General features: G+C 39.5%; 2 protein-coding genes across 4 annotated transcripts in view; one reads left to right on the top strand and one right to left on the bottom strand.

Moving 5' to 3' along the window:
- The window catches only part of LOC124790124 (protein disulfide-isomerase TMX3), a 196,703-nt gene extending 183,489 nt beyond the window's left edge, over positions 1 to 13,214 (bottom strand). Inside the window, exons 1-2 of one of the 3 annotated variants that reach the window (XM_047257695.1) lie at positions 12,987 to 13,214; positions 12,842 to 12,890 (exon numbers count right to left, since the gene is read on the bottom strand). In XM_047257695.1, coding sequence (XP_047113651.1) covers positions 12,842 to 12,890; positions 12,987 to 13,029 — 92 coding nt within the window. In that variant the 5' untranslated portion in view covers positions 13,030 to 13,214. Of the gene's footprint in view, positions 1 to 11,869; positions 11,941 to 12,841; positions 12,891 to 12,986 lie in introns of those variants that run through there. The other 2 variants (XM_047257696.1, XM_047257697.1) reach the window with 2 other exon arrangements.
- A 43,915-nt stretch (positions 13,215 to 57,129) lies between these two features.
- Positions 57,130 to 137,009, top strand: LOC124788162 (surfeit locus protein 6 homolog). The gene is made up of 4 exons (XM_047255315.1): positions 57,130 to 57,357; positions 94,474 to 94,521; positions 121,554 to 121,634; positions 136,059 to 137,009. Exons 1-4 carry the CDS (start codon positions 57,246 to 57,248, stop codon positions 136,691 to 136,693), a joined length of 876 nt encoding a protein of 291 aa, XP_047111271.1. The 5' UTR covers positions 57,130 to 57,245; the 3' UTR covers positions 136,694 to 137,009.
- The last annotated feature ends 7,170 nt before the right edge of the window (positions 137,010 to 144,179 follow it).

The following is a 144,179-nucleotide window of genomic DNA, read 5'->3' as shown; positions in this document are numbered from 1 at the left end:
AGACATCGCTGAAGATGCCACTCGATGAGACAGGTCTGTGGAGAGCTGCAATGGATGGCAAAATCGTCAACAAAAAGAGAGCCGGTGATGCCCGGTCAGAGACAGGCAATTATAGGGTTAATGGCGATAGGGAAGAGGATGACGCTCGGGATGGAACCCTGAGGCACACTGGTTTCCTGGATAAATATGTCCAACAAAGCAGAACCCACATGCATCTTGAAAACTCGGTCTTTTAAAAATTCCTGAAGGAAACAGGGCAGGTGGCCACGGAAGCCCCACATGTAAAGAGTACGGAGGATAACAATTCTCCAGCAGGCACCATAGGCATTCTCCAAATTAAAAAGCACGGCCACAATCTGAGATTTCCACAGAAAACATTCATGCCATGGGTGGACAAAGTAACAAGATGGTCAACTGCATAACGGTGCACTCTAAATCCACACTGTGCAGTCATTAGTAAATTGTGAGACTTGAGCCACCATACCAGCCACGCATGAATCATATGTTCCATCACCTTGCAAACACAGCTGGTGAGAGAGATGGGGTGGTAGCTACGAGGTTAAGTAAATTATTATCCACAAAATAGTTATAAAATTTTATTGTGAACAAACAGGAAACTTAAATGAACATCATTTTTCAACATAGTCTCCTTGCATTTCAACGCACTTGGTCCATCATTGTACAAGCTTCCTGATGCCCTCGTAAAAGAAGGTTCTCGGTTGAGCTGCGAACCAGGAATGCACCACTTCTTTCACTGCTTCGTCCAAGGCAAATTGACAGCCCCATAATGCCTGTTTGAGTGGACCAAACAAGTGATAGTCAGAAGGGGCAAGATCGGGACTATATGGAGGATGATCCAGTACTTCAAATATGAGTTTCTGGAGCATTTCAGCAGTGTGGGCAGGCGTATGCAGACGGGCATTGTCCTGAAACAACACAACACCTTTTCACAGCAATCCTTGGTGTTTGCTTCAAATTGCAAGCTTTAGCCTGGCAGTAAGCATCTCACAGTAACACACACTGTTTACTGTTGTGCCTCTTTCCCCATAATGTTCCAGTACTGGACCTTGTGTGTCCCAAAAAACCATAAGCATCAGTTTTCCTGCAGATGGTTCAGTCTTGAACTTTTTCTTACATGGTGAATTTGGATGTTTCTATTCCATACTCTGCCGTTTACTCTCCAGCTAGTAATGATGGATCAATGTTTTGTACCCAGTAACACAATGCTACATGCAGTTACAGAGTTACGAATTCTGAAATTTACTATGAATGCTGCACAGTAATATGTAAAATGGGGACATCACCATCATGGTTCAGTCTTTGGGTGCTGACGGTCAGTTCAGCCATTTAACTCTAGGGTTGTTTTGGGAAGTTCACATACTGTGCGTACTCTACACTTTACCCAAATAACCCATAAAGGAAGCTGTGTTAAAAATGACATCACAGTTCTTGTTTATCCATTTTGAGGAGTATTAATCAATGGAGCATTTTATGGTTATTGTGGGGGTGTCCAACATTTCTCTGCCTTTTTCCTTGATTCTGCTACAGGTTTTCAGAGTCAAGTTAAAATTATTGGTAGACAAAGAACTATAGCTATAGTGAAAATTTTATAACTTCACTTCCCAATTCGTTGGATTTAATCAAATGCAATTGCCCTTTTACTAAGATTGTTAAGAGTCATCCCATGTCAAATCAACACACCTATTTTACCTCACCCTCTTAGATTTTGCTGAAAGTTGGTATACTTATAGTGGGCACTGAGACTAAGAAAAATACCAAATTTCAATATTTTATCTCAAACCATTGCTGAAATATGGCTATGTAAACTTTTCAAAAAACCAGCCAAAAATGTGTGAACGGACTTTTTTAAAATTGACCTAAGAGCTGCCCTAATTGAGCTAGAGAACTGGGAAAGGTGTCATTTTGCAGCATTTTGCCTCCTCTTTCCAGGGATATACAACAAAACATAGCTTCTAATTAATAACCTTTTTCAAAATACTAATTAATATTTTGATTTAATTTTAATTTTTTTACCAAAAGTACCTAATCGAAAATTTTCAAAATATTTCCATAACTACTTCATACTTCATACTATTGTAAATCACATGGCAAAATATAAATCTAAGATGATGATGGGTTCATTGTTAAAAAAAATTATTCCGGACTCTTGTTTTTCACTAACGGCCCTACTTTGACCAAATTGACCTTTAACAAACAGGAATTTCTTTAAAACATACTGAAAGGTAAGTAAAAAAAGTATTAGAAAAATCAAAACATCACCTTATTAAACCAAAACTAATCAGCATATTTTATAATTAAGTTGATTGCTTATTTTAATTTCATAAAACTTCACTAACAGTATATTAACCGATATAACAAAGACAAGAAATTGAGCATTTAACTACAAACTGAAATAAAGTATGAATAAGTACAAGTATTTACATAACAGTTCTGGTCCATGGTGTTTGAAATGGAACTATTAAACAAATTAAATACGTAATGCTTGTTTTTTAGTAACAGGTATCTGTACATAGCTAAATTTAACACAATAGGTACTAACAATAATTTTGAAACAACTTTCTATAAAATATACATTAACACTAACCTGAGACAAAAATTAAGTTTTGAGTTGAGAGCAGTTTCCCAATAAATTGTCTTGGAACTTCACGTATTATGTTTTAATAAAGCTGACTGGGTTTGGTTTACATCACTTTCATTAAGAATGTATGTTCTCCCTGTTGGAGTAAATGGATTCACTTTTGTGAGAACATCCACAACTGACACCCACAGGACATCTGCATGCGCAGGATAAGAGAATGACTTAGCTGGTCCACATGGATGAAGAAAAGTTATTTTCACTTCCTCAAGTTCTTCGTTTTTTTCTAAAATGTACTCAAGCCACCAGTTTCTGCCATATACAGTGGTGACAGCCTGATACATCTTTTAACTTCAGTTTGTCTGGTGACGTAGTTACTTCCCTCTCCCAACTCTGCATATCACCTGAGAAGTATTTGACTATTGATTTTGATGTAGTGTCGGGAATGAAGCGTGAAATTGCTGTGTTCCTTTGATTGTCAATGCCTCTTCAAGTCGGCTTTTTAAGAATATTTCTGAAGCAGCGTAGTCTTCTTGAGTGGAATGTGCAAAATCAACATTTGTGATATTATCTACTGCCCACTCAAATAGATCTCGTGCGGTTTGGATCTGATTTTGGTATGGCCTTTGCAAACTTGCACGAGCTGCCAGTCTCTTTACTGAACCCCCTACTCCACCACAAGGCCCTTTCCTATGTGCTGTGGCGGAAAAGTGCCACTCAGCTTTTATGTTGAAGTCTTCCTCATTAAGGCAAAGGTTCAGGAAGTTTTTCTTACTTTTATACTGAGCGGCAGAACCATCAGAATAATAGTATATCTTTTTTGGAATCTTTTGAAATATATTTGTTAGATATGAAATTAGCTTCTTTTGAAAGGTGTAAACTGCAGTTGTATTGTGCTCCAGCAATCAGAAACAATGACAAATCTCATATGCTCAATTTTGTCTTCCTGTTTGTAACATATAACAAAAGGATGAATGGTAATCTGTTGTCTTGTCCAGCGGTAACTCTGAGCTTCATCCTGTAGAACTGTACTATAATTTTCTGAAAAATCACACATGACAACAAATTCAGATTCCATAAGTTTTTCTCTTGTGGAGTTACGGAATGTTCATTGTTGCTTGGCAATGAAGTCATGCCGAATAAAAGTCGGCATCTTACTACAAAATAAATCTATGAATTCTTCAGAAGTTTTCTGAACAATTTCCAGATTACATCGGTCAACTGATATCCACTGTCGGAACTGAACTTGTTCAATAAAGTTTTCATGAAAAGAGTCTTTTAACCCTTTCAGACCAGAATTTTTTCTGGAGGAAGGAAATTTTTTTTAAATACTGTAATGGACTTGGATGATTTTTTAATGATTTTAGAAGCAACATTTATAAAATGATATGTTACCATTTTTGAAAAAAAAAAAAAAAAAAAAAAAAAGAAAAAAAAAATTTACACATTTGTGTTCACTGGGTCTCAATCAACACCGAAATCATAGCAGACAAAACTAATTTATTTAAACATTACACATAAATTTGAAATCATTTACACACAAAATACATGCAAAATTCACCATAGTTTTAATTAAAAATGAAATGAGTCAGGAATTATGTTCATTATGTGGTTCTAATTAACATGAAATGAAAGAAAACAGTTTTTTTCTTTGACAAACAAAGATGTACATTACATTTTTCACATTTTATTCATGAACGTCTCTTGCATTCCGGAAATTTGCACCTGGTAGGCAGTGCACCACTTTCATGAAGAGCCAAGTGTTGCCAACTGAATCTCTTCAGGAGGCCTAGTTTCTCCTCGTCGTCTTTGAACAGGTGTATTTGGAGGTGTGGCAGATGGTTGGCCTCGTTTTCTATTCGAGGTATCCAGACATCTGCTACAGATGGCAGTATATATAGGCCGAACTTTATAGAACCTGTCTTTATTGTCTGCTGGTATAGCCATGTTGTTAACAAGATGTAAATTTGTTCTGAGTTGGAAGAATCTATTTCTGGGCATACTGTCCAAGAATAATTGCATTTTCAATGTTGTGTCCCAATATATTCAGACTCTAGGAAATTTTAGAGTTCCCATAATTATATGAAGCCCAAGCAAGATTTGGAGTTCCGCTGGTGTAGTTTGTTTGAAATTGCTAATTGTTCCACTCTGCAAGGCATATAGGTTTGTCATATCAGCCATAGTACTGAACAGATAATTGGTAATGTACTTGCTGAAATACGTTGAAGGAGAAAGTATTTCCGTTCTTCAATACATTGTTTCCATTCGTGATATGAATCCAGTATAGAGAGAGGACAATGACGCCACTTGATGTCTTTTATTCTGACAAAATGTATTTTACATCACTGAGCTCATTGTTGGTAGGTGGATCACTGTCTTGAATATCACTATTGTTGTCACTGCACACACCACTTTCATTATTTGCAGTTGACTCATCATTGGTTTCTTTTGTCAGCCCCCACTCTGACTTCCTTCTCTCTTGAAGTACAGTAGGATTCTACATCAGGAAATGATTCTTCATCTGATGATAAATCAATATCTGACACCTCTCCATTCAGCAGCATCTCTAAAATGGCATTTCCATCTTGCTCAATGTTGAAATACTGTTTCTTTGACATGGTCAACAGAACTGAAATATTCACAAATAACAATATCAGTAGTGGTATTTTCCTAAAATAATAATTAACAGTAGACCTAATGACATTGTCATCAACTGGAGCTTCAATGCTATGTCTATTTTCCTAATTGTTGCTCATAACAATACCTAGTAATACAACATACTTCATATGTTTTGAATAAATCCCAGTCAAAACTCATACAATCATCAGGATAAAAAGAAACTGTTCCAACAAGCACTTCATATGAAGGAAACACAAGATACTCAAAGTTACGTAAAACATTGTTCTTGAGACCTCATGGCTACAATTGTGCACACAGAAAAATATCGCTTCTTTTTGTTGACTAAAACAAATGATTTTGAAATATTGATTGTTGTAATAAATAAATCGAACATTCTACAATGTTCATGCAAAACATCAATACTGGTACTCAACTATAATGTGGGTTATAGCTTATCAAAGACTACCAGGTACTGTCGAGGTCACAAACTGCTCTGCACTGCTACATTAATCTGTTGATATGTTTATAGCACTGCACAACAGGTAGCAGCACTTGTGCATGGTGAAAAGAATGAACATTCACAAATGTGTACATCAGCTCCAAATTGAGGAAAAATATTTCTATTGCAGTTAAGATGTCATGAAAATTAATGTATACAATTGTAACCACAGGGTCTGAAAGGGTTAAAATTTTACGTACATGACAGTTTCTCCTGGGCAGTATTCAAAGTTTCCCATGTTGCAATCAACTAATGATGGGTTGCAAAGCATTTTTGCAATGCACTGCTTATAATTGTTTAAGCTGCTGTTTGTTACTGTATTTAGTTTGGCATTTTCTATCATTAATTTTATGTTTTGGTGAGTTGTGCACACGCAGACAGTGTGTGTGCCACTCCGGCCAGCTAATACACGATGTTTTGGTATCAACTCAGCAAATTTAGAGAAACCTATTTTTATGTTTGGAAACTTGTCTTTAAAATGCTTGTAAGCTTCTTTAAGGTTACACAAAATAAGTCTTTTTGATATTTTTGTTTAATTTCCATTTGTTTCTGTAATTGTCTCACAATCTTTAATACCTGGCATTGCCCTGCTAACTTCATCATTTTCATAAAATGAATGTACAGTTTTGACAGTTTCTGTTAGTAAACACTTCCCTGGTTTTGGGTTTGGACCTTCCATGAATCCTCTCTCTTTCAAAATTATTTTGGACTGCCGAACAATGTAATTAGAAACGGGTCATTCCATGTCAAGTCACCCAGGCCTTGACACCAACCATGTCAGATTTTGATGAAATTTGGTACAATTACCTTTTTATCATCCTGAAAGCACTTGTAAAATTTTTTTGCTCTATCTCTTACAGTTTTTTTAAAATAAATTTTTAAAGTTTTTAGATTTGGCGTTGTTTCAGCAGTCGGAAATCGTAACTTAAATGTGTCCTCACAACTAAAAAAATTTGTGTATTAAAGAATACTCAAGATATCAGTATGAAATTTTGGAATAAGTTTGTGTATTATATCTAAATGTTAAAAAAAAATTACCATAAAGATATATTAAAATCTTCCAAATGAAAAAAATTTACAAGTTTTTTATTTATTTTTTAGCTAACGGATGTTTAGTTTTACAAAAACTGCAATATCTAGAGTCTCAGACCTGATAGAAAGCTCAAATTTGATTTAAAACACTCTTAATTGTATAGGCTATTAGATAAAAGAAAAATTATGTCGGCTTTTTAACCTGTTTAATAGTTATCTAATTTTTAAAATAATATTAATTATATTTTAAAAATAAAAAGTACCAAGTCACTTAGACACTGAAAATAAGTTCCTGTCTTCTTGGAATAACAATGTACGCTTGGATTTTGTTTTGTTACTCCTGTGTTTTGAAGTAAAAAATTTTTACAATGTTAAATTGCGCTTCGATAGTATTTTATTAAGTTTATTCGAACTTTCAGTAAGTACTGTCACTTAGTTTAAAGAGATTCTTTTCCAATATCCTATAAAAGTAACCAGAACAGTAATCAAAATGTGAAATCAATATGTCAGATATTCAAAACTGTAGCGTAGGGTTATTTAAAAAATCTAACTATTTCCAAACAACCTACACACCTTCAAAAAAGTTACATCCGGTATCTGAATTGAGTGAGGAAGAAAAAGATTTGATCCACTTACTATCTGGAATTAATCTGTGTGAATTTAAGAATATATGTTCATACCACAGCTACTACTTTTTAAATGTTTTTGAAAAGTATCAAACAATATGTGTAGACCCACTAAAAAAACACAAAAAGCCCATCAAAAAATCGTTGAGAAGTGTAGGCTTGGATCTTTCCAAACAATTACTGACAAAAAATATTAGCATAAAACCTGGGCAAACGCTTTGCTCAACATGCCGTAACTTTTGTGAGGAAAAATTAAGAGTTGAAGTCAATGAAAGTGAAACAGACGATGAAGTCATGGTTGAATTAGAATCATTGGAATCCAGAAATGAATCCCTCGTACAAACAAACATTGCTCTTGATAATTTAGGTTTAACAACGATAAAGCTTCATGGCTTGTCAGCACAAAGTAAAGGGTCTTATTTTAAAAGGAAGGTTAGCAGTATTGAAAAGACTGCAAAAAAGGCAGTTTCAGAAGCATTAAAATATGATGCACCAAGTTCTGATAATGACGAAGAGGATACAAGTGTGGTTGAGAAAGCAAAGGATTTTGATGTAATGATTTCTCTTATGAAAGAGAATTTCATCTGTTGGGAGGTCCAGAAAAATCCAGATTCTGACCTTGGCTCCAGATTCATGGAGTCAAAATAAAGTGATGAAAGAATTTAATGTAAGTGAGTACATGGTGCGACAAACTAGAAAGCTAAAATCTGAAAAGGGTATTCTGGAAACTCCTGGTCCAAAATAAGATAAAACTCTTTCTGAAAATACAGTAAGACTTGTAACAGATTTTTATGAAAAGGATGAAAGTCCCAGGGTGCTACCTGGAACAAAAGACAAAGTAAGTGTTCAAAAAAATGTGTACATGCAAAAAAGACTCATTTTGTGTAACTTGAGAGAACTCTATTACTCTTTCAAATGGAAGAATCCCGAGGTGGAAGTAGGATTTTCAAAATTTTGTTTCTTGAGACCTAAATGGTGTATCCTTGCTGGTGCTGCAGGCACACACACTGTATGTATGCAGTATCCACCAGAATGTTAAACTATTACTGGATGCTGTGAAAATTGAAGAATCTTATAAAGACCTAATTAAGATGCTTGTGTGCAACACGGAAAACCAAAACTGCATGCTACATCATTGCGACAGCTGTCCTGCAAGTACTGCACTAACTGAGTACTTAACTGAAAAACTAAGTGAAGATTATGATTTAGAAGAAGAAATTGTAATCAGTCAGTGGGTTAACACAGACAGGGCAGAAATGATCAAACAGTCTATCAGTGTTGAAGACTACATTTCGTTATTGGTTAGGTCATTGGAAAAGCTCACGCCGCACTCGTTTATAGCAAAATCCCAATCAGCAGCCTTTAAAAGATTGAAAGAAGACCCACCACCCAAAACAGCAATTATTGTGATGGATTTCAGTGAAAATTATTCCTTTGTTACACAAAATGAGATCCAAAGTTACCACTGGAATAGAGGTGGTTGTACTCTACATCCAGTTGGAGTTTTTCTGAGAAATGAGGAAAACAATGTTTTTGTTTCCAACCACTGTTTTATTAGTGATGACCAAGAACATGACACTGGTTTTGTTATCTTTGTACAAAAAGAAATTACAAAGTGGCTGTCATTACGCCATACTGACATTGACTCAGTTCACTACTTTACAGATGGTTGTGCTGGGCAGTACAAAAATAGAAACAGTTTTAAAAATTTCACTGAACACTTGAGAAACTTTAATTTGAAGGCCCAGCACTCATGGGAAGTCAATTTGTGATAGCCTAGGAGGAACTATTAAAAGAATTTTAAGGAAAGCCAGTCTACAGATTTCAGATGAAGAACAAATAATGACAGCAATCAATGTGTACAAGTTTTGTGAAAAAAATATTGAAAACATTCATTTTAACTTTATTGCCAAAAAATAAGCTGATTTGCTACGGTTAAAACTAGAAAAACGTTTTTCAGCAACCCGAACCATTCCTGGAACAAGAAGTTTTCATAACTTCAAACCACTTCCAACAAACAACCTGGAAATTAGAAGGACTACAGATAGTGTAAAACCCTTCTTAGTCTTTTCTTTCCATTCTTCTTCTGATTGGGTTCGTGTTGAACCATCCATAAATAGCTATTTGGCTGCAAATTATGATGGTAACTGGTTCTTTGGACTGGTAAAAACAATATTCAATGATGAAGAAGATGCAGAAATTCTATTTCTACATCCTTCAGGACCAGCTGCATCATTTTATTGGCCTGAAAGAGAAGATTCTTGCATAGTGCCTTTGGAGCACAGTCTGTGTAGTAGACGCACCTCAATCAAGCGACACTGGAAAAATGTATTACTTCAAAAAAGACTGTATCAGAAGAACAGAAAGCTCTTGGATGAAGTGGAAAAACAGTTTGAATCAGCATTAATGTTTATTAAAAAGACAAAATTACTCAAAAAATTCAATGTTTCAAGCAATCAGTTGGGTTATGTATAAGTGTCGTAAGTACACTATCTTTGTACATAATTCTAATGTAATCTACTATAATTAATAAACATGTTAAAAAGCCATCATTATTTTTGTTTCATCAAGTAGCCTATATGTTTAAGAGTAAATTAAAACAAATTTGAGCATTCTATCAGGTCTGAGACTCTAGATATTGCAATTCTTATGGGAAAAAAAAAATAAAAAAAAAAATAAAAAAAAAAATTTTACATATATATTTTTTATAGAAAATATTAATATATTTTAATAGTATCATTTTTATCTTCAAATATGTATAATAAATAAACTTGCTTCAAAAATTCATGATGTTATCTAAAAGAGTTTTTAAGATAAGCAATTTTAAAGTTTTGAATACAAATTAAATTTACCATTTCCGAAGGTTCGGAAAATGCAAAACATAAAAACTTTAAAAATTTATAAAAAAAATATAAGAGATACAGCAAAAAAAAATTTTCAGGTGTTGTCAGGATGGTATTAGAACCATTTGAGCCAAATTTCATGAAAATCTAAGGAAGTGGGTGTAAAATTTATTTTTTATTGGGTGATTTGATATGGAATGACCCAAACATAAATTCCCTCATTATCTTCCTGACACTCCACTTACAGAATTTTTAAAGTTTCTTTTAAGATTTTCAAGAACGGATTCATCAGTATCTGACGAAGTTTCAGGAGCAACAAAAAGCTTACGTGTCATTGATGAGATTTTCTTCACTTTTGATTTGGCGTAATGCCTAGATGTTAGTTTTCTCTTGTCAATTGGGGACTCACCTAGTTCTTGAAGTGTTGTGTTGAATGTTTTAACAGCTACTGAAGTTGGAGTGAAGTCAGGGTCTTGGTCTCAGATGATTATCTCTGATCCAGAAGATTCTTCTTCAACACTTTCATCACTGATGGGCTCTGGTGTATTTTTCAATTTGGTTACATCTTTCCTACATTTATCAGGAATCTTGGCACCACTTGGTATTTGAGGAAATAATTTGGGCATCCATGTTGTGACATTTCTCATTTTTTTTCTGTCTCTAATATAATGATTTGACTTCTTCAATGGATTACAACACTGCACTCTTACAGCACTGCACTTTTTACTTGGTTCCATATTTATACAAAAAACACTTATAAACTGTCCTTCAATGTATAGATTTACTTGAAAATGAACTATTATATTTAATAGATACAGACTGTTCAACACAGAGGTAACAATTGATTTGCACTAAAACCACAGTGCACAATAGTGCTGTCGGTACACAAAGCCTTAGAAGGTAACAATGCAGACTACATCATTTCAACAATGGCTCCAGTCTCTGAATTATTGTACAGACATCAAGCCCTATGTATACGGTCCTCTACTGACGTACTACCTTAAAGGTCAGTTTGGTCAAACTAGGCCCGTTAGTGAAAAACAAGAGTCTGGAATAATTTTTTAACAGTGAACCCATCACATCACACATTCATATTTTGCCATGTGATTTACAACAGTATGAAGTTATGGAAATATTTTGAAAATTTTCAAGTATGTACTTTTCGTAAAAAAAATAAATCAAATTATTAATTACCATTTTGAAAAGGTTATTAATTAGAGGCTTTGTTTTTTTGTCTATCACTGGAAAGAGCATGAAAAATGCTGCAAAATGACACCTTTCCCAGTTCTCTAGCTCAATTAGGGCAGCTCCTAGGGCAATTTAAAAAAAGCCCATTCACACATTTTTGGCTGGTTTTTGAAAGTTTACATGACCATATTTCAGGAATGGTTTGAGGTAAAAAATTGAAACTTGGTATTTTTCTTAGTTTCAGCTCCCACTATAAGTACACCAACTTTCAGCAAAATCTAAGGTAAAATTTTTATTTAAAGTGTGTTGATTTGACATAGAATGACTCTTAAATCAAAAAAGCAGTACCAATTTTCAATTTACTAGTTCAAAAAGATCTAATCTGCACACATTCATGAGATAAACTTTTGTGCATTTAGTATTAATGTAATGTATCTTTCTGAAAATACATGGGGTGGATACCTACCCGATCCTCCTTTGAACATGATTTGTTCCCAGTCACAGAATGAGGAACTCAAATTAGTGTCTTGCCTCACCTGGAAAAAATTCTGCATATACCTGCTCCAGCATAAACACTATAATTAGCAGTGAAACCACAAAAATAACAGGAGAGCATACTTCATGTTCAGTGATAATTTGCAAGGATCACTTTCACTATAACGTTATTAATGTGACATATTGCTAATTTACTATATCTCTACATTCCAGCCGCAACCCCTCCCCCACCCCCTATGGGATGGCGCATTATTGTGATGCAGAATTCAATTATCAGCAATGTTGGCACGGACACGAAGCCGCAACCCCCCCCCCCCCCCCTTCCACACCACCACCACCACCACCACCGCCGCGCGACCATTTTTGTGTGTTTGCTCCATTGGAAGCAAAAGAGGGAAATACTTCAATGCCCAAGCTTGCTGCAGTAATTTTAAACTGCAATATTATACGCTAGCCGCTGTTGGTACAGCTTAATTGAACGCGTGTACCTTATTTTGCTTACAAAGTCAAGCCAAATTGTACAAAAAGATTATCATCACGTTCAGCTCTTATCGAATACGATAAAAACACACAACTCACACAAAAATAAAGATTTATTTTTGCAGTGAAGACTAAAATTGTCGCGTGTTTCTTCGACGGAGCTACTTTTAAAATGTCGAATATTTAGGTACAGTCAGTTTTTTTGTATGCACATTTCGACTGGTTAACGTTCTTGAGAATCTACTCGTATCTACACAACTGTAGTTGGGGTGACAAACGCAATGTTCGATGAAACTATTTACTTTTGTAAAACACGTGGGCAGATTTCGACACTAAGTTTCATATTAAACTATACGCAAGGATGCATGTCAGATCAACTACAAGTATATGACCTTTTACATGGCAAATTATAACAAATCTAGTCTGTTCAAGCAAGTTACATGCTGAAACTTCAACACCTTACCTATCACTGAGTTCCAAAACACGTGACGATTCTATCACATTTATATAACCTGGCGAAGGAAGGAAAAAATATATTATAGCTACATTTTTAATATTTGTGGATGCATTTAAAGTTGTCAGGCGAACTCTCTGCAAAAGTATCTTACCAAAACAGAGCAAAATTAGAACTCCCTTCAATATGAACTTCATTATTGCAATATATTTCTGTAAGAAGAGGATAAGCCTTCGTCATTGTCTATATGACATAGCGTCAATTTTCTCTTTTCGACATTTCCGTTTCACGACCCGTAACACTATTTGTACATAATCACGCAAGCCTCAGATAGAATTTAAACTTCCTACACTGCTGTCAAATACCACAATCGACTTTTGTCGCCGGTGGACATACGATCGACATGGACATTCCAGTGAGTGAATCGTCTAATTTGCATACTGGTATTTGTTAAACGCACGCTGCACATTACCCGAGCAGTGAAAGTGTGCGGATGTCATCTCATTCTCGTCAGTGCACATGTAGGAACAGGACGAACAGTAGATTTCGCTTTGGAAGACATGTCTAACCTTACGTCTACCTCACCGAGGAATGATATTTGGGAACTATAAAACGATATAATGATTTAATATTCAGGTCGCTGTCACTATTGTGCTGATTTCTTATGTATTTTGCATATGACGCGTCACCTCGAGAGACGTGTGTGCGAGGTGGGACAACGAGCGCTTTAACTTCGTAAGACAAAGTACGAGCGGAGGGGTTGTGCATGTTCTGTGGAACGTCGCCCGAAATCAGAAAAGCACTGCGGCCATGGAACAAGGGCCAAAGTCGAGTATGTTGATAATTATAGTCTGTTTAGTAACCTTGGTCTGTCAGTAAACTCGGACGCAAGAAGGCTTTTTCACACTCTCAGAACACAGCAATGTCACAGGGTGAATATTTGGACTGTTTCACTGTTTTGTACCGACCCTTCTGCGACGCGCTCATTATATCAGTGGCGACACAGTGTGCAGAGACATCAGGGCAGTGTTTACTCATAGATAATTGGAACCGTATACGGAATTACTGCATACGACTATCTTCTTCCGAAGCAACGTTATACAGAAAATCCAATTAACATAGGAACAGAAGAAATAAATTAAGATTCGTGTATTTTTGTGCCTTAATCCCTTAATTTCTTCACTTCTATCAATTATTTGCATCTCCAGTAAGTTACACACTTTATCTACACTACGACCTTTTACTCAAGGGTCTCTTCCAGACCAATCCCACATCTCATGGTGTTTTGTGCAAAACAATTCTGCCAAGGAAAATGAAATTTTTAATTTACCACAATAAGCAATTTGCGTATTATCGGCGCTACTTTATGATTTATGCACAAGTCTCCTATCGTCTGTGGAATTACCGATACTGCAAAACTGTGTATCAAGATGGATTTCCTCCCTGATTCTTAGAGCTCTTTGTAGCTGTTTCCAGTAAACTATGTGGATTATTTTCTATCAGTTTCTGATACTTCCTATTATGACAAGCCTGGTTTTTGTGTAAGCTGAAGCTATTTGATTGAGACTAGTAATATTACCCAAGAGTCTATTTATGTGGGCTCCTTAAAATAAACTGTAATTATGTTAGAGGCCACCGAATGCTATTTACTTTGCAGTTACCTCGTCCTGATATTGTGCGATTTATTTATTTCTATAGTACTTTTCTTCATAACTCATGAGTAAGTATGTGACTATACACACAAACTAAAGTAACTGACGTTGGTAACTAAAATCACAAGAACAGAGTCGACATAAGTCGTCTCACACTGCATATTCCCCATCAAGAGCACTGCTTAGTTGTGAGTTTACCAACAGATTGCAACCACAAACATACAGTCACGTAAATAACTTGTGAGAAAGTTGTTATCATATGACTTTTTTGGAGCAACATTAGTACTTCTAGAGGCGAAAAAGGCGTCATTAACATGTTTGTTTTTCATTATTTTCCTACTTAATTAAGGAAATAGTTACCATTTCTTAGATCAGAATGATCAGTAAATTATCAAGAGATACGAATGATTGTGAAATAAATTTAAATAGAGCTGAATTTTACTGATTCCTTGAGATAAGCTACAACATATTCATAAAGAAATACTTTCGAATTGCTGAAAACATGGGAATAAATAGTATGAGTATGAGATTCCAGGTGGAAAGAGCATTTTCGAGTAAAAATTACAGGTTACAAACCAAGAATCTAATTTTTAATTTTGCAGCCTCCCCAACGAAAAAAAATTCATTTGCTTACAGCAAAAAAACTAAATTCCTCTTTTTCCAATTTAAAAATGTCCAAATCTAATACATTGTACTCTGCTTAAGTAAGGACAAAAACATCTCATTTGCCCATATCAAAAACACCAAAATCTCATTTTCTCATTTAAAATTTACAAATTTAATAAATTTTGTTCTTTATAAATAACAAGCAAAAACTATCAGAAATACATTTTAATAATAAACGTTTTAAATAAAAATTAAAAATTTAAATTTCATTAATTATAAGTACAATGGAAACAAGAACGATAAACAAACCTGAACTATTTAAAAACTTAGAAAACTACAGTAAAGGAAAGTCTGAACTGAGTTATAAAGAATTATAAAATTATTCAAAGAAAATAGTTAATCAAATGTAACTGCTAGAATGTTATGATTACTTTAATAGGAAAGAAATTAATAAAGATCTAAAGATGAGAGAACTAAAATATGAAACTTAAGAGAACTTCGATAAGTTGCTAAACTAGATAATTTAAAAAATTCTCCAAGACATAATAAAGTAAAATATAATGATCTAATTGTAAATCCTATTGACAATTTTATTAACAATGACAACAATAATTAATTGAATAAAAGATCTTTAACAGAACAACATCAAATTTGTAAAAGGAAAAAAATTAAAATTATTCTAAATTTAGTAAAAGCCAATTAGTCAATCCTATCAAAAGAATTAATGATAAAGTTAATAATGATAAAGATTTGAGTATAAAACCATTAAGTAATCTTAATAAACAAAATGAGAATTATTTTCAAAAACGTCCAGTGAATATCAAGACATTACACATAAAAGTTTTCAGAAAAATTTACCTGGTTACAATTCTCTAGATGATGAAGATTTTTGCAAATCACATAAACGAATTTGTAGGGAAGGATCTGCTTTTAAATAAAAAATAAATAACTTATGAAATTAATAATAATGATAATGTTGTTGAACCAGAAGAATTTCTTAACCAAATTAAAGAAGAAAAAATAACCAAAGTAAAGAACTAGTAATTCAAGTAAAAAACAATTTAAGTTGATATAAAATTTCACTGTAAATTTAAAAGAGAAGTTGAAATGCAAGAATTTCATTTTAAAACAAGTAATCAAGTTTATCAAGAACAACAGATTTAAAAGATTTTTATCAAAAATCAACAAATAAAGTACTACCTGAAATGGAAGAAATGTAAAGCAAAAACGGTGATTTTCTATATTTTATATAGATAGTTTAGAATTATTTGTTAATAGACTCTATCTAATTTTCGGTTCTTCTTATATCCATTCACAAAGAGCAAATAAAGATAAAAAACTGTAGTTATCATAAAAAGAAGATGTAAAAAATATTTTCTTTAGTCAATAAAATCAGCATTAAACCCTGTAGCACGGAATGTGGAAAGGATTAGTAAAAATATTGGATTAGAATTAGATGAACTCTTTGAAAAAGAGGAAATTCATTTTCCTGTTCAGTTAAAAGTTATTCCAAAATTTTAAAGGAAGTCAAATATTTCAGTTAATGCTTATGTATATGAAGAAGAAAAAAATTATTAGATATCCACTCAACCATAAACAAAATAAACAAGAAAAACATTTTAATCTTCATCTAATTCGAAATGAAAATAATTCTCATTATTATTGGATGAAAACCTTTTCTAGATTAATTAGTTCACAAACAGAGAAACACAATGGAAAAATTTGTCTTTCTGAGCTGTTGGAGATATTCTGTTTCCGAAAAAAAATGAGATATCCATGAAAACGATTGTAAAGAACATAAAGAAGAAAAAATATATATGCCTTTTAAAGCTAAAAAAATCTTATTTAAATAATATAATAATTAATTACTAGTTCATTTAGTAATTTATGCAGATTTCGAATGTTTATTAAAAACATTTTCAAAGTTGTCAAGCAAAACCTGAAAAGCTTAAATTGTTGTTGTTGTTGTGGTCTTCAGTCCTGAGACTGGTTTGATGCAGCTCTCCATGCTACTCTATCCTGTGCAAGCTTTTTCATCTCCCAGTACCTACTGCAACCTACATCCTTCTGAATCTGCTTAGTGTATCCATCTCTTGGTCTCCCCCTACGATTTTTACCCTCCGCGCTGCCCTCCAATACTAAATTGGTGATCCCTTGATGCCTCAGAACATGTCCTACCAACCGATCCCTTCTTCTGGTCAAGTTGTGCCACAAACTTCTCTTCTCCCCAATACTATTCAATACTTCCTCATTAGTTACGTGATCTACCCATCTAATCTTCAGCATTCTTCTGTAGCACCACATTTCGAAAGCTTCTATTCTCTTCTTGTCCAAACTATTTATCGTCCATGTTTCACTTCCATACATGGCTACACTCCATACGAATACTTTCAGAAATGACTTCCTGACACTTAAATCAATACTGGATGTTAACAAATTTCTCTTCTTCAGAAACGCTTTCCTTGCCATTGCCAGCCTACATTTTATATCCTCTCTACTTCGACCATCATCAGTTATTTTGCTCCCCAAATAGCAAAACTCCTTTACTACTTTAAGTGCCTCATTTCCTAATCTAATTCCCTCAGCATCACCCGACTTAATTAGACTACATTCCATTATCCTTGTTTTGCTTTTGTTGATGTTCATCTTATATCCTCTTTTCAAGACACTGTCCATTCCATTCAACTGCTCTTCCAAGTCCTTTGCTGTCTCAGACAGAATTACAATGTCATTGGCGAACCTCAAAGTTTTTATTTCTTCTCCATGAATTTTAATACCTACTCCGAATTTTTCTTTTGTTTCCTTTACTGCTTGCTCAATATACAGATTGAATAACATCGGGGAGAGGATACAACCCTGTCTCACTCCCTTCCCAACTACTGCTTCCCTTTCGTGCCCTTCGACTCTTACAACTGCCATCTGGTTTCTGTACAAATTGTAAATAGCCCTTCGCTCCCTGTATTTTACCCCTGCCACCTTTAGAATTTGAAAGAGAGTATTCCAGTCAACATTGTCAAAAGCTTTCTCTAAGTCTACAAAAGCTAGAAACGTAGGTTTGCCTTTCCTTAATCTTTCTTCTAAGATAAGTCGTAAGGTCAGTATTGCCTCACGTGTTCCAGTGTTTCTACGGAATCCAAACTGATCTTCCCCGAGGTTGGCTTCTACTAGTTTTTCCATTCGTCTGTAAAGAATTCGTGTTAGTATTTTGCAGCTGTGACTTATTAAGCTGATAGTTCGGTAATTTTCACATCTGTCAACACCTGCTTTCTTTGGGATTGGAATTATTATATTCTTCTTGAAGTCTGAGGGTATTTCGCCTGTTTCATACATCTTGCTCACCAGATGGTAGAGTTTTGTCAGGACTGGCTCTCCCACGGCCGTCAGTAGTTCCAATGGAATATTGTCTACTCCGGGGGCCTTGTTTCGACTCAGATCTTTCAGTGCTCTGTCAAACTCTTCACGCAGTATCATATCTCCCATTTCATCTTCATCTACATCCTCTTCCATTTCCATAATATTGTCCTCAAGTACATTGCCCTTGTATAGACCCGCTATATAATCCTTCCACCTTTCTGCTTTCCCTTCTTTGCTTAGAACTGGGTTGCCATCTGAGCTCTTGATATTCATACAAGTCGTTCTCTTATCTCCAAAGGTCTCTTTAATTTTCCTGTAGGCGGTATCTATCTTACCCCTAGTGAGATAGGCCTCTACATCCTTACATTTGTCCTCTAGCCATCCCTGCTTAGCCATTTTGCACTTCCTGTCGATCTCATTTTTGAGACTTTGTATTCCTTTTTGCCTGTTTCACTTACTGCATTTTTATATTTTCTCCTTTCATCAATTAAATTCAATATTTCTTCTGTTACCCAAGGATTTCTACTAGCCCTCGTCTTTTTACCTACTTGATCCTCTGCTGCCTTCACTACTTCATCCCTCAAAAGCTACCCATTCATCTTCTACTGTATTTATTTCCCCCATTCCTGTCAATTGCTCCCTTATGCTCTCCCTGAATCTCTGTACAACCTCTGGTTCTTTTAGTTTATCCAGGTCCCATCTCCTTAAATTCCCACCTTTTTGCAGTTTCTTCAGTTTTAATCTACAGGTCATAACCAATAGATTGTGGTCAGAGTCCACATCTGCCCCTGGAAATGTCTTACAATTTAAAACCTGGTTCCTAAATCTCTGTCTTACCATTATATAATCTATCTGATACCTTTTAGTATCTCCAGGGTTCTTCCATGTATACAACCTTCTTTCATGATTCTTAAACCAAGTGTTAGTTATGATTATGTTGTGCTCTGTGCAAAATTCTACCAGGCGGCTTCCTCTTTCATTTCTGTCCCCCAATCCATATTCACCTACTATGTTTCCTTCTGTACCTCTTCCTACACTCGAATTCCAGTCACCCATGACTATTAAATTTTCGTCTCCCTTCACAATCTGAATAATTTCTTTTATTTCATCATACATTTCTTCAATTTCTTCGTCATCTGCAGAGCTAGTTGGCATATAAACTTGTACTACTGTAGTAGGTGTGGGCTTCGTATCTATCTTGGCCACAATAATGCGTTCACTATGCTGTTTGTAGTAGCTTACCCGCATTCCTATTTTCCTATTCATTATTAAACCTACTCCTGCATTACCCCTATTTGATTTTGTGTTTATAACCCTGTAGTCACCTGACCAGAAGTCTTGTTCCTCCTGCCACCGAACTTCACTAATTCCCACTATATCTAACTTCAACCTATCCATTTCCCTTTTTAAATTTTCTAACCTACCTGCCCGATTAAGGGATCTGACATTCCACGCTCCGATCCGTAGAACGCCAGTTTTCTTTCTCCTGATAACGACATCCTCTTGAGTAGTCCCCGTCCGGAGATCCGAATGGGGGACTATTTTACCTCCGGAATATTTTACCCAAGAGGACGCCATCATCATTTAATCATACAGTAAAGCTGCATGCCCTCAGGAAAAATTACGGCTGTAGTTTCCCCTTGCTTTCAGCCATTCGCAGTACCAGCACAGCAAGGCCGTTTTGGTTATTGTTACAAGGCCAGATCACTCAATCATCCAGACTGTTGCCCTTGCAACTACTGAAAAGGCTGCTGCCCCTCTTCAGGAACCACACGTTTGTCTGGCCTCTCAACAGATACCCCTCCGTTGTGGTTGCACCTACGGTACGACTATCTGTATCGCTGAGGCACGCAAGCCTCCCCACCAACGGCAAGGTCCATGGTTCATGGGGGGAAGCTTAAATTACAAATATCAAAAATATTTACCAGTATCATTCAGTTATTATGTTATATATTGTATTGGAAATTATAAAAATCCAATTGCATATATACATAAATATGCAGCAAAAAGTCGATCGAAATGTTAGAAGAAGAATCAAAAGAAATTGCTGGAATATATGAACGAAATATTCCGATGAAACTGACTAAGTAAGATGTAATCAATTATAAAAATTCATAAACTTGTTATATTTCTGAAAAAAAATTACTTTATGTGAAAAGAAACTAAGAAATCTCTGGCATTAAACAGGAAATTATCGAGGAGTTGCACATGAAGATTGCAATATTAATTATATAAATCTTACCTTTATACCTTATTATATTCACATTTTAACAAATTACGATGTTCATTTTTTTATCAAGGTATTAGCAGTTTATAATAAAGATACTGATGCAATACCAACTAATGAAGATGTTGAAGATGGATCAACTGTAAGATTTTTAGATACATTTAAATTTGTGGCTACCAGTATTGATAATTGATCTTCTAATCTTATAAAAGAACAATTTAGAGAAACATCAAAAATTTTGAATGAGGACAATTAGTTTTAATAGTTAAAAAATTAGTTTATACTTACAAATATATGGATTCTGAAGAGAAATTAAAGGAAACTGAGTTACCTAAAAAAGAATGTTTTTATCAAGACTTAATAGATATCATATTTCAGACAAAGTTGTGACAAATCCCATTTTAAAAATTTAGATGCATACACAAAATTATATAACAGATCTGATGTTTTAATTTTAGCAAATATTTTAGAAAATTTTAGAGACATATGTATAAAATCTTGGTATTTTACAGTTCCAGTATTATCTTGTGATTCTGTTTAAAAATGGAAAAATCGGATTAGATTTACTGCATGATTATGATATGATGTTATTTCTTGAAAAAGAATTTGACATGAAATTTCTCGAAGTACTGAAAGATATGCATAATCAAATAAAAATATACGAAAAATTTCTGGCCAACAAAACAATCAAATTATATTGCATATTTACATACAAACAATTTATATGATTGGGCAGTGTCTGGATTTTTATCATTTAAAAATTTGGAGTGATTAGATCCAAAATGATTGAATTCTGAAAAAATATTTAAAATGTCGGATGATTAAAAACATGTTTATATTTTAGAAGTTGAATGAGAATATCCAAGAAAATTACATGATTTACTAACGCTCTCCCTTTAGCACCAGCAAGAGGAAATAAATTATTACAAATTTTAAATAATAGAGAAAAACATGTATTAAATTATAGAAATTTTGAACAGTGTTGAATGCTGGATTAAAATTAATGAAAATTTACAAAATTTCATCATTTGGACAGTCAGATTGGTTGAAGATATACATTGATTTTAATACAATAATGAGAACAAAGGCACCAAATGCTTTTGAAAAATTCTAGAAGTTAATGAATAATTCATTGTTTGAAAAACAGTGGAAAATATTAAAACTAGACAAAATATTAATTCATAACAGTTCAAATTAAATATACGAAATATATTTCAAAACTAAATAAGGTGCATACTACATTATTTTTGGAAAATCTTGTAGAATTTCATATAAAGAAAATTAAAATTATGTTCAACAAACAAATTTATATTGGAATGAAAATTGTAGATAAAAATTAAAATGTATGATATTCATTATAACATTATTAAACCAAAAAATTGTGAAAATACATGGACACTGATTATTTCATTTATGATACAAGAACTGAAGATTTCTATGAAGATATTAAGACAGTGATAAACAACTTTGATGCAAGTGATTATTCAAAAGAAAATATTTATGAACTTCCATGAGTAAATAAGAAAGTTTTCGGGAAAAGGAAAAATGTGGAAAAATTATGTTAGAACACATTAGTATAAGACCAGAAATATACCCTTGTACAGTTCGTGAGGAGTTAAGAAAACAGTTGTGAAAAATGAAATTACTTTCGATGATTATAAGCAATGTTCAACTGATAAAAAAACAATATAGAAAAATGAATTTGATCAAATCTTTTAAAAATAAGTAATAAAATTGTTTCAAGTTCTGATCATGAAAAACTTGTTGTATTACAAAATGGTATTAATATCTTACCATACAGTTATTATAAATTAGACTGCTAAGAAAAAGATGATAATAATGACTTCTTACAAGAATTAAACAGTTGTACAGAATAGTTAATGGGCGTACTGCCGGTTCATATGGTCCAATGGGCACAATATTTCGGCTATCAGACATGTCGCCACAGTCATGTGCGCTGACGAACAGAACTCCTAAGGGTGGGCGGCCATCTTATATCCCCTTCCCTCATGGGCTGTTCCCTCCGGAGTTCGCCCCTGCGCGCGAGCGTCGGCATTCGTGGAGATGGAGGACTCGGTGTCTGTGGCAGCGTCGATGCTGTTTCTACACTGTCCTGCTCGCTAGATCGGATTCGTTGCTGAGTATCTTCTTAATTATACTCAGTACTGGTTCCCATGCCTTGCTAAGATTATAACTGCAGTCTCAGTTCATGAGTTCGTCCCTGGTGCGAATTTCGATGGCCTCTCTGACAACACTGTCCCAGTATTTAGTAGTCTGGGCCAAGATCTTAGTGTGCTCATAATCCATCTCGTGTTTCTCGGACAAACAGTGCTCTGCGATCGTTGAGTTGTTAGGATACTTCAGTCGTGTGTGCCTTTGATCTTCTTGGCAATGATCTTCGATGGTCCGCACTGTCTGTCGAATGTAAGTCTTACAACCTGACAGGGAATCTGGTATACACCAGCCTTTTGCAACCCGAGATCACCTTTCACACTTCTCAGTACCACTCGTGTTTTATTGGGCGGACAAAAGACAGTTTTGACTCAACAGTTCATTAATATGCGCATCTTCAATACAAATTACAGATGGAGATGTTCTAATAATCTGAAAGGTAAGATCATTGCCATCTTTAGAAAGTCTTCTTCAGTAACTGGAATTTGCTTCTACCCTTTCTTGGAGCCAGTTGCATTGAGACTGTGGCCCCAGCTAAATTATTCATAAAATACGACAAATTTGGCGCAGGATATGGGTCAGGTACTGTTCATGTGTTAAGCACCTGGCAGTCCCCAAGCGACACCCACATCTCTGTGGAAGTCCACACAGGCTATCCGAAGTAGCTAGTCTTCTGGGTCCTTGGGAGACTGGTTGACCTGTGACAGTCTTGATATGATGCATAGTGGTATGTACTACCTTATGTCCATTATTTGGTACCTACTACCTTCTGTCTAGTACTCTGAATCTCTTGCTTCATCTCCTATGTGACTGCTTCATTCGGTAAAACAATAGCTGTGCTAGCACTTCTGCCTATCGTTTTCACCCCCACTTCTCCACCAAACTTACACTGAGCTCAGCCGTAACTGCAGCTTTTGATGGTGGATGAAATCTGCCTCAAGGATCGATTCATGCACATCAGCCAGCACTCATCTCTATTTAAAACTCTTGCTGAGCTCTATATCCACAGTCACCTCTTGTTCATCATACATCCTGATGGACGAGTTGTTAATGGGGGGGGGGGGTAAGTTGAGTGATGCGCCTACTGCCTTTTTCTTTTGTTGCACCACTTGGAGTGCAGTAATTTTCGAGTCAGGATTAATCAAGTAGCATGTATGCATCCTCCTGTCTGCCAAATGTAAGTGGGCAAGCATCCATTCTGTACTGTTCAGGAAGGTGCCATGGTTGTTGGTCCTACACGCCCATACGTTTGTTTGACGTGGATGCGACCCCCATAACTGACTGGCCCGACCACCACACGTTTTTGTTCCCATAATTACTTGGTGGAACCTGAAGAAGAAGATTTATGCTTGAATCCGATTGTGGAATGCATTAACAAAAAACTGGCAACTGAAGCGGAGTCGTTAAAGGAGTTTGCTTAGATATCTGCATGTGCACAGAAGAGTCCTCTTGAATAATTGGGCCGATCTCGAGTGCTGGCCCCTCGTTGCCATCAGTCACTCCAGCATCACTGTCCATTTCCATAACGTCTGTCTCTTTGTCACTATCCTGGCGCCCTTGTGTAGCTATGCGCCTTGCTGCACCTACTGCACGCCGCTGTTGCTGTTTGGGAACGAGCAGGAGAATGAGAATCTTGTCGCCCACACGCCAAACCTTTTCTGGTACTAGCAAACTCCTTTCACGACCTTGCCTCCTTTGTATTGACATTCGCCCTTTCGGTTTAACACTTTGCTCATTGTACAGTTTGTTCAACTCTAGCACTGATAATTGCTTTTGAATTGCTTCCAGTTGTGACTTCAAACCACAAAGCTGCTCGTCGACAGACTTGCTCGATTCCTGTCTGAGCTATGTAGCGATTATTGACATCCTGTTTTATCGCCAAGGTGCTTGCTTGCCCTACAGTCACATGCATTCTGTCAGTTATTGTCAGCATAGAATGAACGTCGTCTTTCCCACCAGAGGCTACGACCATCTTCATTAGCAGTAGCAGATGCATGAGCCACACATGACTAAACCTGCTGAGCCCGTTAGCCTAACGTCTTTCCCATTAATTGAACCACCTTGTCTCGCAAGTGTCGATAATGATTGTGTGCAGCAGACTTCAAAATGACGTCCACAACCATCGTCGCTGCTCATGCATTAAGGCTATTAACTTCCACCGATGACTTCATATCGTCGTTTTAACTTTATTGTGTGTGAATGCTAATTGTAGCATTGCAAACCAAAGCTCAGCGTTCTCCACTAGGAACTTTGGCACTTGTGTTTTCATCTTTGGCGGTAATCGGCCTCGTTATACGTCTCAGTTTCCGCATCTGCCGTATATACTGTTTCTCTATGCACTTTCCAAGCATTACGCGACGTGTCATGTGCTTGCCATTCTTTAATCTGTCTTCTTAGCTCTTGTGTAAATGTGAAAGCTCTTTCTCCATTTTAACTCGTATCTCTTCATAATGTGAAGGCATCGTTTTGCTTTGTGCTTTACTGGTGCTGTATTTGGTGTTTATTTTTTCGATTCTGGGTTACCATTTTATAGGTGTAATCTGTGTCGAATAGTGAAGAGTAATTGTTTATTACACTTGTTCATATACGACAACCAATAAACAGATCTGTTAACAACATAAAAGATAAAGAATAAATGTATACACATAACTCAGTATTTACGCAAAGAATAATTAACATTTCAGTAGGTACATTTCTTAGCTTTTTGCACTTTTTTTGTAAAAAAGAAAAGTCGTGAAAAACAATACTTTTTTGTAAAATACTTACCCAAAACCCACTAAATGTGCCTTCTATCTCTTTAATCCAGTTCTGACTCACTTCTTTTATTACAAATAATTATGTTATAGTATTATATATATGATACATTTTACTTAACATTTACCTAAAATTTTCCTAATTTTTGTTCTGTAATACACATAAGATGAACAGGTATTTTTATGTGTTTTTTTAGTGCAGGATTGAATACATTTATTTCATATTCACATGTAACATTTTTTGATGTATATCCTTACAAATTTATTAATATTTTTCATTTCCACAGACTGACTATTCTCCTTACTCTTGTCCATTTAAAGATTATAAATATTAATAAAAATAATAAAATTTTTAAACTAGGAAAAAGTACCTGAAACTGAGTAGCTGATAGCATAGCGATGTGATAACCTCTCCAATCTTAAGATTTTCTGGATGGTATTATACCCCTCTGGAATAATATATATTGATGGTGTATATAATTAAGGGGTTGTTGTATAGACCCCTTTAAAATTTTTGAACTAGAAATTCATTATTATTATTTTTATTATTCTTCATTCCTTTGCATCTCAGTTTAATATGTGCTTATTCAAAACACTGAAAATCTCATTTAGTTATTAATTTCAAATATCTGGAAAAATAATCTTAAACTCATTACTGAGTTCAATACAAATCTTTTACCTTGGTTAGTGCTTAAATATTCACAGCTACCACTGTTATACAAAAAATTAATGTGTAGGTCATTAATTTATAACAAATTGGAATCGTTATCATTGTTGACCTTCTTGAGTAGGGGCTCTGTTTATATAGAAAAATTTTTATTAGGATTTTATTTTTATTTCAATATTTATATTTTTCTATATAAATCTCAGAAAACAACGACAAATAACCTTTAATGTTTCTTCTATTAAGGAACTAATACAAAAATTTTAAAAAATTAGGAATTATATTCATCTTTATCTTTAACAAATAATGACCAGAGTTTTCAGTATGAAGAATATAGTAATGATGAAGAATACAGTGGTAATGAAGGAAACAGTGACAAAGAATACAGTGATGGAGGATACAGTGGAGGACATAGTCATGAGGTGTATAGTGATTATGAAGAATACACCTGATGATGATGAAGAAGGTGAAATAATGAATAATGTCCATTTGGTAATGTATCTAGTTTATTTTTCAAAACATATTTCTTGTCATCATGTGGGCCCAATTATTTTTCATTAATCTCAATTGAATAAATTTCATGTTTAATGCTTTGCATCACATTTATGGTTCCATAATGTTCTGCACTGTTGAAAAAACAATCTTCATAGTCTTCTAAGCTTATTTTATTTTTCATTACACATTTCTTGACTCCTTTAGATTATTTCTCTATTTTGTCACCAACTGATTTCATGTTTCAGAAAAATGTTCAGATTGTGTGTTATGCACACAGCTGTATCTTTATAACATAGCTCAGAATTTTCTACGTATTTTGGTTTCATATCTCTAAAGTGAAATTTATACATCAGTTCTTTAGATAAATAAAGTATACTCATACCAAAATAACCTGGCTTATTGAATGTTGTCCTTTGTCTTATTTAGATATTTGGGAACAAGGTTTTCATTAAATATTGTTCTTCCTCTAAAGCTGATCACACATTTCTACATCTTATACTAATTTTATCTACTCTGCTTCTTATGTTCTCGAGACTCTTGCCAAACACAGACTTATTCTTTACTTATATAAATCTTTCACAGAATCATTCTTCACTTTCGTCCTTGTTCCTGTTTTCAAGTCTACATATTCCTTTAACCAATCAGGCTGTTTAAATTTTAAAATTGTATGGATTTTAGTTATCTTCATCACTAAAGACAGATACTGTTAAACATTTACAAAATGAACTACGTAATTATACTTGGTATCTAGAGTAGTCAATAACACACTTTCTTTAATCCCTGGTGCAATTTTATTTTCAGGAATCAAATTAATATGCAGTTCTCTAGAATATTCCAGGTCTTCTTCAAATATGTATCCAACTTACGAAGTGTCTGGCATTTCGCTTATTTTTGTAGCATCAAAATTATTTGGATCATCTCATTCAAACCTATCATGTAGTACATTTTGACTCATAGCATAACCATAGAGGCTGTTTGCATCTAAATATGCTAAATAATTTGATATATTTTTTTACTTCAAAATCTTCCTTATGTCTATTGTTTGCTTTCACCAACTACATTAGATAGTAATCATGTAATAATTATAGTGGTTGTCCAATCATTTACAGTGTTGCATCCCAATATAAACCAGGTGCCTTAAAACACCATGGTGGGTCCAGCTCATATAAGTTTTCCTAAAATTTTCAAGACATCAGCCAATAACAAAACATCAGATTTAAGATATATGGTGTTCACCAAGTTTTCTGATAAAAAATTTTTCGAAAACTAAATTTTGTGTGTTCTTCATCACTCATCCCACACTCATTGATTTTGTTGTAAATTTCTCCTTTCGCTGGAAGATATATCTCTTCATATTTCTGCTAGAAACCCATGTAATCATATGGATAGACACATTTTTAATAATTAAGTTTAATAAATTTTCTAGACAAATTTTCTAATATTTTTTATTTGCTCCTTCCTTAAATAGGATCGCATTCAGGAGGACGACGGTTCAATCTCGCGTCCGGCCATCCTGATTTAAGTTTTCTGTGATTTCCCTAAATCACTTCAGGCAAATGCCGGGATGGTTCCTCTGAAAGGGCACGGCCGACTTCCTTCCCCATCCTTCCCTAATCCGATAAGACTGATGACTATGCTGTCTGGTCTCCTTCCCCAAACAACCAAACCAAACCAACCTTAAATAGGAAACTAGATAGTACATGTTTTTTGTATTTCATAATATAAGACTCAGTCTTTAATTTTAATTTCGATATTTTTATCTTTTGGTTACTTAGTCTAGATCTGTTATTAAAGTCTCCTAGTATAAACCAATATAAATATCATTCTCTGTTAATACTGGATATTTTTGAACTAATTGAAATATATTTTACATTTTTGCATTTGGTTGACAATTACTCATCTTTAATAACAAACATTCAAACTCAGCATAAACAACAAATGGAGTGTTTGGTGAGAGTGATGATTTTTGAAAGATACATATGAGCCTTTTGTGGTAATGGTTTATTAACTAAGAAACGTGTTATGAGATTACTAATTTCTCCATTCTGTTGAAGTGAACTAAACACATGTCACAAATAAATTCACCTCTTCATGTTTTGTAATTTGACTCAAATCAAGGCTGCATAATTTTTTACATTACAACAGTGTGAATTACTCCCATTGTCAAAATAAAAGAGATTGAAATGTTTCTCTTTCTTACAGTTAGTAAATTTTAATGGACATTAGTGACATTTTTCATCAAATCTATAAATATTAGTAGGTACATTAATTTGAGATTCAGTTTTTGAAATATTACCAGCCACCATAGGAAATTCAAAATTTTGAAGTTTCTGATCAATATCAAGATCAACATTTCTATATTTTGTGAATCTATCCATATCTTTGACTACAGGAAACAAAGAAAGTTTTATAGCCCACAGAAACATTGTTGATCATTGTTTTTAAGGTAATACAAGTAATAAGAGGTACACTGAGTGCAGTTGACATGTTTTTATTGCACACACATTTTCATAAATAGATTATATTAATAATATAATATTATATTTAATTAATTATTAATTGAATTGATCTATAAATAAAAATATGCCAGCTGTGCTCATTGTATCCACTTACTGCTGCGTATAAAAATCCAAACAAATTTTGACTACACTAAAAAATTACACGTCATTCCTAATTCTATCTTCTAAAAACCCATATAGAGATAGCGTTCATAAGATGAAATAAAATTTTAGATGCAAATAATGGGCACTAGAACTAATTTATAAAAAATTGTTTTAGTGTATCAAATCCATTGTTGAATGGTCATGTAACATTAAATTATTGTGGTGGTGGCCAAAAATTCACTAGATGGTTTTTATACAACATTTCTAACTACAAAATAAAATTAAAAAATAAAAAGTCGTATTCTGATGGAGAAATTATAGAAATGCCTGGTGGCCAATACAGTTTGAAAGGCTTGGGAAAAGTTATTCAGTAAAAAAGCCAAATATTCTCATTAACACAGATGAAATTTGAAATAGAATTACTATTGACAGCAGTGTTAAATTATATATGGATTTAAAAGATACTATTGGAATAATGCTTGGATTTAGTGGTCAGACTATTGAACCTTATGAAGAAGCAGTTGCTAATGACATTCCAAAATATATTCCATTCGAATTAATAAACATAAATTTTAATGTAGCTGCTGGAATGTTTCTGAAGCATACAGTTCACTTTCATAGTGAAACAGACATTACTGCTTCATTCTAGCCTAATGTTGAATTAGGTGGACCAGTAATTCATGAACCACATTATTCTTCATATATTCCAATTTTTGATACTTTACAGGAATTAGAAATAACTACAACTGATGACAATGATAATTTAATTGACTAAGGAGGAGCTTGTGTGACAGTTGTTTCAGAAACGTCTTAATAAAATTTTATTGTGTTTAGATGAACAAAATTTAGAACGTCAGTTCTGTTCATTCCCAGGTCTACCTATTCCCTGTGAATGAGAAATCAAAACACAATCTAAATATTCCTAAGATAGATACAGAAATTAAAATAAATATAGGAGATGGATGGCTTCATCCTAATCATGCTCCTCGTATATGAGCTTCAATAATACTTGAGTTGATGGTAGAGATTATAAAACTTATGATGGAACATCTAATAAAAAAGTAATTGTTAATTGTGAGGCAAAACATTTTTATTTTATAAATATTATATAATATTATGTCTAGAATAGAACATCCTTTTATTTCATCATCTGTTTAGTTGTATTTGACTTCATCTTTTAAAATAAGTAAGGAAGGACGCATTGTTAACTGTGTGGCAAGGCTTTTTAATTTTATAACCATAAAGTAAGGAAATAATGTTATGTCTAGAATAAAGCATCCTTTTATGTCATCATCTGTGTTGTTGTATTTGACTTCATCTCTTAATGATAAAATAAGTATGGAAGGACACATACTTAATACAAGTAAAGAGTAAGTAAAATGAAGTGATTTATCTATTGAATATACTAGGTGGTTTCTTTAGGGACAATAAAGAAAATATATACATAAGTTATCTTACTATAATTTTTACTTGGAGTTCTTGTGCTGGAGATGCTCTTTTTAGATGGGCTGATTATAATAGTTTTAGAATTGAAATAAAAGATAAACTTCCATAAGAAGGAAAGACTGGAGTAGAATCTATGGATATTTGTGTACCAGTTGTTAAATACAAACTGAATGAGCGTCAACAATGAGAAAATATACTAAAATCCTTAAATTACAATATCTTTCTATGATCTACAAAACGTGGAAGTTGCTCGTTTAATAACAAAAATTTTAAGCTAGGTATCATGAATTGGTACAACTCAATAGAATTTGATATGTCTTTTTTGTGCTTCCAACTAATCGTAAAAATAGCCAATTGACTGATTCATCACTATATGTTCACATAAGCTGCGTAACCCATATTTGAAAAAGGAAGAAACAAAATATTTCCTCAAGAATCATGGAGTTTCGAACCATCAGATTGTTCCCAGGAGTGCTAGTTCTGCAAGGTTCGCAGGAGAGCTTCTGTAAAGTTTGGAAGGTAGGAGACGAGGTACTGGCAGAAGTAAAGCTGTGAGTACCGGGCGTGAGTCGTGCTTCGGTAGCTCAGTTGGTAGAGCACTTGCCCGCGAAAGGCAAAGGTCCCGAGTTCGAGTCTCGGTCGGGCACACAGTTTTAATCTGCCAGGAAGTTTCATATCAGCGCACACTCCGCTGCAGAGTGAAATTCTCATTCTGGAAACATGCCCCAGGCTGTGGCTAAGCCATGTCTCCGCAATATCCTTTCTTTCAGGAGTGCTAGTTCTGCAAGGTTCGCAGGAGAGCTTCTGTAAAGTTTGGAAGGTAGGAGACGAGGTATTGGCAGAAGTAAAGCTGTGAGTACCAGGCGTGAGTCGTGCTTCGGTAGCTCAGTTGGTAGAGCACTTGCCCGCGAAAGGCAAAGGTCCCGAGTTCGAGTCTCGGTCGGGCACACAGTTTTAATCTGCCAGGAAGTTTCACATCAGATTGTTATTTAAGAGCTTACGATGCTTTTCTCGAATTTAAAGGAGTTACTCAACTGAAAGGAGATATTAACATAAATCCTTATAATTGCATAACAAATTATGCTACATATGCGATTAACATGATATGTAGAATAAATATTGTTACAAGTGCAAAGACCATGATGTAATTGGTGGGTACATTTAACGATAAGGTATCAAAATACAAACTTTTCTATAAAGTCATTTGTGGTAAGAATAATTTTACATGGGATTCTCAACACAGAATACTTCTGAAAATTCAGCTAAGTTGCAAATACTTGCCCAGAAATACGACGAAACTGCAGACTCTACTTGAAGTCGTCTTTAAGAGCAGACACCAGACACTTGGTATCGAGCATCTGTACAAGCAATTAGTGACGACACATGGCCGAATTGTATATGATTACACACTACACTACCTCCATAGCTATTTGCTCACTAGGTTCCTGTAACATTCACTTGAAACCAAATCGCACCCAACAGCAAAGGAATAGATACAAATGATTAAAATCGGTCAGACACACGTGATGCACAGTGCCATGGTGATGCAAGAACTCTGGAAAGTGTTAGAGGACTTGAACCTACAAATATTATGTACACAGAAGCCGTATTCCAGAAATGGGGCATTACCCCACATGCCAGTTAGAGCACAGATCGCAACATCAGGTCAACATCCAAAGACCACTATTGTGGTGCCAGATAAAGACATGATAGTGACAAGGGTACATCAACTCTGTGACGAACATGCTGTGACAATAGAAATAATGACTTTGGAAAATTTTAAAACTAATCAATATTTTCAATACAGTCACTACATACAACCATATATAGACAGCTTAAGTACGGCAGCATTACTGGATCGACACGACAGGCACCATTTCGTAACAGACGCAAGCACGAAATCAACACTGTGGCACAGCAGAGCAACGGACGAAAGAGGTCTCTGCCTTCAGGACACCATACAAGAACTTGACCTTCAGTCGACAGCTCGTGGTCGTGCGATAGCATTCTCGCTTCCCACGCCCGGTTTCCTGGGTTCAATTGTGTGCTGTCCTTATGTTAGTTAGGTTTAAGTAGTTCTAAGTTCTAGGGGACTGATGACAATAGATGTTAAGTCCCAAAGTGCTCAGAGCCATTTTTTGAACTTGACCTTCATGTCATTAAGAGGCCACTCAACCTACCTACTTTTCGAAATAACGCAGGTGCGGCAGCAGATATAGATATCACCCTAGCAAACTCGAAAGTCAGTGATCACATTGCCACCTGGAAGATCTGTGATGGACTTACAACAAGTATCCATAATCTTATTCACAATTATACATGCAGATAATGACGTAGGCACTAGCATCCATCCAGAGTGACCACAACATCTACACAGAGAAAATTGGGAATGTTTAAAGGCAGAATTCAAGATACAACTACTGCAAGGAAGGGGATTTGATGTTGACGCCAAAGCAGACGAATTGGTACAAGCACTGCAGTTTGGCGCAAGACAGTGTGATCCCAACATTTGCTAGGAATTCAAATGGGTCTAAGGTTCATGGAGTCCTACCCTGCAGTCCTTAAGACATAAAGCAAGGCAGGCGAGGAGATGCTAGCAAATTTCTTTAGGGGAAACAGAAACACAAAGAAGGCTGATTTTCTATCGAACTGTCAAGCAACAATATAAAGAACTACTACAGAAAAGATGAGTACAAAAGTGGGTGGCAGACATTAAGCGCCAAATGGTAACAGATGTTTGGAGTTTTCCATATAAACTTGCTGTAATAAAGCTAAATCACCCACTGTATTATAAACCCCAAGAAGATCTGATGGCACGATGATGACATAGTGGGAAATATCAGTATTGTGATTCCTTTTACCCAGGAAAAAGTGAGACTGGCAATAGTTGTGTTGTATTAATAAAAAAAGGTATACATAAATAAATATTACTAAATATTATTGAATATGCATACTAACACACTTTTTTTAGGATTTAAAACGAATGAGTTATTAGAAATGTTCAGTGTTTATTTGAATTTTTCTTGGTTTCCATGTCACTTCAATAAATTAAAAATACTTGGTACTGTTGTTCAATATACTATTATTCATGCACACATATTGATACATAGAACTCGTAATACTCTGTATTTATAATCGCACGCCTTCATTGTCCTTCAGTTTACAAGAGAGGGTGTGTGTAAAAACAAAAAACTCTACAAATAATTGAATGAATATTTAGAGTGCATTCATAATTAATGTCTTTACCAACTCTTCTGGTCGAACGGTGTTCCATTTTTTTATTTTTTTTAAAATAAATATTAACTTTACGATATCCTGGTGGTGTTTCAACATGTACCTACACCTAATGAAGTTACAGAAGAAGAAAGCACCAGGACCTGATAGAATCCTGGCAGAAGTGTTGCATCAGCTTGTGGACCCAATTGTGTAATATACAACAATGTTATTAAACGAATGTCTTTTGCAGGATTGGTTGTCCAGAATCTGGAAAGTCTCGATTACCTTTATACTAAGAAACGGGGAAGAATGATATCCAACAGAACCGAAATCTTACAGACCAGTTTGCTTACTAAATGCTGTAACCAAAGTACAGGAAAAGCTTCTGTGCCACCGCCTGAGGATCACAGACCGTTAGTGGGCAAGAGCCCAATGCAGTATGGTTTCAGGAAAGGGTGACTCACTGAGGATGCGATAAATCACGCAATGAATGTTGTGAACACCTCAGTCGACAGGTATGTTATAGGCTTAATGATTGATGTTGCTGGGAAGTTTGATAATTTGTGGTGGCCTACCCTGTTCGTAAGGTGTCTCTATAGCACTATATGTAAATGGAAGGGGAATCACTGCTATCAGCTGCAGCAGGACATTAAGCGGAATCAGCAGTGACGAGCGAAAATGTGTTCCAGACTGAGATTCAAACCCGGGATCTCCTGCTTTCTCGGCAGGTGAGGTAACCACTGCGCCATCCAGGACACAGGGTTATTGCAACCTCACGGACTATCTCGGTACGCCCCACGGCTGATCCACACTCCCACCGAGCGCCACCTATCTGTAGTCGCTGTCCATTATATTCCCATTCACTACTCAGAGATTCCCACAGGAACACGTAGCGCTCGGTGGGAGCGTGAATCGGCAGTGAGGCGTACCAAGATATTCCATGCACTAGCGATAACACTGCGTTCCGGATGGCGCAGTGGTTACTGCACCTGCCTAGTAAACAGGAGATCCCGAATTCGGTCCCTGGGATGGTAAACATTTTCGCTCATAATTGCTGATTCCACCTAATGTCCCGATGCAGCTGACACCAGTGATGCCCCTTCCATTTACATATAGTGTTGCACAGGTGCGAAGCTTTCGAAGGAACAGACACCACACACTCATAGTCTCTACAACAGCCTTCAAGTTTCTTACACAGACAAGCAAGTGCAATTAGAATGTCCTGAAAAAAAATTGTAAAAGACATCACCGAAGACTGTCAACACGCTCTGTAGAGTCATTATAGAACCAGCTTCAGAGTATAACAAATGATTTGCTAATTACATTATCTGCTAACACAGTGGCTAAATTAGAGAAAAACGTAGGGTAATTCTTGAAAGACAAAGCAACTTGTGCATAGAAAACAAACTAACGATAGTAGTGCACAAAACAGTCTATATGTTACTAAAAGGACCATTATGAAGAACGAGAAATCCCACAATCAGAATAAATGAGCAACCTGTGAAAAGAAAAGATATGTATAGGTGCCTGGGAATTAACATCAATGAAAAGAAAACCTTCCATGCACATGCAGAAATCGTCTTCCCGAGAGGCATTAAAATCCTAATGAATTAGCAACAATTGGCGAAAGAAATTTTCAGCTGCTACTAAGTGCAGTAAGAACGTATCACAACGCAATCTTACACGCTATTGTGGTCTACGAGTCGAGTGTTTGGGCTCGTAGAGCCAGAAAGGTAAGCATAACATGGGCTCTACGGCAAGTGCAGAGGAGTGTACTCCTGCGCCTGACAGGTCCCTATGGAACAACAGAAAGAAAGATGCACAATATTGGCTCAAAAAGCGCGAATATGATAAGATAAAGGAGATACCAGACACAAGAGCCGTATCGAATAAGGAAAGAAAAGCATGCATTGATAGAGAATGGCAAGAAATCTGGGACAGTGCAGAAACAGGGAGGGGGGAAGGGAGAACTTACCAGTTCCTTCCTAACATAAAAGAAAGACCAAGAATGACATACTTGCTGACTTCTGACCAAGGAAGCTATACATTACCTGTCGGGACATGGCCTGAATCTCATCAACTTGCTAGATACGGGACAGTGCACCACAGACACTTGTGAATGTGTAGAAGTCGCTACCCCAGACAACATCATTGGGAGTGTGCCGTTAGACAAGGTGCTACAGAGCATGAGAGGAAAGCATTTGGAACTGTAGCAGCCTATTATATAATAAAGAATGAGGAACTGTGGTATTAGCTGAGCTCGTTTACAGCTAAGATATCTGCTTATGAACTGCATCCCTGAAAGGCTAAGAGACAACCAAGAAGAAGCCTTACATCATGATAACGAGATGCGCCACGGCAGAATATCCACTGCAACAACCTTCTGGAAGCAGTGAGGATACAAGCCAGGGGGAGGACCAGGAAGGATTACCTGAGACTCTGGCAGCCATCTCCCAATCTCTACACCTTGGGTGGAACAGCAATACAGTCCCTGTGAATCCTGAGTTGCACCTCAGTGCGCTGGGAGCTAACCATCCAGACAAATGAGAGATCTACCTTGGTTCTAATACCAAGTAGTGGTGCAGTGCTGTATAGTATAATGTTGAAGTAGTGTATTCCAGAATTATAACAAAATGTGTGACCTACTAATGCCACATAGTGTGGTAGACCAGTTGCGTTATTATTATTTCTTGCCAATCCATGTGCCTCTCAGGCACCGAGAGATGGTCATTAAGTGGTGGTGGAGGAGTTAGAGCAGGATGTCGTCGAGAGACGAGAAACACAACGGTAAGTCACGTAAAACGACATCCAGGAAATGCTGGCTGCTCTGGTCAGCATTCCGAAGGCTTTCAAAAAGCCCAAAGAGCGTGATAATTGCCGTTTTCTGAACGTCTTTAGACGCCACAAGTACCTGTGTGAACGTCGTCACGCAGTCAGTTTTGGTAAATAGAACTGACTCTGCCAAGCCATGACTAAGATCTTGCAGGTGCGATACCAGATATCGGTCCAGCATTGTTTGTGGATTTAAGACATGAGAGTCCCAACATGGTCGCCACATATAGTGTTTCTTGGGACTAAATGCAAGACAGATTACCATGGGCTACGTGAGGTGGAACAATACCTCGTCGTAACATGGCCTTGGAACTCAGCCTTTGCTACAGTGAGTCGCTCAGGCGCGAGTCCCTGTGGACAGCATGAGATGGGTGGGCTGGGTATGGTCACAATGTAGTGGACCATAGAATGTCTGATGTCTCTCAGTGCCCCAAGCAGGCGAGTGAATGGACATTTCTCCAATATGTTTGTGTATGATCCAGGGGACTTCACTGGTTTAATGCTGAAAAAGGGAGCTTGCAATCAATGTCCTGCTATTTTCATATTCACTCTTGAATAAATCAGTTGAGAGTTTGCGATGTCAGTTAGTAGCTTGTAGTGGCCAAGGAAATATGCGTTCAGGATTGGCCCATTGACGACAGCCACAGTGAAAGTATACGCTGATGTGTGGTGCAGTCCAAGGTCCAAATTTTGGTCAAGTGTGCTGTTCATCGTTATTCTTGAATTGTTTGCCACCATAAGAGACAATGCCTCAGGCTTCCTGCTGAATCTTAGCATAGACTGGGGAAAACAGACAGATTGGAACCTGTGTCGAAAGGTACATTACACTACCAGACCATTCCACTACAGAGAGATTCCTGGATATTGTATGACAGCTAGGTGCGTCTAGGCCGAGATGCAGCCGATATTTGGGTGCTAGTAGGAAGGCCAATACCTTGTCACTTCGTTGCCAAAGACGGAATGATACCAGAATAGCTAGTATGGTGCTACCAGTTGCACAAGCCGTATTTACAGCTGCTGGATCAGCTGCCCTCTGCCATGAGTGTGCAAACCAATCGATCTGCATGTTGAGTGCTACCACCTGTGTGGCCAGGTAATGAACTAAGTGGTGCAGGTCGGCGTCCATGTTGGAAGGTAAAAAAAGCTGTACCAAGATTCTAAAGAAAGTTTTGCTTGATTTCTTCTTGACCTCATGCATAAATAAAGCATTATGGAAAAGAACGACGTAAAGTAAATAGTACTATTAGTTATTGTGAGAAACTTATTAGTAATATATATATATATTTTTACACTACACCGTGGCGACCTTATAAACAGCACTTGTGTGCAACTAAGGCACACAGGTACGAAACAATTAAAACATCAAGAGTCAACGTGAGTCTTCGTGGAGCCTTCACCAGCCAGTGACGACTTCGTGGGTGTGGGCATCTGACGAAGCGCAGCCAAGCAGTACGGTCATGCAGTTATTCCGCTAGAAGGCGCATCTGTTGGGCAGCAGCTGAACGCTGCAAACCCCGACAACCTTTCTCTCCCTAAACTAACAGGCCCAGTACATCAGCTGGGGGGCGTTACTCCAGCTGGTATTAGAGGTGTTACTGAGGGCTTCGCCTGTCTATGGTGCGGCCAGGCGTGGTTGCAGCCAGTGACGTCTCTGGTGTTCGACTCAGCGTCCTGCCGGTTGCAGAAATGTGGTCGCAGCATATCACAGGCTGCATCGATGGCTGTTACTTCTGCAGCCCATAACTGCACACTGATCGCCGAGAACTACAAACTACAATATTAGTGTCCAGTGAGCCTGTTTTAAGTTGGAAGTGGAGTGTTGTATGTAGGGAATGTGCTTTTAATAGGATTGTTGATTACAAGTCTGCGTGTGTAACTAGTTAATATCTTACAATAATGTCGGGAAGTGAAATGTCAGATGACGAGCAATCTGTGTCCCATAGGAGCATGAGATCCCTTTTTAGGGCGATCGCTAAATTAAAACCATCTAACGGGGATTTTTCAGCTGAATTAAAACTGTCTAACGAAGAATCTACTGTTGGATTAAAAGAGGAACTAAAACAGGAATTAAAACAACCTAACGAAGAATCTATGGCTAGATTAAAAGAGGAACTTAAAGGGGAGCTAACAAAATCTACAGGCTGGTTACAGGAACATCTTAATGAAACCAGTCGAGAATTAAGTGATAAAATAGAGGCTTCTAAAGTTGAACTGCAGGAAAAACTAGTAGGACATAATAATAAGATTGCTGATAATTGTAAAAGGTTAAAAGAACATATCTAGGAATCGCTTGAGGAAAAAGCTTACATGCAAAATGATATCACTGACTTAACCAAGAAACTAGATAATGTCAATGTCTTAGTTATAAATGGAATAGAGAAAAATAACAATAAGTTATGAGATGAATTTTCTATGCAAACAGAAACTGTTCGTAGAGAATTATTAGAATCTATTAAAGAGGTTTCTACCAAACCTGTAGAGATTTCTTAAATAGATAATGTAGAATTAGAGACAGTAACTCATTGAGTAGAAAAAGATCATACTGAAATAGAAAACATGAAATTTTTAATTACTGAAATATGCAGTAACCTTGAGACTTCCAAAGATAATAATACTGACGAAGGTACAGAGCATTCACATCATGAACACAGTGAAGAATCGATATTAGCTAACCATGTATCCAGTACAGAAATGCGAATACAGGAAATTACTAAACAGTTATTGGAATTAGATAATAATGAAAACATTTCAAGTAGTAGAAGTAATAACGTAATCAGAGACAGCAGTTGAATCGTGTTTGCTGGCTCAGACGACAACAATACAAATAAAGAAATCACAGCAAGCAAATCCGACGCAATTCTGCCTCTGCAATCTAAACAAAATCCAACTATGTCTTTCGCAGAATGTTGGAGTGATATAACAACAAATTCAAATGTAGCAAGTCGATTTCCTGTATTCAAACCAGGAGGCAAACTTCACCCTATAATCTTTATAAAAGCTTTCGAAACTTCATTATCTCCTAAATGGAGGAATGAAAAACGGATTCAATTTGTAATAGGACATTTAGCAGCAGAAGCTGCGGAATGGGCAGTACTGCATAGAACTGAATTTAGGGACTGGGATGATTTTGTTCAGCAGTTTAAACATTATTGGTCAAGAGGATAACAACACTTAACTTTAGAGTTGTTAGACTCTCCTCCTTATTATAAACGGTGGGAAGGTTATAGGAATTATTTCGAATGGCATTTAAACCGTGCTAAATTAATTGAAGAACCAATTATTGAAAGTCATCTAATACGAGTCCTAATTAGTAGATTACCGTATTATGTAAAGGAAAGAATGATAGATAGGGAATGGTCACAGCCTTGCGAATTATTAGGATATTTAGAACAGTTAGATATACTTAATAGAGAACGGGAAGAAATGACAATTCTCGAAATAATAATATTTCAGAACCACGAAAATTTAACAACAACAATCATAGTCGGTTTTATTTTATAAAACGTGAATCTAAAGATAAAGTATATGTTACATACAGACGAGCGTTCATAGTTTATTCATGTGAAGTTTTTCGTGATAGTTACGTTTTATTTTAAAGAAATGACTGCGCATACGACTCAAATGATGATGTTTTAATTACAGTTTCGTTCAAGAACCATTCAGAGACAACTTTAAAAAGAATTTAAATAATTTTGAAGTGTTTTGTAACTGACATTGGTGACAAAGTCTGCACATGATCATATGTCAAAAGATAATCATTTATACAAAACTTACGTCGTTACACTACAATACCCTACATGACTCATCTCCCCCCTCCCCCCCCCCCCCCCAAAGTGTCAGCAGTATCTGAGGTTGAATCAGGCATGATGTCCTGTATGCATTCTCACTGTTGTTTGGAAACCAGGTATCCTGCTCCTGAATTCGGTGGTACCAGCAGGTTGTGGGGAACTGTACTTGGCGTCATTTTCTTCATCACAGCGCCCATAGGCTGTTGCTTGTTGGCATCATGTTGGACATATGTATCTTCAGTTACTGCACCTTTATCTTGAGTGGTCATGGAGCTGTCCATCTACGTGGCATCTTGTGTAGTGTAGATGGCAGGTTTGTGTCTCTCAATGGATACAGTCTGAGGCACAACTCTGATGTCTATTGTATAAGTCTTGTTGCTTCTACCAAGAACTGTGTACAGCCCTTCATACAGCCGCTGTGGCAGCTTGCAAACCACGTCGTTCTACACTCCTGGAAATGGAAAAAAGAACACATTGACACCGGTGTGTCAGACCCACCATACTTGCTCTGGACACTGCGAGAGGGCTGTACAAGCAATGATCACACGCACGGCACAGCGGACACACCAGGAACCGCGGTGTTGGCCGTCGAATGGCGCTAGCTGCGCAGCATTTGTGCACCGCCGCCGTCAGTGTCAGCCAGTTTGCCGTGGCATACAGAGCTCCATCGCAGTCTTTAACACTGGTAGCATGCCGCGACAGCGTGGACGTGAACCGTATGTGCAGTTGACGGACTTTGAGCGAGGGCGTATAGTGGGCATGCGGGAGGCCGGGTGGACGTACCGCCGAATTGCTCAACACGTGGGGCGTGAGGTCTCCACAGTACATCGATGTTGTCGCCAGTGGTCGGCGGAAGGTGCACGTGCCCGTCGACCTGGGACCGGACCGCAGCGACGCACGGATGCACGCCAAGACCGTAGGATCCTACGCAGTGCCGTAGGGGACCGCACCGCCACTTCCCAGCAAATTAGGGACACTGATGCTCCTGGAGTATCGGCGAGGACCATTCGCAACCGTCTCCATGAAGCTGGGCTACGGTCCCGCACACCGTTAGGCCGTCTTCCGCTCACGCCCCAACATCGTGCAGCCCGCCTCCAGTGGTGTCGCGACAGGCGTGAATGGAGGGACGAATGGAGACGTGTCGTCTTCAGCGATGAGAGTCGCTTCTGCCTTGGTGCCAATGATGGTCGTATGCGTGTTTGGCGCCGTGCAGGTGAGCGCCACAATCAGGACTGCATACGACCGAGGCACACAGGGCCAACACCCGGCATCATGGTGTGGGGAGCGATCTCCTACACTGGCCGTACACCACTGGTGATCGTCAAGGGGACACTGAATAGTGCACGGTACATCCAAACCGTCATCGAACCCATCATTCTACCATTCCTAGACCGGCAAGGGAACTTGCTGTTCCAACAGGACAATGCACGTCCGCATGTATCCCGTGCCACCCAACGTGCTCTAGAAGGTGTAAGTCAACTACTCTGGCCAGCAAGATCTCTGGATCTGTCCCCCATTGAGCATGTTTGGGACTAGATGAAGCGTCGTCTCACGCGGTCTGCACGTCCAGCACGAACGCTGGTCCAACTGAGGCGCCAGGTGGAAATGGCATGGCAAGCCGTTCCACAGGACTACATCCAGCATCTCTACGATCGTCTCCATGGGAGAATAGCAGCCTGCATTGCTGCGAAAGGTGGATATACACTGTACTAGTGCCGACATTGTGCATGCTCTGTTGCCGGTGTCTATGTGCCTGTGGTTCTGTCAGTGTGATCATGTGATGTATCTGACCCCAGGAATGTGTCAATAAAGTTTTCCCTTCCTGGGACAATGAATTCACGGTGTTCTTATTTCAATTTCCAGGAGTGTATATGAATAAATGATGCAGACGTCTGCATATACAAACAGGTGTCGTTCCCTTTGTTCTCTAGGTGCCACTGCCTGGAGTTTTCGGACGTGAAATCGTAATATGGGGGCAAACTCTGATGTATCAACCATATCATAAGTCACATTATGCATGAACTCCCCTGACAGGTGCAGTGTTTGTCTGCACACTAATTCAGTTGTTGTAGCCTTCTGGTCGCTGTTAAATGGCGTGCAGAAACCACTGAGCCCGATGGGTAATGGCTACACCCCATGAGTAGGCGACGCAGGTGTTTTACTGTTCTGCTCGCTACTGGATGAAAAGCAGTAGTGTGAATGGGCTTAGTGTCCAACAAGCTGGGCAACACTTTAAGTAATTAAGCCTCGAATTGGTGTACTTGATCTCGTGTTCAAATGGCTCTGAGCACTATGGACTTAACTTCTGTGGTCATCAGTTCCCTAGAACTTAGAACTACTTAAACCTAACTAACCTAAGGACATCACACACATCCGTGCCCGAGGCAGGATTCGAACTTGCGACCATAGCGGTCACGCGGTTCCAGACTGCAGCGCCTAGAACCACTCGGCCACCCAGGCCGGCTGATCTCGTGTATCGTGTTTCAGTACACCAAACCTGGCGATCAATTTGCGTAAACAAATTTGTGCTACTGTCTTGGTTGTAATGTCTGTCATAGCAAAAGCTTCAGGCCATCTTGAAAATTGATCAACACGTGAGAGAGCATGTCGTGGTACATTCAAATTTCTTTTGGAAATAAACTATATGAGTCATAAATTGAATATAAGTCCAAATGTCGAAGTTGTCTTGGTGATGTTTTCTCTGGTTTCATACTGAAAGCGTATGTCAGTGGTTTATGGTCTGTGTATAAGTAAAATGTCGGCTTTCTAACGACTGCCAGAACTTCCTAATTGCAGCATATGTGATGCACAGTTCTCTATTGTAAGTTGCCCAGTGTTGCTGTGACAGTGACAGCAACAGTAACTACAGTGCCTGTGAAAGGAGAACAGAGAATTGCAGCAGCAGAAGCAGCATCAAGTGTTACGGGTAAACGGAAAACAGCACCTCCTCTATGTCTAAATGATTTTTTAGTGGAAGGCAGCAAGATGAAGAAGCCCATGAGAAAAGTAGTGTAACAAATTTCATAACACCTCACCAAAACGTTCAATCTAAAATAAACAACAATTATGTTCTTAAAATTTGCTATCTGAATGTTCAAGGACTAATAGATAAAGAATTTATTGTAAACAGTTTTGGACTAAATAACAAATTTGATATTTTCTTTCTGAGTGAACAACGGGTTACTGAGAGTGTACTTCCAGTTGTCAAACTTGATAACTATAATGTAGCAAATAGTTACTGTAGAAAATTGCATATAAGAGGTGGTGTGTCAATATATATTAATCAGTCATTCAGCTGCTCCATTGTTAAGTTGGATCTAGATTATTTATGTGAGGAACAAAACTTTGAAGCCACTGGTATTGTTATGGACAGTTTTAAGTTAGTAATAGTATCCCTTTACAGGTCACCTAAGGGTATCATCAATGTATTTCTAGAAAAATTGGACATGCTGTTAGATGTACTAAGAGGGACCAGATGGTTTCATTATGACATAGTAATTGGTGGAGATCTGATGCAGATTTTGATATAACAACACATAAACGTACTGTGACTGAGTTGAAAAACCTTCTAAGACAGTGCAATTTGCACTCAATCAATAACAGGCCCACAAGAGATAAAGCATGTCTTGACAATATTTTTGTCAACTTTAAAACTACAGAAGAATCATGTGATGTTACAGCGATTCCATTTTCAGATCACGATTCTGTATCTTTAAACTATACAAGTAGGTTCTGTATTGATAATAGTAATATTCCTAAGCCTGTCCTAAAAGTTATAATCACAGATGACAAAATTGTTCAGTTCTGTAAGTCCCTTGCTGAGAGAGACTGGTTCAACCAATGTCATGGTGACACAAGTTATAGTCTTAGTGCTGATTTGTCAGGGAAACTATTATTTGAGAGATTTTTTAAAACATTTCTGACACAATTTAATGACAACATCCCCATAAAGAAATGTAAATTAACTGACAAAGGCTTTACAAACAGGGCTACAAACAGACAAAATTCATGGTTCACTAAACAATTATCAAATATGAAAAACCAAGTTATGGTGTTGCACAATATATGTAGCAATCAGAAAACAGAACATGCCAGATTAGCCTATATAAAATGCAGGAATGAGTATAAAAAAGCCATCGTGGAAGCCAAAAAAGGACATAATTTCAATACCACTGATAACTCCACAAATAAGTGCAGAGCTGCGTGGAAATTAATAAATGGTCTTGCTAAAGATGTAAGAAGCAAAAAATTAATATAAGTCCCCAAAAATTCAATTATTTCTTTATTAAATCTGTTGAAGATGTAGGAAATACTATAATCAAACCTGATATCAGTTCATCAGACTTACTGTCTAAAAATGTTTGCAGAATATCAACAGACGCAGGCACGTTTATGTTCTCCGAGGTCTCACCTAGTCATGTCCTAAGCATTGTAAAAAGGTTGAAATCTTCAGACAGTGTAGATATATATGACATATCCTGTAATTTACTAAAGAAAGTAATAGACTATGTTGTGTAACCCTTAACATTCTGTATAAATAAACACACATCTGATGGATATTTTCCGGAAGAACTCAAAGTAGCTAGGGTAGTTCCAGTATATAAAAAGGGAGATATAGACTCACCTTCCAGTTACAGACCAGTCTCCATAGCCCAAGCTTTTTCTAAAATACTGGAATGTGTAATTTACCAACAGCTATCTGTTTATTTTGAAAAATTAGGAATAATTAGTGAATCTCAATATGGTTTTAGGAAAAAGTTGTCTACTGTGGATGCTATAGACTTTGTTGTCAAATACTTACATCAAGTGTTTGAGGATAAGGACTATGCTCAACTCACATTTTGTGATCTAAGCAAAGCTTTTCACTGTGTAAAGCATAAGCCACTCCTAGAGAAACTGGAATTCTGTGGCATTAGACATAACAGCCTTAAATTAATAAAATCATATCTTCAGAATCGTAAGCAAGTTGTTTGTGTAGGGAAAGAAATGTCGAGTATAGAACAAGTCAAGGTAGGTGTTCCGCAGGGATATGTGCTGGGCCCCTTTTTGTTCCTGATAATGATAAATGATCTGCCGTCATTTATCAAGTCCACCACTGTGTTGTATGCGGATGATACAGCATTTCTTCATGCTAGTGATGATTTCAATAGCCTTAAAACTTGTGCAGCAAAGACACTTGACCAAGCATCCTATTGGTTCAAGGCAAATGGATTCCTGCTGAATGAAAACAAAACACAGCAGATGGTTTGTAGTCTTAGAGACAAGCTTCTGTCAGATGATCCAAGTTACATGAAATTTTTGGGGGTATATATAGATGATAAATTATCTTGGGGTCAACATGTACAATATATTAGTGGTAAGTTGTCAAGAGTTATTTACCTGTTAAGGCAACTTACGGATTGTGTTCCTGAAAAATATGTTAGAACATCCTATTTTTCATTCTTTCAAGGTATAATAACATATGGAATTATTTTGTGGGGGAATTCTAGCTGTGTACATGACACCTTAATACTACAATAAAAGCTATTTGGATAATTACTGGTTCTGCATATATGGCACACTGTAAATCATTGTTCTGTGAACAGAAAATCGTGACTGTTATAAACTTGTACATACACTATGTTCTAATTTATACAAAGAAGAAATTACCAGAAACAAAAACCAGAGAAAATGTACATAGCCACAATACAAGAAGGAATAGGTGCCTCTATATTCCTTACCACAGATTGTCAAAGTCACTCATCAGCTATGAAATCATGGGGTTCAAATTATTTAATAATCTTCCTCAATGTGTTCAAGAATTACCTGAACAATTATTCAAACAAACAATTCATGACTGGCTAGTCCTCCACCCATTCTATGATATAAGAGAATTTATCAACTGTAATATAATACTATAATGTCAACAACAAACCTGTTGTTTCTTTCAAACTATTAACTGTATTTTAGTATGTATATGACATTGTCTATTGCTGTAATGGCCGAATGACGATAAAATTATTATTATTAATTAGCTTGCGAGTAAAGAGCGTGAGTGGCTACCACCTGTGTTCAACTTGTTGCTGAATATAGTATCAATAGCTGTAGCTGATGTATCTACATGACCGGAAGTGTAGCCTGTGAAATTGCGTGAGGTAACTGTGTAGCCTCTGCTACTGTGGGTTTTATGGCTTGGAAAGCAGTATGTGTTTGATTTGTCCATTTCACTCTGGCATTCAGTTTCGGTGCGTCCTTCAGAATCTCATTCAGTGGGCTGTTATTAGTGTACGATTATGTATGAATCGACGATAAAAATTAATGATGCCGTAGCTCCGAAAAAGTAACAGAACGGAAATACTTGACTACGACATCCACCTTATCTATAGGAGGTCGGATACCATGGGAATCGATTGTATATCCAAGAAATTGGACCTCCACAAAGGTCCATTTTTGCAGGGCTAATAACTAGACCTTGCATACGCAAATGATCAACTGTCTTGGCTAAATGTTGTAGATGTTCCGCTTCTGATGCAGACATCACTAAAATGCCGTTCATGTAGACAACACAAATCCTGATCAAATGTGATTTCAACCATAAAGCGTTGAAATGTCTGGGCCACATTACACTGTCGGAAAGCCATTCTCACAAACCCAAAAAGATCGAAAGGCGCTGTTACAGCCGTTCTGTGTATCTCTTTTGGTGCAACAGAAATTTGATAGTACAGTCACACTGAGTTAATAGTAGAGAATATTTTCTCACTGTGTATGTTGAAAGAAGAGTAACTTGTATGTGTCCCAGTCACTTTTCTCCTGCTTTTTGGGAAAAAATGGGTGTTTAACCATTGCAATCATATGCACTCGGTTGCTAACAAAAAATCCTTCCAGATGATAACATACGCAGAACGCACAGACATGCAGCAATATAGTCCCATAGTGCTCAGAGCCAAGCCATGCAGCAATGTATGTCTGTGGCAGCACGCAATACAGGCGTCTAAAGCTAGCGAAATGAGGGATGCTCAACTACCGGACCTACCGATAGATGGTTCTAGCGCGTGCCGGCCAAAGATCATATCATTTAGTGTCCGCCAGAGGTCACTGGTGTCCGCCATATCTGAATTTGGCAAAAAACGAAGTGTCAAAACACGGATGAAAATGTTTTTCATTCTGCGCCCTCATAACTCTTTTATATTGGATGTTCTAGATATCTAAACATCAACATAATGAAGTGTTTCTAATCTAGCGAGAAAAAACAGTGACAGTTCTGCTATGAAATTCCTAAATTCGAGTGCGTTTTGGAAGTTTGACAAACTGACCTATAAATCGTTTACTATTAATTTTATGAGTGCTTTACTTATTTGCCCGTTTTAAAACCCTATTTAAGATTCAATGGAGGTCAACAAATTAGCTTACTTGCCAAAGCTTTTAACTACAGGTATAATTCGGAAAATCAAGTGTGGAAAACAGTGAAGACGTCTCTTGAAAAAAAATGTTGACATCGTTTGCTTAGGGGTATCATTACTGACAACAGAAATTACAATAAACGGAAAAAATGATTATTTTTCTTTATCTGTAGTGATACATTACCGATCCGCATATATGCTGACACTTTATTTGCAAAATGCACTTACGAATTTGGCTCTCTCTTTGATCAGAAATTTAAATGCCATGATTTTATTAATGCCTGTACGTGGCATGGTGTATTTTAACTGAGTGATAAGGTAGAAGCACCAGTTTTTGACAGTGCTTCAGCCTTTGATACAAGACAAGAAATACTTTTAAATGAGACAAACACAAAGGCCAACGTTAAAGGTTCCTCTTAAATGCATGACTTGTATCATTTGGAAGGTAAGTCTAGTAATAATATTATATTGGACTGATCCATGATGATGTAGGAAGTGAAGGAACTTGTTGAAAATAACATCAATCACAGCTGTTATTTTTAAGGTTGGGGTGTCTTAAAACTGTAATTTTCCAGTCTGTCACCCAAACAATGACTGGTACCATGGTTTTATTTTAAAACTGAATTCAAAACATGTCAATGATCAAAATTAATTACACTATTAATTACAACCATGGAATTTTATTTCTGTGAATCTTGGTTCCAGTCTTTGACATGGTGTTAATCACTGGAATGACTGGTTGTCATTATAGGGCCCAAGCAGAAAACAAACCTGAAAGCGAAAGCTGCAGAAGATGGCCAGACAGGCACCCCAATGGCTGCTACAATCTGTGTGAGACAAGGGTGACATTATATTGCAAATTTAGTGTAAAAAGTTCCATATTGTCTGAATTTGTCCTATACTGACAGGACATTCTAGTCCAGTCGATTTTCTTATCTGCAAAAGTACACTAGCCAATACCAGTGGCACAAAGGTAGTGCCAAATTACAAACTATCCCGTAACAACAGAAGTATTGCTGGACAATTTACAGTAAGTAATATGTAATAACCTGAGAAATTCAGAATTGGTTTGAAGAAATAGAACAGTATTTGGAAAGAGAGTAACATTTTGAAAATAACAAATGACGCAAGTAGAGTTTTCAGTTCTTATGAAAGCTCGCTAAAGAAAATTTTTTTCCCCTCTCCTCCATTCTCAAGGGAAAAATGTGATAACATAAAAGTGCAAGAAAGTTGTGTACAATGTAGGAAATGATGAAAAGGAAAATCTCACTATGCTTTTTACAGCACATGCTGCTGTAAAGCTTGCTGCTCCTAAGAACATGATTTTTTCTCCCCCCCCCTCCCTCCCTGTGAAGAGTGTTTCTGTAATAATAGCTAATAGCATACCAAGAACATGAGGGTGTCACAGTGGAGATTTGTTTTCTGGTACAGATGTCTGATACAACTATTCCACAGCAAAGCTTACTTTCAATAGGTGTGGTACCAGTGCACTCCCATAGGTTAACAGAATATTATGTCCTCCAGGAATCACATTGGGTACACCACATAAACTGTACAGCATCTACAATGTTTTGTGAGCAAGTAATACCAGTCAGTATCTTTAATTTTAACATAATTCTTGACTCCCATAATGACCTGCTTATGTGTGTGCTTGTACTACAGGTTATTGGTAAAGCAAATACTAATTGAATAGGTCTTCACAATTTTAATACTTTGCAGAAATTCTGAAAAAAAGTAAATTGTTTTATCACTGTATCACCTCTGTGGTGAATTCAGAGGTACTGACTGGTTTCTTTGAACATTTAATAGAAGCCTTTTTACCTGCTATTGATTAAGAGCCATTCCAAGTTCAGTACAGAACAGTCTTTCCCATTTTTCATGACGTTTGTTATTCTGTACACTAATATTTCTTCCTCTAAATGGTAAATAATGCATTCAGACATTGTTGGTATTAAAGGTAATTCATGAAATAAATTATATTTAAACCAGAAAATTAAAGGTTCCACATGTCACATGAAAAGTACCTGGCTACACCCATGTATGTACAGATTCCAAATTGTCTGTGAATTTGAGTTACAAACTTTTTTAAATAGAAATATGAAGAGCACAATACTTCGGGTCTGCAATAACTGAAATGTAAAATACTTTACTTCCCTATGGGAAACTTTGTTCTTTACATGACTTGTGCAACTGCTTTCACTCTTAATGGAAAACTAAATGGTTTATGTCAAAGTTAACTAGCAAAAAATGTAACCATTGTTACATATTTTCTGTAAATTAAGATTCCTTAATGTTAATTCCTTCCTTTGGCATTATAACTTGATAATTTCAGTTCCGTATGGGACATATGAACTAACAAAATGAATTGCTTTCATTACTATGACTAAACAAAATCTTTTTGACATGTAGTACACAGTTCAAATCAGCAAAAAGTGTAACCGTGTAATTAAGGTAAATGATGATGAAAATTAGGCATGTAACATGAATACTAAAATTTCCTAGATTTCCAAGTGTAACTGTAATCACTGTATTCTGTATTTTGTAGTGCTAGAAAGATAATTACATATGATTATTTGCATTCTCTCCCCCCCCCCCCCCTCAACACAAGAAAATATAATAGAAAGACCTCCTAGCAAAATAAAGACAAAATTCACAATATTAGGTTTTGCCTCACTCGGGCCCCCTTATTCTAGAATGGTTCTAAAGTAATAAGAATGCTTATGGTCAATTGGAACATTGTGTTCATTCTAGGAAGTGTTGAAACAAAAATTAACAGAGTAACAATTTTATTGCTCTTATGTTGCAGAGTATCCACAAACATTACTGTTTGAAACATAGGGCCACTGCATACTCCATTAGATCACACCCATCCTATGATTAAACTGTTTTCTTAAAGTGATAAATTGAAGTTAACATAGTTATTGAGGGAAATATTTTCTCACACTGAAAGCCATCTGTCAAATAAGTCTCAGAACATAATTTTTTCATTAATTTCACACAAATCACCTGTTTTTAATGCAAGTGCATATTTTGTAACACCAAACATCTTAAAATAAGCTTATATAATAAACAATTATAATTTTGTTACAATATCAACACAGGATGTAAAGAGTTAATTTTACTTCAATGTGATTCATCCTTTCAAGTTCATCATTGCACAACCACAAATCTATGTGCAAAATAGTTTTAAGAAATCTGTCAAAATGTCTGCATGGAATGTCCCATTACATAATCTTTTCCAATTTGAGCACTATACATGATTAAACAATATGAGTTTATTTAACTTCTGCCTTATACTTGATTTGTTGTTTAAAATTTTCTCAGCGGACATTTTTTTCCATATGTTTTTAAGCAGATGCAGGAGTACAGGGATGCAATCTTACAAACAAGTTGAGTCTGATGTAAGTCCTCAATCCCAATTTCATAATGGTGATCATGACCAAGAGCAGCAGATGGGTAATCTACAATTTTATTTTTAACACAATGCAAAATCTTGGCCTGAATATACTTCTGTCGCATATCCTCAGCAATCACAAACATCTGAAACAGTTTCTCTGAATATTCTTCAACAGAGTACACGCAGTCACTTGTTTCAACCAGTTTTCCTCAGTTAACAAAATTTTACAAATGCATTTTTACTGGCCATATTGGCAAAAGCATAGAGAGCATCACATTCTAAGGCAGATTTAACTACTGGTGGCTTCCATATGTGAAGACAGTCTTTGTATGTGATCTGCCTTGACAGGTGCAATGACACATACCCTGCAATATAATAGAGTATGTTTTGCTTGTAAAATGAGAACTTAATCTTATCATCAAGAAGTGCACACCACTTCTCTACTTAATTTTCTGCAGCACTTTCATCACTTTCTACTATATGCTTTCTTGCATGAAAATCATAAACAGGTGGCAAACAACACACATTAAAATTTGAGCAATTCCCATTCATTGCAGTGACACTGTTACCCAAGAGCAACTTTCTCATGGCACATTTGAACTGGTATGCATTTGGATTGTTGTTCCAATCACCTCTGGACCGAATGCAGGAAAAAAAAGCCCTATGTGGTCTTGTGGCAGTTTATATGTTAGCAAATACTTCAGAGGAGATTCAACACTAAGCATACTTGCCAGAGCTATGTGCCTGACCAATTGAATATTGAAAATTATCCCAAAAGCAAAAGTATTTCTTGCATGGAGCAGCAATGGAACACCAATGATTTTTAAACTTTTGATATAATTTTCAGTGTCTCTGAAAATACCAAGCCAATAAGATTTGTTGTCAAGTCTGAGGGGACTCTTATACCCTTTACCTAATGGATTTCTGGAGTTCAGAATATCAAAAATCCTATCAATATAATAAAAAAATTCTACTGTTGCTTCACTTCCTTTAAGATTTGGATCACCAACCCTCCTCAAAAACTCTATACTATCTGCCACGCTAGAACTCATAGTCTGTGCAGCTAATGAAACATTCATTTTCCTATTTACATAACTTATATGTTGTCCTGATAGTTTGTTGGCAAATGTCATACCTTCTTGTTGTACCTTGTTCAATTGCTCAATGAAATGCCATCTAATAATGCCAGTTGGAGACTCAATAGCAGATACTTCTGCTAGAGCATTTCTGGCTAACTTAATCATATGACATGTCCAAGATACAATAAACATTGTATTTTTCCACAGGATGAGGAATGTGGCTTTTAAAATCACCCTTGTAAAAGTTTAAAGTACAGCCAAGTGAATGTAAAGCGCTTACATTTACCTTGCAGCCATCACATGTAACACCAAACCCTAATGCCAGAACATGAAGCCTCTCTAAAGCAGATTTTATCAGTGTGGCCTGATTATTTGCCTGTACACCATTGATAAAGAAATATGCAATCGGGCATTTAAATTTGCCTTTATAGAGACAAGCATGAAAACCAGAGCCTCAGATGCCTCTATTACTTCTTTTGACTGAGGCACTTCCCCACCAAAGTCTAAAAAACCTGTGTACAGCTTACTTCCTTGGTCCCAAACTACTTGCTTCCTAATTGCCATACTGTCTACAATTAGACATGAATCACTGAACTGGTCCCTTACAATTGGGTTCAAATCAATGTACTTAAAAACACTTGCCACCCATTTGGAAATCAATGATTTATGGGGCAGAGGCATTAATTTTTGCAGGTATTCATATGCTGCTGGTGAATAAAAGTACACAGCCATCGCAAACATTTTTCACATTAGTTGTGTATCTATTACCCTTTGATGAGAGAGAATTGTTCACTAAATTGCACACTGATTCCACTTGTGTTCCTTCTGATGACTGAGGAAGCTATGTAACTTCTCAGGATGATGCCCCTTCTCCTTCAATGAACTTATGATGTCATCCATGGAAAACACTTTCTTCTCTCTTCTTCGAAGTTTTCCACGGACGCACTTCAGTTTACGTTTTAATTTGTGCACAATGTCTGAGAAAAAATTGCAAGTTTCGGTCACCTTGTCTTCCTTTTCTACTTTCGACTGTATACCACAACCAATTACTGAAGAACCAACTGCAGTCTGAAATAAAGAAATAATTTCGTTAGACAGGGTGAGTCACCTAACGTTACCGCTGGATATATTTCGTAAACCACATCAAATACTGACGAATCGATTCCACAGACCGAACGTCAGGAGAGGTGCTAGTGTAATTGGTTAATACAAACCATAAAAAAAATGCACGGAAGTATGTTTTTTAACACAAACCTACGTTTTTTTAAATGGAACCCCATTAGTTTTGTTAGCACATCTGAACATATAAACAAATACGTAATCAGTGCCGTTTGTTGCATTGTAAAATGTTAATTACATCCGGAGATGTTGTAACCTAAAGTTGACGCTCGAGTATCACTCCTCCACTGTTCGATCGTGTGTGTCGGAGAGCACCGAATTACGTAGGGATCCAAAGGGAACGGTGATGGACCTTAGGTACAGAAGAGACTGGAACAGCACATTACGTCCACATGCTAACACGTTTTTATTGGTCTTTTTCACTGACGCACATGTACAGGGCTATTACAAATGATTGAAGCGATTTGATAAATTCATTGTAGCTCCATTCATTGACATATGATCATGACACACTACAGATACATAGAAAAACTCAAAGTTTTGTTCGGCTGAAGCCGCACTTCAGGTATCTGCCGCCAGAGTGCTCGAGAGCGCAGTGAGACAAAATGGCGACAGGAGCTGAGAAAGTGTATGTCGTGCTTGAAATGCACTCACATCAGTCAGTCATAACAGTGCAACGACACTTCAGGACGAAGTTCAACAAAGATCCACCAACTGCTAACTCCATTCGGCGATGGTATGCGCAGTTTAAAGCTTCTGGATGCCTCTGTAAGGGGAAATCAAGGGGTCGGCCTGCAGTGAGCGAAGAAACGGTTGAACGCGTGTGGGCAAGTTTCACGCGTAGTCCGCGGAAGTCGACGAATAAAGCAAGCAGGGAGCTAAACGTACCACAGCCGACGGTTTGGAAAATCTTACGGAAAAGGCTAAAGCAGAAGCCTTACCATTTACAATTGCTACAAGCCCTGACACCCGATGACAAAGTCAAGCGCTTTGAATTTTCGGCACGGTTGCAACAGCTCATGGAAGAGGATGCGTTCAGTGCGAAACTTGTTTTCAGTGATGAAGCAACATTTTTTCTTAATGGTGAAGTGAACAGACACAATGTGCGAATCTGGGCGGTAGAGAATCCTCACGCATTCGTGCAGCAAATTCGCAATTCACCAAAAGTTAACGTGTTTTGTGCAATCTCACGGTTTAAAGTTTACAGCCCCTTTTTCTTCTGTGAAAAAAACGTTACAGGACACGTGTATCTGGACATGCTGGAAAATTGGCTCATGCCACAACTGGAGACCGACAGCGCCGACTTCATCTTACAACAGGATGGTGCTCCACCACACTTCCATCATGATGTTCGGCATTTCTTAAACAGATCGGAAAACCGATGGATTGGTCATGGTGGAGATCATGATCAGCAATTCATGTCATGGCCTCCACGCTCTCCCGACTTAACCCCATGTGATTTCTTTCTGTGGGGTCATGTGAAAGATTCAGTGTTTAAACCTCCTCTACCAAGAAACGTGCCAGAACTGTGAGCTTGCATCAACGATGCTTTCAAACTCATTGATGGGGACATGCTGCGCCGAGTGTGGGAGGAACTTGATTATCTGCTTGATGTCTGCCGAATCACTAAAGGGGCACATATCGAACATTTGTGAATGCCTAAAAAAACTTTTTGAGTTTTTGTATGTGTGTGCAAAGCATTGTGAAAATATCTCAAATAATAAAGTTATTGTAGAGCTGTGAAATCGCTTCAATCATTTGTAATAACCCTGTACATTACCATGAGGGGTGAGGTACATGTACACACGTGGTTTCCGTTTCCAATTACGGAGTGAAATAGAGTGTGTCCCGACATGTCAGGCCAATAGATGTTCAATGTGGTGGCCATCATTTGCTGCACATAATCTCTGGCGTAATGAATGTCGTACACGCTGCAGTACATGTGGTTTAATGTCGCCGCAGGCTGCCACAATACGTTGTTTCATATCCTCTGGGGTTGTAGGCACATCACGGTACACATTCTCCTTTAACATACCTCACAGAAAGAAGTCCAGAGGTGTAAGATCAGGAGAACGGGCTGGCCAATTTATGCGTCCTCCACGTCCTATGAAACGCCCGTCGAACCTGTACCTCACCCCTCATGGTAATGTACATGTGCGTCAGTGAAAAAGACCAATAAAAACGTGTTAGCATGTGGACGTAATGTGCTGTTCCAGTCTCTTCTGTACCTAAGGTCCATCACCGTTCCCTTTGGATCCCTACGTAATTCGGTGCTCTCCGATACACACGATCGAACAGCAGAGGAGTAGTACTCAAGCGTCAACTTTAGGTTACAATATCTCCGGATGTAATTAACATTTTACAATGCAACAAATGGCACTGATTACGTATTTGTTTATATGTACAGATGTGCTAACAAAACAAACGGGGTTCCATTTTAAAAAACGTAGGTTTGTGTTAAAAAACATACTTCCGTGCATTTTTTTATGGTTTACTCTAGCCCCTCTCCTGACGTTCGGTCTGTGGAATCGATTCGTCAGTATTTGATGTGGTTTATGAAATATATCCAGCGGTAATGTTAGGTGACTCAACCTGTATAAGAATGAAATAACTCAAGGCTTGATGAAAAAATATTATAAGAAAAATTTGGGGTGTGAAAACATCATAATAACGTTTTCGACACAATTCACAGCTTCTGCGTTGGATAAATGGGACATGCTTTCCACGGAAGAATTCTCGTTGACAACATTCTCCACGCAATCAGTAGCTTCTGCAGGGGGCAAATCGAGCATGGATTCCATGACAGAACGCTAAAAACAAAAATATGGACCTGGATTACAACATTGCTTAGACCTATGTAGCCCATTTGTGTCCGTACGAAATAAATTCACAAAAGTAAAAAGCACAAGCATAGCAAGGGAATTAATTAGCTACCTCAAATGGAGAAGCATCGTTGTCACTCAAAACTCAACATCCTAACAACATGTCGTCGTGGCTGTTTATTTGGTGGCATCAAATGTGTCGGAAAGTCAAAAACTGATGGCACTGCTTCGGGTTTGAGACGTTTCTTCCACGTTCCAGGGCTCGGTACGTAATCATCTTGTCGGAAATGGATTCTGCAATGAAAACTGCAAGACGTAGGATTAAAACCTTTCCGCTTCACGGAAGTAATCCACTTCTTTAGCAGCTCTGGGTGCTTTAGAGGAAACCTGTTCAGAAACATCGAATTAGCAAACGCACTAAGTCTGTATTTTTATCGTATTGTATCTGTAGTCCTATTACCTGTGAAATGGTAAGTCAATTTCCTTATTCCATCGCTTCGTACAGTTGAAAGCGGAACAAGAAATCACCATTTCGATATTCTTTATACACCGTACAGACCGAGAGAAACTTCGTCAAATACGAATATGGCGGACAATACAGACGACAGTAACCAGCTGGTAGAGCCATCTATCGGTAGGTCCGGTAGTCGAGCATCCCTCATTTCGCTAGCTTTAGACGCCTGTGCACTAGTGTGCAGCTATGTTCCTTGGTGTGCAGTGTGCACGCAATGCCAACTCCAGAGATATTTCTACTCAGCCTTGTAGTGTTTATGTAGAGGAAATGTGCATGCATTGCATAGTTGTTGAATATGAAGGTAAAACGACTTGATGTCCCAGCTCTACGAAAACTGCTTGCGGCCGAAAACAAAGTCGTAATAGATTTATGGAAATGCCTGCCTATTCCGGGACAGTACGTACAAGGTAAGAAATTTGAGATGAGAGTTTTCGCAGGGATCTTTAAACTTCAGAAAGCTACAAGTTAACTCAAAAATTCATTAGTAGTCTCTTACTATATATTCAATAGAATGACTGACAGATTTAAAGACTTTTTGCTCCTCAGACGCGATCATCCTGCTCAAAGCCCGAGAACATTTCAGTCTACATGTGCGCCAGTAGAATGTGAGGAGTTACAGGACGAACAATAACAAACATAAACAAGCTAACCTAAAGGCTTTAAGGAATTGAAGCAGGTTACTTCATTAGCTTTTGTACATTGATTAGAAACTTTAACGTAGTTCAAATTGTGCAACAGATCAGATTTCCTAACGTTTAATGTCTGCACTGCACACTAGGTTTGATATTTCACAGGGTACAGTAATAACATTATTTATGACTAATGTATAAAAACTTTCCGTTTGTTCACCCTAATATTGCTTATGTTACGCTAGAGTCTGATCTTGAAATCTTGTATGGGGGCGACAGACAGAACTGTGACACAGCCCATCAAAAACACAGTCCATTGTCTCCTTACCCTTATGAGCTCTCCGTTTCCAGTTAATCTCAACATAAATTTTGTAGTTAAAGTAAATAATTTGTAGAAGAAATATGAGGTGTGTAAGAAGTACAGACTATAATCCTTAGAAGTTGGTTTGGGGAAGTCATGACGTTGATCCATTGCAGGTCCTGTGTGGCTGGAAAACAACAAAAAGTGTTTCTCACAAGGAAAAAATAATCAGCAGAGAAAGTTACACTTGACTGAAAAGTCTGAGACCTAGTGACGTGGTGCAGCTTGATGAGACCTGTAATCATATTTGTGAGAGTGATATTTTTAATCCCTGTTCTGCCATACAGAGTGAAGTTTTCCACAGCTTGCTTAAATAGTTCATGATGGACACTAGGATAGATCCTTTAAAGGGGCACAGTGTATATCTTTCTCCAGTCTGTGCTTGTGCTCCATCACTAATAACTTCAGTGTTGATGAAATATTAAACACTAATTTTTCTTTTTCATAATAAAACTGAAACCTATAGTTTAACTGGAAGCTAAAGTCTGAGAAGAGAGACTAAATTCAAGTCGTTTTTTTTCCCATCTTTGATGGTGGAAGAAGTTATAAAAAGGCTGTAACAACAGCAGAGGAAACATTCAGCTACTAAAAATAGAGGCTCCTGGTTGTGCTTGTTTTATTGTCATAAATGACTTGGGTGGACATTTCTGAATCTGCTGTAGTGGACTACCAGTTAAGCTGCTGGAGAAAACACTATGGAACCTAGTTGTCAAAACAAAATAACGCATGGTTGAACGTGTTTACTAACAAAGAGAATTACAGATTTAGGAGTTAGGAAGTATTTAAAACTGTGATGAAGCCATTCACTTAGCGGTATTGTTAACAATCAATGTGGCCACTAAGTCGTTATACAGTGATGCAAATAAGACTACCACTTATGTAGATATCAGGACCCCAATGGGAATAAGAAGTTTTGAATCAAGAGATTATTCATGTGATTAACACCTTCAAACCTATATTGAAAAGATCTGACCACTGTGGGAAAATGGGAATTTTCAGTGAGGGTTTCATTAACACTTCAGAATACATAGTGCATATCAAAAAAGATTGTCATAGTACATTTGTTGACTTAATCAATTTGCAACCAAACTGGGTATAAAGGAATGGGTCAACAGAAGCGTCCGATCCCACGCGTCGGCTTTGACCCGTGACGTGAGGGTGTTGTCGTGTGTGACGTCATGACGGCGCGGAGTTTGGTTTGAGTGTGGCTGTCTCCAGTTCTGTTTTATCTTATTTTATTTACTTTTCTGATCTGTTCGTTCTATCTCGTGAGATATATTTTTTTTTAATTTAAAAACACTTATTACTTATTTTAATTATCTGTTTCCTCGAATTTCTGTTTTAGTTTATTATATTTATCTCTCTGATCTGTTCGTTCTATCCCGTGAGATTTTTTTTTAAAAAAAAGACAAAAAACACTAATCAGCTACTGAAGCATCTTTATCTTCTATGGGTTACGACCCCTGGGGAGGTGGGTGGGTATTCATGCATGACTGTCTTCACTTACACATTGTAGCTATGCAAGGCATCTAAATTTGTTTATATTTAGTTTGCCCCCCACCCAAAACACCCCATTTCCCACACATGTCCCATTAGTGTCATTAGGCTTCTTGTGGAAAGTGTGTGTGTGTGTTTGTTTTTGTTTCCGCCATATTTGTGACGTCATGGGTCAAAGCAGACGGGTGGGATCGGACGCTTCCGTATTTCCAAAGGAATATTCAATACAAGATGTTGGCTTTAACCAATGACCTAGGAAACATACAACAAATGCCATAAATAATGTCTACATCTACATCTTTATTTGGCAGACCTCCATATGGTGCTTTGAAGAGAGTAGCTACCACCACTACTAGCCATTTCCGTTGCGGTTCCACTCACAAATAGAGTGAGGGAAAAATAACTGTATAAGAACCTCTGTACGACCACCTTATCTTCATGGTTCTTAACATGAAATGTTCATTGATAGCAGTGTAAACATTCTGCAGTCAGCCTCAAATGCATGTTCTCTAAATTTGTGCAATAAAGTAGTGCCTTGCAGAAAGATCCTGCCAGGAATTTCCCTTCAAAGTTCACAAAGCATCTTCATAATGCATGCATGCTAATTGAACCTACCGGTAAAAATCAAGCAGTACACCTCTGAATTGCTTCGATGTCTTCCTTTAATTAGACTTAGTGGGAATCCCAAATATTGAACAGTACTAAGAATGGGTCGCACTAGTGTTTTATATGCTGCACCCATTATGGATGAGCTACACACTCCCAAAATTCTTCTAACAAGACAAGGATGAACCTTTCCCTACTAGCAACCTGATGTGCTAATTCCAGCTCATATTGGTTTGCAACGTTATGCCTAGATATTTAATCAAAGTACCTGCATCAAGCTGCACCCTACTAATGCTGTATTTAAATTGTACGGGACTGTTTCTTCTGCTCATCTTGTTAACTTACATTTTTCTAGATTTAGAGCAAGCTGCCATTCATTAAACCAACTAGAAATTTTGTCGAAGTCATTTTGTATATTTCTAGTCACTTGATGAAGGCACCTTTGTGTACGCCACAGTGTCATCAGTAAACAGCTGCAAATTGCTTTGCACCCTGTCAGTAAGGTCATTTATGTTCGTAGAGAATAAAATCAGACGTATCCCACTTCTCTGGAGCACGTTGACGATACCCGTGTCTCTGGTGAATATTTGCCGTTGACAACTACTTACTTGGTTCTATTACTTAAAAAGACTTCGAGCCATTCACATATCTAGGAACCTAAACAATATTTTTGGACCTTTGTCTACAGTCTGCAGTGGGGTCCATGTCAAATACTATCCAGAATTCTGGAAATTTGGAATCTCCCTGTTTCCTTCCATCCATGATTTGTAGTATTATAATCAAACTTGTAGTGTGTTCAAGAATTCTGCTGCACACCGATGTTGAGGAAATTGTTCTGTAATTATGTGAGTCAATTCTTTGTTATCTAAAGGAGTCTCAGTAGTCTCCTGTGCTACTTTCCATTAACATGGACTTTTCACTGGGTGAGAGATTCATGGAAAAATGTGGGCGAAGTAAGGGGCCAATGTCACAAAGTTTGGAGTGGCTACAATGTGATAACTAATGATTTTTTGAAACAGTTCAAGCTGCAGATCAGTCTGTCACAACAACCAGTTTTTTTAGTTTTACGTTTGTTATCTTTGCCAGCAAACAACAAAATTGTGAATATATGCTCTAAAATGGGATGTCACAGCAATCATTATACCTCTATATCATAGTATCAGTGCATGTCCTAGTACATCAGTCCCCTTTTGTTTGGGCTTCTGTCGCAGTCTGTGCAAGACTACTGTATAAAGATGGTAGACTTTGCAGAGAACACTTCTGTTGCCCAGGCTGTTCATTTATTTATCTGCATTTTCTTTCAATGGAGCCATCATCTGCATGTACATCTATCCTCTGCAAACCACTGAGAGACGCGTGGCAGAGGGGATGTCCCATTGTGCTAGTTATTATGGTTTCCTCATGTTCCATTCATGTATGGAGTGTGGGAAGGATGATTATTTGAATGCCTCTGTGCATGTAATCATTATTCTAACCTTATCTTTACAATCTTATCATTTTATTTCATATCCCTAGAAAGTGTTGCACCCAATTATTTGTATGCATTGCCAATTCCAACAGTGACCAATTGATATTATAGTCATACGATAGTAAATTCTTTTGTTGTATGAAGTGCACAGTTTTACATTGAAGTGCCAAAGAAACTGGTATAGGCATGCATATTCAAATACGGAGGTATGTAAACAGGCGGAATACAGCAGTGCAGTCGGCAACACCTGTATAAGACAACAAATGTCTGGTGCAGTTGTTAAATTGGTTACTGCTGCTACAGTGACAAGTTATCAAGATGTGAGTGAGTTTGAATGTGGTGTTATAGTCAGTGCACGAGCAAAGGGACACAGAATTTCTGAAGTAGTGATGAAGTGGAGATTTCCTGTATGACCATTTCACAAGTGTACCGTGAATATCAGGAATCCAGTAAAACATCGCTGCAGCTAGAAAAAGATCCTGCAAGAACGGGACCAGTGATGACTGAAGAGAATTGTTCAATATTACAGAAATGCAACACTTTTGCAAATTGCTGCAGATTTCAATGCTGGGCCCTTAATAAGTGTCAGTGTGTAAACCATTCAATGAAACAACATCGCTATGGGCTTACAGAGCCGAAGGCCCACTGGTGTACCCTTGATGACTGCATGACACAAAGCTTTATGCCTCGCCTGAGCCTGTCAACACCGACATTCTCCCCCCTTCCCAAGTGGGCTCACCACTCTTTGGCGGGTTCGTGCTTGGCTACCATGGGGCCCCAGCCTTTGCAGCATTTTTTCCCTTCTGTGCTGCATGTCTATCCTCTTGCTATGCTTTTCCCCGCACTTGGGGAACATGTCTGGGACGTTACTGAGAATGTTCTGCATTGTCTGTCGCTGACATAAGAACAGTCTCACTTTTGTTTTTCGCTCCCTTTTCCTTTCTTTGTTTCCCTTCTCCTCTTATTTCTCCACTTCTCAGTTTGAGGTTCCTCTTTTTCTTCTTCCTCTCTGTGCGCTCCTGAAAGCCGGCTCAATTGTCTGATGTGTAACAGGTGACTGGGCAACGCATGATTCCGAGCCCCAGGTTGACAGATAGGGTTTGCACATACTCCAGGTACAGGCCAGACCCATGGATGGATGATTGCCAGAGCTGCAACCTTCTAAATTACCGATTGGTCCCTCTGTCTGGTGTTCGGGAGGTGTGACGTGAGGTGTGAACAATCACGTAAGGTGGGTGTGCGCTGTTGTGAAGGGGCCCCCCAGTTGGAAGGAGTGTGCCATCAGAGGCAGTGGCAATCATGTGGGATTTTCTCGCAATGAGTTAATCATCTTCCCAATCAACATCTACAAAACGTAAATGTAATGAGGCTAATGATTCAAAGACCCTTCCCACCACACCACGGTTCCTCATGGTCTCACATACTGGAGACGGTCAGTCCTTCGCCACGGAAAATCCATTTGTTATTCAGAAAGGTGTTGATGCAATTGCCAGCCCTGTAAAATCCTTCTCTTTTTTATGGAATGGTACTTTGCTTTTGGAGACTACTTCTGGTTCTCAAGCACAAGAACTGCTTGCTCCCTCGCTTCTCCATGACTACCCTGTTCGTGTCGAGGCCCATAGAACTTTGAATTCTCCCCTTCGTGTAATTTACACCAGGCTGCTCAACGGTCCAACAGAGGCCGGAATCCAATCTTACCTCTCTGATCAGGGCATCATAGCTATCCATAATGTAATGCAAAAGGGTAGATCCCCCCTTAGTGGCTAGGATATTATGTGCTGCTACCAGTGTCATCGTTTCAACCACACTAGAACATCTTGTCGACACTCAGCCAAATGTGTCATCTGTTGTACGGATGCGCACAAGGGTGATTGTCCCCCTCCTTCTCCCTTCTGTATCAACTGCAATGGCGGCCATGACGTCTCCTCTCGAGATTGTCCCGTGTATCTTGATGAGTGGGCTGTCCAGAAGATCCAGGTAAATGAAAAAGTTCCTTACCCAGTAGCTCGCTGGCTAGTCGCAAATCTTGCATTCTCCCATCTGGCACCTATAGTTCTCGCTCCATGAAGGACATGGCCATGCAGACGTGCATCCTCCAATTCAGCTCTGAGGTTGTGAAACTGCCCAGTGTCAAGGTACCATCACCATCAGAATGTCCAGCTGTGCAACAAGCTGTCAAACTCTTGCCTCAAGGGGCAAAGCTACCAGTAGGCTGGATAGGACAGTAGTTGTATTCCCACAAAGACTTTCTCTGTCCCTCCGGCCGAACAACACCCGAATATTCCTCCAACCAGAAAGGCTCAAAGAAGTCCACCAAAGGCAAACGGTCTTCTCCTTCGCCAACTCGAAGATTGTCTTCAACGGTGTTGCCATGTGATAACCTTAGCCCGGCCAGCCTCTGTGTCACCAGATCACACCACGAACCATTTCTCTGTGTTGGACACCATGGAGTAGGATCCTCCTCCTGTGCCCTGTAGTAGTGACTCTTCACCAGCTGTCACCCAGCACTTGCTTTTAGTTTCACAGTGTCCGCTTGTACTCTGCCTTCAGAGAACGAAATTGCGCCCTCATGACCACTTTGAGCTTTCACATTTCCTAAAGATTTGTTTTGACCTTGCGCCCCCCCCCCCCCCCCCTCCCGAGGTCGGCATTCCGTCTCATGGGGGTGTCATGCTGCTTTTACAGGATGGCATATGGCATTCATAGTCAACCCATCTCCATCTCCCTGACTACGTATCTTCAAGCTGTTACAGTTCGCCTTTTCCTTCCCCACCTGTGCTCTCTGTACCATTATGTCCCTCAGTCATTTGATGTCACCAGGGCACACTTGCTTCAGCTTATTGGGCAGCTACCTCCCCCATTTTTTCTACTCGGTGACTTTAATGCGCGTCATCCCCTTTGGGATTCTCCCAGAGCCTGTCAAAGAGGTGCCCTCTTGGCTGATTGTCTTAGTCAACTCGACCTTTTCTGCCTTAACACTGGAGCACCCACATTTCTTTCTGGCTCCTTGCTCATCTATTCCCATTTGGACCTATTCTTCTGCACTGCCCAGCTTGCCCATCATCTTGAGTAGTCCATTCTTTCTGACCCTACTCGAGCGACCATTTCCCATGTGCTATCTGTTTGCTGACTCCTACTCCATCCGCGTGCACACCCAAATGGCAACTTACTGAGGCTGACTGACAGCTTTACTCTTCCCTGGCGACCTTCAAATAACAAGATTTTCCCACTTGTGATGACCAGGTGGAATAGCTCACAAAAGTTATCCTTACTGCTGCAGAATGTTCCATTCCTCGCACTTCCTCTTTACCATGTTGTGCCCCAATCCCTTGGTGGACTGAGGCATGCCGTGGTGCAGTTTGCACACAGAGATGTGCTCTCTGCATTTTTAACCGTCATCCTACGGTGATGAACTGCATTCATTATAAACAGATGCATACAAAGTGTCATTGTGTTCTTCAAGGCAGCAAGAAAGCTAGCTGGGTTTCATTCACTAGTTCTTTTAACAGTTTCCCCCCCTTCCTCTGTCATGTGGGCCAACCTCCGACCGCTCTCTGCAACCAAGACCCATCCCCCAATTTCCGACCTGACAGTGCAGACGTTGTCCTCACGGACCTATTACTATCTCCAACGCCTTGGGCTGCCATTTTGCAGAAGTTTTAGAGCTCTTCCCACTATCACTCTGTTTCCTCCATTGGAAACGAGCAGAGGAGGCTTGAGCGATACCCTTCTCTTCTCCAAATCCTGAGTGCTACAATGTCGTCTTTACTGTGAGGGAGCTAGATCATGCTCTCAGTTCATCCCGATCCTCCGCCCCAGGGCCAGACGCCATCCATATTCAGATGTTGCGGCACCTTTCTCTCTCGGCAAGCACTTTCTGTTTAACATGTACAATCGCATCTGGGCAGAGGGCACATTTCCCGGACGCTGGCATGAAGCCACCGTCATACCAATACCTAGCCATTAACCCTATACTGGCCTGTCCCCCGCCGAGCATCTTCGACTCCATTTTTCTTGATTATTTTTCCATCTATTGCATTTCTCCACGGACCTGTCTCACTGAGTGGCGTCTTCAGTGATGTCTTGATTGTCTTTACTCCTAGAGCATCGACAATGGCTTTCGCTTTTCCACTGACAAAACTGTCTATAAATTTCTGGTGATGCAATTGGTTTCTCCCACCACCTTTGCATCTTGAGCCTTTTGCCCGTCCATTCGTAAAACTACAAAATTCCGGGGGACCATGATTGATAGGAAACTCTCTTCGTCCTCCCATGCGTCTTTCCTGGCAGCCTGCTGTACACGGTTCTTCAATGTCCTACGTGTCCTCAATGGTACTTCCTGAGATTCCAGTCGAACCACCCTATTCCGTTTGTTACCGGCCCCTTGTCCTTTCGAAACTCGACTATAGGTGCTTTGTTTATGCTTCTGCATGTCCATCCATCTTACGCCATCTCAACACTATCCACCATCATGGCATCCGTTTGGTCATGGGCACCTTTTACAGTAGCCCGGTTGAGATTCTGTTTGCTGAAACTGCTGAACTGTCACTGTCCTACTGCCGTGACTTTCTTCTCAGCAGGTATGCATGCCGTTTGTCTGCCATGCGTGGCCACCCATCCTATGCCTCCTATTTAGATGATTCCTTTGATTGCCATTATGGGGCACATCCATCTTCACTGTTATCTCTTGGAGTCTGCTTTCGTCATTTTGTACGGTGGCTTAACTTCACACTACCTGCACCTTTCCGGTGAGTGAGAACCCTTCACCACCTTGGCTTTGTGTAGCAGCCCATGTTAACCTTGGCCTTCATTCGCTTCCTAAGGACGCTACTCCATCCTCGGCCTATCACCTTCAGTTTCACGACCTTCACATGGAACTTCATGATAGTACCTTTGTATACACTGATTGCTCTCGGCCTGACCGTGGGGTCAGGTGTGCCTTCGTCATTCGCACCCGTGTCTTTCGATATCGGCTTCTGGAACACTGCTCAGTATTTACAGCTGAGGTCTTCGCCTTGTATCAGGCCATGGAGTACATCCAGCGACACAGTGTTTTAGATTGTATCCTTTGCTCAGACTCACTCAGTGCCCTTCAGAGTCTGTGTGAACTGCACACCACCCATCCCTTAGTGCAGTGGGTTCAGGAAAACTGTCCCTTGCTCACTCTTGGTGCAGCCAGTGTGATGTTTCTGTGGGTTCCTGGTCATGTCAGTCTGCCAGGAAATGAGACTGCTGATGCTGTTGCCATGGCTGCAGTCCTCATTGGCAAGTTTCTATATTTCCTCTGATGATCTCCATGTTGCCATCTGTCAGGAGGTGGTGTCCCTTTGGCATTGTCCTCGCTTCATGGGAATAAGTTCTGGCTTATTAAGTCTGTTCCAGTGGCTTGGATGACCACCTCTCGGCCGTCCTGCCGGGAGGAGGTCATTTTAAGTAGGTTGCCTATTGGGCAATGTCTTTTTAGCAAGTGGTGCTACCCCACCACTTTGATTGCGCCCAAGTTTTAACTGTCCGCCACTTCCTGATGGACTGCCCAGTTTTTAACCGTTTACATTCCCGCTTTGGTTTGCCATCTGAGTTCTCGGCCCTTTTAACAAATGACGTGCGGGCTGTTGACCACGTTTTACTTATTATCGGCCAAAGGAATGTGGTGAAAGCAATTTAAATTTTAATTCTGGACCTCTGTTTCTGTATGGTGTCTTTTTTTTTTAGCCCTTTTCCATGTGCCTGTTTTTAGCCGTCTTCTATTATGTTCATTGGGACTGACCTATAGTTGTTTTTTAACTCGTCTCTTATAGGTTTGACTTGGCTGCGTATGACCCCAGTTGTTTTTTGCGCCCTAAAGCAAAGCAAAACCAAACCAAACCACAAACTGACATTGGACTGTTGATGACTGGAAACATGTTGCCTGGTTGGACGAGTCTCATTTCAAATTGTATCGAGCGGATAGATGTGTACGGGTGTGGTCACAATCTTATGAATCCATGGACCCTGTGTGTCAGCAGCGGACTGTTCAAGCTGGTGGAAGTTCTGTAATGGTGTGGGGCGTGTGCAGTTGGAGTGATATGGGACTCCTGATACATCTAGATACAACTCTGACAGGCGACACATACGTAAACTTCCTGTCTGATCACCTGCATCCATTTATGTCAATTGTGCATTCCAATGGACTTGGACAATTTCAGCTGGACAATGCGACACCCCACATCCAGAATTGCTTCAGAGTGGCTCCAGGAACACTCCTCTGAGTTTAAACACTTCTGCTGCCACAAAACTCCCCAGACGTGAACAATATTGAGCATATCTGGGATGCCTTGCAACATTGTGTTCAGAAGATATCTCCACCCCCTCATACTCTTATGGATTTATCGACAGCCCTGCAGGATTTATGGTGTCAGTTCCCTCCAGCACTACTTCAGACATTAATTGAGTCCATGGCATGTCGTGCTCTGACTCTTCTGTGTGTTGGTGGAGGTAGGTGTACCAGTTTCTTTGGCTCTTCAGTGTACATTTCGAAACATTTAAACCAAGTTGCCAATCTCTGCACCACTTTGAAATGTTATCAAGATTTGACTGAATATTTATGCAGCTTCTTTCAGATATTACTTAACTATAGACAACTACATCATCTGCAGAAAGTCTGAGGTTACTGTTAATATTGTCTGCAAGGTCATCAACATACAGCATGAACAGCAAGGGTCCCAACACAATTTCCTGGGGCACACCCAAAGTTATTTCTACATCTCATGATGACTGTTCATCCAGGATGACATGCTGTGTCCTCCCTAACAAAAAGCCCTCAATCCAATCACAAATTTCACTTGAGGTACAGTGTAATAGAACTTTTGACAGTAAACATAGGTGTGGTGCTGAATCAAATGCTTTTTGAAAATCAAGAAATACATCTATCTGACTGCCTTCATCCAAAGCTTACAGTATGACCTGTGAGAAAAGTAGAAGTTGGATTTTGCATGATCGTTGTTATCAGAATCCATGCTGGTTGGCATGGAAGAGGTCATTCCGTTCAAGATACCTCACTTTGTTTGAGCTCAGAATATGTTCCAAGATACTACAACAAATCGATGTCAAGGATATTGTATGGTATTTCTGTGGATCACTTTGATACTATTCTTGTAGACCAGTGTTACCTGTGCCTTCTTCCAGCTACTGGGCACAGTTTTTTGTTCGAGGGTTCTATGATAGATTATAATTAGAAGAGGGGCTAACTCAGCCACAAATTCAGTATAGAATTTGATAGGGATTTCATCAGCCCCAGGAATTTTGTTCAGTTTTAATGATTTCAGCTGTTTCTTGACACCACTGAACCCAATACTTATGTCATTCATCTTTTCAGTGGTACAAGCATTAAATTGGGAAATTCTCCTGGGTTTTCCCTTGTAAAGAAACATTTGAAAATGGAGTTAACAGTTTCAGATTTTGATTTGCTGCCCTGAATTTCAGTTTCTGTCTTTTTCACTAGGGACTGCACACTAACTTTTGTGTCACTGACAGCCTTTACATATGACCAGAATTGTGGTTGGTTTTCATGAAATTTCTTTTGACAATACTCTGCTACGATAGTTGAAGGCATCACGAATTTCTCTCTTAATAGCCAAAAATCAAACAATGGTAAAACCAAGAGGAATCTGCTGGCTGTCGGATAATTCCATATCCAAACATTGCCACAGTGATCCCATTCCAGAAATCCAGCAAGACTGGAGAGTCAGTACTCAAATCCTTAGGCCCATCCCAGAATCTCTCCCCAGAATCCATCTCTCTGCACACCCCTACCACTGTCCGCACTCCTACATTCTACATGCTTCCTAAAGTCCATAAACCTAACCACCCAGGATGCTCCATTGTGGCCAGTTACTGTACCCCCACTGAGAGAATCTTTGCTGTCGGAGACCAAAACCTTCAACCTATTACCCAGAACCTACCCTTCTATATAAAGGATACCAATCATTTCCTCCACCGACTCTCCACAGTTCGTGTCCATTTGCCACACGGCGTCCTGCTCGTCACTATTGATGCCACCTACCTGTACACGAACATTCCTAATGGCGTTGGTCCTACAGTTATTGAACACTACCTTTCTCAATTCCCAACTGATTCCAAAAGAACAACCTCCTTCCTAGTCACCATGACCATATCATCACCCACAATTACTTCTCCTTAGAAAGCATTACCTACAAACAAATCCGTAGTACGGCTATGGGCACTCGTGTGGAAGCATTACCTACAAACAAATCCGTAGTACGGCTATGGGCACTTGTGTGGCACCATCCTATGCCAACCTATTCATGGGCCGTCTAGAGGAATCTTCCTGAAAACCCAGAATCCTAAACCCTTCACCTGGTTTAGATTCACTGATGACACCTTTGCTATCTGGATCGAAGGTGAGGACACTATCCACATTCCTCTAGGATGTCAACAACTTCTCCCCATTTGTTTCACTTGTTCCTACTCAACCCAACAAGCCACCTTCCTAGATGTTGACCTCCACCTCAAATACGGCTGCATCAGTACCTCTGTCCATATCAAACCTACTAACCACCAGCAATACCTCCACTTTGACAACTGCTACCCATTCCATACCAAAAAGTCCCTTCCATACAGCCTATCCATCCTTGGTTGTCACATCTGCAGTGACAAGCAGTCCCTCTTGAAATATACCGAGAGTCTCACTAAAGCCTTCACTGACCGTAACTATCCTCCCAACCTTGTGCAAAAACAAGGCTCCCGTGCCTTATCCTTCCAGTCTCCGAACACCTCCCAAAGTCTCACTGTCTGGCCACAGAGGAGCATTCCCCTCATAACTCAGTACCACCCAGGACTAGAGCAGCTGAATTACATTCTCTTCCAGGGTTTTGATTACCTCTTGTCGTGCCCTGAAATGAGAAATGTCCTACCCACTATCCTTCCCACCCCTCCTACCGTGGTATTCCGCCGTCCACCGAACCTACACAATATACTCGTCCATCCGTACACAACCACTGCTCCCAATCCCTTACCTCAGGGCTCATTTGCACACCGTTTTAAGATCAGATTACATGTACTTTTCATTTCAATTGATCTATAGTAAAGAGATCCTTTGGGATGTGGGTCATATCATAAAACAAGAATATCCAATAAATGTTTACAAAATAAGACAATGGAAAATCCAGGATGGAATGTAACAAATTTGCGGTAAAGCTATGGGCACCCTCATGGCACCATTCTATGCTAACCTATTCATGGGCCATCTAGAGGAATCCTTCTTAATAACCCAGAATCCTAAACCCCTCACCTGGTTCAGATTCATTGATCACATCTTTGCTATCTGGATTGAAGTAGAGGACACCTTATTTACATTCCTCCAGAACCTCAATAACTTCTCCCCCATTTGCTTCACCTCGTCCTACTCAACCCAACAAGCCACCTTCCTAGATGTTGACCTCCACATCAGAGATGGCTACATCAGTACCTCCATCATATCAAATCTACTAACCACCAGCAATACCTCCACTTCGACAGCTGCCACCCATTCCATACCAAGAAGTCCCTTCCGTACAGCCTAGCCACCCGTGGTCATCGCATTTGCAGTGACAAGCAGTCCTTTAAATATACTGAGGGTCTCACTCAAGCCTTCACTGACCATAATTATCCTCCCATCCTTGTACAAAAACAAATCTCCCGTGCCTTATCTTTCCAGTCTCCTACCACCTCCTAAAGTCGCACAGTCCGGCCACAGAGGAGCATTCCCCTCGTAACTCAGTGCCATCCGAGACTTGAGCAGCTGAATTACATTCTCCGCCAGGGTTTTGATTACCTCTTGTCGTGCCCTGAAATGAGAAATGTCCTACCCACTATCCTTCCCACCCCTCCCACAGTGGTATTCTGCCGTCCATCAAACTCACACAATATACTTGTCTATCCTTACACAACACCTGCTCCCAAATCCCTTACCTCGTGGCTCCTACCCCTGTAATAGACCTAGTTACAAGACCTGTCCCATACATCCTCCAACTACCACCACCTACTCCAGCCTGGTCACTAACATCATCTATCCCATCAAAGGCAGGGCTACCTGTGAAACCAGGCATGTGATATACAAGCTAAGCTGCAGCCGCTGTGCTGCATTCTGTATAGGCATGACAACCAACAAGCTGTCTGTCCACAGGAATGGCCACCGCCAAACTGGTCAAGAAACAAGTGGACCACCCTGTCACTAAACATGCTGCTAAACATATCATTCATTTCAACGACCTGAACCCACACAATATACTCATCCATCCTTACACAACACCTGCTCCCAACCCCTTAACTTATGGATCCTTCCCACCAACACCAGCTTTTCTGAATTGTGCAAGTGGGAACTTTCCCTGCAATACATCCTATGTTCCTGTAACCCTTCTGGCATCAACCCTTGTTAATCATTATCCTTACCCATCCAGCCGCTTCCCTGTTATCATTCCACCATTACACCCAGACTTTTTATTTTGCTCCTTTTCTGCTAGTTCCTCCCCTCCCCTCCTCCCCACCTCTCCCTTGCCCTCTGTCTAACCTGCAGTGCTTCACTGCCCGCCATCCCCACCATACTATCCCTCCCCCTCCCCGCCCTAGCCTCCTCGTTACCCCTACCCAGTCACCACTCCCATCATGCACTGGTGCTGCTGCTCGCAGTGTGGTTACAGTTGCCTGAGACTGCAGTCATGTGTGCGCACGTGCTCCTGTGTGTGTGTGTGTGTGTGTGTGTGTGTGTGTGTGTGTGTGGTCTATTGTTGATGAATGCGTTAATGGCCGAAAGTTTTAATTGTGAGAGTCTTTTTGTTGTGCCTATCTGCGACTCAGCATCTCCACTATATAGTGCGAGCAACTTTCATTTTCATGATACTGTCTCTTAATAGCCAAATGCGTTTCATTCAGCATCTCTCTATCTATACCCATACGCTCTGTTTTATACATGTTATGCTGTAATCTCCATTCTGTCAGAAGTTTCTTAACATTGACTGTCTACCATGCAGGTTTCCTCCCATTGTGAACTGTTCTACTCGGTATATATCAATCCAGTGCATGCTCAACTATTCTTTTAAACTTCAGCCATTAGTTCCTTGACATGAAAGATTCAAGTTCCTCATTGAGATATGATAATACTGATTTTTTTTTTAAATCCAGTTTACTAAACATATATACCTTTATGCTTGTTTTAGTTGTCCTTTGTGTTAATAATTGTTGTCACAACCTCACCATGGGCACTGATTCCAGTTTCAACGTGGGCATAATTAAAGAGGTCAGTGCTATTTGGTGCCATTAGATCCAGTGTATTTCCATCATGAGTGGAGTTCTGAACTATCTGGTCTAGGTAGTTTTCAGAGAAGGCATTAATATTGTTTCACAGGATGTCTTATCATGCCCACCACTAAGAAAAGGTAATTTTTCCAATTAATCATTGGTTTATTAAAGTTTCCATTGATGATTGCAGTATGATTGTGGAACTCACGTACAAGTGAACTGAAGTTTTGTCTGAAGTTTTTAGTTGCATCAAGAGATGAGTCTGGTGGTCGATAGAAGGATCCAATTACCATTTTATGCACACCCCTGATACTCAAGTCTTGCCCAAACAATCTCACATGCAGCTTCAGTTTGAGTGTTTATTTTCTACTGCAACAAATACACCATCTCCATTTCCATTTGCCCATCCTTTTTATATACACTTAAATTTTCCCCAAAAATCTCACTGCTATCAATGTAAGGTTTCAACCCGCTTTCTGCACCTAGTATTAAGTGGGGCTTCACTGGTTTTCATGAGCGCTTCAAACTCTGGCACTTTGTTGCAAATGCTTTGACAGTTAACCATTGGCCTTTTTAACTATCTGAACTGTGGGAGACATTTCTGTTGATCTTACACTGATACTTCTCAGTTTCCTACAGCTATCATAATCTGGATTTGATGAAGAGACACTTAATCTAAAAAGCCCTTGTTTGCACCCCACACACTATCAGCTGCCTGAGTAGCAGCCTATGACATGTAGTGTATATCTGACCCATTTAGGGGGACCCCACAGTCCTCATCCCGGTCATGTAAGTCCAAGAAGTTGCAGCCTAGCTTGTCGCAAACTTTCAAGGCCCCTGGTTCAGTCCTTCCATTTGACTTAAAGAACAAAAGGGCCACAATCGTTTCTGGAAACAACGCTGCAAATTGTGAGCTTTGTTGAAACTCCATGCACAGAGGTGGTCTTTAACCTCCTCTGCCAGTCACTGGAATGATCCAGGTATTACCATGGAGCCCAGATGATGGGCATCATATGTTTTAACATGCACCGCAGTCTGCAGTTGGTTGCACCTTGTTCCCTCAGTGGCTGCTGGAATAACCTCTTCAACAATTGAACGAGGCCCCCAGGCATACACACTGAGTGCACCTGGTGTCCTTCACCTTGCCTTGCTGCCATTTCCCTAAGGTGCACCATCATTTGCCATACATTTGAACTTCTGACAATTAATAGACCCCTACCCTTTTCCGTTTGCTTCCTCTTGACACTGGACAACACAGGTTTCCCCAAAACAGGTGAAGTGAGACCCACTGGCTCAGTTTCAGTGAAAGACAGCATCTCAAACTTGTTTGTTAGGGCGATCAGTACACCAGCCTGAGTCCTCTATTGTTCCCATCCTCCCCTTACAAACACTGAGATCTACCATTGACATGCCACTCACAGTCAATTGATTGTTTAATGACATATCCTGTACTTTCCATAGAGGAGACAGGTTCCACAGGAGAGTGCCTCTGGTGCCAGTGTCACAGATACATGACTCTCAGGAGTTCTTCCAACACACTGATTCACAACAGCTGCCAATTATTTGACAGTAGTCAGGGTGATTTCCAGCTGCTTACAAATGTCAACCACCCCATCCCTGGTTCAAGAACAGCAGTCACAGTGGGGTTGCATTTTGGCTGGTGCAATTTATCATAGGACAGTGAAAAAATAACTTTAAATGAAGCCTGCTGATTATCTTTTAATCTTTTTCAAACATAAAAAAATAGTATGACAATAATTGTACTTAGAAAATGTGTTATATACTGCAATTGTTGCGTCTCTAGTTATCGCTTTACAGCTGATATGCTACTGATTCATATTAGAATTAAAAATTAAATATAGACAATTTTCTGTCAGGAAAGATTTTCTTAGAGAATTTCATAGTATGTTAAACCAAATCAAACCATTAATACAAGGGCTTCTGCCTCTCAATTTTAATGTTGTTGTTTTCTGGAAATTGGAAATAGTTAAATTTTGTCCTGGTCTTGTGATCATGTACATCACTGCACTTCATAAATTTGGTTGGTTGTTTCATAAAAAAGTAACAAATTTAAATACATATAAAGAATATGTTAGTAGGTATTTGTGCTGCACGAACAATTGACAACAGGAATCTCTTATCTCATGGATAAGTCTTGTTGCTCTTTTCTGTAACAGCTATATTCTTTTGAAATGGACATCAGTTTTGCAGTTCTACAGTTTGACTCACAATTAACAAAGGGGTAAATTCTTCAATATTATACTATTCTCACATTTGTCTAGAAACTATATTTGAAAGCTGGTTAAAGAGATATAAGGAACTTCTGATTTTTGCCACATACAAAATTACTGTGGTTTGTTCCCACACTTCTGTTGCTGAGATTTTACATACATTATTCACATGAACATCTTTCGCGAGCAATAACTATGTTGGTGTGCAACCCTTTGTCTGTCTTGGACAGTGTATACCCAATTGCACTATTTGAGATTGTGAAAAACACTACTTTCAATTGAACATAATCCAACAGCTTACCTCTCTAGAAACCCAACCTCTTATAAAAATGTCCGGTGTTGTAACCACTGCATGAGCTTGCTGTGTCTCTGCCAAAAATCACCTGAACCACAAGGAATATATACACCTCAAAAACAACTACTTCAAGATGTGCTGCATGTTAATGAGGTGATTAGGTGTTAAGGTAAAACAGTCTGAAGCTGGCAGCCTCTGGTGCATCTGCCCCCCACCCCACCCCAGCAGGTCCGGGGGTAAGAATAGGCCCGAGGTATTCCTGCATGTCGTAAGATGTGACTAAAAGGAGTCTCACATGTTTCGGCCTTTGTGTGATGGTCCCCTGTAGGGTTTGACCTCCATTTTTCAAAATTTTCCCAAAGATTGAGCCAATTGGGGAAAGGTGCCTTACATTGTGCATCGTGCATTGAGATTTTTAGCCCACTTTCTCCTCATTGCATTGCAGTCTTGCCCATTCTCCATCTCTTGGGCTTGGACACCTACCTGGGTGTGTTTTCTACCATGCACTATTCAGTGTCACTTTCTGTGTCCAGGATGACCATTGACTTCTTTGTACCTCATATCCAGCACAGTACCCAGTCCTTTGTGGTGGGGCTGCCATGTACCCTGTTGGTTGTAGCCCCCTGACAACACAGTGATCGCTCTGCTGATGCCTGCGCCATTAACTCCCCACATATGCTAAGAAGTAGATGCCTCTCACCCTGGGACATCGGGACTCCCAGCAATGGCCATCCTGCTAGGTGGCCTTTGCTGCGGCTGGGTGGGGCCCTTGGAGAGAGCTCCTGGTCATTGTGGGTGGCATCAGGGCAGATGACAGCGCCAGCAGTCTCTAAGCAGGCAAAGTTTGACTTTAATGCTAAGAAATATGACCCCAAGTTGTTCCCCTCTCTGGCCACACCATGGGAGGAATGTTAGGCTAAGGATGGTAATGAAGCTTATTTGCCCCGGTACCTGGTATTTACGAGAGTTGATGGGGAATGTTTCATGTCCATGAAGCCTCATTTTTTTGTGGAGCATTTGGAGAACAAATTTGGGGAGGTGGAGGGCTCGTCCAAAATGCGCTCTGGGTCAGTTTTGATAAAAACAGCATCCTCTGCCCAGTCACGGACATTACTTGCTTGTGGCAAGTTGGGGGATGTTTCTGTCACCAGCATGCCCCATAAGAGCTTAAATATGGTCCAGAGTGTTATATTCCGCATGGACCTACTTTTGCAGTCTGACAATGAGCTGCACGCCAATTTAGAGTGGCGAGGTGTTCATTTCGTCTGGTGCGTCCTTCAGGGTCCATGGGGTAACCAGGTTGCCACTGATGCCTTCATCATGGCCTTCTAGGGTGACACATTGTCTGAGAAGGTCAAGGCATTTATCCCTCTCCCGATGTGGTGCTTTAAGTGCTAGAAGGTAAGCCATATGTCTTCCTGCTGTACTTCCAGCCCCACATGTCAAGATTGTGGATGTCCACCGCATCCCAATACTCCATGCGCCCCACCTCCCATCTGTGTCAACTGCGGAGAGCATCATTCACCTTGCTCACCAGTCTGCAGGATTGTACAGAAAGAGAGGAAAATTATGGAATATAAGACCCTGGACCGACTGACCAACACTGAGGCTAGGACTAAATTTGAGTGCCTACAACCTGTGGCTGTGACCTCCTCATACGCTGCTGCTACGAGAACAGTTCTCACCCCATCAGTTCCTCGAATTCCTGTTGGCTCTCAGAACCGAGAGACTACACCTGCTCCTTTGATGGTGGGGGGCACTTCCCTTCGTGTTGCTCCCGCACCACCTACTTTGGGAGCAACACCTCCCCAACCATTGGGGATTTCAGTCCCCACTTCTGAGCTAGAGAAGCATAAGACTTCTTTGGCTCCTCTCGCTAGGAAGGGGTCCCTTGGGTCACTCCCTTCCCAGGTTTCTGCTAGTGGAAAAGATGATACCTGTAAGCGGCTGAAGAGCCAAATAGCAGCTGTTCGTAGGGCTTCATGCTCACCCTCAGTCCCGGAGACTGATTCAGTGAAGGCCTCTCAGCCAGGGAAACCCAAGGAACAGTGCGAGAAATCGAATAAGTAGGCCCCTAAGAACAAGGGACTTGTGGTGGCACCCACACCACCGCTATCTACAAGTTCTGTGTCTGAGGATGGGGTGGAGATTCTGGCGTCCGCTGAGGACCTAGATCTTCCCGGACCTTCAGACACAGTGGATATAGACTGCTCAAGCAAAAAGTCGGCGGCAGTAGGTGATCTTGAGGTGTAAAGTGCCTCATTGAATGTTCCATGCCTTCCCAGTCTCACGATGATGTCATCGTCCAGTGGAATTGCGGCAGTTTTTTCCACTGCCTGGCTGAGCTATGGCAACTGTTAAGCTTTACACCTGCTTTCTGCATTGCCCTCCAGGAAACCTAGTTCCTGTCAATGCAAACCCCTGCCTTCTGCGGCTATAAGGGATATTACAGGAACCATAGTAAATATAATCGAGAGTCAGGTGAAGTTTGCGTTTAGGTCCTAAACTCAGTCTGTAGTGAACCTGTGCCCCTTCAAACCTCTCTTGAAGCTGTGGCTGTCAGAATATGGATGGTGCAGGAAATAACTGTTTGCAATTTATATCTTCCTCCAGATGGTGCAGTATCCCTGAATCTATTAGCTGCACTGATCAACTCCCTAAACCTTTCCTACTTTTGGGAGATTTTAATGCCCATAACCCCTTGTGGGGTGACATAGTGCTTACTGGCTGAGGCAAAGATGTCAAAACTTTACTGTCTCAGTTCAACCTCTGCCTCTTAAATACTGGGGCTGCCACACAGTTCAGTGTGGCTCAAGGTAGTTACTTGGCCATTGATTTATCAATTTGCAGCACACAACATCTCCCATCTATCCACTGGAGGGCACATGACGACCTGTGTGGTAGTGACCATTCCCCATTTCCTGACAAGGCCCGGCATCAGGCCCGAGGATGCCTCCCCAGATGGGCTATAAACAAGGTGGACTGGGAAACTTTCACCTCTGATGTCGCCATTGAATTTCCCCCACACGGGAACATTGATGCGGTGGGTAAGCAGGTGACTACAACAATCCTTTCTGCGGCAGAAAATGTGATCCCTCGCTCTTTAGGGTGCCCCCGGTGACAGGCAGTCCCTTGGTGGTCACCGGAAGTCACTGAAGCAATTAAGGAGTATCGGTGAGCTCTACAGCGGCATAAGTGGCGTCCTTCCCTGGAGGAGCACCTCATAGCATTTAAACGGCTCCTTGCTCGCGTTCGCCGACTTATCAAACGATGGAAGCAGGAGTGTTGCGAGATATATGTCTTGACCATATGGTGCCATACATCACCTTTCCAAGTCTGAGCAAGGATCAAACGTGTTTTCGGGTACCAGACCCCCAACAGGAGTTCCCTGTGTTAACATAAATGGCTTGTTATCTACTGATGCAAACACAATTGCCGAGTGCTTTGCTGAGCACTATGTTCAAGCCTCTGCATCAGAGAATTACCCCACAGCCTTTTGCACTTTCAAACGGTGGCTGGAAGGGAAAGGCCTATCGTTCACTATAAACAACAGTGAATCCTATAACACCCCATTTACAGAGTGGAAGCTTCTCAATGCCACTGCACATTGCCCTGACACAGCTCCTTGACCAGATTGGATCCACAGTCAGATGATTAAACATCTCTCATCTAACTACAAATGATATCTTCTCGTCGTCTTCAACCGGATCTGGTGCAATGGCATCTTTCCATCGCAATGGCGGGAGAGCACCATCATTCCGGTACTTAAACCTGGTATAAACCCACTTGATGTGGATAGCTGTCGGCCCATCATCCTCACCAACATTCTTTGCAAGCTGCTGGAATGTATGGTGTGTCGGCAGTTGGGTTGGGTCGTGGAGCCTCATGGCCTACTGACTCCATGACAGTGCGGCTTCTGCCAGGGTTGCTCTACCACTGATAATCTTGTGTCCCTCGAGTCTGCCATCCGGACAGCATTTTCCAGATGCCAACACCTGGTTGCTGTCCTTTTTGATTTACGAAAAGCGTATGACTTGACCTCGCGACGTCATATCCTTGTCACATTATGTGAGTGGGGTCTCCGAGGCCCGCTCCCGATTTTTATCCAAAACTTCCTGTCATGTAGTACTTTCCATGTCCAAGTTGGTGCCTCCCATAGTTCCCCCATATCCAGGAGAATGGAATCCTGTAGAGTTATGTATTGAATGTATCTCTATTTTTAGTGGCCATTAATGGTCTAGCAGCTGTAGGGCCATCGGTCTCACCTTCTCTGTATGCAGACAACTTCTGCGTTTCACACTGCTCCACCAGTACTGGTGTTGCTGAGCAGTGCCTACAGGGAGCCATCTACTAGGTGCAGTCATGAGCTCTAGCCCATGGTTTCCTGTTTCGTGTCGCTTAGTCGTGTGCTATGCACTTCTGTCGGTGTCGCATCGTTATCCGGAACCAGAAATTTACCTTAAAGGTGATCCACTCACTGTAGTGGAAACATATCAATTCTTAGGTCTGATTTTCAATGCCGGATTGACTTGGCTTTCTCGCCTTCGTCACCTTAAGCAGAAGTGCTGTCAGCAGCTTAATGCCCTCCGGTGCCTGAGCAACACCAACTGGCGTGCAGATAGCTCTACACTGCTGCAGCTCTACAGAGCCCTTGTTCAATCCTGCTTTGACTGTTGGAGTCTGATTTATGGTTCAGTGGGGCCCTAAGCATTGCATTTACTCGACCCAGTGCACCACTGTGGTGTTTGCCTAGCGACAGGAGCTTTTATGACGAGTCCCAGTGACCAGCATCCTGGTGGAAGCTGGAGTTCTTGCATTGCAGTTTAGACATGCACAACTGCTGGCCAGTTACGTTGCACATATACATAATTCTCCTGTGCATCCGAATTATTGTCTCCTTTTCCCACCCAGACAGTTCATCTCCCACATTGGTGGCCCAGGTCAGGGCTTCCAATTGCAGTTCGTGTCCAATCCCTTCTTTCCGAACTGGACTCCTTGCCTTTACCACCTATACTTGAGGTCCATTCATGTACACCTCTATTGGTATACACCTAGGCCACGGCTTCACGTGGACCTTTGACATGGCCCTAAGAACTCAGTTAACCTCGCGGCTCTCCACTGCCAGTTCCCCTCGATTCTTGACATGTACCGAGGCCATGAAGTGGTTTACACCGATGGCTCGATGGCTAATGTTCACATCGGCTTCGCGTATGTCCATGGAAGACATATTGAACAGCATTCCTTGCCCGATGGCACCAGTGTTTTCACTGCCAAGCTATTGGCTATATCTCACGCTCTTGAGCAGATCCGTTCTTGCCCTGGGGAGTCGTTTCTTCTGTGTACTGACTCCTTGAGCAGCCTACAAGCTATCGACCAGTGCTACCCTCGTCATCCTCTGGTAGCGACCATCCAGGAGTCCATTTATTCCCTGGAATGGTCCAGTCATTCAATGGTGTTTGGCTGGACCCCAGGTCATGTTGGAATCCCAGGCAACGAACTAGCTGACAATCTGGCCAAACAGGCTACACGGAAACCACTTATGGAGATCGGCTTCTCTGCAACTGACTTGCGTTCAATACTAAGCTGAAAAGTTTTGCCACTTTGGGAGACAGAATGGCGCAACCTTAGTACGCACAACAAACTGTGTACCATTAAGGAGACTACGAATGTGTGGAAGACCTTCATGCGGGCCTCTCGCAGGGACTCAGTGGTTCTCTGTCAGCTCCGCATTGGCCACGCTTGGGTGACACACGGCTACCTCCTGCGCCATAATGACCCACCTGAGTGTCGGTGCGGTGCCCGGTTGACAGAGGCCCATATCTTGGTGAGCTGCCCTTGTTTGGCTGCCCTGCGATGGACTCTTCAGTTACTGGAATCGTTGCCATTAATTTTATCTGACAGCACCTCATTGGCTAATTTACTTTTACGTTTTATACGTGACAGTGGGTTTTATCATTCTATATAAGTTTTTGTGTATGTCCTTTGTCCCTTTGTGTTCTCCACTCTAATGCTTTTAGGCTGGATGTTTTAATGTGTTGCAGAGTGGCTGGCTTTTCCTTTTTATTCTTGTGGTCGGCCAGCCATGGTCATCTGCTATCTTGTTTTTATCCCTTCTACCTGTTTCTTGTTTCTGTGGTTTTCTTTTACTGTTTTGTCCATAGTAGTGTTGGTTGTCCTATCGTTCTTCTGATTCTTCCATTGTCCTATTATTGTGCTGTACGTCTCCTTTCTTTTCTTCTTTCCATTGTGTAACTATTTTACCAGGAACAAGGGACCGATGACCTCGCAGTTTGGTCCCTTCCCCCCCCTTGCTTTAAACCAACCAACCATGGTTAGCTGCTTCGATATAATGGAGATACACCCTGGGGAGTTACATGAAGAATGGAAAATCTGGCTGTTGTGGAAGTGCAGAGTTACATGAGGAGAGACAGTGCCACATGGGAAAAAACTGCAATGTTTGTTCTAACCTTCAACACCCTGTAATTACCTGAACTTATTCTTGCAGATAATATCCGTCTGAAGGTTCTACTGTTTGGTCCACATTCAGTGTGAGCTTCAAATGTCAAAAGGTATGGTCATACCACTATGTCATGTAACGGAAGGGCTGTATGTGGAAATGTGGAGGCTCAGTTTATGAACTGGGCAACTCTTGTATACTACTCCTGAAATGTATAAACGGCTATGGGGATCATCCAGTATGGAGCTGGAAGTACAGGGTTTATAACAAGGAAAGATAAATTGAGTTGAAAGTTGAGATGCATACCCTATGACGAAGCTAAAAAAAAGCTTTCAAAGCTATGCAGCCTCTGATGTCTGCTACCTATTTTGCATCAGCCCTCAAAAAGCCAGTTGCCAAGCATGTTGCCTCCACACAGACCCAGACCACAGGTTCAAGTTAAAGTACATGCTCTTGTCACAGTACACATGGAGAAAAGCTACATTTGATCCTGAAGCCATTCAGAAGTCCTCAGTGGGGAGCTAAGCTCGACCACATACCACTGCACATCAGATGCCCACTAAGCTATCCTCTCTAGCCATACAGCCAACTCCTCTTGTAAGGAAGGAAAAACATTGCAAAAAGTAAATGGAAGAAAGTGGCAGCCAAACTATTGGACCAGTGAGCACTCTTCCTTTGTGGTAGTGTATTTACACTAAGGAATAGTGATATCTTCATGGAGGAACCGGAGAGCTGGATACCAACTAAAGGTCCCCATGACCTCTCCAGAAAATCATCAACGCCAAGGGCAAGGACCATCGGTCACTCCCACAGGGACTTCTGTATTGCAATGGAACATAAATGGATACCAATCGCATTTGGAAGAATTATAGTTCCTGGCCAAGGAGAGACAATTTTGTATTTGTTTAGAAGAAGCTCATTTTAAAGTCACCACGACATCTGAGTTAAGGAGCTTCCATTCCTGCAGGAAGGGTGATCTTCCTCAAGGCTAAGGGTGGGGTAGCTGTTTTAGTCAATGACAGATGTCATTGCTCTTGTGTCCCTGTTACCATGAACATACAAATAGTTGCAGTGGAATTAAAATTACTGTGTGTTCTTTACATCTTTCACATCTGTGATCTTGTGGCACTCCCCCACCCATTCCTCCTCAAGAGTGACAACATTGCACACAATGCACTGTGGGACTCAGCGACCACTTCCTCTGAGTGTCGAAATATTGAGCACCCATCCATTTAGAGTGTATCTCCCTGTCCTAGAGCTACAGTATAATTTTCAGCCATTGACCTTCATTCTTGCTACCCAGCTATTGTAAACTCAGCTCAATTGGGAAGTGACCACAGATCTGCACTCCAGTGACATTTTTCCAGTATGGATACACCTGCTGACTCAGACTGCAAAGATGGATGCTTCAGAAGGCAAACTGGTTGTGATATTGTTAGCAGGCCATCTTCAAATGACAGAATGTCCACAGGAGCTGGTGGACCATGTCACTTGGATGATCCAATGAGCTGCCGCCAATTCCATTCCCCAGACTAACAATCACCTCAGACAATGGCATGTCCCTTGGTAGAATGAAGAACGACACTTGCCAATCAGACACAGATGTGCAGTTTTATGGCTGTTCAGACACCGTCCAACTCTAAAAAAATTTCGCGCCTTCACACCTTTGAGAGCAAGAGTGAGACAACTCCTATGCGAATAGAAGAATTCTGGAAAAGAATTTATAACTTCCATTAAGCAGTCCAGGTATTCAATAAAATGGATTTCAGGAAAGGGCAGTACACCTCCCCTTATGGCCTTGTTGAGAAATGGAGTCATTGTAGATGCACCTAAAGACAAGCTGAACACATCCAGGAAAATTCCTAAACTTCATAAGTTCCATAAGACTGTGGAGATGAGGTAGCTTCACTACTTGTCCTGTAGTGAGGTGGTCATCAATCTTCCCTTCTCAGTATGGGAACTGGAATCATTTCTGTCTGCAGCTAGAGACACTGCTCCACCAGATCAGATTCTTTATGTCATGCTGTGTCATCTGTGCCTTGGAGCCAAAGACAAACTCCTATCATGTTTCAACTAGATCTGCTTTGATGGACAGTACACCATCACTTGGAAGGAAGCAGTATTAATTCCCTTTTGGAAACCAGGCAAGTATCGTGCCTGCCTAAAAAGTTACCTGTGGGACAACTTAATTCTGCTGGAGACTGTAACACAGGAGTCTCTCTTTTTTTTTTTATATATGCTGTAGGCATTTAGTTGGTATGTTTTTTGGTCGTGGAAGAGTTCACGACACCACTTGGAGATACAAGATTCTTTGCTAACTTCAAAAATGGAGACTATGCAGACACCTGCTGCCTCATATTCAATCCCTTCTCGATGAGAGGTGCCTTTGCCATATTTGGTGATTTCCTGTTTGACGGCTTTGTTCAGGAGAATGTGGACCCCCAAGGTAGTACATTCAGTATCATACTGTTCGCACTCACTACAAACGGCCTCACTCCTGCAGCAAGAAGACCTTAAAAGTTCTTTGTGTGTGGATGACATTGCAATCTTCTATTCTTCTTCCAATCTTGTGACAGAGATGACAAGGCAACTTCAGCGGACCATAAGGAGACTGGAAACTTGGAATTTAGGTTCTCACATAGGAATACTATTTGTGTCAATTTTCACTATGTTTATCACAGTTTTCACCCTCTGGAGCCAAAGACTGGAGACACTGTTTTAAATTTTAAGGACAAGGTGTGCTTTTTGTACCCACTGCTTGACTTGAAATTAACCTGGCTCTTGCGCCTGAAAGACCTCCAAACAAAGGGCTTAAAATCATTGTATATTTTGGAATGTCTTAGTGGAAAGGTGTGAGGAGATGACAGGTCTTGCCTTGTGCAGTTTTATAGTTCATTTGTTAGATCACAGTTAGATTATGGTGGCATGGTTTATGGATCTGCCCATATTTCATATATCAAGGTGTTAGATGCTGTCCAGCATGAAGCCATTCACATATCAAATGGAGTCTTTTGGACCAGTTCAATTCAGAATTTATATACAGAGGATGGTGAACCACCACTCGGCATTCACCACCACCTCCTGGTTTGACAGACTGTTACAATCTTTGTGATATTTTTTGTGGTGCTCCACCTCAGCTTTGAGAGGCTGTTCGGAAGTTGGCTTCATGTGACCAAGCCATTGGGGATACATACTATTGACTGTCTCATGGACCTGGCATTCCGGTCCAAGCTGATGGATGTGGCAGGCATGTGTGAGTGAGATGTGCTTGCTTGTGTGAATGAATGTGTGTATGAATGTGTGTACATTTCCTTTTCTGAAGAAGGCTTTGGCTGAAAGCTAAATCTGTAACTGTCTTTTCATTGTGCTTGTCTGCAACTCAGCGCAACATCTTGACAGTAAGTAGCAATCTATCTTTCTCTTGTATTGTTGTATTACAACCTGGAATTTCCATTGTTGGATCGGAGCCAGTGCCTCGAAGATTTCTGCGGGCACCACGTATGGCACTTTGAACATCACCACCAAAGAAGAACGTCCAGGTGGCCTACCAATGAAGACCACCAGGATGGTGTTGTTGGTGGCAGGCATTTGGGCACTAGTCTGCTAGTTAGTTGGTGCCAGGCATTAAACCAAGTTGTTGATAGATAGCTTTGCTTTTAAACATTCTGTGTACATATACACATGACCATGTTGGACCTCTGATTGTATTTAGCCGTGGCTGCCACAAGTTGTCAACAGTTTAGCATTTCTTCATCCACAAGTTGAATGCAATATATTTATGTAAAGTGCACTTGTGTCAACTAATATTTTGCTTGCCTTTCCAGATTTCTACAGTGACAGATCCTTTGGTCACTTTCCACTCATTAATCATTAGCAATGAGGATGTAACATTTGGTTCCTCGGAACATAACGGTTACCAGCTCAACAAATTTCCACTGTGATAACTTCAGAGACCCAAAGTGGTTTTAAGCCTGACACACTATGAGAAAACTTAACCCCCCACCCCCTCTTTCCCCAGCAGCTCACAATTGTTTTGTGAAACACTATGAAAAATCTTGTAACCCCGTGGCTCACAAGTGTTTTGTGAGTACTTGGTTAGCTACCACAGGGCCCCAAATTTTGGAGCATTACTTCCTTTGCATGCTACTATTCCTTTCCCTCTCTGCCTCTCCATGGAATGGTTTTCTTGATGCTGACCCTGCTTGGACCTGGTTTATGATCAGGCTTAGAGTTTCCACTTCTCGTGCATTCTACAACACATGTTCCCCCTTTGTTAGGTTTGGCATGCCACCAATTTTTAAAAATTCTCCAAAAATCATGCAGGAAGGTCATCACCCACTGTGGTGTCTGCTCCACCTTTGTGCCTTTCCATCTGTGCACCCTTCCCTTTAATATGGTAATACACCCTGAACCCAGCACAGTAGTGATCCCATTGGGAGGGGGGGGGGGGGGGGGTTGTCAAGTACCTGCACAATGGTAGCTGCCTGATCACACAGTGATTGCATTGTTGGTGCCTGAGCTAAAACCTCCCCATTTATGCCAAGGAGTATGTGCCTGCCTTGACTGGGGCACAGGGACTTCGGGCAACGGATTATTTGCCAGGTAGCCATTGCTGAGGCTGGGTGGCACTCATGGGGAGAGCCTCCATTTGGAGTGGGTGGCACCATGGCAGATCAGCTGCAAATGAAGCAGATCAAGTTATCTCCTGCTGGTGACCTTACGGCCCCAGCAGTATCTATGATAGGACAGTCCTCTTTCAAAGGAGAGAGATATGACCATAAACTGTTCCCTCCCTGCTACGCTGTGGGAGGAACGTACAGCTTAGCAGCAAGCAGAGCAATACTCTCTGCAGTACTTGGTTAGTACAAGGACAGGTGGTGATTCTGCCTCGGCCATAAAGGGAGAACTTAGAAGACAAGTCTGGGAAAGTGGCAGCCATCTCTAAAATGAAAAGTGGATCAAGTTTGATCAAAATGGTATCCCCTGCCCAGACACAGGCACTGATCGCTTGTAACAAGCTGGGTGACATATCAGTGACTGTCACTTCCCACAAGAGACTAAATTTAATTCAGAGGATCATTTTCCACAGAGATCTGCAATTACAATCTGATGATGAGCTACTTGGCAACTTGGAGTGAAGGGATTGTACACATTTTCCGTGGTATATGTAGGGGGCCAAAAGACAGTGTGGTTGCTACCAGTGCCTTCATCTGGCTTTTGAGGGTGATTTATTGCCTGAGAAGGTCAAAGTGATGGTATACCAATGTGGTGTGAAACCATATATTTCCTCCCCTGTGTGGTGCTTCAAGTGCTTGAAATTTAGCCACATGTCTTCCGTTGCAAAGCCCCATCTATATAGATTGTGGACAAGTGCTGCATGTGAGTGCTCCCTGCGCGTCTGTGTCAACTGTGGAAAGCACCATTCTGTCTGCCCACTAGATTGCTTGGTTTCCCAGAGAGAAAAAAACACCAGAATACAAGACTCAGTTACCGAGAGGCCAAGAAGGAGTATGAGCAGTTGCACACAGCATGTCAAACAGTGTCGTATGCTGCAGCTACGATGACATCACCCCCTTCGGTGATGGTACTCCTGCCCATTACACCTCCTACAGTGGGTTCTGAGGGCTACTCAGTCATGCCTGCCTCCATGATGGTTGTGATGTCCCCTCTTGCTGCTTCCCCCACATCTACTTTGGGATCATGGCTTTCCGGCCACCAGGGACATTGGTCATCACCTCCCAGCCAGAGACAAATCACCTTCCTTTGGCTTCTCTTGCCAGGAAGGGATCCCTTGGGACACTTTCTTCCAAGGTTTCCCTAGTCTACTACAACTGGACACCAGCCAGTGGCTGAAGGAGCCACAGACTGCTAGTTGCAGGGCTTGGCGATCATCATATTTACCTGAAACTGATTCAGAGAAGCCCTGGCAATCATCAAAATCCTCTAAGAAGAGGAAAGAGAAGAAAATGTCCTCCAAGAAGGGCATTCCATTGACCCCCTGACATTACCAGATCCCTCCTGATCCACTCCTGTGGCTGAGGTAGAGATTACAGCAGCCCCTGAGGCCCCAGTTCGCACCAAGCAATGGAACCTGGAGCCTATGTATATTGTTGCCATAATACCTCAACCAGTGACAGCAGGTGACCCTAAGGCATAACCTGCCCCCTTGGTCCCTTCGTGGCCACACTGTACATCAACAACTTTACTCTCCAATGGAATTGTAGTGTATTTTTCCATCACCTGGCTGAAGCACGACATCTTTTAAGCATTTCACCTGCCTTCTGTATTGCCCTTCGGGAGACCTAGTTTTCAGCTATGCAGACCCCAGCCCTTCGTGGATACTGGGGATATTATAAGAATCTTGCTGCCTATGACAGGGTGTTGGATAGTGTGTGCACATATGTTCTAGGCACTCTATGTAGCAGATTCATACTTCTTAATACACCTTTGGAGGCTGCAGCTGTTCAGTTAAGAGCATTTCGAGGTATTATAAATGCAATGTTTATCTCCCTCCCAATGGTGAATTGTCTCAGAACATACTGTTTGCATTGATTTCTCAGCTCCTCCACCTTTCCTAATGTTGGGTGATTTCAACGCCCAGAACTTTTTGAGGGGTGGAACCATGGCCATTGACATTGGTAAAGACCTCAAAAATTTACTGGCACAACTTGACTTTTGACTCTTGAGTACTGGTACCCCTACACACTTTAGTGTGGCACATGGACCTTCTCGACCATTGACCTTTCAATTTGCAGCCCTTGTCATCTTTCATCCATCCCCTGGAGGGTCCATGATGACCTGTATGGTAGTGACTATTTCCTGGTATTTCTGTCCCTCCCTCAGTGTCACTCCCCTGGATGTCTACCTCTTACTAAATGCCACCTGGAGCCATATAATGCTCCATCAGCGAGTGGATATTTGTCAGTATCCTAGTCCACTGCCCTGATACAGCCCCAGTGCCAGATTGCACCCATAGCCAAATGTTCAAGCACCTACCAGTGGACTGTCAGAGTCATATCTTAGCCATTCTTAAATGCCTCTGGAGCGAGGGTCAGTTCTCATCGCAATGACAAGAAAGCAGCATTGTCCCAGTACTAAAAGTTGGTAAGTACCCACTATAGATGCACAGTTATCGCCCAGTAGGTCTCACCAATGTTCTCTGTATGTTGCTTGAATGCATGGTGAGCTGGCAACTATGTTGCCTCCTTGAGGGTGGTTTTCGCCAACGTCTTTGCAGTACTGATAATCAGGTTTACTTAGTCTGCCATCCGAACAGCTTTTGCCTGATGTCAACACCTTATAGCTGTCTTTGACATGCAAAAGGCTTATGACACCACATCCTTGTTACCTAACAGAAATAGGGTCTCTGGTGTCCACCCCTGATTTTCATAACTTCCTGTCGCACTCTACATTCCAGGTTCGTGTTGGTGCTTCCCATAGTTACTCCCATAGCCAAGAGAATGGAGTCCTGCAGGGCTCTGTATTAAGTGTCCCTCTCTTTCTGGTAGCCATCAATGGTCTATTAGTAACTATGGTGTCCCCAATATCACCCTTCTTGTATGCTGATGACTTTTGCATCTACTATTGCTCATATAGTGTGGGTGTCGCTGAACGTCGACAGCAAGGCACCATACAAAAGGCGCTGGACTGTGCCCTCACCCATAGCTTTCGATTTTCCGCCACAAAGACTCACGTCATGCACTTCTGTCACTGTCGTACCACTCACACATTCAACCATAACTTTCCCTTGATGAGACTTATGTGGTGGAGGCTTATCACTTTTTAGGATTGCTCTTCGATTCTCGGTCAACGTGGATTCCCCATCTTCGCCAGCTTAAGTGAAAGTTCTGGCTGCACCATAATACATTTTGCTGCCTGAGTAACACCAGCTGGGATGCAGATTGCACTACTCTTTTGAAGCTTTACAAAGTCCTGACACCATCCCACCTCAATTTTTGGCATTACCCTCAGCATTGCAGAAACTGGATCCAATACACCACTGCGAGGTTTGCATTGTGACAGGAGCTCTTCAGACTAGCCCTGTGAATAACTTACTTGTGGAGGCTGAGGTCCCTCCTCTATGGATCAGGTGCCAACAGCAGCTTGTCAGTTATGCTACCCATGTTCGCAGCTCTCCTAAGCATCTGAACTACCATATCTTCTTTTCAAAGACGGTAATCCATCTCCCATATGACGGACTCGATCAGGGATTACAATCGCAATCCACATCCGGTCTCTCCTGTCTGAACTTCAGTTGTTACTCTTCCACCTCTCCTCTGGACACACTCCCATACACCTCCATGGTGCGTCCCTTGGGCACAGCTTTGTGTTGACCTATCACAAGGTCCGAAAGACTAGGTTCATCCCAAGGCCCTCCGCCGCCAATTTTGCTCCACCCTTGGTGCATCCCAGGGTTCAGTATTAGTCTTAACTGTTGGCTCGATGGTTGCTGGTCATGTAGGCTTTGCTTATACTCGTTACAGATGGCTGTAGTGTTTCCACTACAGAGTTGGTAGCCATCTCTCGGGCTCTTGAACATATCTGTTCGTGCACTGGTGGGTCCTTTCTGCAATCTGTCTACTAGTGCTACCCTCGCCATCCCTCACAGTCATTCCTATCCAGGATTCCCTGTATGCCCTTGAACAGTGTGGACACTCGGTAACCTTTGTATGGACCACATTGGGATCTTGGGGAATGAACTCACTGATAACCTGGCCAAACTGGCCAGATGTAGGTGCCTAGAATATGGAATGGCTTGCTCTTACTTCATCAGACAAACTATGGGTGATAAAGGAGACTATGAATCTGTGCAGTCTCTTGCAAGGACTGTATTGTCCTTTTCCAGCTCCTCCCTGTGTTAGACTCCTAATCTCCCTAACTCACTACCCCTGGTGTTAGGAAATGATGCCCCTACAGCTGACTTAGTTTTAAGTTTTATTCATGAAGCAGACTTTTGCTACCCTCCTTGAGGGAGGACCACTTAATCTTCTTGGTCCATTGAGGGGTTGGCAGAACACTCTGTTGCCTCCTCTGCCTAGACCAGACTGCAACTGTCTCTGGGCTTGGTGGTCCAACCCAGTCCTCACCCGACCTGCTCTTTTACTCTTCTCCCCCTCCCTTCCTCTCCTCTTGTGTGGTCTGTTATATTTGCTAATCTTTTGTCTCCCTGTGCTTCTCTTGCCCTGTCTGTGTTGCTAGTTTTTCCAATGCAGTCTCGGAGTAGAGTACCTCTGGTAAGTGGCGGGGACGGGGGTACATATGTCCCCTCATTACACTCTGCTTTCAAGGGCTTCCAGCTGCTCCCTAGATGGGACACCTTGCATGCTTTTCTTCCTCTTTCGCCCTTTCTTCTTTTTCTCACTTGTCTCAGCTTCACTCACATTAGGGTTTTCTTCTCCTGGGTTTTGTGTGGTAGGCTACATCCGATCTACCAGTCTTCAATAATTTTAAGTCAGTGTCACAGTTGTTTATGTGGATGGATCCCATCAAGGCAATGCCCTTGGTTGTTTAGTGGTTTTTCCTGTTTAGATTTTCTAAACAATTCGCAGGTTATGATGCAGAGTTATATGGCATTTTGATGGCCCAGGAGGCAATTCAGAGGCATCACAGCAAAAGATTTCTCACCTGTTATTATTCGCTCAGTGTGCTACAAGCCGTCCAGCATATGTACTTGGTAGACCAGTTGATTCAGGTCATTCATGACATATGTCAGCAATTCCAACACCAAGGCAAGGAGGTATCGGGGTACAGGGAAGCGACATAGCCAACAATGCAGCCAAAGAAGCATCTCGGGTTGCTGTTGTACATCAGTGTGCAGTACTCTTGCCCACCATCTTTACATCTGACAGAAGGACCATGTGCCACAGAGGGAGACTGAATGATTGGAGATAGTGGACAACAAACAGTAATCGCTCAAATCAACAATGTAGACATGCTGGGCTTCTTGCCAGCCCCAAAAGGTGGAAGGAAGTGCTTCTCTCCACACTGCGCATAGGCCTTTAACACGTGGTTTCCTCCTTGGGCAGTATCCAGCTAGTGAACTGTTGGGCCTCATCCCCCTAAAGTACTGGAGAGGAGATATGGACTTTAATGCAGCATAAACAGCTCTGCTTGTGGGCACAGCTGACTGTAGTGGTGCTGAGACCATGTTGTTGAGTGCCCCATATCCAAAACCATCTTACATTAGGGTTTTATTCCAGTCTTTCCTTATCCTTTGGAATTCGTGAGACAATAGCCTAGGTCCACATGCTATCCATTTGTCCTACTGCATGCCCTTTTACCTACATTTCACATTTGTCCTACTGCATGCCCTATCACCTACATTTCACTATCATAGCAGTCTTAATTACACCTCCCACTTCAGCCTGTTCAATGACCCATTTGTTTGTTTGCCTCTCTCTAGTAATTATCCCTGACGCTCATCTCTCCATTGCTCTCTTTTCAACCCTCAGTTGTTCAGTGGCTATTTATAAATAAAGCCCATGTCTTTATGCCACAAGTCAAAACTGCTAATACATACAGATGGTTAACTTTCCTTTTCAAGCATATTAGAAACTTAATTTTGCAATCTGATTTAGTTTATCAAAAACACTCCAAACCATTTTTAGAACTCCGTTTGATTATTTTTCTTTCCATGTCGCTATCATCAGTTGTCATAAATACAGAAATTCTTCTGACAGTTCTCTGACTTCTTTTAACATTCACACTATTTGCTTTTAAGTGTGTTGGTTATACATTATTTTAGTCTTATGTTAATTGATTTTTGAGCTTACTTCCAGATTTGCTTTTTATGCTCTTCCATTCATTGTCAAGTTTATCTAGTTAAGAAACAAACATGTCATCAGGAAAACAAGTGTTAATTAGATATGTTCCTTAATACATCTTCCTTCTTTGTTTACCCAGTTTAAGAATCTGAGAACAACCTCTAGGACTGCTGCGGAATTTTTGTTGATATGTAATCTGCTTGCCAATCTCCTCTTTCAATTTTGAATTTTCCATCATATTGATGACTAAGTCTTCCATCATTCTGATGATTAAGTCTATTGGAAACTGTAGCTCTGACATATATATTCTTCAGTATTCCAATAGTTTGAATCGGTGCATTGCTTCTTAAGAGCTGTTAGAGTAGATTTTGTTGAAACTGAGCCAGTGGCTTTTTCAAAATCTGTCAATTCTATACAAAGAGGCAATCCATACTTGTTGCTTTGTTCTGTAATTTCATTTGTGAGTTCCAATTGGGCGATCATGATACATCCACTTCTGATGCCAAGTTTTTTCTGTGCTTTATGAAAATCCACTCCCTTAAGAGTTCCAAGTAGCCAACCATATTGCCAGACATTTTTCTTCTCGTATGGTGGATAAGCGAAAATAATTTTGTTGATGAGCACCAGGACTTATCTGAATCCAGGGAAATATGGAACCTGACACAATAATCAAAAAGGGAAGTAAAGGTGTCTACTATGAAATTCCCATGCATTCAGTTACCTTGTCTTTTCTCTGTTGGGGGAGGGGAAAGGGGGAGAACATATGTCAGTAGGAAAATATCTGGAGGAATAGAATAACACTTAAACTCATTAAATTGATTTCCTCGGTATTTAGATATCCTATTCAACTTTCCATGTGGATAAAAGTCCTGCCTCGTAAAATGTGGCAACATTTTAACGAGAAGGCTTGCTTGATTTTGGTGCAGGTGATCTCAGTGTGTGACTAATTTTTAGTATCCTTGCCTGATGATAACACATTGTCAGACAGCAGGTAGGTAAAATGGCTTGTGTGATCTATCCTACAAATGATGCACAATTGCACCCACATTATGTGATACATGCCTCAGGTGTCCAGCTGTGGTTAAGAAGGCAGCCACCTTTTTCCAGAAACCAGTGCAGTATCAGCTCATCTGCCTTTTGTCACCACTTCATTAAAAAAGCATGCATCAGATTTTATGCATGGTTTTATGTTCAACTTATTCTTGAAGTTCTGTATTGTTTACTCATCGATGAACTGTAGCCTTCTATTAGGGTACCTTGTTGCATTTATAGACAGGAGGGCATCTTGATGTTTTGCCGGTTATTGGATGTGCTGTTGGATGTTTGTGGTGTAAATTTCATTGTTATGTGGATCTAGAGCAGCTGTGTAAGTTGATAACAAGGATTGTTGTAGAGCTTATACTTAGTGTGTCTCGTCCACACTGCTCTTATGCCTGCATTTTATTGCTTTAAATTTTTGTGTTGTTTAAAATGGTTTGATTTATTCCTGCCACATAACTCTGGTCATTACTTAAGGGGTCTTTCCATGTCAAGTGACTTAAATTTAGATAAGCCCCCTAAGAAGCTCAAGTCCAAATGTGTCTTCTTGTATTGCAAATGGACTTTGTAATGTTTGTAATGACAGTGATGGCGATTCTGTCGCTGTACATACTGTTTGTCACCCTTCTTATACAGTCTTCAGTAAGCTCATCTGTGTTGTATTTTATTCAAAGCATGGGGGAGGGAGAGTTTTGGTAGAATGAGACATCTGTAAATTCATATTCTTTCTTTGATGTATTGTATAATTTTTTGCAATATATTAGGTAGAAAATGGAAAATATAAGAGAGTTTATTTATTGTCAATATAACTCAAGCTTTCATTCAGAATGCTTGTTTCATATAGGCGCCTAGTGAACTTATTGTCCTTTCTTTTATGCATAAAGGAATTATTTGTTCATTTCAGAAGATGAAGGTACAGAGAGGCCCACGGCTGCCCATCCTAAGAAAAAGAGTAAGTACTTTTATCTAGTATATCTTTAACAGTTGCCATCAGTCACATATGCTATTTATGCATTTAAAGGATGAACTTTTCTCAGTGTTTAGCTAATTCTGGATAATGTATCATACATCACTAATCAGAAATTAAGTAATATTAATGTGAATTCTGATATTTATTGGTAACTCAGAGTTTTGTAGTAGTATTTGTTGCCTTTTATTTACTTTATTATTGTGCCAGATGGAAAAAACACTCATTAGCACAGTGGTGGGTTCTTGGATTAACTTCTGGGGGAGGCATAGTTTATACAACAACACACACAAAATGTTAGATCACATTATTATAACCCGAACAAGATGAAATATTTCAACTTTGAAACAACTCATGTCCACAAAACAGTTTATGTATATTTGTTCTTCTCACAGAACACTAACTAGTCACTTTATACAGTAATAATGGTGTCGTCACTCAAGGTACAATTGATTATAAACTTTGCTACATAGTTGTGTCTAATAAAACTCTCATGCTGCTGGCTCTGCAGTGAGACAATGATGTTGTCTTCGCCAATGATTGCAGAGTAGACTAAGATGCACTCCACTCTGATGCAAGTAGGTCTGCAGCAGCAGCAGTGTATGAAAACTTTTGAGGTCGTGTCTATACTCTTGTCTCTCATTCATCACTGTGTGTACTTGTGGTTTCGTTGTGGGGACCATCTTTGTCATGGTACCTTATTGTTCAGATAATGCCACCACATTCTTTCCCTCCCCCCTCCCCCTGCTCAAACCTCCACACCATCATGGTGTAGTGCTGCATTATGTGACAGTTGCAGGGAGGGGTAGTGGGGTGGGGGAGACTCCTGAATGAATGCAGATGTAGATAAGGAGACAGAGAGGGGAACGACAGCCAATGGCAGCTCCCTATCTGCGGCCAAAAAAAAATGGGCATAGGTTGCTCACCCACATCCAGTGACACGGATGCTTTGATCAAGTTGAAGCAATTGGAACTCCTTGGCCAGTGTGATGGCTGTCTGGGTGCAGCACCTCCATAGACAGTAGGTTAGTCTGCAGGACGGATGATGACAGCAGTGGCACAGTGTCAGTATCCATTGGCATCATGTTGAATGGTTGCTGGCCAAAAGACGTGGAGATGTCTGCTGTGCGAACCCCAATGGCATGCTGGGTCTGTGGGTAAAAATTCTGCAACAGAATCACTGACATAAGAACAGTGCAGCTGTTTCTGGTGACACCATTGCATTCCAGCAAAACCGTAAACGATGTAAAAAGAATGCGCCAAGACCTTTGTGATGCCACCGTGCTTCCAACTCTGTTTCTTGCCAAAATCTTTAAAGAAGACTTCATCCTGCAACTCAGACTTTGTCTGACCCAGCAGAACAAATTGATTCTGGATTTGGTGCAGAAGATGTAATGGTGATGACAGCCATGTAATAATTCTGCCGATGACTTCCCGTCACATGGCAAGGAGAGGTAGGAGGAAAGAAAAGCCATGAGGCTTGTTTCCATGTATGGTAGGAATGGAGTTTCTCCATATGACTTTTGAATGTTCAAAAGAACTGTTTAGCTTTACCGATAGACTGAGGACGAAAAAAAGGAGCAGTTGTAACATGTTGTATGCCGTTGATGGTACAGAACTGTTGAAAATTGGCTGATGTTAATGGCAGTCTGTTGTCTGAGAAAAGGACCACGGAAGACCTTCAAGACAAAAAAAAATAGAAGACCAGGCCAATACCGGACTAGCACTAGTGGTGAATGTCATGGTAACAATAAAAGAAAATGTACCGTATGAATCTACCAGGAACAACCATCGTGTGTTCCAGAATGGCCCTGCAAAATCAATGTGGTTGAGTTGCCATTATCTAGACGAAAGTGACCTCACAAAAAAGCATTTTGGTGGAGCTGGTTGATGTTCCACACAAACATTATAATAAGAGGTCGTTTGCTCAATCTGGGCATCTACACACAGCCAAGTACAATGACACCACGCGATTTGCTTTGTGGGAACTACATGCCGTGACATAGGTGCAACAAGGACAAAACTTTGTGCTGGTGGGAGTGAGAAATCACAACTCGTGAATCGTCTACTTTGTATGCAACAGCAGAACACCTGTGTGTGATAATGCGAAAAATAGTGATGCTCCACTCAGGAAGAATTTAGTTTGAACTACAGAGCCACCCATGGCACACTTATTGCAAAACTATCTGAAGAGCTGGGTCAAAATTAGTTGGTGCAGCAACATGGCAAAAATTGAGAGGAAAATTTTGAAGAATTTCAAAACCCTGAATATTAACTTGATAATATGATTCCTCAGATGAATCAAATGCCATGTTGGTACCGATTGGTAACAGAGACAAGAGGTCAGCTTCAGAGTTGGGCAGTGGTCCTGTACAGCAACTCTGTTGATAATCAGACATCATAGCCCAATATTGCAATTTTTGTGCTGTCTGTGGTGGGATGGGCTTAGAATGATTCAAAAAAGCTGTTAAAGGCTGATGATATATAATCGAATATAGCTTCTGACCCTGCAAATATTTGTGGAACTTGGTAACACCGTAGATAATGGTGAGTACCTCTTTTTCAAGTTGACTGTAATTGTACTATTTTTTGTTGAGAGTCTTCAAGGCAAAAAGAATTGGCCTATCAGATGAACTAATTCAGTTGGAGAGCAAGCTCAGATTTGGTAAGATGCATTCACAGCTAACTCAGGAGGCATAGCTGGATCAAAATGAATCAGACAATGATGACTTAATAATACGTCCTGTAACTGCTGAAATGCATCCTGACATTCTTGAGACTATACAGAGGGAACACCATTCCAGTGCAGATGGATCAGTGGTGCAGTGTGCAAAGTTTGCAATGAACTTAATGTAATATTTAAGCTTTCTAATGACAGCTTGGAGCTCATTAATGTTACGTGGTACCAGCACTTCATTACTACCTGAAAAGTGTGAATTAGCGGGATGAACACTCAGTGCATTTGTGACATGTCCGTAGTATTCAAGGTACGGTTTTCCTTGTTGCACTGTAAGCTACCCGCAAAGAACTTCAAGGAAGTAGTTCAAATTTGCAGTGTACAACTTGCGACAACAGTAGTGTCCAAATAGTTTGTGCATGAAGGGAATTTTGCTGTTAATTGTTCCAGAAACAGTTAAAATAAATAGTAAAAGTACAAATCCAATGGTAATTAGTGGTGTTAAGAGAAAAAAGATTTAGATAAAATTATGTGGGGTGATTGGGAGTGCACGGCTTGCTATACCTTGTGAATATATTTTATTCCCCCTCCCCCCTCCCCCCCCCCCCCCCAATCCGAACCACTATTATCAAATGGTATAATCCATGAATCATAATTAGGCCAGTTACGTACTACTGTTGTATAAGAAAGATATCACCTGGGATTAGTATCTGTACTATTCATTTCACTATTTCATGAACAATAGCTAAATTTCCACCTTTATTATAAATTACAAATGGTGCATGTGCCATAGTTTCTAATCCACTTAATGTACTACGTGTGGAAAAAGAAGCTTCTAATCCAACCGGTATTAAATCAGTAGAAATAAATTTAACATAACAATAATCTGGTGGATTGTGAAATTGAGCGTTAGATAAAAATTGACGTAATTGCTTAGAATACCTTTGGGATGCAGATGTGATATAATGTTTATCATAAACATTACCTTGAGCATCTTTAACATCTTGCCACCTGCGTCCATAACCCCACACTTGAAATAGATGAGTATTAATAAAACATATATCACCATTTTTAGTAGCCTCTATACTTTTCCACGTAAAAGTGTAATAATTGATCCATGCTGTCAGCACCACCATCAGTACCACTATTATTATTTCCAGAAGAACAAATTTGTGTAGAATGTTCTTCAGCCATTTCTACTCTGTCACCTGAAGTATCTTTACATGGTTGCTCATATTCTACCAGACCAGGCTGAGGATCTTCTTCAGCTTTCCATTTTAATCCAAAATGTTTATCTGTTTCCTCAACAGGTGGAGCATTTAATTCACCACCATCATATGCTTCTTAAATAATATCTCATGGTTCTTGTGGTTCATCATCTTAATTAGTAAACAGATCGACCATGGTGTCGAGTACTTTATCTGCAATAGAATTCTCACAAACAACACCAGCAGTAGCATGAGTAGCAGATGTAGCTGATCTTGTAATATTAATTCTTCCTATTGCAGTCCACGAAGAACAAGTTGCACCTGTCTTTTTGTCTTTCCATGTTTTCGACTTGGGCATTATGTCCCCATTGTCACTGAAATACAACTGAACACCTGCTGATGCTAGCCAAGATGGCCGCCGAGTAAGTGACGCCAGAAACCATTTCCAGAAAGTTAAGTGATTTAGACAAGAATATAATTTAGTTTAACGCCGACAACAAATTAAATACGTGCATTAGTGTATCGTTTAGTCTTGCCATTAAAGGTTTGACTTTTCTTTGCGTATTTTTTCAGAAAACACGAAAAGATCGTATCTTCGCGAAGTCGCGCTTAGGCTTAAATTTTGTAAACGTGTTTGTTTCTTGTTTCACGGTAATTTAACTAGTTTCTCGGTAACAAATAAGTAAACTACCGTAAATAGCGTATAACTTCATTGTTTTAATACAGATTTCAGAAAAACAGCGTAACTTTAGATCAGAAACTTGCCTATATACATTTGTTTATAGGTCTAATTCTCGTAACGTTTTTGGAGAATCATAGTTAAAGTATCTCGTTTAATTGTCCTTTTTTTCATTCCATCGAGTGAAATATATAATAACTAGCGTATACCTTCATTGTTTTAATACAGATCTCAGAAAAACAGCGGAATTTTAAATCAGAAACTTGCTTATATACATTTGTGAATAGGCTTAATTCTTGTAACATCTTTTTTGATTTTCGGTAATTTAATTGATTTATTCTAGCTAAAGTATTATTTTTGCCATGAGTGAGAAGTGCCTGACTTGCCGTAGAATTGTTAGTTCCGGGGTTTGGTGTGATGGATGTAGTAGTTTTTTTCACTGGGGGGACTGCAGTGGCGTGGGTGTTGGGAAAGTGGATCAGGCTCATCAGTGGTTATGTAGGATTTGCAGCAGAGATAGGAAGATAGTGGAACAGGAGGGGAAAATTGCTGCCCTTCAGGCTGAGCTAGATCAGGCTAGGGAAGATCTGGACAGGTTAAGGAGGGAGAAGGGCAAAGAGAGGTGGGAAGTGGCAACAGGTAGCAGAAGGAACAGGCCTAGAACTAAGTCTGACAGTTTTGTGGTGAATGTCAAAAATAAGTTTGACCTGTTGCTTCAGTTAGAAACTGATGAGCCTCAAGCAGAGGTAGGTGTAGACAGGACACAACAAACTTTCAATAGGAAATTGAAACAGAATGTAGGAAAGTCATCGAAAAGGAAGAAAGTTTTGTTGTTAGGCAGTTCTCATGCCAGAGGTGTAGGCCAACTTCTGCAGGAGGAATTAGGACCAGAATACCAGGTCACAAATTTTTTCAAACCAAGTGCTAGTCTGGATCAGGTGACAGAGGATTTAGGTTCACTCTGTAAAGGATTTACCAGGGAAGACACCGTGGTTATTGTGGGAGGGCCAGGGAACAGCATCGACAGAGATCCTGGGTACAGTATAGAGTGTGACCTGGTAAAGATTGCGTCGGCATCGAGACACACCAATGTTGAATTTGTATCTGTCCTGAGACGCCATGACCGGCCTCATTTGAACTCTTCTGTTGGGAGAGTTAATTTGGAGTTGGAACAGCTGCTTGGGTCAGGTGCAGGGGCTCATATTGGTGTGGTTCTTGTTGATTATCTCAGTAGGTGGGACTATACCAGGCACGGCCTACATCTCAACAGGAAAGGGAAGGGGAAACTGGCTGGGGTAATAGCAGGAAATTTAAGGGGGGGAGGCACTGCCATGAATGGTAAAATACCAGTGTTGGAGCAGCACCTTTTTTAGGATAGGTAAGACAGAAAGATGTCAAGTTCTACGAGAGGTCAGGATTGAAACAAATCTTCAGTTTAGGAAAGAAATTAAACAGCACAATTCTAGCACATTTGATCACCAATCACAGCTATCAATTATAAATTTTCACCAATCACCAGAAATTTTATCTCCACCAAGTTGTATCTCAGTCCTAGGTAATTGCATTGATGAATTAAAGTCACCCAACCCAGTTGACATAATCTGCCTCTCTGAACACCATGTGACCACTGGTATAGGAACTAGGCCTAAGCACAATGAGAAACTCAGACAGGAGAGTACTGCAAATGTTAGAATAAGGAAAGGTTCTCATGAAAGTATAATTAAAAATAATGTAAGTATATTTCATCAAAATATTGGGAGTTTAAAGAATAAAGTAGATGAGCTTCTGGTTTGTTTAGAAGATTTAGAAGCTGAGAATGAAAGATATATACTATGCCTGTCTGAGCATCACATTGTTACTGATATGGATAAGGTAAATGTAAGTGGATATAAGCTCTCTGCACATGTAATGAGAGAAAATATGGAGAAAGGAGGAGTTGCCATATATGTCAAAAGTTATCATTGTGCAAAAAGTTTAGAAACAGAAAAGTTTTGTGTAGAGAAACATATAGAAGCATGTGCCTGTGAGCTTAAATTAAATAAAGGCACATTTATAATTGTAACTGTATATAGGTCCCCATCAGGAAATTTTCATCTATTTCTGAAAAATTTGGACTCCTTGTTGTGCTATCTGTCAGACAGGGGGAAGCAAATTATTATTTGTGGGGACTTCAATGTAGATTCTCTGAAAGAGGGTAATAGGAAAAATGACCTTGAAGTATTACTCGGTTCTTTCAATTTGACACCCGTTATTGATTTTCCTACTCGGGTGGTAAAGGATAGCAGCTCACTGATAGATAACTTCTTTATAGACCAAGATAAGTTTAACCAGATAAATGCTCAGCCTGTTGAGAATGGTCTTTCTGATCATGGTGCACAGCTAGTTACAATATATGACATAGCTCCATTCAGCAATACTAAACAGTCCTCCAAAGTAGTACGTTCAGTCAACGATTTAACAATTGCAAATTTCAGGGAAAGCCTACAGCAGTTAGACTGGGATGAGGTGTACCGTGAACCTGATGCCAATTTAAAATATAATTTATTTCATGACATTTTTGTAAATGCATTTGAAAACTGCTTCCCCAAGAAAATAGTTAAATATACTCGTAAGAAACCTTGTAACAAACCATGGGTTACTAAGGGTATAAAAATATCTTGTAACCGGAAAAGGGAAATGTATCTGACAGCAAGAAAGAGTAGTGACCCAGAAACTATCAAAAATTATAAAAACTACTGTGTTATATTAAGAAAAGTTATTAAAAAATCCAGGAGTATGTGTATCATGTCTGAAATCAGCAACTCTGATAATAAAATTAAAACAATTTGGAATATTATTAAAAGAGAAACAGGTCAACCAAGAGCAGAAGACAGTATTACCATCAAATTGAATGAAAACTTTACCAACAAAAAGTCAGAAGTTGAAAATATTTTTAATAATCATTTTCTAAATGTTGTGGATATAGTAGGATCCAGGTGTTCATTAGAAGATGCTAGGCTGTTAATGGAAGAGGCCATACCTATGCAATTTGATACAATTGAAATCTCACCCACTTCTCCCTCTGAAATTAGGAAAATAATAAACTTGCTTAAAAGCAAAAACTCACATGGAATTGATGGCATTTCCAGCAAAATACTAAAAGCTTGTTCTCAACAGATAAGTAAGATTCTCAGCCACCTGTGTAATAGCTCTCTAGAACAGGGCATTTTCCCTGATAGACTGAAATATGCTATTGTTATACCTTTGCATAAAAAGGGGGATAGATCTGATGTCAACAATTACCGTCCAATCTCCCTTCTAACAGCTTTATCCAAAATTTTTGAGAAAGTAATGTATTCAAGAGTAGCTTCACATATCTGTAAAAATGAAGTACTAACAAAATGTCAGTTTGGTTTCCAGAAAGGTTTTTCAACAGAAAATACCATATATGCTTTCACCAGACAAATTTTGAATGATCTGAATAACCGAACACCACCCATTGGGATTTTTTGTGATCTCTCAAAGGCTTTTGATTGTGTAAATCATGAAATTCTGCTAGACAAGCTCAAGTATTGTGGCATGAGTGGGACAGTGCACGAATGGTTTAATTCGTACCTAACTGGAAGAGTGCAGAAAGTTGAAATAAGTAGTTCTCGTAACATGCAAAGATCAGCACATTCCTCAAACTGGGAACTATCAAGAATGGAGTTCCACAAGGGTCAGTCTTGGGTCCTTTGTTGTTCTTATTATATATTAATGACTTGCCATTCTATATTCGTGAAGAGGCAAAGTTAGTTCTCTTTGCTGATGATACAAGTATAGTAATCACACCTGACAAACAAGAATTAACTGATGAAATTGTCAATACTGTCTTTCAGAAAATTACTAAGTGGTTCCATGTAAACGGACTCTCACTGAATTTTGATAAGACACAGTACATACAGTTCCATATAGGGAATGGTATGACGCCATTAATAAATATAGACCTTAATCAGAAGCATATAGCTAAGGTAGAATATTCCAAATTTTTAGGTGTGTCCATTGATGAGAGATTAAATTGGAAGAAACACATTGATGATCTGCTGAAACGTTTGAGTTCAGCTACTTATGCAATAAGGGTCATTGCAAATTTTGGTGATAAACATCTTAGTAAATTAGCTTACTATGCCTATTTTCACTCATTGCTTTCATATGGCATCATATTTTGGGGAATTCATCACTGAGGAATAAAGTATTTATTGCACAAAAGCGTGTAATCAGAATAATAGCTGGAGTCCACCCAAGATCATCCTGCAGACATTTATTTAAGGATCTAGGGATATTCACAGTAGCTTCTCAGTATATATACTCTTTTATGAAATTTGTTATTAACAACCAAACCCAATTCAAAAGTAATAGCAGTGTGCATAACTACAATACTAGGAGAAAGGATGATCTTCACTATTCAAGATTAAATCTAACTTTGGCACAGAAAGGGGTGAATTATACTGGCACTAAAGTCTTTGGTCACTTACCAAATAGTATCAAAAGTCTGACAGGATAACCAACAAGTATTTAAGAAGAAATTAAAAGAATTTCTGAATGACAACTCCTTCTACTCCATAGAGGAATTTTTAGATATAAATTAAGAAAAAAAGAAAAAAAATATTTAAAAATTAAAAAAAAATAAAAATAAAAAATAAAGAAAAATTAAAAAACACACAAAAAAATAAAGTTGTTATATTAACTTAAGTATGTTGTTAAATTAACCTAATTATGTCATGTATTAGAAAATTCGACTCGTTCCACATCATTACGAAATATCGTATTCATGATCCATGGAACTAGTATTAATCTAATCTAATCTAATCTAATCATATCTCCTTCCTTTTATACCCATATTTGTTTGGATAGCCTTGACTCGTCACTTGCCAACAGCAGCCCATGAACCCTCCCTCCATGTCGACCCTGATGTCAGCAGTGCTCTATGTGCAATTTTAAAACATTTTATTTGAATATTAGTACAATCACCACTAAAAATACATTTTAATTGTCTAAATGATCCAGGGTCAAAATTAGGATCATCCATACATATTTTCACAAGCTGCAGCATGGTCGTGAATAAAACAGTGACCCAAATATAGAATAAATTTCTTTTACTTCATGTCTATGGTCACATATTCTTGTCATCAGACTACCAGTTTTGGTCAGTAATGACCATCTTCAGATCTGTGTTATAAAAACATGTCCTAATATACTGGAGCCATAGTTGCATTGTCAAATGTTAATGCTGACTTTGTGTTTAACATTTGATGATGCCACTATGGCTCCAGTATATTAGGACATGTTTTTATAAAACAAATCTGAAGATAATCATTATAGGTCAAAACCGGTAGTCTTACGACAAAAATAGACATGAAGTAAAGGAAACGTATCCATACATATTAAACGTTTAACAGCACATTCAGTCAACCCAAAAGTAAAATGTTTATTATTTTTAATTACACCAACCAGTATTAATCATAGCACTTGGTATTAAATGGGCAAATATAGATTTGAAACTATTTGGTTGACCTATTAACTGAGTGCAATTCCATTTTCCATTTGTTTTGTTTAATACATTATACGGTGTGCATATAAAATCATAAAAATAACCCAGTCATTTCCAAATTGATATTCTAGTAAATGTTTAATTATATCTGAAGATTCTCTTTCATTGAAGTAATAGGAATCAAATTGTGTATATGCTTGAATATATACTAAATGTACTACCTTTGCATTCGAAAGATAATTATAAAATTGCCCTACAGAAAAGTCACTTGATGTAATTTGAATATGTTTTGTAACATTTGAAAAAATATTAACATTTCAAGTATGTAAAGAAATATTATTCCTCCGAACTAATGTACTTTGTATCTTGTTAATTAGAACAGTAACATGATTTTCTGCAATATTAACTAGTTCTGAAAACGTGTATTTTTGGTAATTTGATCTGGGTTTATATTGTCCAGCTAAGTTCGTGTACTGGTTATCAAATTCCGGACTGCTATTTAGTTGATATGTCATTACCAGGAGATCCTATGGATAGTCTGGCTGCCTGTAATAATAAAATAAATAATAATCCAGGCTGCTTGCCGCAAACAAATAAAACACACACACACACACACACACGCACACGCACACGCACACACACACACACACACACACACACACACACACTTGCGCATGTAGCGTGCACCGCAGTCTCAGGCAACTGAAACCACATTGTGCGTGAGTCACGTTTTTGTGTGTGTGTGTGTGTGTGTTTGTGTGTGTGTGTTTGTGTGTGTGTGTTTGTGTGTGTGTGTGTGTGGGCACGCGCATGCCTATACCTATTGTTGATGAAGGCCTTAATGGCCGAAAGCTTTATTTATCTGTGACAGGTCTTTTTGTTGTGCCTGTTTGCGACTCAGCCTCTCTGCTACATGGTATTAACTTTTCTTTTCATAATTATGTTACATTCCATCCTGGGTTTTCCATTGTTTGATTTTTCTGGACTGCTTGAGTCACTTTTGAATTGGGATTCTCCAAATTCACATACAATTGTATTTCCCTTAAATTAGCTTAGTACCAAACATTGCGTGGTAACATTTTGATTCTCTGTCCATTGTAAAACTGACAAATCATGAATACATTTTCTGGTTTGCCTGACCTTGACAAAGAAACCTATCCATCTTGGTTTTGCAAAGAAATACTTGAGGAGATTGATTTTTCCATCGGTGTCAGCCTGATGACCCTTGTAAATTCGACCTGACCAAAGATAGAAGCGATGCTGTTTTGGAAGACACATCTGCATGATCCATTACGTTGTTTGCAGTTGTGAATGAAGTGGATGTGTTCACTATTACGAATTTACCATGTTTTGTGTTTTTTGTGAATTTTCTATAAAAAACTGTAATGATTTTATAATGGTGTTGATATTTGTCTTGCCAGAAGATGATGTGTGTCCAATTGCTTTGGAATTTGAACACACTGCAGAAACTAATGAAATATTCTGGGTTTTGGAATGGTTCTATTTGCCTTGTATAAAATTCTCTATTTTGAATAGTGAGTTCTTATATTTTTTGATAATGTGGATATATAACCATGCAAGGAATCTGTACATTCTTGTTCTGATTGATATAACTTAACAATTTTAATTAGTAGAGTTATAATTCCTACATTTTCTGCTTGTGTCTGTGTGTGTGTGTGTGTGTGTGTGTGTGTGTGTGTGTGTGTGTGTGTGTGTGTGTGGGCTTGCGCGCGCGCGTGCGCGGCTGTATACCTGTCCTTTTTTCCCCCTAAGGTAAGTCTTTCCGCTCCCGGGATTGGAATGACTCCTTACCCTCTCCCTTAAAATCCACATCCTTTCATGTTTCCCTCTCCTTCCCTCTTTCCTGATGAAGCAACGATGGGTTGCGAAAGCTTGAATTTTGTGTGTGTGTTTGTGTGTCTATCAACATACCAACACTTTCGTTTGGTAAGTTGCATCATCTTTGTTTTCAGATATATTATAAACACATTTGTTAACAAATTTTGCATGTATTCTTTCTCCAAATGTTGCTTTTAAACATACATTGCAAAAAAGAATTGAACTCATTTGCAACATTGTTTCAAACATATTATTAACATTTTTACATCTGATTTCAATTGTTTGAAAAGTATAATGATCTTGACTTGGAGAATAAGTTGACTGGATAGAAGGTCTGATACTGACGTGTGTGTGTACATAGTTATTTCATTCAATTTATTATTAGCTTTCCTATTAACAATTTCTTTTATGTAACATTCAGAACATAGTGCTTATAATAATTGTGGTTTAGAAATATTACTCTTGTGAAAATTACAAAAAACATGTCATTTTCCAGTATCACGTACTGCATTCTTTTAATTTCCAGTCAAAAGCCCATTGGAAACTATTATCGTTAGTTTACATATCATCAGTTGTGTGTGCAATAACTTTACGAATGCATGAATTAAAAACATGTTTAGGTCACGTTAATGCAAGACAAAATACATCAGGTCAAGAGACAGCAAAGGACTTGGAAGAGCAGTTGAACGGAATGGACAGTGTCTTGAAAGGAGGATATAAGATGAACATCAACAAAAGCAAAACGAGGATAATGGAATGTAGTCGAATTAAGTCGGGTGATGCTGAGGGAATTAGATTAGGAAATGAGACACTTAAAGTAGTAAAGGAGTTTTGCTATTTGGGGAGCAAAATAACTCATGATGGTTGAAGTAGAGAGGATATAAAATGTAGACTGTCAATGGCAAGGAAAGCCTTTCTGAAGAAGGGAAATTTGTTAACATCAAGTATAGATTTAAGTGTCAGGAAGTCGTTTCTGAAAGTATTTGTATGGAGTGTACCCATGTATGGTAGTGAAATGTGGACGATAAATAGTTTAGACAGGAAGAGAATAGAAGCTTTCGAAATGTGGTGCTACAGAAGAATGCTGAAGATTAGATGGGTAGATCACATAACTAATGAGGAGGTATTGAATAGAATTGGGGAGAAGAGGAGTTTGTGGCACAACTTGACTAGAAGAAGGGATCAGTTGGTAGGACATGTCCTGAGGCATCAAGGGATCACCAATTTAGTATTGGAGGGCAGTGTGGAGGGTAAACATTGTAGAGGGAGACCAAGAGATGAATACACTAAGCAGATTCAGAAGGATGTAGGTTGCAGTAGGTACTGGGAAATGAAGCAGCTTGCACAGGATAGAGTAGCATGGAGAACTGCATCAAACCAGTCTCAGGACTGAAGACAACAACAACAACATATTTTGTGCATTTAAAGTAAATATGTTTCAAATGTTCTTTTATTTGTTGAATAGTGGCGGGGGACAGGAGAGGAGAGGAGAGGAGAGATAAGATGTAATATATATTGTAAAACTGATTAAAATTTGCTGCTTAAATAATGAAAAGGGAAAGGGAAAGAATAATTGAAAGAAATTGGGAAGTACACATATCCTGGGTGGACTGTAACTGGCACTAGTATCAACAGACCTTCAATATTCAATACATTCTAACGGTTTGGTGACAAGAGAAGCGGAACAAAACTGGATTGCGCACTTTCCTTTTCTCTTATTACAATTGACTTACTTGAAACATTCAGCCGATCCCCTTCTCTGGATAGGCGGCTGCGTCAATCTCCACAACTTCTCCGATGAAATAATGCTGGTTAGAGTGATTAAATAAAAAACTCTTCTCTCTCTCTCTCTCTCTCTCTCTCTCTCTCTCTCTCTCTCTCTCTCTCTCTCTCTCTCTCTGTGTGTGTGTGTGTGTGTGTGTGTGTGTGTGTGTGTGTGTGTGTGTGTGTGTGTCTGCTCTTGAAGTAACTAGGTACTCTCATAATACTCTCAGTTCAGTTCTGGTATATTTCCACAAGTCTCACATAAGTATTCAAATTCTTGCAAGTCAATTGCATCTTTAACCGTCAGATAAAATTAAGTATATTTACACTGTGGTGAGTTTAATAACCACTAGAAATTCAAAGACAGTTCATGCTTCTAGCAAGTCTAACACCCGAATTAAAAGTATCTAGTCAAATCATATTTCCTTTGTTCATAACAATTACAATCATTACTCTGTGCTTGCTCTTTGTACGTCACATACAGCTTCTATGGCGCAAGCAGCAAACACTTCGTCTGTGCCGATCGACCGCCACAATTGCGGTATTCTCTCGATACACCTCCATCCTGCACACACAAAAGACTGATGGTGCGGTAGAAACATCTCCACTCTCCCACACTCATACGTAAAATATCGAGTGTTCGAGACGGTAGAAGAACAAGTGCCTCTAGAATTTACCCCGAAATTCTTGAGGCACTAAAACATATATTCAGCATTTAACTTTACGTACTTCTTTTTCTTGTTACTAGTGTTTTGCATAGAGCTTGGTATGACAATAATGGTTCTGGATCACCCCTCCTCTGCTCCCGCAAATTATTCTCGTCTGCTTCAATCCTCTTGCTGCAGGATTCTCGCCGTCGGTGAAATGATGAACAGATGGTTTTTTTTAATAAACTTCGTGTCCCAAATAACGCTTATAACACTGCTTTAATGTCCAAGTAGAATACACATTTTTGAACAATATTAATGCGGCGGAACTCTTCATACGTCCGCCTGCTACCACCTATAGAGACAAACAGAATTTTTCTTTAGCAATATTAACTCTGTGGAGCTCGCAATACATCCACCTGCTATCACTTATCGAGACGAACAGATGAATGTAAAGAAATCAAAAAGTTGAAGAGCATATCTCCACTTGTTTCGTTTCTATTCCAATGTTATCTGTGGTACAAAATTATTATTATTTTATGTAATCTTATATGTATGAAAAGAAAAGAATGAGGGAGAAAAGAAAAGAAAAGAAATAATAATAATAATATTACATTGTGAATCAGAGATATTTTTATTTGATTCTTCATCTGAATAAGTAGTAATATCATTAGGTTCATCTGAATCCCATTTACATTCCTCATGCACCTGATACAGATGGAAGTGAATCACTAGAATTTTGTCAAAGTTTATACCGCTTCAAAAGATAGTTCGGTTCACATTTCTAACAATAAAATATAAAAATAAGTTAATGATATTAATAAATACCTGCTAGTGCTTTTACATAGCATATAGATTACTTGCCAAAAGTGATGGAGAGCAACTTACTCCATGACAGTAATAATGTATCTGTTTCATATTTCCATACTATTATACCTTATTTGTTTCGATAGCCTTGCATGATTCTTGCCAACAGCAACCCACAACCCTCCCCTCTGCCTTCATGCAGTCTCTGACGTCAGCAGTGCGCTATGCGTGTTCATCAAATACTGCAGTCCTTAGGCCATCCTAAACCTGTTTCACACAGTTCACTGTGCTTATTAGACAAGTCAAAAACATTAGTATGAGGCACTGATTTAGTAACATATTGTTGTGGGTGCACAGGTTAAACAATTGAAGACATATAAACCAAAAGTGTTCCACTGTTCCTCGAACTGTTTATATGAAATGAAACATATTTTGTAACATCACAAAAAGTTGCTGGCATACTCCACGCACAAAGTACTGGTATTTCATGTCCATTGTATGCAGAAAAAACAGAAGTAGGCTTCTGTAGTCATGGGCTACAGATCCTTTCATATGCGTATTCATGTATAAGGGAAATAGATGCACCTTTTTCTAAATAAAATTTGTTTTTTTAGCCACTCTTAATTGGAGAAAATTTTTGTTCTTCTGTCCATGGATGAGAGTAGAAGGCTTCCGTGAGATGGAAATGTGGCCTTCGTATGTGTTGCTTCCAGTGGTATTGCCGACATGACATGCATTTCCTGAAAGCATCACTGAAGCCGTGTGTCAGACCTGTGCTTGTGCTGACTGCCTTGTAAACAGGCTGTTTAGATATGACCTTGCCTACCACACTGGAAACATGTTACGTTACAACAAGCTCAAGTTTTCCTGTCATTGTCTGAAAATCACTGACAAGACTTCCTCATCCTATTCTGCAGTACGCATCATTTACCATGGGACTGGAAGTTTTTACTTTTATGTGTACTGTTAATCTGAGGCCTTTTTATCTTCACTTTAATATTATCATGAACTTCAGACTGAGTGTCTTGTGCACTATTAACAAGAGACTTCGATGAAGCCTCAAAATTGACTTCAGTTGTGCCACAATACTTCGGAATACCACAATAGGCAGATTGGGATCTGGCAGTAAAAAAAAAAAAAAAAAAAAAAAAATCAGAGTGATTGCATGCATCTAAGACATTTTGCATGATTCTATCACATAACATAACATCACTGTAATTGAGTCCACAAGAAAACTTGAACATGCAGTGTCTTGTCATCCCGCTAAGTTCAGTTATCCACTGTTTTAAAGTCTATTCAGTCTTCTTCTTGTGACAAAAAAATTTAAACCTCACTGCAGTGATGTGAAATTGAATCTCAAAATGTTCACCAAGCATACAAACTATTTCATCGTAAGCAACATCTTCTGGATGAGAATTGGGTCACAGTTTTAAACATAGATGGTACACTTTTGCTTTGACTGTTAACAGAAAAAAAGCAATACCCGCCATACCTGTAACCGTTGTAAGCGGTGATAAGAACGTCCAGTTGTGCACAATATTCTGACCAATTTTCTTCATTACTTTTAAACTGACAAAGCTTGAGTGAGTGCAGCGTCTGGTAGTGGTGCAGCTCGTTGTGATAGTAATGTAGCCATCTATTGTTCACTGAGCAGCAGTTGTTCAGTTTGCTGCACCTGAAACTGAAAGACTTCATTTAAGAGACTTTTCCCATGGTGGCTCAGAATTGTTAAACATTTTATAGGATACACAGTAAGAATCAGAATACACTAGGAATATTTGGCCACTGACTAATGGAACTCTAGAGATAACCGTAAGGCAAACCATGGTGGGCTGTACATCAGAATAGTGTGTGCTTATCACCACCAACTTCGTAATCGTACAAGGGACCAGACTTGTCATTTGTTGTGCTGGTTGCATTTGTTGCCCTGGTTGGGGGGGGGGGGGGGGGGGGGGGACCACTCATCGACATTGTAGTGGGTTCTCAGATTTACTTACTTCTGGAGGAGGCGAATTAGACTACAACTTGCACAAAATATTACATCGCTTTATTGTAACTTGAACTGGATGAAATACTTAACTTTGACGTAATCCATGTCCACAGGATTGTTTCTTATCGGTAACTTTTTGAAAAGTGAATGAAATAAATTATTCTGTTAAATTTGGAATAAAATATTTTGTTAAAAATTCTGTTTTATGTTTGTTAAAAGCCACGACTAATTTTTCTCATGGCGCTATCGCCAAAAATATCATACATATTCCAACGTAAAGACATTCATGTTACTCATGATGAATGAAAAAAAAATCTTTCTTTAATGTTATGCGATAAGCCAATTAAATACAATGCTAATTAATTACTTTTTTTTGGGGCTTGATGCTCCAGTATAGCTGCCTATGTGCAATGGCAGCGTATACATTTATAGAAAATATTTTTTAATAAAACTGTACCTCTGGCCTTGAATTGGAAAATATTACAAGATGCCGTTTTGTATTTATTGAGATTAATCACTTCAGTACTTTCAGAGTTAAGTGACTACTAAACAGGTTTTCATCATTTTATCATTAATGGCCAGGGCAACATTTAATTATTACGTAACTAGATCATGGATAGGGAAGGTGCTTTCTTGCTACTAACAAAAACACACTCTACAGTAATTATTTGGATATACACTCCTGGAAATGGAAAAAAGAACACATTGACACCGGTGTGTCAGACCCACCATACTTGCTCCGGACACTGCGAGAGGGCTGTACAAGCAATGATCACACGCACGGCACAGCGGACACACAAGGAACCGCGGTGTCGGCCGTCGAATGGCGCTAGCTGCGCAGCATTTGTGCACCGCCGCCGTCAGTGTCAGCCAGTTTGCCGTGGCATACGGAGCTCCATCGCAGTCTTTAACACTGGTAGCATGCCGCAACAGCGTGGACGTGAACCGTATGTGCAGTTGACGGACTTTGAGCGAGGGCGTATAGTGGGCATGCGGGAGGCCGGGTGGACGTACCGCCGAATTGCTCAACACGTGGGGCGTGAGGTCTCCACAGTACATCGATGTTGTCGCCAGTGGTCGGCGGAAGGTGCACGTGCCCGTCGACCTGGGACCGGACCGCAGCGACGCACGGATGCACGCCAAGACCGTAGGATCCTACGCAGTGCCGTAGGGGACCGCACCGCCACTTCCCAGCAAATTAGGGACACTGATGCTCCTGGGGTATCGGCGAGGACCATTCGCAACCGTCTCCATGAAGCTGGGCTACGGTCCCGCACACCGTTAGGCCGTCTTGCGCTCACGCCCAACATCGTGCAGCCCGCCTCCAGTGGTGTCGCGACAGGCGTGAATGGAGGGACGAATGGAGACGTGTCGTCTTCAGCGATGAGAGTCGCTTCTGCCTTGGTGCCAATGATGGTCGTATGCGTGTTTGGCGCCGTGCAGGTGAGCGCCACAATCAGGACTGCATACGACCGAGGCACACAGGGCCAACACCCGGCATCATGGTGTGGGGAGCGATCTCCTACACTGGCCGTACACCACTGGTGATCGTCGAGGGGACACTGAATAGTGCACGGTACATCCAAACCGTCATCGAACCCATCGTTCTACCATTCCTAGACCGGCAAGGGAACTTGCTGTTCCAACAGGACAATGCACGTCCGCATGTATCCCGTGCCACCCAACGTGCTCTAGAAGGTGTAAGTCAACTACCCTGGCCAGCAAGATCTCCGGATCCACAGGACTACATCCAGCATCTCTACGATCGTCTCCATGGGAGAATAGCAGCCTGCATTGCTGCGAAAGGTGGATATACACTGTACTAGTGCCGACATTGTGCATGCTCTGTTGCCTGTGTCTATGTGCCTGTGGCTCTGTCAGTGTGATCATGTGATGTATCTGACCCCAGGAATGTGTCAATAAAGTTTCCCCTTCCTGGGACAATGAATTCACGGTGTTCTTATTTCAATTTCCAGGAGTGTATATTCAAGAAAAATTATAATGATGCTACAGATAATTGTATTAATTACAGACCCTGATTTACACGTGTCTGTCAGCTAGGACATCAGAACCAAGAAGACACAGAAGACAATGAAACAAAAATGTACTTTTCTTTTATACTATGAGACAAAGATTACAATTAATACAATTCTAAGAGCGCATATAGTGCTTCTTTATTGTTGAATATCAATAAGTTAATTTTGCACTCCTTTTTTCCGGAGGCTATGCTATATTCTGTAACTGAACACTAACACATCACTTGATACAGAACAGAATAATAGTCACTTCTCATACTGTACAATCGATTATAAACTTTGCTATATAGTTTTGTCTAATAAAACTCTCACACTGCTAGCTCTGTAGTGAGGCACTGCTGTCTTCTTTGTGATGTTGGCGAAGTAGGCTGAACAGCACTCTGCTCTGATGTAAGCAGGTCTTCAGCAGTGCCAGTGAATAGAAAGGCTTGAGGATGTTTCTAAGCTAACATTTCCTGTTCATTGCTGCATCTGGCAATGACTGTGCTTTCTTACGGTTCTGTCGTGAGGTAACAATTTTGTCATGGTACCTCGTTCTTCAGAAGACACCACAGTTACAGTGGTTGACTCATCTGTAACTATAGCATGTGAAAGTACTTTTATGAATTCTGTAGTTACTAGGGTGAACTGAGGTTATAACAAATAATGACAAGATTTATTCTTGCCAGATCTGAAATTGCTGCTAATGACATTGAAGTGGTCCATATGACAAACCAAAATAGTGCGAAACTTCTTTCAAAAGATTAAATCAGTCAATAATTCACAACAAAGCAAATGTCCTTTGTTAAACATAAGTAATGTTGTGTGTATGAGTGCAGTGTTAAATGTAATGTTTCTGTGATGTGGACAAAAATACGCAAACAACACAAGCGGACCATATCACCATACCTAATATTGTGTATGTTAATCATTGGCATTCAAAACAGCTTCCAGTCATCATGGAATGGATAAACAGGGGTCCTGTATGGTTTTAGAGGGAATCTTACACTGTTCTTCCTGCAAAATAATGGCAATGAGATGGAGATGGATAGCCACCACACACCCTGCTCTCCAAAGTATACCACAAAGGCTCAATAACACCGAGATCTGGTGACTGTGGTGGCCAAGGGAGATGTGACAGCTCTTCCTCGTTCTCACCAAACTAGTCTTGGACGATGTGAGCTGTGAACAGGGGCTCTGTCGTCTTGGAACACAGCACCACCATTGGGGAACAAACATGGTACCAATGGGATGGACCTGATCAGCCAAAGTAGTATGTAATCCTTGGCAGTTATGTGACCTTGGAGAGCAGTAATGCGACCTTGCAGAGTAGCCATGAGGCAAATGGAATACCGTGATATGGCAGCCAAAATCACCAAACCACTGCCAGGTAAAATCGGCCAGAAGTGGAAACGGAGTGAAACAAGACCCATCCAACTAAATGACCTCCTTCCATTTCTCCATAGTCCAGGTTTCATGGCTTTGGTACTACATTTTGCATTGTTGATGAGTGGTTTTCGGTTTCCAGCTCATCCTCCTGCAGTTTGCTGCTTCTGGAGTTCCCTCGTTGTTGTTCGGTGCTGACATAGTTAACAAATGCAACATCCAGTTCTGCAGTGAAACTCTCAATCCTCTTCAGTGACTGTCCACCATTATTACTCAGCATACACTTTGTCTGCATTGTAACATGGCAGACAATATGTTTTTGCTTTCCTTGCACGTAGTGTAAGTCTTTGACATGGTACCTCTTGAAACACCAAACACTTCAACTATTCAGCTACCTTGGTTATGGGAAAAAACGCATATGAGCACCAACAATTTGCCCTCTTTTGAATTCACTTGGCTCTGACATAATGCACTCACAGCTATGCAGGATACTTTTCTGACTGACTGACATGTGCAACTTATTGAGGACATTGCACAGGTGCTGTCCATGTTCAAATACAACAGCGCAGCTTGTAGGCTTGGCTAGCATCTGCATTTCTGTTAGAGTATGCATATCTTGCAGTGTTTCCACATTTTTGTCCAACCACTGCATATCATAATTACCAGAAATGCAATGATTTAAGACAGTAAAATGAATTTATTGACAGAGAATGGAATGACTCTGTTCATTTATGTATGGTTAGCACGGGAAGTGCAAAATGCAGTTGCTAAATATAGCCTTAGAACATAATTCATAATTGCTGTACACTACACACAGAGTTCAGACTAGAAACAAACTGCCAATGCCACTAATATCTATAGACCAGACAGACACAAATACATTAATGTTAATTGCACTACTAAATAGGCCTCTTCTGTGGCCGAGGGGTAGTGTCTTTGACTAGTAATCAAAAGTCCTGGGCCCTGGCTTCAAACCCAGCCACCGCTTAAATTTTGAATAAAAATCATCAGCAATGGTGACCGAAGACTTCCAAGCATATGAAGTCATGCTTGTTCTTCCAGCGGCCTTGTCTAAGGAAGAGGAGTAGACAGAGGTTCAGGGCACTATCGTGCCCTTAGCATGTGAAACTGCTGCTGAAAGGTGGAAGAATCTACAGTGATCAATGGCATGAGGCTGCAGAAGGCATGTAGTAAGTATCCACAGGACATGTGGCCTGTAACTGAAAAGTGCCAAGAGGTGATCGTCAGTAAAAGATGGAATATTGAATGAAGGGATAACATTCTATGACTCAGAGTACAGAATGTCAGAAGTTTGAACATAACAGGAAAGCTAGAAAATCTGAAAAGGGAAATGCTAAGGCTCATTTTAGATGTAGGGGGAGTCACTGAAGTGAAATGGGAGGAAGATAAGGATTTCTGATCTGATAAATATAGGGTAATATCAACAGCTGCAGAAAATTGTATAATGGAAGTAGAATTTGTAATCAATAGGAAAATAGGGCAGAGTGTGAGCTACTGGGAAAAGTTCAGTGAAAGGAATGTTCTCATCAGATTAGACAGCAAACCAGCACTGACAACAATATTTCAGGTACATATGTGATGTTGCGAGCAGAAAATAGAGAGACTGAGAAAGTACTTGAGGATACTGAATGTATAATTCAGTATGTAAGGGGAGATGTTGATCTAATAATTATGAGAGATTGCAAGATTTTTATAGGGAAAGGAATAGAAGAAAGGATATCAGGAGAATGTGGGCTTGGCAATAGAAATGAGAGAGGAAAAAACTAATTGAGTTCTGCAATTCTGTATGTAAAGGGAGTTGATAATCAAATAATCACGGGGGATTGTAACATGTTTGTAGGGTAATGAATAGAAGAAAGGATTGCAAGAAATTGTGGTTTTGGCAGTAGGAATGAGAAAGGAAAAAGACTAATTGAGTTCTGTTATAAATTTCAGGTGATAATAGTCAATACTCTGTTCAAGAATCACAAGAGGAGGTGGTATACATGTCAAAGACCCGAGAAGATTCCCACAGGATTACATCATGGTCGGACAGAGATTTTGGTATCAGATACTGGATTGTAAGACGCACCCAGAAGCAGGTACAGACTCGGATCACAATTTAGTAATGATGAAGAGTAGACTGAAGTTTAAGAGAATTGTCTGGAATTATCAGTATGGAAGGAAAGGGAACACTAAAGTACTGATTAATGAAGAGACACATTTGAAGTTTGCTAAGGATATGGGTACTGCGATAAGGAATACCAGAGTAGGCAGTTCAGTTAAAGAGGAGTGGACATCTATAAAAACAAGCAATCACAGACATTGGACAGACAAACATAGGTACAAGGAAGGTAATTACAAAGAAACCTTGAGTAACAGAAGAAATACTTCAGTTGATTGATAAAAGAAAGTAGTACTAAAATTCTTGGGGTAAAACAGGACTACAGCAATGTAAATCACTAAAAAATTAAATAAATAGAAAATGCAGGGAAGCCATGGCTAAGTGGCTGCAGGAAAAATGTGAAAAAATCGAGTGATTGTCAAAAAGGAGGACTCATCATATAAAAAAGTCAAAAGAACCTTCGGTGGGAATTAAAAGCAAGGGTGTAACATTGAGTGTGCAATGTGAATTCCACTGTTGAACACAAAGGAGAGAGCACATCGGTGGAAAGAAGACATTGAAAATGTCTGTAAGGCAGAGCAATTGTTTGACAGCATGATAGAAGAAGAAATTGGAGTCAATATGGAAGACAGGGATATTATATTAGGGACAGAATTTAAAAGAGCTCTGGAAGACTTGAGATCAAATAAGGCAGAAGGGATAGATAACATTCCATCAGAATTTCTAAAATCATTGGTGAAGAGGCAACCAAGTGACTATTTAAGTTGGTGTGTAGAATATATGAGACTGGTGATGTACCATCAGATTTTTAGAAAACCTCATCTGCATAAATCCAAAGATAGCAAAGGCAGATACGTGTGAGAACTATTGCACAGTCTCTGTAACTGCTTATGCAACCAAGCTGGTGATAAGTGTAATATACAGGAGACTGCAAAAGAAAATTGACGATCTGTTAGGTGGTGATCAGTTTTGTTTTAGGAAAGGTAAAGGCACCAGAGAGATGGTTCAGACATTACACTTGGTAATGGAAGCAAGACTGAAGGAAAAATTAAGACTTGCTATTACAATTTGTGAACCTAGAAAAAGTGTTGGGTACAAGTGCTGCGCTGAGATGAAGAGGTCATCACACAAGTGGAATTAGTGATAGGTCACATCAAACCAATCAGAAGACTGACGACTGAAAAATAAAGTAGGCCTGTGGTTCATTTCTAATTGCAATACAGACTCCTTATCACTGAAGATTAATGGATTTATGAGGAAAAACCTTCTATAACTGAATGACACATGAAAGAATTTCCTTCCAAACTATGTATGAATTAAGTTACTCAAAAATTCCAGTTAGTGCCAATGTAACACAATAGATACAAATAAAAATTGTAGAAAAACATAGTAAAATTCAGCAGAAATTATCAAAATGGTAACTTATTGAGCTGCTGAATAGCGACAAAGTATGTCTTCCCCCCCTCCCCCCCCCCCAGAAGCAAGAATGATAACACCTGCCTAGTACACATCTAGCTGATCTACCGTTGAGCTAATCTATCATTTAATTGTTTGTTTTGGCAGTCATAATCTCTCTTTAGTTCCCAAAAACTTCCCTCTCCATTGGTTACATAAAATGGGTCCATTGCCAACCTATACAAACTTGAATGAGGTGATACAGTGATTAAGACACTTGACTTTGATTTTGAAGATCGAAGGTTCAGTTACCCCTTCCAGCCATTCATATTTAGGATTTCTGTGGTTTCTCTGTACATCTTAAGGCAAATGCTGGAATGCTTCCTTTGAAAAGAACACAGAAGAACATTTTCACCACCATCTTCTCCTGTTGGTCACATACTCTTGTCTTTAATGACACTCAATGATGGGATGTTAAACCCTGAAAATAGAAGAAAAGAGGCCTGCCTGGTACTGCCACTGCTTACTATGACCTAGCAGGTCTGTAGCTCTAAGCGACTGTCTGCAGGTAATGCACTAGTGCGTATAGAGGTTAAAGATTGTAGAATGATGTGCAGTTATCAGTTTCTTATGTGAAGATTGACCACAACAAATGTAATTTAATGTGTATAAACAGAAAAATATGTTGTTTGATATCATAGCAAAAGATCAGAATTTTGATGCTTGCATATGGAAATAACTAACCAACCAATAATGTGAATAGCAGTCAGTCACTGAAATAGGAAATTCATGAAGTCTGTAGCAGTATCGTCCAGAGCGATTTAAGGTGGAAAAACTGCATGAATTTAGTTACAAGATCATAAGAAAATGTAATTCACATACAAAACAACTTACAAACTGTACCTGCAGACAAACAACAAATTATGTAACTTTATTTTTTCTTGGTGGTTATTAAAACTTTGATTACCCCTCACAATGAGCGCATTACTAAAAAAATTGTCCAGAACTGAGTAGGACTCGCCCATTATGTATATAGATAGTTCATTCATTCTGAGAATTGAGAACCTCAATAATTTTTGCCTGTTACCAGCATTGATACTGGCAAGATATTGGTCCCAGGGATTCCAAGATTTTCGAGTATGTTTTAATTTCAGTAATATAGTCATTCCTTGCCTGATATTTGACTTTAACCATTGCAACTGAATCAGACAGAATGCGGAACTACTTGTTTTAAATTCACGTTTGGCATTGGATAACAAATGCAGGAGGCAGGCGATCATTTTTATAGTAATCAGCAGTTCTCCATTCAGGCTGACTGGGTTACAATGATGAAAGTCAAACATAAGGCAAGGAGTGACTTTATTGCTCTTATGATGTGGCTTGGAATTTATCCATCATCAGATATCCAGGAGCAGTTATTACATGTAGATATGACATTTCAAGCTGTATGCAAAATATGCTTTTCAAACTGCATGCAAAATATGAGCAATAAAGTCATTCCTTGCCTGATATTTGACTTTAACCATTGCAACTGAATCAGACAGAATGCGGAACTACTTGTTTTAATTTCATGTTTGGCATTGGATAACAAATGACAGAAGAAATATTTTTTTGTTTGATATAATTACAAATTAACAATGTTCAGATTTTTTCCTTTACTTGTACTTTAAAACCTTGCTTCTTGCCAAATTGCATATTTCTTGGTCTTGATTTTGATGAGTAAGTTTGCGAGTATCAAATCAGTGACATAAATGGTATTAGCTTTTGATTGCATTGACTTAAAAGCTAATGTTCATTATACCACCAATGGACTATAGACCTTAGTATGTGACATAAATTTCAACTTGATACGTCGTCCCGTTGTTGAGGAAAAGGGGCCTTGACAGACAGACGAACGGGACAATCAGTCAGTCTGACAACAAATGACAATTTCTCTTTTCCATGTGTAATTACATTTATAGATTTTGGATTTTTTCCTTTGATTGTACTGTGATTCCTTGCTTCTTGCCAAATTGCTTAATTCTACGCCAACAGGAAGTACTTTATAGGTTTTAACAAGTGAGTTTGCAAGTATTACAATATGTGACATAAACAGCCTTACCTTTTGATTGATGGCCTTACATTTTGATTGCTTTGACTTAGAAGCTTCAATGTATTACACTGCCAAGAGCTATAGATCTCAGTATGTGACTTAAATTTCAACTTGATATGTACTACTAATTCCTGAGAAAGTGTTTTAAATAATTAGGTAGGCAGATAGACAGATATACGGACAACAAAGCAATCCGATAAGAGTTCAGTTTTTACCAATTGAGGTACGGAATCCTAAAAAGATCTTACTCCTAACATTTTTAGAGCCCATGTTCCTAGAGAAGTGAAGAAATGTTTTATTTCCTCCAACATATGTACAAAATAGTTTTCTTGTTGCCAGAATATGGAAAAAGATGCACAAGCTTTTGATTTTTTGATAATTCTTTTTATACTGAAATAAGAAAATAGAAAATGATGGAAATTTTTATGTCATTTTATAGTTTTATTTGAATGGGGTAGGGGTGGTCACGGATTATGAGCTACAAAATTGGGCTCAATTGTCTTAGTTGTAGTGTAGGATCAGGAAGAAACAACCTTCAGAGCACCATCCATACTCTTATGGGTGAATGGTATAAAGACTTGCAACACTATTATCCAGGCACCCAATACTTTGATAAGATTTAGTCAGCTATAATAAAAAAATATATTCTTAAAAGTGGAATTTTAATATTAGGAAGGTTCTGTTTTGAATGAGAGACTAATTATAGTATTTTTACCTTCTTCAATAGCTTTCTGAGACCACAGTAATGATTTGTAATGGAGTTGGGCACATTGCTTACAGATTAGAAAAGATAACTTTCTGTTAAAAAAAATTAGTAACATCCCTTTATTTGCAATTATTATGATTAAAGGCTATTTTTTTCTAAATAATCTGCTTTATTCCAGTGAAATTTGCTACATTTGGTGAACAAACAACACGTGCAAGAAGTTTGCAAGAACTCCATGAGAAACTGGATAGCCTGAAAGGTAACATACAGCTGTTTTTGGTTAAATGTAATTTTTCACATGTTATATACCAAGCAGTTTTCTTTGTGATCTGACCAGTATTGAGAAATATCAGCTTGATTGTTTGTGCTTCTGTTTTAGTATCTTGCTATATCATCCCTTATTTTCTGTCATTATTGAGTAATTTTGCATTTTGATGAACAAAGTAAAACTTGCTCATTATTTACGTTTGCTTCACACTACCCCCTGCCCCAAATGCCCATACCCACTGCCTTATAAAATGTTTTAAATCTCTTAGTATTGCATAATATGGTCATACATATAGTGTATTTATTTTTAACATATTCTAATTAATCAAAATTACAATTTTGTTTTATTGGTAGAAAATATCTATCTGAAAAAGTTAACAGTATACCTATTCTAAACATATGTCATTTATTGATGTTCTTCATTTTGATAATACAAGGAGAAGAAAAAGAAATAGTTTACATTAATATTTATCTTCATTTCCTTTCTTGCATAATAAGTCAGTTGTCTCTTGTATCAACATCATTGTCGCCGTCATTATCTGAAATGATAGTTTTACCTAACCAATGAGAGGCGAGAAACGAGGCAACATATTTCTATATACATAGAGCAATGAAATTTATAATCATGGTTGTCACCAATATTTGACAGTTTACTCAAAATATGCTGCTATTTCTGAGGTTATGGTTAAAGTGAGACCTGAGAACACAGCTGTTTTTCTTCCAAAATACTTAGTGGATTTCACATCTATTTTGGTATGAAAATGCAACAATATTCCTTCATCTTAAGCTTCCAGACTTTTTGTCTGTCTGTGGCTGTCTCATTGGCTGCAGGGGTCCAGCAACTGATACACCCTCTTTTGTTCCCGTCATACCACATGGTGGATGCTGACAGCGTACCTGCACAAAACATATAAGTATGCTAGTTGCCACTATCTAGACTATTACTGTCTCCTGCAGAAACATCCACTGTTGTTGAGTATTTGTCCAATTTTAAAGTATTCAATTCAGACTTAAGATGGCTTCAGGCAAGCTGCAGTTTAAATGTTATAGATGTTCATAAAAATCCAAGGTAAATGGTATACATTCCTACTATTGGAGCATGATGAAATCTATTGGCCACCAACCACTCCCGTCCCTATGTTCGTCACAGTTCTCAACCCAGTTGGTGTCACTGTTCCCCCTCCATCCCTTCTGAATTCTTCAAAATAAATCTGCATTTGATCTCAACTGCCAAAGGTTCATCCATAAACATAGGAACACCCTTCTATTCATTTATAACACAGCATAAAAACATTGACCTCAGCAGCAGTACTTTAATCTGAGAATGTGAGACAAGCCCGTATTTTTTGAATGATGAATTTAGGGAAAAACGCTCGTCTTATAAATGGTAAATACAATAATTGCTAAAAGCAAGACACTTTTTTATCCAGTTGTTTCAGTGGCTTATATCATTATTGGTTAAATAATAATGTTATCTTCCTTGCCAGTCCCTGCATTAAGAAATATGTTCTTATATATCTTAAAATTTCTTAATTTTGTCTGTTTCTTATCTTTGGTCTTTGTTATATGCCTTTGTGAACGCTACTTGATGGTGGTGTTATTAATGGTAGTGCAAGGGCAGATGAACATTGACCCACACTAATAAGTGACCGTTTAAGTAGCTATACATATAGGTTTTCATTGAAAAGCAAGAAATAGAAAACAATGGACCCTAGAAGTTCACATTTATCAAAAATGAGAATAAAAGTGCTTCCGAGTTGCATCAAGATTCTTATAAGATTTGTAAAAACAGCTCTGAAGAAAAAATAGCCACATGAAAATTATGTGCAAGAAGACATCTAAATTTCGTTCATAACCATAGAGAAATACCAATGATATCTAATATAAATATAAAACAGTTTTGTTAAAATTTGTACTGAGATGGAAAACTGAATCGTAAAGAAACTTTGATATGATTAGTAGCACATCCTGAAAAATATTAGAAAATCCTAATACACTTAATTTCCTGCAGCAATTTACAGCTTTATCAAATACAACATTTTATTTCTTGATTACATTGCAGCTGCTAAGGAAGAATAGTATAGATTTTGATCATGCATTGACATAATTTCATTGTTGAACAAAGCCTGTGGAATTAAATAATAACTGAATAAGTTGCTACTTATTTCAGAGAGAGATTAATAGTATGCAGATTTCTGCTTTTTGAAACTCGGGATACTTAAAGCATGACATGCACCTTAATGCCCGAGAAAAAAATAGCTAACGGAATTGTTATCTGAAATTATAATGCAGGGCACTGCCACAGCCACTAAACTGTCAAGTGATCACTGATTTAAGGGGTCCATGTCTACCATATCACAAATCATGCCACTAATGTAATGCTGTTTTCTTAACAGAATTTTGTTATAAACCAAATGTCTTGTGTTACATTGTTATTGAAAATATGCATATCAGTACAAATTATGAACTAGTTCCCTCCAGTATGGTATAGTGTAGTATTTTCATTCTTATAGCACTCCTACTTTGTATTTGTAACTATTTTACCTTTATCATCAGCAATTAAAATATCTTTGGAGCTATTTGATATACTAGTGATAACCCATAGATTGGTGTTAAGAGTGCTGTACCTGTAAGGAGGTGGTTGAATGATGCGACACACACACCAGTGTTTGTAGCGGTTGAAAATCCACAATGGAATAACAACAGTAGATTGCTACACTCAACACTTGCTGTGTTTGGAAGTAGCAATGTTAATTGCTTTGTTATATATGTATATGGATAGATAAAATCTTATCACCAAATGGTGGCAGGAGAGCACATGCAAAAGATGTGAAAACATATTAGCTTTTGAAGCCAGTGGCTCCTTGTGGCAGAAAGGTTTAATGGAAAGAAAAAGGGTAAAGGAAGAGGACTGGTGAGATTTCGGTGATGGGAAGCGTTACAGAAAACGCGCCCAGAATCCCGTGTCAGGGGAGACTTTCTGCACAGGATGAGAAGGAAAGACCGATTTTGGTACCTGCAACAGACAAGATTTGAAAAACTGAGAACTTAAAAGTGGAAGATAGGGTAATAAGCAAGGCAGAGGTTACTGAAAAAAAATCATAAAAGAGCCAATAAAAGTGGAAAGATAACTGAATTATACAAGGTAGACAGGTGAGGCAGCATATCTCTGGCTTGGTTGATCAATATTAGCAATCTATATTACAAAGACTCCCCTCCTACATTAAAGACATTAACAATTTCCTAGACCTCTGAAATGTGTGCCCATCCCACTCCCAGCACACATCTTACTTGTCACTATTGATGCCACCTCTTTCTGTACAACATTACCCCTGTACATGGTCTGTCTGCTACTGAACAGAACCCTAACCGACACTCTCATGATTCCAAATCTATGACATCCTTCCTGCTCACCGTAATCAAGTTCATAACTGACAAACAACTACTGTACCTTTGAGAGACAGGCATACAAACAGATCAAGGGCACAGCCTGGGAACAAGGATGGCTCCTTTGTATCCAGATGTTTTCATGGATCACTTAGAAGGACTTGCATAGAATCTCTAAGCCTTCAGCCACTTGTTGGTTTAGATACATCGACATTTTTGCCATATGGGCTCATTGTTAGGATGACCAATTGAAATTTTGAAATCTCTAAACACATTCCTTGAACTAAATTTCATATGATCCTGTTTTGTATCTTATGCCTTATGTTGACCTCGTGCTCACCAAGAGTCAGCTACACACTTCTGTTCACTGTTCCAGTCTTTTCACTGTTCCAGTCTGGGATGGTACTGGGTGATAAAGGGAACATTCCTTCAGGGTTGGTTCTTGGAGATGGTGGGAGGATTCGGGGTATGGGGGAAATGGCATGGGAGATCTGTTTGCGGATAAGGTCTGGGGGCTAGTGCCTGTTTGTGAAGCATATTGAGCAAGGGAGTTTTTGTCACTAAAGATACACCATCCCTGGGTAGCCAGGCTTTATGGGAGAGACTTTTTGGTGTGAAAGGAATGACACCAGCTTTTCTGAACTGTGCAGACGGGATTTATCTTTACAGTACATTCTCTGCTCCTGTAATTATCCCAGCATCAACCTACGGTAACATACTGTCCCCACACCATCTGCCTTACAGTTTCCACCCCTCTGTCCTACCATCTCCTCCCCATTCTTATCTCCCATCTATTTGCAACCCTCTGGTAATGCAGCCGCCTGTCTTCCCCTGCTCCTCTTCTTTTTTGCTCAATTTTTTTCCCCACCTCCCTGCCCCACAACTTCCTGATGCTGCACCTGTTGGCATTCTAGTCCCTTCACATTCCACCAGACAGTGTTTGTCTCTGTCCCAACCTGTACACCATACCTTTCTCTTCCATGCACCCTCCAGTTTGCTGCTTGCATCCTACATGATGTTGCATTCCGACCTGAGATGCTGGGGTTGGTGATCGTGTGTGCGTGAGGTGTACTTGCTTGTGTATGCGAATGGTGTGTGTCTCTCTCTCTCTTACTGATGAAAGCTCTCTGTAAGCTGTATGTAAGTGGCTTTTAATTGTGCTTGTCTGCAACTAGACATGTCTTCATTATGGTAAGTAGCAATGTGTCTTTTCCTACACTGTTGATATTCCTTCCTGGAACTTCCATTGTTTGATTGTTGTTATGGAGTTGCTATTTAGAAACTTATGAACATTAACACTGAAATTGGAAGTTCTTCCATCTTGCATGAAGTACATTTTGCTGCACTTGTAAAGGCACATCTAGCAGAACACACAGTGTGTTCCGTAGGAAAACATGGTAAGTTACTCCACTGAGTCTGATTGGGAGAACATGAACATTTGCCTACAAATGTGACCCCAACCTTGACAGAAAATCTTTCTTAATAACATGATTGCACAGTTTCATGGTGATTCTTGATAGCCTGTACATGCCGATTTGCACAATTTCATGGCGATTCTTGATAGCCTGTACGTGCTGATTGTGAAAATTTACAATATGATCACAATGGAACAAAGCCTCATCAGTGGATGACACATTTGCATTAAAGTGAGAGTTGATGCATTGCTGAATGAACCATTTGCAGAAGTGTACCTGTGTGGGAAAATCAGCTGTTGATAGTGCCTGCACTCGCTGTTCATGGTACAGGTACAACAGGTTCTCATATAGTACTCTCCAGTCATGGTATCAGCATTTCCTGTTGCAGATAATTGTCTTACACTGACACTAACTGAGTGAAGAAGTTTTCCCTCCAGTTGAGGTGTCCTCATCCTTCAAGGCCTCCCCCAGTTGCAAGTGGCAGACTTAAATGTCCCATGCTCCCAAAGTCAACAGTTAGTTGCTTCAAATGTCCTCCTGTCAGGTCACTGTCATTCTGGAAATTTCTCCCGATACAAACATTAAGTATCATGGCTATTACCACCTGCTAATCTATATTGCAAATCAGCATCTGCCAACTCTGCATTTGATTACAGTTCAATTGCACTGTACCAGAAACCAAGTCAGTGATAAACACTAAACAGTTGATGCTACATGCTCGATGCAAGTGAGTAGAGCAGTGCGGTTAGCTGCATGACAACATGAACAATGAAGTGCATCACATGTAAAAATAACGTTTGTTCCATTGGAATAACAAACACTGGTGGTGAAACTAAGAATTACAACTTACTGTACATTCTAACAAAAAATAACCGAGAGATATTTTGAACATTTCATGTAAGAAAATGTTTCGTGTAATGCTGGTATATTCTGTTTCTGCATGTTTCCCAGGATTAAGGTGATTATGAGAACAAGTAGAGAATGAGCAGTATCATCAAAATAAAGCATTTATGGACCCATGTCCATGTAACACACTTAATTCTTCTGTATGTGAGGAATGTTTCCTGAAAGTTTGGCCATATATTTCTGTTACACCCTATATAATGGTTTTAGCTTTCCACTCTATTGCTTATTTAGTACATTAAAGTTATGTGTGCCACAGGGAACAGGGATCTTGGGTTGAACACCCAGATTGCGAGGCACACAGGGCTGTGTTTAGGTGGACTTGTATTACCATAGCTGCTCATGGGACCAAGATGGGCCCCACAAAATCTTTTCCTCCTCCCAGTGGAATGGGTAGACTGCTAGGAGGTACCAACACACAATCGCAAAAGAGGCCTCGTATGACAAGCCCTCCAGATTCTGGAGCCGTTAAAAGTAGTTTGGTATTTGGTAACAGAATGCATGCTGCAGGACAGAAGGTATTATTGATAGGGAAACCCTTGGAAAGTCTCCCCGTTTTACCTTCCAAAGGGTTTAGAGGGCATCGCAGGGACATTAAAATCAATCACGTGATTATGAAGTGGGAAACTATTGGACAAAACTTCTGATTCCCAGCAAGCAATGACCTGCAGAAAGTCAAATGCCTTGGAGAGTATGGCATGGTAACTGAGCTCCACACCAAAGGTTCGCAGGAGAGCTTCTGGAAAGTTTGGAAGGTAGGAGACGAGATACTGGCAGAAGTAAAGCTGTGAGTACCGGGCGTGAGTCCATAGCACATTAGAGCAGGTTTCCTTTGCCTCAGCAAGTGGTCTTATCTCCCCAACCCAATGCACTGTTTAAAATGGCAATGCTTTGAGCCTACTATTCTCAAGGAGGAGTCACTTCTTCACCTCCCTTAAAGTGTGTGAATTGCTTTGGTGCTCATCCAGCCTGTAGTTGGGACTACAGCTTGTGTCTTGAAGAATGAAAGGTACAGGAGCTTAAGACTATAAAGCACATCCCGTATAATGAAACAAAAAAGGTGTATAAAGCTGTGCTGCCCTGAATATTTGCCAAATCCTCTACTTCAGTTAAACGAGTACAGAAAGCCAGTGCTGCTACACAAACAGAGGTTGCTAGTATCAATACTAGTACCAGCATTTGTCTATGCACTTGTGCTGCTTCAGGCATTTAAAAGCTTGCCCTTCCTCTCCCATTCAGAAAAGTCTATAGTTGCTGACCTTGTGGGACTCCCTGCCCCCTCCAAGATCAAGTCTTGTCCACTGTCAGCACTGCCACTACCACTTCCAGAGTTGTGGCTCTGAAGCTGCCCCAAACAAACAAAAAATCAATGTCAAAGACAAAGAATATCCCACTGGCAGATATGGGAAGTACACAGTCAGACTGATGTCAGTGTCATCCTCTCTGATGTCTCTCTCAAATCTTCTTCACAGGTGATGGACTTTCATGTCTGACTGGGGCATTCATCTCACTCCAAGACTGAGCCTCTATCCATTGCAGGCTCCCTTCGCCAACAAAAAGTCAGGATGGAAGTGCTACCCCTTTGATAGGTGGCTCCTATACTACAGTGGAACATTAATGAGTTCAGGACACATGGAGGAAATGAAACTCCTAGCACAGGAATGTCCCCTGTGCTTGTGTTTGCAGGAAATGGATTTTAAAGTTTTGATGCCCCTGTACTGTGGGGCTATACATTCTATCGCCAGGATAACCTGATTGGGGAAGAGGCCAATGGTGGAGTCGCTGTGTTTGCCAATAACGCACGCAACCCCTCTTCTCTCCCCCTGGTGACTGACATCCAAGCAGTTGCCATTGAAATTCTTCTGTGTCAGAGGATCACAGTTTGCTCAGTGTATCTACTCTGAAAGATGCAATAGACTCTGAGACTCTCACAAATCTTCTGGAACAACTCCCCTGCCATTTCTCCTACTGGGAGACTGCAGTGCCCATCATGTATTGTGGGGCTGAACCTCTACTTGCCTTCAGGGTCAGGTTTTGGGGAGCCTCATAACATCTCATGAACTGTGCATCCTCAACACAGGTACTCCCACTCTTTTCTTTGTTACTACTGGGTCATTTCCAGCTATCGACCTTTCTTTCTGCTTTCCAGCCCTTGTGGATCCTGTTCGGTGGAAAGTTATGGACAACTTCATTCCTGTGACCATTTCCCCCTCCGCATTCACCTACTGGATTTAGCATCACTTGAACAGAAGCCACCAAAATGGATGACCAGCAGGACTAACTGAATGCTGTTCAGCCAGCTGGCTGTGTTTGAACACCATGATGGCATCCAGGGATGGGTGGACAACATCACACGAGTGATCTATCATGCTGGTGACTTACCCATTGCAAAGACATCTGGTTATCTTAGGAGGCAACCCGTACCTTGGTCGACTGGTGAACGCCACTCAGCAACCTGGGCCAGGCATGTGGTTCTTTGATGATTCAAGTACTGCCCAAAGGCAGCCCACTTGACAGCATTTTTGGTTGCAAAGCCAAGGCTCAACAGGTAGTTAAGGAGAGCAAGAAAAGGCCTTGGCAAGCATTCCTGGTTTTCATCAACTATTCCACTTGTTCTACAAAAGTACAGGAAGCCATCAGAAAGATATCCGGTTAACACAGTTGTTAACCATGGTTGTTAACCAATAGTAGCAGAAGTGAAACAGGGATGTCTCCATAAAGCACCAGGAGACATTGGTCAGATGCTGGCAAGCATTTTGCAAAAACTACTGCCAATACCAGCCAGGATCTGGCATTTCGTCGCTACCGCGTGACTGTAGAGAGGGGCAAGTTTGACTTCAGATCCCAAAATTCTGTCTCTTACAACTACCCTTTCTCCATGTGGGAGCTGGAATTGGCACTGTCTGAGATTCGTGATACTGCACCTGAATATGACCAAATCCAGTACTGCATGCATCAGGAGTGCCAAAAGAAATACTCCTCGTATGTTTTAATTTGATAGGGCAGGCAGGTCACTTCCCCAACTCGAGGAGAGAGGCAATTCTGATACCTCTCCTCAAACTAGGAGAAGACTGTGCACGTCCCAGTAGTTGCCAGAGTATTGCCATGATGAGCTGTGTAGGAAAGACCTTGCAGCGAATGGTTAACTGTTGTCTGGTCTGCTTGTTAGAGACCAGGAAACTCCTTAGCCACTCTCAAAGTGGATTCCAGAAGTATCAGTCCACCGTCAATAATGTAACCCTGCTAGAGGCAGCTATTCAGCAGGCTTTCTTACATAAGTATCACTGTATTGGTATATTCTTTCTTTGATATCAGTAAGGTTTACGATACTACTTGCAGACACTGTGTTCTCGTGCAAACGGCATCAGTGAAACTCTTGTGGCCACCTTCCCATTTTCATACAGTCTTTCCTGTCTAAATGGTTAAATTTTACGTCCTGAGTTGGTGACACTGTCAGTTTAATTTGAGCAGGAGAATGGCATCCCTCAAGGCAATGTTTGAAGTGCGACCCTCTTTGCCATAGCCATAAACAATATCCCATCTACTGTAAGGATTATTGTACAAAACTTCTTATTTCTGGATGAACTGTCTTGCTTATGAGGGATATCATTCCACATTTTAAAGACTCAAGTGACATTTCTGGGCCTCATTTGTGACTCCAAACTGTTGTTGTTACCACACCTGAGAGACCTGAAAGCCAGAAGACACTGAATGTCTTAAAGTGTTGTGGCAACAGGTCTTGGGCAGCAGACAGGGCACATCTGCTTCAGTTTTATAAGGCTATTGTGTATTAAACTATAGGTGCACAGTGTGTGGGTCGGTGAGGCCCTCCCTCCTGAAGATCATAGATAGTATCCACAATGCGGGGATTAGGATGGCCATAGGTGCTTACAGAACCAGCCCCACATGCATTTCTGTGCTGTGGCTGGGGAACCACCACTCACCATCTGGCAGCAGCTCCTCATGCCTTGCATCTCCGGCTCCACCTGCATATCTTACTGTTGCTCGTCTGCTTAAGGAATGCCTTTTCTCCAATCATCCACAAGCAACAAGTCCATTTGGGATCCGCGTACAGCATGTGCTGGAATCTGTGGGTGTGGAGCATGTACAACCCCAAAGCCAGGATTTTAACTGTCTGCCAACCTGATACTGCAGAGGCCCTGAGTAATTTTAGATTTGTTGCAGTACAGCAGAGACTGCACTCTTGCATATGTTTTTAATACATTACATTTTGGCATTTTAACTGAGCACTACAGCTCTACAGCTGTCTTTACAGATGGGTCAAAACAGGGGCCTCTGTTGGTTGCTCTGTTGTTTTCCCTGGTCTTGTCTTCGGGGTCTGATTGCCTCGGGACTTTACTGTCTTCAACACAGAACTGTATTTGATCTTGTGGGAACTGGAGCAAATGATACATCCTTAGAGTCCTAAATTCCTTGTCTGTTGAGATTCTCTGATTACCCTTCATTCTCTGCAACATTTGTACCTAGCAGAGAAAGTAGTCCAGAATATCCAAGATGCCCTTCTCCAACTACAATGGCTGGGAAAGAGGATGGTGTCTTTCTGCTTGCTACTAGAGCGCATGGGTATTGCAGGAAATGAAAGGAGGGTGGATGTAGCAGCCAAGGAGGCATGTAGTGATCCTCAGTCATTTCAGTGTGCTACCCCGTGCATGCCATCACCTCGCTGTTGAGGTATAGAGTTACGAATTAATGGAAGACAAGTGGCTTGAAATGATTAACAAAAAGCTGCATCTAGTAAAGCCCACTATGCATCCATGATGTACCTCCTTTCACCCAAATGAGGTCTTCCTTATTCATCTTCGCATAGGCAACAGTCCTCTGATGCATGGCTTCTTGCTCCATTGTGACAACCTTACAATATGTGGTGCTTGTTGCATTGAGATCATGGTGCGCCACAAGACTTTGTTTTAGTTTTGGACAAGAGGGGAGCAGCAGATTTACCAGCAGATCTGCCCTCTGTTTTAAGTGACGTTAAAACAAATGTGGTTAGAGTTTTAAGGTTTTGTGATCTGTCCAACTTGCAGTAATTGTGTGGGTTAATGAGAGTGAGGTGGGAGTGAGTGAATAAGTGTCATTTTATAGGTGTTCTCCTTACTGTGTGACAACAGTTTTAGTCATTTTACCCAAATTCATTTCTTTTAATATGTGTAAGGCCACTGATAACCTTGGTGTTGAGTGCCCATAAACTCTAAAAACACACACACGCGCGCACACACACACACACACACACACACACACACACACACACACCTCTTCATCCCTCTTCCTTTCTTTTAACCTTTCTGCCAGAAGCCAGAGGAAGTAGCCACTACTGGCTCCACAAGCTAGTGTGTGTGTGTGTGTGTGTGTGTGTGTGTGTGTGTGTGTGTGTGAAAATGTTGTGGAACAAAAACAAAATTTCTACCAACTTTGACTCTATATGGAATTGTTGTGTGCACACGCTGTGCAATACAGCAAACAGTTACAATCCCTAAGATTCTCTTTATTATTCTTGCATATCTAGATTTTAGCTAAAAATAGCCATCTTCAGTTCATTTGAGTGAGATATAATTCAACAAACACCTATCAATACGTGTCACCATATGACTTTATTGGAGTACAGGCAGGAGGAAGTTCAGTGCCTGTACACCAATAAATTTGTATGATGACATGTACTGCCGGGAGTTTGTTGGATTATAACTCAGTGAAATGTATTGAATATGGCTATTTATAGCTGGAATCTGGATATACAAGAAAAATAAAAAAATTGATGAGATTTTGACTGGTTGCTGTATTCCTATCCTTCCTTATAATAAAGAAATTTAATGAAAATTTTACCAAAAGATGATGTTGTAAATGTCGTAAGGTAAATGAGGGCGGCTACAAATGACAGATGAATCACAATCCTACGGCTATGGTTTGAGTTGCACATTCTGCCATCCATACTGTTCATTGTGCATGACTCCACAAGTGTGGCAGTAAACAGTTGTGACACTGTTAGTAAGTTAAGCCCATCTACCACGCCAAGGTCGTACCACATTGGATGGGAAAAGTCAGTTTTTAACTGTTTGGAGGCTAAAACCAGCAAAAAAGTAAAATGACATTGGTTTATGATTGTCATGAGACTTGACATAAAATGTGTTCAATATGCTATCCAGCGTTTTCTGCCCCAAGTTGAAATTGAGAAACATGTTCCAGAACAGATTGGGGTGTCTCGAGGGTCACGTTCAGAATGTCTTACACAGTGGGTGTCTTCAATTCAGCTATGTTGGAAACTGGAGCACTGAACACATTATTTTTCAGGTAACCCCAAAGCCACAATCACAGATTAAGATCAGGTAATCCGCCGGATGGCTAGACTATAAGGAAATGATGGCTTGATAAATCTGGCATTTCCAAAATGCCTCTGCAGCAATTGCTTCACTGGCTGTGCAATCTGCAAATTGCCATTTTGCATAAAAATGAGACTACCCACATCACATGTCCGTGCTGTTGAAGGATTGGAATGATGTTGGCGGGCAAACAACTGTTGTAGTATTTACTAGTGACGGTACAAGTAACAGGACCCGAGGGACTTGTCTCCTTGAAAAAATACAGCATTGCAATAAACGATGCTGTCAATCTGCACCTCACAGTCACCTATGCAGAATGAAGTGGTAATGGTTGATGTGTGTGCTGATTTTCTGTTGCCCATATTTTTCAGTCCTTCTTATTGACATTTCATTGGAGATAGAAATGGGCTTCATCTGTTCACAGAATGTTCTATGGCCATTCATTGTCCACTTCCATACAAGCAAGAAATTCAAGAGCAAACATTTGTCTTGTTTTTTTTTTTCATACCCTTGGGTACCCGGAACTTCTGAAGGGCTGCTGGCATGCAGTCACCGTTCCTGTAAAAACAGCTTTACAGCAGTGTACAGTTCTTCACAGAGACAGTCATATTGGGTGTCTTAGACACAAACGGAGGAACAGCCATGTGCTGCGCGTCTGGTGTGCGTATTCTGATGCAAAGCACCATCTGTTGGTCAAATTTTTGTTAATTGTTTTTTGTTCGATTATGTTTCCCTCTGCATCAATAATATGCATCCAGATTCGACATCATTATGAGCAGTGGTTCTCTTTCTGTAGCATTCGAAACTGCAGCTTTAATTGTTGACGCTCTGTGTAAAACAGGATGGTTTTGCCAAATGGGAACAAACTGCAGATCCCTGAGAGGATGAGGAACAAAAGGGGTCGTATGGACATTTGGTCAGAGGTATGTTCCAAGGGAGGTACACCCTCTCGAAGTTGGAGGTAAAAAATCTTTGGTAGTGTAGATTTCAGTGATTATAAGTACACATGTGAACATACGAGGATAGTGGGAATGTTCTGTGTGTATTAACGTTTTAGCTCCACACTCAGACACGCATGGTGCCTATGCCACAGAGTCGCCACAGAGGCAAGTCAATAGGTAATAAGATACGCATGTATTGTAAGTGATACCATAGTGGTAGTGATCATGATCAACATTACTGCCCTCTTAAGAATGTGGAGATAAAATATTAGTACTGACGAAACATTCCCTCTTCCGTGATATGTTCTTGTGTGTACTTTCAGTCATTGAAACCTTTACTGTCAAAGATCTTTTATTTTCACCTTCAAGTGGGTTTTTCTCTTTTGGAATAAATCTCTGGCTGTATGTCCCTATGACCTGTTTTACTCCTTATCCTCTTAGGGATCATTTCCAGCAATTCATCCCAATTTAGCAAAGTCACCTTGTATGTAGCTATGCATAGAGTGGGAGTGTGATAAGAAGCTGTGCTTGTGATCAGAAAGGGCTGTTGTTCAATCCTGATCCAGACAGACAGATTTCAGGTTATCATGGTTGTCCGATATGAACATTTGACCATAGGAAGTTTCTTTCTCTGAACTTACTCAAACTGAGACACTCTTTCTCTTTTTTTACTTCACTAACCTTAAGATGATGAACACTTTTGTAAGTGAATTATTTCTGTGTTCTTTCATGATCATGTGATAGCATTTGTTGTTCCATCCAAGTTATCCATTGAATATACTTGGATGGTTTTTAATAAAATCCTGTTGTTTTTCAAAACCTAATACCCCAAAAAGGTTTTATTCAAGTTTTTGATACTGACCATGGGAACCTTCTGGCTTTTATTAACTTAATTGCTTTGTTTTTATATTTAAAAAAAATGACAATTAGATTTCTGCAAAGTACCTCCTAGTTAATATTAACTCAGTCTGGATTTTATGGAGTAATCCATTCAAGGTTAAAGTGCTTAACAATGACCTTGTATATTTATGATTGTGTGAACTTTATGGTACCGTACATTGATTCATTATATTCTTGTCAGGTCTGCAGCTGGATCCTAGTCATTTTGACACAGTATTTCAGCAGTCCATCTGGCCACCATCTTCACTTGAAATTTCATTTTGCTGAATCACCTGACAAGAATATTCAAATGTTCAAACGTGTGTGAATTCCTAAGGGACAAAAAATGCTGAGGTCATCGGTCCCTAGACTTACACACTCCGTGACATGGCATCTCAAACTGCGGGGCTACTCTGCGCGGCGACAAGAATATAATTGATGTGTGTTTTTTATGTACTGTTTTATAACCCTGTTGTTTCAGCATTTGAATTGAAAAGTAAGCCTGAAACTTTCATTAACACTTTCATTAAAATAAATCTTTTGTAATGGGTTTTTTCAGGCAAACGCCTTGTGTACAAGGACAAACTCATTAAGAAGGGATTGAAGAATAGACTCAACAAGAAAAGAAAGAAAGAAGAGAATACCCTCAAGAAGAAGTTGTTAAAGAGGAACTTGAACAAAGCTGTCCTTAAGAATGAAGTGGGGAGTACATCAAAGCCAGTAAAACAAATTTATAATGAAGAAGGAAAGCTTGTTTTTAATAAATTCGATTTCTCAGAGTCTGCATCAGCACCTGCCGCTGTTTCGAAGAAGGCTAAAGAGCCAAAAGACCCGAGGAAAATACTACACAAACTAGAGAAACAGAGTGAGAAGCTTAAACATTTGGAATCAGAAGGTGAGACTGAAAAGGCAAAAGTTATAAAAGAAAGGACAGCTTGGAAAACAGCACTGCAAAAAGCCGAAGGAGTCAAGGTCAAAGATGATCCAAACTTACTCAGAAAGTCAGTGCGTAAAGAACTTGAGAAAAAGCGCAAGAGCAAAAAGAAGTGGGATGCAAGAAATGAGAAAATGAAACAGCAACAGCAAGAAAAACAGAATAAGAGAATGGAAAATATCCAAGCAAGGAAGAAACAAAACAAACTTACAAAACTGAAAAAAGCTGCAAAGAAAGGAAGAATTATTCCAGGATTTTGAAAGTTATCTGTACTGGTAAATTGGTTCTGTATTGTTGTTATCAGATATGTGTGACAAGGTTTGTGACAATAAGTTTTGTACATAATCACAGAGATTATCACAATGAGTACAATCTGAAGTTAGTGATAGCTCAGAGTTGCGCAGGTAATTGAAGTCTGTAGACTCTCACTTTTTAATCTTTTTTGCTATTTTTATGTGATACAGAATTGTAGAAAATATTTAAAGCTGTTGACTTAAGATGTATCTAAGTTATTTTGTAAAATATATAAGTTGGTAGTACATTTTTAGAATGTGCAGTAAAACATCCCAAAAAGTTTTACATGTTCGTGATTTAGTTTGTTTTTCTTGATAATGATTATCACAGCATTTTTTATAAACATGACATTTTTTTTAATGATTGAAAAGTAAATGTGTGGTACAGTAAGAAGATGAAAAAATAAAATTATTTTTCAGTTAAGAATAATTATTTAAAAAATGTTATTTTCTCTCTCTCTCTCCACTTTAGTGAGGTGGAATTCTCCTTGGAACTGTGTCAGGGAAATCAAACCTTAGTTATTCTACAAGGCACAGCATGCTATTTATGTGATAAAGAGAGAACAGACGTCTTTCACGAAAGTACCTCACTCTGGAAGATTAAAAATTTGAGAACTATAATTGGAAGTGGTTGTGGTCAGTATGCTGTAGCACTAGAAAAACACAATACTCTTTAACTTCTGTGAATGTTCCATAAGTTGTAAATACATCGTTGATATTGACTCTGCTGAACTACGAAATAAATGGGAAATGGAAGGTGTAACAGAAGTCAAAGTATGAGGAGGAATGTGGGTAGTGAACTGTAAAATACTGATGTCTTCATCATGGGGAAAAAAGTGAAGAAGAAGGAAGAGAAAGAAAAAAACTGTTTTAATGTAATCTGATGCAGTGCTGTAAGTGCCACAGATGTGGTCACAATGTATTGGGCTGTAATGACAAGGCAACATACAGGAAATGTGCCCAAGAAGCAGTGTCATTCTGTTCAATTCCAGGTTCTCTGTAAACTGCTCAGGTAATCACCTTCCTTGGAGCTGTATTTGCCTTGTATTTTTAGAAGAAACAAGAGTTAAAATGGCAATTGGAATTTTATATACCAGGGCAAAAAACCTCTCTCTTCTCAACTTCTTTGCTCTCACATTGGGAAAGCTGTAGTAAAAATCAGCACTGCCACACAAACACAGGTAATAGAGTTTGCTAAACACAAGTATTTGCAACAAGAATCGTGGTAATAATCCTACTGCTGCTTCGAAACCAGTTCTAGCAGAGGTTGGTAGCAGCTGAAGATACTAATCTCAGTTAAAGAGTTAGAGGTGAACAGTAGTTCAACATGTACTATACAGAGTGCATCACAACAAAAGACAAAATGCAAAGAAACCTGCCATGAAAGTATCAAAGAGGTCTGTAATAACAGTTGATAACTCTGGAGTGAAACTGGAAATATATGGTGAAGAATAGGCAAGTTGTCCTACTAATTCACTCATTGGCCAAAATGTGCCACCAAAACAGATATATCCAAAGAAATCCCCTTTTGATTAATGGCTTCTGTACTGCAGTGGACTGAAAACAGATTAGGAACATAAGTGGAGGAAGTAAGGCTTTAAAAAAGGAGAGGTCATTGGGCATATATGTACAAGAGATGCATTTCAAAACTCTGTACATCCATGGGTTTAAAGGCTTTACCAGCAACAGGAGGAATGATACAGGTATTAAAAGGGCTAAGTGGTGGAGTTGGCAGCATTCATCCATGACATACATCATAGTGTATGTGTTATTAGGGATGGGGAGTAAAAGTGCCTTTCTCAAGATACTCAAAAACTTTTCAATAAAGATCTCATGGAAAACTTGGGAATATGAACATGCACTAGCATCATGGTTCCATAACAGGCTCACACTTGCGGAATGAGCCATCATGTTGACAAAGAGAGGGCCCAAGTGGTGGGATCAACTTTTTGAAACCATCTATACGGTTGTGTAGGTTAAGGTCCAAGGTATCACACCTTGCAAATGTTCACCCTGGTGGTCCCTGGTTTGCAAGTAAATGACAAAAAAAAAAAATCAAAATTTCACATGATGCTCTGCAGCTTTAAAAATGGAAATGTTAAACAAACTGGTGGTGTAGCATAGTAGTTAAGATGCAGTCCACAAATGCAATCTCATCAGATGCTTTGAAATTTCTTATTTTTAAATATTTATCAAAATTACTTTGATCATATTTTTATTCAGTCAGTTGGTTTAAATGTATTTCTTTTAATTTCCATTAACTTTTTCATTTGTTTTCATTTTTTCTATCGTTTTTCCACTTGGAATCTTTCTTCATGTGATTTCAGTTGTGTATTAACTTTGATATAATTCTTCCATTTTATTGCCATATATTTTTGTCCATGTTATTGCTTTCTTTACACTACTTCTCACTTCACTGGAATTTTTTTACTGCAAATAGGCCATCTGATGACCACATTCCAATTTCAATTCCTCATTCTTTAGTATTTTTTCTTCCTGTATGCCTTCATCTGTTCACTATGTTTCTTCTTTCTGTTTTCAGACGTTTGAACCAGTCTCTTTAGCTACGCAGCCTTGGAATCCTTCCATTTTCAGTACTTTTTCCCGAAAGGTTTCGCTGTTGTTTATATCTTCTATCTTTTGTATTGTTTCTTTCTAAGTCCTTTTTAGCTTCGTTGACCCAGCTTGTGGTGGACTTCTTATCCCACAAATATTTGAAAATCTTATTAGTTAATCTACTGTCTTGCATTCGAAATAGATGTCCAAGAAACATGAGTCGTCTTTTTCTCATTACATTTGAAATGTTTTCTATATTTCGACATGTTTCAGCATTACTTTGTAATTTATAACTAAATTATAGTTTAATGCCAGGCATTAGCTTACATATAGACATTCTGGCTCCACAGCTGTGTTGTAATGCCTTATTTTTGCATTTTTGTATAGACACTTTTTACTGTGTAGGTGTTTGGTGATACCATATGCTCTCTCTATTTTATGCAACCTTCTGCCTATTGCAGATTTTTCCAATGCATTTTCTTGGATCATCTCTTCTAGATGTTTGAATTTTCTGACCCTTTCTATTTGGCCAATGTCGTTTTCATAAATTTTGGAGCATCCTTAACATTTGTTACAAATATTGTTTCTTCTGCAGAAATTCTTAAACCAGTTCTGCTGGCTGTTTCTTCCAGGAGATTTATTTGTGTTATAGCAGACGCCACATTTTCGGAAAGTATAGCAAAATCACCTGCAAATGCGAGACAGTTGATTTTGATCTTTTTGGTTCCTTTTCATAAGGAAGAGGAATTTCATTTTATTTATAATTCCTACCTTCATTTAAATCTTCTTCTGTATTATTTTGTAGATAGTGCAGTAATAATTTTTTTTATGTTTGTATGACAATTACCATACAAAAAAGTACCTCTTGTAATGAAAAATGCATTTTTGACACCATTGCACAGTCAGTATAAAGATTATTTCATCTTTTGCTTTTTAACTGACAGATTGTCATTTCAAATGTTTAAATATTGTAGTAGGTAAATAAAAATAATTAATTCACATGCACAAAGATTACAAGTGGAAACAGAGTAATATGGAGAAAAAAATGAGAGTAATTGAAGGAACTAGAAGAAGAGGACGTCAGAGGATGAGATGGATCGATGGCATCACAGAAGCAATGTGTTCCAACCTGGAAGGTCTACGGGAGAAAGTGCAAGACAGGAAAAAGTGGCGTGATTTGATTCATGGGGTCACAAAGAGTCGGAACCGACTAAACGAATAGAGAGAGAGAGAGAGAGAGAGAGAGAGAGAGAGAGAGAGAGAATTGAAATCATAAACACGATGATTAAAATGACATGACAAATGAACAGAGATAAAAAAGTACACTTAAACCAATTCATGGAATAAAAATAAGCCTGTCAAGCACCTGACAAGATTCTAAACAACAAACCTTTGCTAAGCAATCAGTATATTTAATGTTCTATTTTTAAAGCAGCACTTGAAATTCCAGATTTTTTTTTTTCGGTGATGGCCCACCAGAGTGAATGGCTGCAGGGTGTGACACCTTTGACCTTAAGCATATGGTTTCAAAAAGTTGATCCCACCACGGGGGATCTCTCCTTGTGAGTCTTAATCAAGGAATAAAGCAAAGTACAGTTCCACATTTTACAGTCTAATAACCGTGAGGGCAGGGGGTGGTTACGATTAAATTTCACTACATGAGTGTCTGCCCATGAATAGTGAGTGATCGAAGGACAATAAACATTGAGGAGACATTTTTAAGGACATGCTGAAGAGAAATAATGAATAAACTATTGAAAGAAACACATTTCAGTTTCCAGGTGAGAGGGTAGTGTGTAATTGCATGCCACGTTTATGTTCAAGGTTACAAACATTGCTCAATGCGACAACCTTCTGCATCCACAACAGCCTGGATGCGCACTGGAATTTGCTCTTCTGCTGCCTGAAACATCTCAAGTGGGATGTTGGATACCTCCCTGGCTATGCTCATCTTCAACAACCCGTGCACTGCCTGAATATTGCACATTGTGTCCCGAATTCCCAGCCATCAAAACGGTCACTTCTTTAACTATTTGTGATGCATTTGGCCATCGGCTTCTCCCAGTAGCACTTCCAAAATCACCAGTTAATTTTTGAACTTCTGAATTTTGTTATTCCATCACAGTGTAATATTGTACTCTGCCCGTGACGTAATAACATACTATTTTCATTTCCTATCAAAATACCAAGAGTTAAAGATATAATTTAACCACTTAGTCAATGAACTGCGCTGCAAGTCAGTGAATATGTATGCCCAGGATAATGAGAGCGGCATTATATTATCATCTGTATTTTGTTCTGTACAAGAATGCGCACTCGTCTTTTCTCTTTCTTCGTCTTTAGTCACACGCCTATCTGACAGCATCTTACACTATCAGACTCTTATTTTCTTTTATTTTGTTCAAATGAACTGAAATTGTATTCCTGTTAGGAATTTGTTTAATTGTGCCATTATTATCACCAGTTGCGATTACTGATATGACTTTACTATGAATACTTTTTTCTTTCGCACCAAAGTTGGGCTAAGATTATTGTAATTTCCACGTATTTAGCCAGAATACAGCAAAAAATTCTTGGTTTTGTTCAAAACTGTGAGATTAATGCATGAGATGTCAGATGTCTGTATAAAAAGCTTCTTTTGTTAAATAATAATTGTTTAATTTGGCATTTCTGCTTTCATTTCATAGTAACGATCATCAATCCCCAATTTATAAATGTTAAAGATTTTGCTCTGCTACATTTTCTCTTATGTTGCCAACGCAATGCCCACAAAATTAAATTAACTATTCTGAATTTTCTCGCGAGGCGAGAAGACAGTTATTAATTTCCCTGAGTTTATAGAAACCCAAATTAAACATTTTTCATCATGCCACGAGTCTACCGAGCTACACTTCAAACAATAAAAAAGATAAAAAAGGAACAGTATTAACTAAGGAGTGAAGTGATTTTTTTACATAGTAGATAATACTGAATGCATTTTCAGACAAAAAATAATTTACGTTATAGAGACTAAGAAAGTGATGTATGTGTGCTTGTGAGATATTTAGGTTCATTTTGCTTTTCATTTAGTACATTTCCTTTTGATTGATTATTTATTTAATTATTATCAATTATTATTATTACAGTAAGGGAAAAGGACCTCCCTGTGCTCCTTTAATATGCTGATATTCATGAAGAGTGGCATCACTATTGCTGTTATTTTGATAAAACAGCTTTACAAGTAAAGCCTTATTTGCCTTGTCCAGGCCCATGTTGACTCTGCAAATGCTTGTGTCTCAATCTCATGTCACCATACGTTCCTGGCGTCTGACATGACACACACTACGAACAACACAGCCCTGCAGCTCACAGTCTGAACATCATTCCTATAAAGTAAATAGTTTTCTGCCTGCACCGGCTCAAGTAGCAAAAGTTTAATTATAACCATGCTGTAAATCATTCACTGGAATAAAAGCATTTTCTTGTTGTTATTCCTCATATTCTCCTTCTTCTGTAGTGGTTGTGTGTCCTATGATGGCCTGCTAGGCTTCCTCTTCTCAGAAAACATCAGTCCATTTGCTGTGCACCCATTGAACTGTTTCAGTGAGATTTTGCTGTAATTTGTGTCTCAGTGATATAAGTGCTATGCATTCACAACACAGGAATCTAAAGAGAATCCAAATAGATAAAGATACCATCATTTTCAGTTCAGTGATCTCCTGTACAGTCCAGTAACCATTCCTGCCAAGTCCACTCCTCCCTTCGCCCTCTAATGCTACTGACTTAAAGTGTGAGTGTGAATCTGGGTTATTTCGGTTTATTCCCCCAAACCACCTCCCACTTCTTTATGAGGTGACTTACTGGGAATTTACAGCCACTCTTCTTTACTGGATAGCTGGCTGCTGGAAACCCTCTTGACTTCTTCTCCTTCGAATAACGCTAGGGACAGGAATTTTTGGACTCTGTCCACTTACGAAATAAGCACACATACAAACTTTGCTTTTTGTCAATTAACGATGTATTTGACTTTCATACACAATAAAACTCGCACTTTCAACATAAATATATAACTTCCAGTAAGTCCCTCATACAGGTGAATGTCAGAAACAAATTAAATTATAGTTAAAAGAAAGTTGGCTTTGATACCATAACTTTTCTTAATATAAATCAGAAAATAAGTCTTGCCTATAGCAAGGTTACATCAAGAGTTCTTTTTCAACTGTCTTTGTTTTAATAACAATGGTCAGTGACGCAATAAGCACAGAGCTGCATATAAACTCCATTGCTCTTCGTTACACACTCACTAGAACATCTATGGATTGCCTGTCAGGTACTTGTCGGTGCTGTTCATCTGCTGCATCTACTTTCTTCCTGCAGCTGATTTTAAACCTACACACACAAACATGTGACGTGCAGTAGGTGGGATCTACCATCTCGCACCCATATCCAGAATATTGTGTATTCGAGACGGTAGAAGGCTGAGTGGTTATAGAATTTACACAGAAATTCTCAAATCACTACAGCTCTCCCCCTCCCATGCTTGTTGTACTGCTTTTCAGTGTTGGGACAAGGCACTTCTGTCTTTTTCTCCTCCTCCATATTCTGTCTCTTTATGGTTGTACGAGGATGAATACCACAGAAAGAGCTTGCCAGACGCACATTTTTGTCTGCCCACCATACAATTATGATCCCAGAATTTCTGTCCTTTGTGTAGTAAAAACTGCCACATGAGCATGCTTCTAGAGTGTTTTCTCGTTGTCGGAAAGACAGATTTTCAATCTGATTTGTAACTGTTTCATATGAATTATTAAGCCCAATGTGAAGAAAAAGATAGCAAATATACTTTATACGGTCACCATCACAATCGGAGGCAACAGTCTTTTGGTGGTAAGATAATGCAGGGTTTTTATTTCTTCTA

Source organism: Schistocerca piceifrons, chromosome 3 (assembly GCF_021461385.2).
Source record: "Schistocerca piceifrons isolate TAMUIC-IGC-003096 chromosome 3, iqSchPice1.1, whole genome shotgun sequence".
Lineage (NCBI taxonomy): Eukaryota > Metazoa > Arthropoda > Insecta > Orthoptera > Acrididae > Schistocerca > Schistocerca piceifrons.
The sequence above is the reverse complement of the archived record's forward strand: the minus strand, read 5'-3'. Positions and strand labels throughout refer to the sequence as shown.

What these genes read in the sequence shown, in the direction of transcription:
- LOC124788162 (XM_047255315.1), top strand. Translation starts at nt 57,246, where the DNA reads ATGAAGGTAAAACGACTTGATGTCCCAGCTCTACGAAAACTGCTTGCG. An exon ending in TCCGGGACAGTACGTACAAG is followed by an intron (nt 57,358 to 94,473) that starts GTAAGAAATTTG and finishes TGTTCATTTCAG; the next exon opens with AAGATGAAGGTACAGAGAGG. An exon ending in GAAACTGGATAGCCTGAAAG is followed by an intron (nt 121,635 to 136,058) that starts GTAACATACAGC and finishes GGGTTTTTTCAG; the next exon opens with GCAAACGCCTTGTGTACAAG.